Source organism: Peromyscus maniculatus, chromosome 7, assembly GCF_049852395.1.
Source record: "Peromyscus maniculatus bairdii isolate BWxNUB_F1_BW_parent chromosome 7, HU_Pman_BW_mat_3.1, whole genome shotgun sequence".
NCBI lineage: Eukaryota > Metazoa > Chordata > Mammalia > Rodentia > Cricetidae > Peromyscus > Peromyscus maniculatus.
In genome coordinates, this window is record NC_134858.1 from 117587117 (window position 1) to 117726828 (window position 139712).

The 139712-nt window shown below is 50.5% G+C and overlaps 5 protein-coding genes across 27 annotated transcripts in view; 2 read left to right on the forward strand and 3 right to left on the reverse strand.

Annotated features, from left to right (window-relative positions):
* The first annotated feature begins 12901 nt into the window (after positions 1-12901).
* On the forward strand, positions 12902-51446 carry Wdr48 (WD repeat domain 48). 8 transcript variants are annotated; one of them, XM_076577359.1, is made up of 21 exons: positions 13215-13366; positions 14626-14743; positions 21980-22120; positions 24025-24103; positions 24931-25013; positions 25115-25244; positions 27004-27092; positions 28100-28201; positions 30994-31218; positions 32671-32745; positions 36270-36372; positions 37699-37796; positions 41234-41341; positions 41621-41717; positions 42709-42804; positions 44334-44439; positions 45196-45283; positions 45918-45953; positions 47353-47429; positions 48875-49064; positions 49599-51446. In XM_076577359.1, exons 2-21 carry the CDS (start codon positions 14726-14728, stop codon positions 49692-49694), a joined length of 2037 nt encoding a protein of 678 aa, XP_076433474.1. In that variant the 5' UTR covers positions 13215-13366; positions 14626-14725; the 3' UTR covers positions 49695-51446. The 8 variants fall into 8 exon arrangements, with proteins under 8 accessions (XP_042137951.1, XP_042137953.1, XP_076433477.1 ...); XM_042282017.2 differs by lacking the exons at positions 13215-13366; positions 14626-14743 and adding an exon at positions 12902-13007; XM_042282020.2 differs by lacking the exon at positions 14626-14743 and having other exon boundaries at positions 13194-13366.
* Positions 51383-65413, reverse strand: Gorasp1 (golgi reassembly stacking protein 1). 5 transcript variants are annotated; one of them, XM_076577367.1, is made up of 9 exons: positions 65293-65413; positions 58330-58410; positions 57722-57925; positions 55138-55224; positions 54874-55004; positions 54459-54669; positions 53728-53878; positions 53196-53345; positions 51383-53018 (listed from the first exon to the last, which is right to left on the reverse strand). In XM_076577367.1, exons 1-9 carry the CDS (start codon positions 65350-65352, stop codon positions 52777-52779), a joined length of 1317 nt encoding a protein of 438 aa, XP_076433482.1. In that variant the 5' UTR covers positions 65353-65413; the 3' UTR covers positions 51383-52776. The 5 variants fall into 5 exon arrangements, with proteins under 5 accessions (XP_076433482.1, XP_076433483.1, XP_042137956.1 ...); XM_076577368.1 differs by having other exon boundaries at positions 57836-57925; positions 65293-65411; XM_042282022.2 differs by lacking the exon at positions 65293-65413 and adding an exon at positions 58495-58989 and having other exon boundaries at positions 57836-57925.
* Position 65414: 1 nt separating this feature from the next.
* On the forward strand, positions 65415-101702 carry Ttc21a (tetratricopeptide repeat domain 21A). Its single transcript, XM_076577357.1, has 29 exons — positions 65415-65572; positions 67294-67423; positions 68591-68701; positions 69243-69409; positions 71634-71756; positions 72716-72873; positions 75450-75534; positions 79009-79107; positions 80424-80616; positions 85042-85139; positions 85282-85482; positions 86208-86337; positions 88159-88316; positions 88501-88716; positions 91440-91678; positions 92613-92685; positions 92785-92895; positions 93213-93351; positions 93479-93585; positions 96387-96575; positions 97738-97848; positions 98384-98465; positions 99487-99637; positions 99937-100098; positions 100197-100389; positions 100481-100705; positions 101135-101255; positions 101366-101433; positions 101508-101702. The coding sequence occupies exons 1-29, from the start codon at positions 65546-65548 to the stop codon at positions 101583-101585; spliced, it is 3945 nt and encodes a 1314-aa protein (XP_076433472.1). The 5' UTR covers positions 65415-65545; the 3' UTR covers positions 101586-101702.
* A 3343-nt stretch (positions 101703-105045) lies between these two features.
* Csrnp1 (cysteine and serine rich nuclear protein 1) lies at positions 105046-118440 on the reverse strand. 8 transcript variants are annotated; one of them, XM_015989482.3, is made up of 5 exons: positions 118303-118440; positions 110562-110815; positions 108381-108640; positions 107567-107881; positions 105046-107122 (listed from the first exon to the last, which is right to left on the reverse strand). In XM_015989482.3, exons 2-5 carry the CDS (start codon positions 110773-110775, stop codon positions 106148-106150), a joined length of 1764 nt encoding a protein of 587 aa, XP_015844968.1. In that variant the 5' UTR covers positions 110776-110815; positions 118303-118440; the 3' UTR covers positions 105046-106147. The 8 variants fall into 8 exon arrangements, with proteins under 8 accessions (XP_015844968.1, XP_042137950.1, XP_015844969.1 ...); XM_042282016.2 differs by having other exon boundaries at positions 110562-110800; positions 118236-118428; XM_015989483.3 differs by having other exon boundaries at positions 118236-118426.
* A 17712-nt stretch (positions 118441-136152) lies between these two features.
* LOC143274370 (uncharacterized) overlaps positions 136153-139712 on the reverse strand; it is a 4567-nt gene continuing 1007 nt past the window's right edge. Inside the window, exons 1-3 of one of the 5 annotated variants that reach the window (XR_013053001.1) lie at positions 138914-139712; positions 137705-138090; positions 136153-137359 (exon numbers count right to left, since the gene is read on the reverse strand). The exon at positions 138914-139712 is cut by the window's right edge and continues 1007 nt beyond it. Coding sequence is in view for 1 of the 5 variants with exons in the window: in XM_076577356.1 (XP_076433471.1) it covers positions 137331-137359; positions 139095-139712 (647 nt within the window). In the remaining 4 variants the exon portion in view is untranslated. Of the gene's footprint in view, positions 138091-138913 lie in introns of all 5 variants that reach the window. The other 4 variants (XR_013053000.1, XR_013053002.1, XR_013052999.1 and 1 more) reach the window with 4 other exon arrangements.

Genomic DNA, 139712 nt, shown 5'->3' on the forward strand with positions numbered 1-139712 from the left:
GCTGTGGAGGAACTCAGCCTGTGCTGGAGATAACAACAGGACAGAGAGGAAGAGGAAGAAAAGCCCTGTGTTCTTCCTTCATTCTTCAGGCTTACACACACACACACACACACACACACACACACACACACACACACACACACACATGCACTCATAATGTGATTTGGATGAAGTAAATCTTCATTTGATCTCACGGGAACTCCGATAGGTAGCCTGTAGCATGTACCTTGAGACAAGGAAAGGGCATTTCAGCCAGTCATTGGTCATGGGCTGCCAAGGTCAGGAAGGCAAACAGAATACTTTCCAGGTCTTAGTGGCCAGGGCATCTTCACCTGTTCAAGGGCCATCCACAGAGCAAGATGAAGTATGGGGTGTGGCCTGGAGCACCTGCCTTAGCTCAGGGTCTGGACACAGAAGCATTAGAAAGCACCTGGCCCCTGTGCTCTTTGTTCTTTGTGTAAATCCAAATCCAGACCTGCCTTCTGCTGCAGGATCCACCCATATTCCGCCCACTGTGTCAGGCAATGGAGCTAACTCATTCCAGCCTCTGTTATGTCTGAAATGTGTTTCTGAATGCAAAGCAAGAGCTCTACCCCTGAGCCACATCCACTGGGCTGAAGTTTTTGTCTCCCCCCATTTAAATATTGCATTCATACATCAATATGAGGGCTTTGGAGGAGCAATTAAGAAATTAGGGAGAAGTCATTATGAGTAGAATTGGAGGGGCTGGAGAGAGGATTCAGCTGTTAAGAACGGGTACTGTTCTCTTAGGGAACCTGAGTTCAGGTCCCAGAACCCACATCAATGGATCACAACCACCTGTAACTCCAACTCCAGGGGATCTTGGGAAGACAACTACAACCTCTGCGTGTGTTAAATTAATTAAATAGGAGCACAGGAGAGCTTGTTGTTCTCTCCCTGCCATCCTCCTTGAGTGATGACACAGTGAGATCTGTAGACTTGGAAGCAGGTGCTCCTCAGACTCCAGATCTGAGGAGGAATTCCCTGTGTGAGTCTTGCTTTATTCAGAAGGCCACCATCTGAGGAGCTGTGCCAGCTGCTTTTCTCCTCGCTGGGAGGAAACACCTGGCCAAAGCGACCTAAGAAAAGGGGTTTATTTGGGCTCACGGTTTGGGGATACAGAAAAGTCATTTATTTGGGCTCACGGTTTGGGGGTACAGTCACTGAGGCTGGGAAGGCACAGTAGGTGGCTGGTCACCACGCAAAATTGTCAAGAAGCGGAGAGGTGAACACTGGTGCTTGCTCAGCCTCTCGTTTTTGTTCATTCTGCACACATTTAGGGTGGCTCTTTCTACCTCAGTAAAGCCAGTCTAGAAACTTCCTTGAAGACATACACCAAGATGTGTCTCCTGGGTGAGTCCAGATCCCATCACAGGAACACTCAGTACTAACCATCACAGTACAGGTTACCATCCTAGAAGTCCGCCATCTGTCTCATCTCCAGGCAGCAGATCACACAGGGAGCAGAAACAACGGCAGCCGGTCATTCCCAAGTTTAGCCTTGCCCCTCTGGGCAGGAGGCCAGCCTTGATTTTGATCTAGGCAGCCTCCAGAACTCTAATAAATGCTGAGTCACCCCATGTACAATACTTTTATGCCACCCCAAGACAACAATCTTGTCATTTAAATTATTTCCAACAATGTATTTGAAAGCTGGGGGCCGCAGCAGGCACCTGAACTCCTACATTAAGGTGGGGGACCGAGGTAGAACTCCTGGAAGCCAGCATAGTGCAGGGTGGGCAGCAGTGAACAGGGGAAGGGGAGGAACAACATCCAAGGGTGTTCTCCAACCTCCACATGCATGAGATGGCAAGTGTACACCTACACACACACACACACACACACACACACACACACACACACTACCCATGCACAGAAAATCATTTTTAAAAACAAAATACCTGAAATTTAAAGCTGCTTTTAAGGTTTTTCTCTTTATCACTGTTTTTTTTTTTTAAGTTTTGTTTTGTTTTGTTTTTTGAGACAAAATTTCTCTGTGTAGCCCTGGCTATTCTGGAACTCAGTTTGTAGACCAGGCTGGCCTCAAACTCACAGAGATCCTCCTGCCTGTGCCTCCCATGTGTTGGGATCAAAGGTGTGTGCCACCACTGCCCGGTTTTATCACTCCTTTTTAAGAAATTATGGTATGCCTCCATATGGTTTGGTTTTTTTTTTTTTTTTTGTGTGTGTGTGTGTGTGTGTGTGTGTGTGTGTGTGTGTGCATGTGCACACAGCTATTTCTGGAGGATCTTGAATGTGCAAAGTACTAGTTTCCACCAAATTTGTGAAATGTTCACTCATGATTTCTTTAGCTTTTTCACATAGGGTCTTACTACATACCCCAGGTTGGCCTGGAACTTGCCATCCTCCTGCCTCAGCATCACATCTTCAACTTTTTTAAAAGATTTATGTATTTTTAATCATGTATATGTTCAGGGGAGGTGTGGGTATGTCCCTGTGAGTGTAGTGTCTGTGGAGGCTGGAAGAGGGTCTTGGATCCTCTGGAGTTACAGGTGGTTGTGACCCGCCCTAAGTGGGTACTGGGAACTGAATTGAGGTCCTCTGCAAGAGCAGCCAAGTGTCTAGCTGCTGGGCCATCTCTCCAGGCCCTTCAAATGTTTTCTTACGTCTCTTCCACTCTTCCCTTCCCTTGGGAGCTCCTGCTGTGCTGTCCTGTTGTGGAATATTTGTTTAGCCAGGCAAAGATGTGTTACATTTGTTTATGCTGCACTTGTTTAACGATGTAAGAATGAATGTTTAACTATGTAAAGATGTGTTGCATCTGTTTCACCTTGCCTGCCTAAGGCACCTGATTGGTCTAATAAAGAGCTGAACAGCCAATGGCTAGGCAGGAGAGGGATAAATGAAGCTGGTGAGCAGAGAGAATAAATAGGAGGAGAAATTTAGGCTCGGGAGGAGGAGAGAACGAGGGAGAAAGAGAGGGACATTCCCCGGGGCAAGAAGCCAGGCAGCCACCAGACAGAGAGACACAGAGAGGTGGTGACAGTAAGACAGACAGACAGAAGAAAGGTAAAAAGCCCTGAGGCAAACGGCAGAGAAAAAGGTTAATTTCAATTAAAAGAGCTAGCCAGAAATGAGCCTAAGCCAGGCTGAGCGGTTATGACTAATAATAAGACTCCGTGTCCTGATTTGGGGGCTGGTTGGTGCCCAAAAGGAAAGCCTGGTCTATTGTCCGAGGTTTCCCTTCTTCCGGTTTGTTCACACTGTAGTTCTCTTCGATCCTTTTTGCATATTCCTCATCTGTACTTAGTTTTCCCAACATATGTGTTCAGTTTTAATAACTATTTTAGCATCTGTTTAATTATAATATTTGTGTCCAGTCTGGGTGGTTTCAACTGAATAATTTATACCATTGAAAATATGGGTCATATTTTCTTGCCTCTTATTTGCCTGGCAACTTCATATAGGAAGGCAGAAACTGTGGAATTTACTTTGGTGCACATTAGTGGATATTTCTGTGTTCCCAAATTCCTGGGCTTTGCTCTGGAATACCAATAAGTTACTTGGAAAGCATTCATTCCTTTTGGGTCTGGCTTTTCAGTGTGTTCATTTGCCTTTCTTTTGAAAAAGGGTCACCGGGTCCCAGGCTGTGGGATGACTCATCCCTAACAGGCTTGAGGGCCAGCCAGCCCAAGCAAGTAAAAAAGATACTTTCTGAGAGCCAACCTGGGTCTGTCTAATGGGCTTAGCAACATGATCTGGAGATGACCTGAACCAATGAGAGGCAGCCATGTCACACCAGCTGATGCATATTCATCAGACCTTCCCCGCCCAGGGTGGGGTGGAGGGTATATAAGGCTTGCCTCTTCCTGAATAAACTGAGCTTGAGGTTTCGACATTCTTCCAGAGTCTGTATGGTTTGACTCTGCGCCTACTTGGCCCCCTCCCCCAAAGGGAACAACAGCACAGGACCCTGCCACACCAGGCTGCCCTTGAATTCACACTGTAGTCAAGGATGACCTTAAACTCCTGATCCCCCTGCCTCTACCTGCCAAGTGTTACAATTGTAGGCAGGTTAGGGAGTAAAGGGTTTATTGGGCTCACACTTCCACATCGTAACCCATCACTGAAGGCAATCAGGACAGGAACTCTACAGAGCTGGAACCTGGAGGCAGGAGCTGATGCAGAGGCCGTGGAAGGGTTCTGCTTACTGGTTTGTTCCCCATGGCTTGCTCAGCCTGCTTCCTTAGAGAACCCAGGACCACGAGCTCAGGATGGCCCCACCCACAATGGGCTGGGCCCTTCCCTGTTAATCACTAATTAAGAAAATGCCCTACAGCCAGATCTTACGGAGACATTTTCTCAACGGAGGCTCCCTCCTCTCTGGTGACTCTAGCTTGCGTCAAGTCGACAGAAAACCAGACAGTGCACCAAACCCTTACTCCAAAACTGTGGCACACGGTCTGTTCCCAGCATCTCTCATCGTTTCACCAAACCGGTTGCTGTGTTGGCTCGCTCACCTCTCACCCTCTGGAATTGAAATCCACGAAACTGTTCACTTACCAAGCTCAAGATGGTCTTGCCGAAGACCTACCTTATTATGTTTGGAGTCAGAGGTCATGGATTCCTGGGGGAGAAGAGATAGGAGAAGAGCACAGATTGTTTTTTAAGAAATCCTTCATCTTTCTCCCCATCCCCTGACACTGTTGAGCCTACTGAATGATCTAGAATCAGTTCTCAGGAGAATTTTCTTCCTTAATCTGCACATGGGATCTGCTTTATACTGACTGGAGATTGCATCTCAATCTGAGTGTGACACTGTCAATCTGACAGGGTCTAGAATCATTAAAAGATGGATGGCTAGGCATGTCTGTGAGGGATGGTCCACCTTGGTTAACTTGGGGGGAAAGACCCCCCCAAATGTGGGCTTGGGTCCTGAACAACAGAGAGGAGAAAGCCAGGTGTATCCTGACTGTAGAGCCAGTGTGATGGCCTGTACCCTCAGGTTCTGCACCAACGTATGCCAGGATGGACTGTCTCCCTCAGACTGAGAAGCCAAATAAACCCTTCCATCCTCCGGTTGCTTTTCTCAGATTTGGGGGCTTTGGTTTTGAGACAGGGTCTCTCCGAGTAGCCCTGGCTGTCCCAGAGCTCTGTATGTAGACAATGCTGGCCTCAAACTCACAGACCTCTGCCTGCTTCCTCCCAACTGCTGAGATTAAAGGCATATACCACCACCCCCAGGTCCGGTCAGGTATTTAATCCTACTTCTGCGTCAGGTTAAAGTGAGATAGAAGACAGTCCATCCCATCCCACCCCTCAGCCTCACTAACCATCTGTGTGACAGGAGCACTGGCTTTCTGCATCTTTACGGTCCTATCAATCATCCCTTTAATCTGTCCCCATCATTTTCTCCAACAATGCTTTCCCTGTATTAACTGTACATACAGCAGGTGGATGAATTGCTAGAAAAATTGCTAAGTCACTTTCCTGGGTGATTATATTGATTTACCCTCACACTCTGAGTGTATAAACGATGGCTTTCCCACATCACCTGAACACAGCGTCTCATTAAACTTTCAGATCTCTTCTGAGCTGTAGGAGGAAAGTGGTGTTCCCTTAAACACATATTTTCTTCATTATGAATGAGATTAAGGACATTGCCATACAAATTCAACCATTTCTTTTCTTTTCCTGTAAGGTTCCTGTTCGTGCCCTTTGCTCATTTTTTCCCCTATTGTGTTTTGGTATATCCTGTGTTAGTTCACAATCATTCTTTGTATTATTTAAGAAAACTGTTTCTTTGTCGTGGGTGTTGCGAATATATTTTACCCGAGTGGTCCAGGGCAACCAGAGGAGGCCAAAGCATGGCTCAGTGGGTTCAGGACGCAGCTCCAGGGCCCTAGAACTTGACCTCTTACAACCCCTCCTCCTTGCACAAGGACCCAGACCTCACCTTCTCATTCACAGCAGTTTAGCAATGAAGACCTAATTGGCTAGCAGGAGAAAAAAGGATGCATTGGACTGTTGCCATGGAAACTGCCCCTCCCACTGCATTTACCATTCAAAGGCTTCTCCGGGCATTCATGTACAACAAATTAGTGAAGAGAGATTTCCAGACTTGTGGGCCTGATTTTGAATGCAGTTTGAAAGTGCTTAGAGGCATAAAGAATGCCTGTGGTTTGTGCTGGGAGATTACAGGGAACAGAACAGTGTTCGACTCCGGCTTCAGTGGAAGGATGATTTATTGAGAAATTAGAATGTCTCAGCTCTGCTTGTAATTTTCCTTCCTTCCTCAGCTTCCACTGATGGTTGTCAATCCACAGAGCTTGCTGGTCTCAGGGACAGTTTACGCTGGCTCTCCCAAGGATCAGTTCTCATCTGGACTTTAATGAATGCCAAGACCACTGAAGACATTACATTAGGATGTTAGCTGGGGTAGGGAATCAGGAAACAGCTCAACTCCCTGTAGAGGCCAGGGGAGGAGTTAGTGGGCTCGGAGAGGTTCTGCAGGAAATGAAAACCATGAGCATCACAGAAAGCATCCAGGCTGATGATGATGCTCTTAGGGCTAGCTCAGGGGCTCTAGATTCCCAGTGCCGATAATGGCCCACTCCAGATTCAAGAAAAAGCCACTGGTCTGTCACTTCCAAGGGACCGTATTTCTGAGACACTGGGTTCTAAACACTGTGATTTCAGGATTTTTGATGTCCCCTCCCCAGTACGATCCTGAAATTGGCATGTGGCCTTATGATAATTGCTGTAGCTACAGGTGTATTGACTGATGGGAATTCCTCATCGTTTTGATCACGTGGGAGCCCAAAAGTATACTTAGTTTGATTTTGTAAATGTATCTGGATGTTTGGGCAGACACAGCACACGTGTGGAGGTCAGAGGACAGCTTGTAGGAATTACTTCTCTCCTTCATTATGTGGGCTCCAGAGACTGAGCTCAGGCCATCAGCCTTGACAACAGGCACCTTTACCTGCTGAGCCATCTTGACAGCCCAGAATTAACCTGACATGGCATCTACTTGGACACATTCAAGTCTGTGGGTAGAATTTGCACCCACTACATTCTTGAGAGCCTCAGCCCATTCAAGTCCTTCATAAAAACCACACGCCAAAAAGACGTTCGTGGCACGGTTATTACATTGTTTTATTTTGTCCAGTTGGTAAATTATCAAGTCACTCCTTGTAGGCATGGTGACTAGTTTCAAGGCTCCCTTATGTACCAAAATTCTGGGATGCTCAAGGCTCTTATATAAAATTTTCATTGTGGAATCTCCATGGAATACCTGCACAAGCTCCTGTACACTCTAAACCATCTCTGGGAGTCCAGTGTAACTGCTATGTAAAACTGCTTGATTGAAAGAATAACGGTAGAAAGGAAGCTGTACGTGTTTGGCCAAGGTGTCATCTTTTTCAAACACTGTTCCTCTGAGGGGATTAAATCCATAGATAAGGGACCCACTGACCTTACAAACACCCAAATTGTGCTTTATTTTTATTTAGCTTGTCTTCATAATAAATTATGGCATTTTTTAAGGAAGAAAATCCATTTCTTGCAGAAGTACTTTGATTGTGACTTTTCATCTAGGGGGAATAAATATCAGTCATTCCAAAGTCTGTCATAGCCAGTGACTTCCAAATCAGGGGCAGCATGGACGGCTCTCTACTGCCCTCCAGTGGGAGAGCTGGACTGAGCAGTTCTAGACTGGGAAATGGTTTGTTCTATTAATACTACCACATAAAGAGCGACACCAACCCCAAGGTAAAGGAGGCTGCATTCTTCTCGGCATTATTGTTCAGAAATAAACTAACTACTGAACACTGTGGCTTCTTTTCACTTGGAAGGGAAATTTCAAGACAGCATTTAAAGCAGGTCTCTCTGACAAGATGAAAATATCAAACAATTTTTACCGTAAACATCTCCAGAATCTCCTTAGACTTTCTGTGGGAGAACACAGAGATTGCAGGGGATGGGGCACTATATTTACCAAGTGTGCAAAATAGAAACAATCTAAAAGATGTATCATAAGGATGGAGAGATGGGTCAGGGATTAATAGCTTTTGCTGTTCTTGCAGAGAACCAGAGTTCAGTTCCCAGCACCCATGCCAGGCAGCTCACAACTAACTGCCTGTAACTCCAGCTCCAGGGGACCTGGTGCTGTGGTGGTTTAAATAAGAATGGTCCCCACAGACTCATATATTTGAATACTTAGTTAGTTATGAATGACACTATTTGGGAAGAATTAGTAGGTGTGACCTTGTCAGAGGAAGTGTGTCACTGGGGGTGGGCTTTGGAGTTTCAAATGCTCAAGCCAGGTCCAGTGGCTCTCTCTTCCTGCTGCCTGCAGATCTGGATATAGAACTCTCAGCTCCTTCTCCAGCATCATGTCTGCCTGTGTGCCTCCATGTTCCCCACCATGGACTAAACCTCTGAAACTTTAAGCAAGCCCCAATAAAATACTTCCTCTTATAAGACTTGCCTTGGTCATGGTGTCTCTTCACAATGATAAAACACTTGAGTAAGACAGGTGTCTTCTACTGGAATTCTTGGACACCCATATACACATGTGCATTCACTAAGTAAGTTAAATTAAGACAGTATCACAAATGTGTCTTTTATGTTGTGTAAGTTTTTGAACAGAAGTTGAAATGCTGAAGCTTCCAAAAATGCAAGTTAAAAAAAAAATTGTAGTGGGTGTGAATTTCATTTCACAAACTCTGGCGTCTCAAGTTTGGGTTGATACTACACTACTGAAATTGCTTTTACCATCTTGCTTGGCCTGTATGTTGCTCTTTAGTGGGAATCTTACAGCCTGTCATACTTCATTGTACCTTACTTCTTACTGGAAGACCATGTCATAAGGAACTCATACAGTTTTTTGGTTTCTCTATGAATCTAATAGCCAGGATGGGCCTCTAGTAAGCAATTTGACTAAATGAGTCCTTCTTTTTTAAAAATCCATCAGTATTAGTCACTTTTCTGTTGTGATGAAACAATATGACCAAAAGCAACTTAGGGAAGAATTTACTTTGGTTTGTGGTTCCAGAGGAATAAGATGGCATCATGGCAGGGAAGGCATGGTAACAAGTGACAGGCCTGGAGGAAAGAGCAATCACATCAGGGAGCAGAGAGCGACTAGAAATGGGGTGAGACTATGAACTGTGAAAGCCCGCCCCCAGGGATGTACAGCCTTCGGCAAGGCCACATCACCTCCCTAATAGTACTACCAACTCAAATACCCGAGGCTATGGGGGACATTTCTCATTCAAACACCACAGCATTTTTTAATTTGTTTTTCCTTTTTTATGTGTATAGGTATTTTGCCTGCCTGTATACTTTGTCTGTGAACCACATATGTGCCGTGGCTGAGAAGACCAGAAGAGGGTGTTGGATCCCCTATGACTGAAGTTATAGACAGTTGTGAGTTGCCATGTGGGTGCTAGGAACTGAACCCAGGTCCTCTGGAAGAGCAGCCAGTGCTCTTAACCTCTGAGCCATCTCTCCAGCTCCACACCACACCATTTTTAAATACCCAAATAATATATAAACCACTCATAGAAAGTGGTTGCTGTAAACCAAGGTTCTGCATGGTTTTGTTTTTTATCTTGTTCTGTGTTTATTTATTATGATACTAGGGTTGGAACCCAGGCCTCAGGCATACTCAACCATTTTCCCACTGAGCTACATCACCAGCCCTATTTCATTTTGAGAGGTGGTAATTTTTATTGCACACTTACTACATGTCAAGCTTATGCTAAAGACTATATGACCATTTTAATAGTATCTTTTATTTACCCTTAGACAATTTCATATGTGTAAACAATATACCTTGATCATATGCACCACCAACTCACCTCTTCCATTCCCCCAAGGAACCCCATCTCCTCCCTCCCACTCCCCCCAGTCCCCAATGTCCTTCCCCAATTCCTCTAAGTACCCTTAGTACCTCTTCTCACCTCCATGTCCTCTCCTTTTGTGTGTTAGTAGCCAGCCAAGTTCATTTAGTGCTGCCTGTTGGGATGTTGACGGATCTTGTGCAGATAACTGTAGCTACAGTGAGTTCATGGTGCAGTGGCCATGTCGTATCCAAAAGACAGAATTTCAAAGTCTCCACACTGTTCTCCAACTCTTCCGTTCTTTCCACCCTTTTTCAAAGCTGTTCCCTGAGCCGCAGGGTGGGGGGTGGGGTGGTAGAGGTGATGTAGATGTCTCTTTAGGGCTGAGCACTTAACAATCACTTATGCTCAGCACTTTGAGTCTCTGCATTAACTGCTGTTCACTACAAAAAGAGGCGCCTCTGGCCATGGCTAAGGACAGTACTAATTTATGGCCATAAACATAAACATCTAGAAAGAAGTCTGACATGTAGTTTAGCAAAACAACAATAGCAGGTTCCTCTCTAGGGCCATGACCTCCTGAGCCATGGGATTTACAGGACCAGGCCTGAATCCCAAAGTAGTTGGTTGCCTTCATACCTGTCATGCCCCACTACACCAGTAGACACATCTTGCCTGGTAGGGTTGTCTGCAGGGATCTGTATCATGGATGCTTTTTCTTCCTTAGCAGTCTGCATAGCACCTTCCGCCACTATGAACGGTAGTCATCGGGAGGAGGTTTTCAGGTCAGTTCTCCCTATGTCTCAATGTCCAGCTACCAAAGTGTACAGCGTCTTCAGCAATAGTGTCTTACTGCTTACTTTTGGTGGGCAACCAAGAACAACAGCTGTAGGTAGAAGTTTCTGCCCTGCAAGCCACTCCCAAGTAACCACACAGAGGTTTAATACTAATTACAAATGCTCAGCCAATAGCTCAGGCTTGTTACTACCTAACTCTTACATTTAAATTAACCCATATTTCTTTTTTTTGCTTTTTTAAAAAATTTATTTTTTAATTACACCATATTCATTAATTATACTCATAATTTTAATTATGTTTGTGGTACTCATTGATTACATTTGCAGTATTCATTCAATAATTATATTTATGATATTCATTAATTACATTAATTGTATTGATTTATTACATTCATGATATTATGTCCTGATATTACTGTCCATTTGTGGGGGTTTTCCATCACACAAAACAGAGATTCTGTACTTAGGAAATCATTGCTGTATATTCCTTTCTTCTCTATCTTGAAATAACATCTAATCTTTCTATCTCTATGAATTTGTATATTCTATATATTTCATGTAATATAATTCTATAGTATTTGTCTTTTTTTAATGTAAAAACATTTTATGTACAACTGCAGGAGAAATAATACACAGATAGCCTGAACATAAAAACAGGTTATAATTTAAAAGTCCAAGGTTATTTTAAACAGTAAAATATTTGTTGTTGATTTTCTGCTTTTTGAGATAGGGTGTCCCTGGCTTGTCTGGGAGTCAATGTATAGACCAGTTAACCCATATTTCTTATCTATGCTTTGCCACATAGCTCACGGCTTGTTACCTCATTTTCTACACATCCTGCTTCCTCTGTATCTGCTGACATCTCCCTGACTCCAGCCTTCTTCTTCCCAGCATTCTCTGTTTAGCTCTCCCTTAACCTTAGCCTATCCATCTATTGGCCAGACAGTTTCTTTATTAAACCAATCACAGCGACATATATTCGCACAGTGTAAAAGAATATTCCACAAACAGCAATAGCCTGTATTGTTTTGGGGGTCTCTAGGGCTTCCCCAACAATAAGTCATAGGAAGCTATCCCATGCCTGGCATTGAGATTTGCATTTAATAACCCATGTCTTCTGGGAGAATAATTGTCCATCCATGCAGGGTATATATATTCAAAATTCTCTTTTTATATATGTATTTTCTTTTTAAGATTTACTTCTTCTATTTTATGTGTATGAGTGTTTTTTGCCTGCATGTGTGGGTATGCTATTTGGATGCAGTACCTGTGAAGGCCAGAAGAGGGCCTTTGGAATTGGAGTTACAGCCATTCATGAGCTCTTATGTGGATGCTTTGAATCAAACCCAGGTCTTCTGCAAGAACAGCAGGTACTCTTAATTTCTCAGCCATCTCTCCAGACTCTTTGTATTTTTTAAATTAGCTTACAAAGGTAGTGGGTTTCCATAGGGTTATAATACTTTGGTCATGTTTCCTGGCCAAGGTGATCATTTAAAATGATTGTCTTCAATCAATATACCAGGGTCAATGCTAACATTTTGTTGCTTAACTTCCTAAGATCCATATTAACAGCCACAGTGGCCCAAGTCTGTAATTCTAGCACTTGAGAGTCGGGCAAAATCCTGAGGGGGCTGGTACCATATAGCTCACTGGGTAAAGGTGCCTGCTGCCAAGCCTGAGTTAGACCCGCAAGATCCACATAGTGTAAGGAGAGAACTGACTCCCCCAAATTGTCTTCTGACCTCCGAATGAGTTTGAGGTCAGCCTGGTCCACATAGCACATTCTAGGCCAGCCAGGATTACACAGCAAGACCATGCCTCAAAAAATAAACAACAGCAACAACAGAACAGTTTTTTGTTTTTTGTTTTTTTTATTTAAAAGCTACAAATATGAAGTTGGAGACATGTCTCAAAGGTTAGGAGCACTGGCTGCTCTTGAAGAGGACTTGAGTTCAACTCACAAGATGGCTTACAAACACTGCAACTCCGGGTCCCCGGGATCCGACGCCCTCTTCTGACCTCCGTGGGGACTGCACACACATAGTGTACATACATTCAGGCCAAACACAGATGCACAACCAACTTTAAATTTAAAAATCTATACATAATAAAGCTGGGGTGGGCCTCCCTTCTGCATGCTGGCGTCTGGGGCGGCTCTGCCTCCATCAGCGTTACCTTCCGCACTTGGCTTTTTCTCCTTCGGCGCTTTCCCTTGCAAGCGGCAGGCAAAGCCCACGCCCTACCTGCCTTCTGCCCAACCAAGGCAACAGGGCGGGACATCCGCCGGCGCCGAGCCTCTCCCGGAAGTGACGTCGGAGTGTCAACATGCAAGATGGCGGCCCATCACCGGCAGAACACAGCCGGGCGGAGGAAAGTGCAGGTATGGCGGCCCGGCTCGGCCGCCCTGGCGGCGCTGCCGTCGGGTCTGGTTCCCCCGCGGGCGGGTGGATGCCTCGGGCCTTGACCGGCGGGGTTCGACGGCCGGAGGATGGCGGGGCGGGGCGCAGCGGCGCGAGGGGTGGGGCCGCGGCGCCAACGGCCTGAGGCGGCGGCAGGCGGACGGGGCGCGCGGGCCTCTCGAGCGGTCGCGGGGAACCGCCGTCCGGGGGAACCGCCGTCCCGGGGCACCGGGCCTGCGGCGGCGCCATGGGCCTACTGCCCGCTCACCTGCCTCTGCTCTCGGCCGCCTTCCTCCGGAGCGGCCGCCACCCGGCGGCGGAGGCCACGCGGCGCCCGCGGGTGGGTGAGCCCCGGGAGCGAGGGGCCTTGCGGGGGCGTGGTGGGGCCGGGCCGCACGTGGGAACCCTGCGCTGGAGGAAATGAGTTCCCCTCCACCATGCTCACTGTGCGTCTTCCAGTCTTACTCCTTAGTCCTTGTCTCCGTAGCGTCGGAGTAGCGGGCGATGAGTTAGTTAACCCACACTGTGGGTCCTTTGGGTTGCCCCAAATCACTTTGGTTTGGTGTCCGTTTGAGTTCTGCTTGCTGCCTCTTGGGTTGGAGATGGAGCTCGTTAGGCTTTGCTTCCTGTCCTGAGCAAGGTCAGCGCCCCCTGCACCTCATAGAACCAGGCCTGGTGGTACCTGCCTGTACTCCTAGTACCTAGCATGGGCATGGGCGAGGGCGGGGGAGGTTGAAGGCAAGAGGATCTGAAATGCAAGGTCATTCTCCAGTACCTAACAAGTTTAAGGTCAGTCTGAGCTACAGGAGACCCTGGATCAAAAAAATGTTATCTGCTACTTTTTATCTTAGAGGATGGGAGGATTTCTTTTAAAGCCCTGTTACAGGTGTTTGCCTGCAGGTATATTGTATTTAGCTTGGAAAGGTGCATTGAATCATTAGACATGTACTGAGTGCATAGATTGGCCCCAAAGAGGGGAAGACATTGAAAGGGTTTAGCAGTCACTAACACTCCACAGATTGACCTTTGTGTTCAGAAGTGAAGACCAGAGGACAGTAACCCCAGCATAAGGTTACAAAGCTGTGAAATTATCTGAATAAGTGTCCTCTTTATATTTACTGATCTCACTGACCAGTGTTCCTGTGTACTCTCGAGATAGTTGTTAAAATGATTAAAATTGTACTGGGGAGATGGCTCAGTCTGGTAAAGGGCCTGGAGCACAAACATGATCTAAATTCTGTCCCCATTTTAAAATTTCTATTCCTTCAATTAAAAAGAAGCCTGGCGTGTTGGTTGGCACTTGTGATCTCAAGTCTAGGTAAGCAGAAACTGGTGGGTCCCTGAAGCTTGATGACTTGCTACTCTTCTGATCAGGAAGCTCCAGGTCCAGTGAAGAGAGAGGTGGAGAGTGAGCAGTCAAGGAAGGCATCCAAGTCAAGCTCCAACCTCCACACTCATATACATACATGTGTCTGCATGTGTTGTACACACCCAACACACAGGTGCACACACACAACAAAAAATTTAAAGAATAAGTGAGATTACAAGAATCTAAAGTCCCTTAGCTTTCCCTGAATAGGTGTTGTTTTTCTTTTAAAGGGCATTCGTGATGGGATTGAAGTAACCCCAGCTTCCAGGCCAGGTGGTGAGAATGCCGTTTCCAATGAAGTTGTAACTTAGTCATGTTCTACACACTAGGATGGTGGTTCTTAATAGAGTAAGGATTAGCAGCTCTTTCAGTTTGGGGACAAAGGTTTAAAAGACAAGGGCTGTCGAGATGGCTTGGAGGGTAAAGATGTTTGCCGCCAAGCCTGAAGACTTGAATTTGATTCCTGGGACCCATGGTAGAATGTGAGAACTAACTCTATATTATCCTCTGACCTCCAAAGGTGCTTTGAGGCACCAACATCCTACATATATACATGCTGTAAAACATTTACAAGACAAAGTTGTGAATATTCCTCAGTGTAGAGCACTTACCTACCTCGCACAAGGCCCTTGAGTTCAGTCCCTAGCATCTTAAAAAAACAAAAAAGTTAGGACAATATAAGGTGATAGTGATGGAGGGGAGTGAGGGTGAGAAGGAACCCCGGCAGGTGCAAAAACAGTTTAAATGGGCTGGATGGAGGCCGGTGCACAGAGGGAGGAGGTAATTCCACTCTTAACAGGTCAGAGAGTAAAGCTAGAGTTGGTGTTCAGCAACAAGCACTGTACCTAGACACTGTTTCCTATCAAGAGTGACGCTAGCCTGCGTCACTAGAGAAAGTTAGTGTTGTCCGGTAGGTACAGAAGCAGTGCTAGAAGCGACAGACTGATTTCACCTCATTGTGCAGAGATGGGTGCATGCATGCTCGTTGCAAGAACCCACAAATAGTACAAAGCTATAATTTTTTTTTCTGGTTTTCCTCTATTATCTCAAGACAGCAACTGTATGCGTTGTCCTGTGTCACCCTGTACTAGGACTTCTCAGTCTGGTCACTCTTCACACTTTAGGGTAGCTCAGTCTTCCCTGAAGGAGGTGAGGATCCTGTTCTTTAGTTGTTCAGGCTCCCCTGACTTCCACCCACTAGATATCATTGTACCTCTCCAGTTGTGACAACTGGAGACTCTTCAGTTTCCTTTAAGTTTAAGGAAGGCATCCAAGTCAAGTCAACTGATGCCTTCAGTTTCCTTTAAGGGCATAACTAACACTGATTGAGAGCCATGCCTGTGCTTTCCCAGTTTGCCGCCTGACATATGTGACGCCATGGCATTTACAGCTTTGTGTCTGGCTATGCCAGAACCTAAAAGCATCTCCTTTAGTCCACAGTGCCTTTCTTTAAAAAATGTGTTCTGCCCTTTCCTGGTGGTGGCACACTCCCTTAATCCCCAAGGAAGCAGAGGCATCCCTGATCTACATACCGCATTCTAGGTCACCTAGGGCTACGTTGTGAGACATATATGTCTGTAATCTGTCTCTACTTATCTGAGTATTTGTTTTAGGAATATTGTTATTGTGGGAAACAATATCCATCTTTGGAAATCTCAATGTGTGTAGTTGTGAAACAAAATATGATATATTTCATGTAGTGGGTTACTTTGCAATTATCAAAAAGCAGAGGCTGAGAAGATTGTGTAGTTGGTAAAATGCATGCCGCATGAGGATCTGTGTGCAGATCATCAGTACCCACCCACATAAAAAGCCAGGTGTGGTGGCATGTGCCAAAATCTTAGTATGGAGAAGGCAGGAACAGGAAGAACACTGGAGCTTGCTGGCCATCTAGTCTTGAGGAATTGATAAACTCCAGAATTTGTGAGAGACCATGCCTCTGTAGCTGGATGTTTCTTGGTCCCGCCTGGCCCCAAGGTCCCACAGCCATTTTTAAAATAATCACTCAGAGGTTTATATTAATTTTAAACTGTATGGCGTATGGCTTCAGCTTCTGGCTAGCTAGCTCTTTCATCTTAAATTAACCTATTCCTATTCATCTGTGTATTGCCATGTAGTCGTGGCATTACTTGTCTGCTGGTGTGTTGTTATTCCTTTAGCCGAGGCTGGCATCTCTCCCGACTCCACCCTTCTCTATCTCTGCTTGGATTTCCCGTCTGGCTGTAAGCTTTCTTGCCATAGGCCAAAGCAGCTTTATTTATTATCCAATGGGAGCTGTACATATTCACAGCATACAGAAAGACATCCCACAGCATGCCTCAGATAAAAATAAAATGGAGAGTTAACAAAACAGAAAGCACTAACACTTGACCTCTCTCGGTCCTCCATGCACATTCACACACACACACTCACACTCACACTTGATATGCTAGGTCCATATAATTGAAACAGAAGGTATCCAGAAATAAGAGCAGCAGGTCAGTACAATATATTCCCGTTTCCATAAAGAAAGATAGTGGCTTTTCTGGAAGGTGTGTGTACATGGTGGCGCATGCCTTGAATCCCACCACGCAGAAGACAGGCAGATCTCCAGCCTGGTCTACAGAGTGAGTTCCAGGACAGCCAGGGCTACACAGAGAATCCCTGTCTCAAACAAACAACCTGGAAGGTATGGATGCTGCTCCCTGGGGTGGTATTATGTGGTCTGGGTAAAATAGGACATGGGGTACATTTACTGTAAAGATAGGCACCTCTGGGGCTGGACAGATGGCTCCCCAGTTAAGAGCACTGGCATTCTTGTAGAGGACCTGGATTTAATTCCCAACATCCACATGATGGCTCACAACCATCTGTAGCTCCAGCTTCAGGGATCTGATCCCCTGTTCTGGCCTCTTCAGCACACATGGTGCACTTATGTACACTCGGGCACATATACATGAAATAATATAAACCTTTTTTTTAATATGCCCTGTATATGCTTTGGTATTTTTGTTGTTGCTATTTGCTACTGTGTTTTCAGGGGTTTTTTTGGTTGGTCAGTTGGTTTTTTTTTTTTTGTTTTGTTTTGTTTTTGTTTTTGTTTTTGTTTTTGTTTTTGAGGCAAGGTCCCAACCGTGTAGTCCTGACTAGCCTCCAGCTGGTGATCTTCCTGTTTCAGCCTCCTGAGTGCTAAGATTACAGGCATCACCGCTTGACTATTTTCAATCACTTTACATGTATTTTTATGTTTATGCTTATAAATTATAAAAAGTAAGACCTTCCATTTTGGGGAAATGAATATATTTTGCTTTTTGACTGTGTCTTGGATGAGAAGACAGTAACCTAGAATTCCAAAGTCAAATCACAGACAGGCATTGGGATTGTAATGTTGTTAAATAGCCAGTGGAGAAGGGCCCACATACAGTGCTCAACAAGTCCAGATGTCATGTGAGTACAAGTGGGAAATGTTTTTGGATCTTGGGCTTTGCTGTGTTGTTACCATTTAGCTCTGCTCCATACGCATTGGCTCTGCCCTTACATCTCAAAGCCAGCCATGGAGAGTCTGTATATGAACAGGGATGACTGTACTCCAACCAGCCTAGTTCACAGAAACTAGTTTAGGCTGAATTTGTCCTTGGTTTAAAAGAAGGCAGAGGGCTGGAGAGATGGCTCAGTTAAAGGCTAGGCTCACAACCAAAAATATAAAAGAAGGCAGACTAGAATGTGTCCTGAGGTGGGAGGGGAATATAAAAATGTCTCCATGTATGTGAATGTAGACACAGGTGTGCCATAGCACGTGTGTAAGATCAGAATGACCTCTGGTATCCTTACTCACTTTCCACCTTGTTTGAGACAGTTGTTCACCAGTGTGTGTGCTGTCTAGCTGCCCGTGAGCGTCCTGGCCCTCTCCTGTCTCCACCTTCCGTGGTACTATATAAGCACTAGAATTCTAGATGTGTGCTATTCAGCCTGATGTTGCATGGTTTCTGGGTATTCCGCCTCATTCTTAGGCTTGCATGGCAAGCAAAGCCACTTACTCACTGAGCCATTTTTCCAAGCCTAAAATACTTCTTAAAAGTCAGCCGAAGCCGGGCAGTGGTGGATCTCTGTGAGTTCAAGGCCAGCCTGGGCTACAGAGTGAGTTCAAGGAAAGTCGCAAAGCTACACAGAGAAACCCTGTCTTGGAAAACCCCCCAAAAAAAAGAAAAGCGACTTCTCTGGTGGATTCTGCAGGAACTGTCAGTGACCCCAAGGATATTTAGGTTTTAGGTGCTGAGGCAGATGATGGAAGGTCTCCCACATAACTGCTGGAGAGATGAGTCAGACAGTGCTCACGGTGTGGCATGGTGCTGGAGGCTGCCCTGTTATTTCTCCCCTGTCCTAGTCACTTTAATTGGCCCTTGCAAATACGTATTTCTTACTAAAGGTCTGTCTTCCTGTTGCCTTACAAAGCTCCCATTGTACCCTGCCTCATTTTTCAAACAGATGAGAATAGTCAGGTGTGACTTCTCGTCTCTGCCTTCAGTGTCACAGTGACGTTATAGTGAAGGAACTCTTCACTCGGAGGGAGGCTGCTGCTGCTGCAGCATGATCACTAACCTCTTGCCTGCTAAGGTTTGCCCGGGCCGTCTCTCTGGCCACCTGTCACTTCCAGTTAAGCTCTTCCCCTAGAACCACCACACCAAGAGGACTTCTGTGCTCTCCCCAGAATCCTCCACGCTTAAATTGTACTGGCAGCTGGTGCTAATTACTTAATAGTTGTTTAGAGTATTAGATCTCAGGCCTGGGGAGGTGGCTCAGTGGTTAAGCCCTTACTCTTCTGGCAGAAGACTCCACTTTGGTTCCAAGCACCAGTGTCAGGCAGTCCATAACCACCTGGTACTCCAGCTTCCAGCACCCTCTTCTGACCTCCGTGGGCAGTACACTCACATGCACAAACGCATACATAGTCATAATTAAGTTCTAGTTTGTCCTGTCTTTCTGCATCTTGTGTGTGTGTGTGTGTGTGTGTGTGTGTGTGTGTGTGTGTGTGTGCGCGCGCGCACGCGCGGTCTTTTTCTTACAACCACAGTGAATTTATTGGGATGGTTCCCACTTGTCTTGATTTGGGTGTTTTTGTTGCTGCTTCCTCCTGAGGCCTTGCTCCTCCTCCTGAGGATGCCCTGCTGAGGCCTTGCTGCTTCTCCTGAGGATGCCCCTACTGAGGCCTTGCTTCTCCTGAGGATGCCCTACTGAGGCCTTGCTTCTCCTGAGGATGCCCTACTGAGGCCTTGCTTCTCCTGAGGATGCCCTGCTGAGGCCTTGCTTCTCCTGAGGATGCCCCTACTGAGGCCTTGCTTCTCCTGAGGATGCCCTACTGAGGCCTTGCTTCTCCTGAGGATGCCCTACTGAGGCCTTGCTTCTCCTCCTGAGGATGCCCTACTGAGGCCTTGCTTCTCCTGAGGATGCCCTGCTGAGGCCTTGCTTCTTCTCCTGAGGATGCCCTGCTGAGGCCTTGCTTCTCCTCCTGAGGATGCCCTACTGAGGCCTTGCTTCTCCTCCTGAGGATGCCCTACTGAGGCCTTGCTTCCCTGGCAGTCAGTAATGGATGCCAACACAGAAGACTAGCATTTGTGCATGGCTAAATACTATGGGGGGTTTCTATTGTCCAGGACATCTCACAGTAGGAATTAGGGCTCTGCTCCAGGCTTGTATTTTCTCTTCTCTTCTGCAGAGGGATGGGGGCACATTTTTGAAGGCAGGTTGTCACTGCTGGACTTAAACAAAATTTTAGTGTGAAATGTCTTAAGAACCTATAACTGGCCCAGGTGGTGGTGAACGCCTTTAATCCCAGCATTTGGGAGGCAGAGGCAGGCAGAAATCTCTTGAGTTTGAGGCCAGCCTGATCCAAGTTCCAGGACAACTAGGCATACACAGAGAAACCCTGTATTCAAACAAACCAAAACCAAAAAGAAAAAAAGAACCTATCACTGTATAAATTCTCCTTCTCCCCTTAATGACTCCATAGAATGTCTATAGAGTAAATTTTTAAATACTTGTTATTAATACTGTGCTGGAGGAGATGGCATGCCTTGGCACATGTAGAGGTCAGAGGACAACTTTGTGGAGTCCATTCTCCCCTTCTGCCTTGACAGAGATCTCAAGGATGAGATTCAGGTTGCCAGGTTTGTGACCAGCACCTTTACCTGATTAGCCATTTTGCCAGCCCAGTGTATGGTAATGTAACAATTTATTATTAAAGATACTATTTCTGTTTTTCATCATACTATAATTTATTGAAAAAATACAAAGGTAGAAGCAGGGTGTGGTGGCACATACTTACAGTACTAGCACTTGAGAAGCTGAGGCAGGAGGGTTGGGAGTTCAAGGCCATCCTGAGCTGTGTAAAAGTTCCAGGCAAGCCTGGGCTATGAAACTCTATCTGGACAAAACAAAATAAATAATAGTATTATAAAGTAGTAAAGGAGGTCCTTTCAAAAGTAAACAGAAAGATGATACAGATTGCATAAAAGACAAGGTGCATGCAGTGGGCACCACACTTGGTGTCCACACCAGGTGTCTGCAGGCAGGGGGCACCACACTTTCTAGATTGAAAGGACTTTCTAAATATACAGCAAAGCCAGTGAGTGGTCAAAGAACAGAATCCAGAAATGTCACAATACGAGAAGGTCCTAAAAGCTTAGGGAATGGCCTGGGGTAAGGTAAGGTGTCCAGGAGAGAACACAAATGAGGTATCTTTGAAAGAGACGGATGGCATGGAGTTGGTGGTAATGGTGGGTGCTGGAGGCTTTGTACACAGACATCCACCTTGGTTTATCTTTATCATGCTTGAGGAAGAACCCAGCGCCTTGCACATGCCAGGCGATTCTCCGCCCTCGAATCTAAACTTCTTCACCTACTTCAGGTGTGAGGGCAGAGAAGAGACCTTTCCAGTCACGCAAGGGCCTTGTCACCTGGTGTATGTATTCACTCTTCAGCAGGACTAAGGAATGAGGGAGGCAGGGCGGTACCATGGGGCTCGAGCAGTGAGAGAGAGCTCTGGGCCAGAAAAGCAGGAAAGGGAGGCACCAGAGGCGGAAGCTGTTCCGTCTGCTCTGTGGGCTTTGGGGAAAGCCTGCTCTGGTGTTCTCTCACCCCTGGGATTTATGTGCACTGCACACACCATTGGAGAATGACTTGCTGAGAGAGCATTCATTGCACCAGCCAATTCACAGTCTTCTCAGAATGGGACTGCAGGTCTTCTCCTGGTGTCTGTCAGCCAGCAAGAGGCAAACCAGAAGGGGTGGACGTAGCTTCCTCTCCCCATGTTTCCTCCATTTCCTCATGGACTGTCCTGCCTCAGGGGTACTGGCTATATTCCAGTATACATGGTTGAAAGGTTGGTGAAAATGGATTAGACAAATAGAGGCAGAGAGGAGGCCGAGGAGGTCCAGGTTGTTGTTAGCAGCAGACCTGCTTATTCTGAGCGAGGCTGTCAGTGATGCCCTTTAGTCTCCATGGAAAAGATGAAAACAGAAACTGTTGGCTTGAAGTTAGTTTGGTATTGGAATTAGCCACCAGTAGGCTCCAGCTCACCGTGGCCTGGCTTTTGTTGGCGTCCACCAGGTTTCCTATGTGATTCGAGATGAAGTGGAGAAGTACAATCGGAATGGAGTCAATGCCCTGCAGCTGGACCCAGCGCTCAACAGACTCTTCACAGCGGGCAGAGACTCCATCATAAGAATATGGAGTGTCAACCAGCACAAGGTGAGGCGGGAAGTCGTCGTCTTCGTGTTTGGGTTAGCTCAGATCTTGGACCAGTGGCTTTTTGTCTGATGGGCTCCTTTCTTCAGTGCTGACTTGAATCTCTGAGCACTGAGCTCCATAACGTAGTCTGTAAAGATGTCATCCCCAGAGTTCTGTGAGCCTGTGAGAAAATGCCTCTGTTAATACAGGGGCTTCATAAGTTACTTTGCCTTAAGTCCCCTGCCACAAAGGAGCAAAAAGATTTTGGCTGGTGGAAAATGAGCACTTTCCACAGAATTTTGGTTTAATTGTGAGCCTGAGAAGTCTCTTGATAATGATGCTGAAAGTAGAACAACGAAACGTTGAATTATGTACTTTTACCAATAGTTAATTTCTTTGTAAAAAGTGACTAAGGTCCCAGAACATGCTAGGGTCTTCCTGGCTCCCGTGGTGGTGTGAAGCTGTGAAGGCCGCTCTCTCCTTCCACTCCTTAGGGCTGCCAGAGGCTTCATTGTTTCCTTTGCAGTGTTGAGCGTCAAGTCGTGGGCCTTGTGCATGCTGGACAAGCACCCCACCACCTCTGAGCTACACCCCAGCTTCAAAAGCCTCTTTCTTAAGCAGTGAGGAGCACTTAAATGCATGCTTATCCAGAGACTATTCATAATTAAACCAGAATCCTGTGGAAAGTGCTCATTTCCCAGCAGCCAAATAAGGAAGATCTGCAGTCAGATGGGAGGGAGCTCTGGCGTTTGTTTGAATGTTGCTTTGTGGATGATATAGGACATGATACTGGGGAGGGAAAGGAGCACTTACTGAACTCTGAGCTATGTGTCTTGGCCCATTGTATTTACAAAGTCTCTAGCCCCCCAAATCCCTGTCAAGGCAGCTGTTAGCACGTGAGAGCCCTGATGCCCAGGGACTAGTTGGGCAGTAAACTGGGGCTCAGCCTAACCTCAGGCTCCTGGTGCCAGCACCTGTGTTTTTTTTTTTTAAGTTTGTGTCTTCTTAGCCAGTTCTACAAACTGGTGTTGACACAGACAGAGAAGAGTTGGCGCAGCATCCAGATACGGTTTCTTCCAGTGGACTCAGTCCAGCAGGCTTTGAGTCCCTAAGCAGATGTAGACAGTGTCAAAGGCAGGGGAATACGAAAAGTGTGCTTGTGTTTACCTTTGCACTGCCATTGGAACTCATGTCTGAATTAGAACGTTGACTTTTGAAGAGTCACGGTATTTTGAACAAATTAAGGGGAAATGTAAAAGAGCTTATCTAGAGTCTGGCAGTCTGTCTGTCCCACCCTCAAGCATCTTTTCCCTGGTCTTTATGACAAGACTGCATAGCTTCAGTTCTTAGATATTCAAAGAGCTATTCTCTTGCCCATGAAGTGTGTAAACTTGCCTGTCTTGGGTGGGACATAACTAGACACTGTCTGTTAAGGGCTCTGGAAGTTAGTTGAGCCAGTGGGTAGGAGTCCAGCAACTGGATTGGGGTACCCCTGCCCCTTGACTACTCCTCTGAAGGACAGGCAGTGTAGGGACTCACTGAATGGGGTTACAAACAGCAACAGGAAGCTAACGGCCTGGGCTTGTCTTCCTTTGCCTTTAGGCCAGACTCCAGAACCACAGGCATGCTATGTCAGATCCCCCTACCTCGGGTTCCCCAAGGCCTGCCCCCACACCATGCCTAGCCCAGAGCTTATCAGTTTTGCCACCACAAGGTGTTAACCTTGGAAACCGAGGCTTTCATTATGGTAACTGTCCTGAAACAAACTTGTTTATATCAGCTCTCTGGAAGTATCGCCTGTTTGGGGAAGTGCCACTCTAGGTTTAATTTATGGTAATGTGTCATATTAACTGAAGAATCTGAGCATGACTGTCCTTTGTCATGATTTTGCTCTCTCTTGTAAACTCCGTGGTTTTTCACTTCAGCAAGACCCATACATAGCATCTATGGAGCACCACACAGACTGGGTGAACGATGTCGTGCTCTGCTGCAATGGGAAAACGTGTAAGTACTTCTCAGGCTTCTTCAGTTCTCAAGTCTGTCTGATAATGTTCACTTTCTATGTGAGTCTGTGTGTGCAGGTCTGAAGGCCCTTCTCCCATGATGCTCACCCTAGTGTTTGAGACAGTCTCCGGCTGATCTAGAGTTCACTGATTGCTAGGTTGGCTAGCTCCTGAGCCGCTGGGATCTCCTAACCCTCTCCAGCATTGACGTTACAGCAGGGCTCCAGGTGTGTGCCTCACCCAGTTTTTTAGGTGGGTGCTGGAGTTACCTAACGCTGCCTACACAGGAGGCACATACTTGGTGAGCCAGGCCCCAGGCCCTGTGAGACTTTTTCACTGAGCACAGCGGACGTGCAGAAAAGTGCACACACATTGAAACCAAAGGAGAATAGAGTAGGGTTACCCGTGCCTCCTTGTGCCAGTTCACCCTCCGTTTACTCATTCAGCGTGATCACTGCAGTTAGCTTTTACACAGATTTGAACTGTACATAAATAGAACCCTATACTGTAGATGATGTTTTTAGCCTTAGCATGACATCTTTCTTATTTTGGTAAGTTCCATTTCTTGGTTTTGCAATCTGAGTAATTACTCTCAATTAAAATAAGGACTTTCACCAGGGTGAATAGAACAGTTAGTTGTTCCTGTGTAATTAAAGCCAGTAATGTATTATACATTTATACATGTCTTTGAGGCATTGTTCGGTAAGTGCTGGAAAAAGCTTTTAAGCATGCGTGTGTGAGCACCTGTTTGTAGTTCATCACTTTGCTGTAAGAGAACAAAGTTGCAAGTCACTCTAGTAAGGCTTTGGTTGACTCTGTCTCTTCTAGTAATATCTGCTTCCTCTGACACAACGGTCAAAGTATGGAACGCACACAAAGGGTTCTGCATGTCCACACTCAGGACACATAAGGTAATGTCCGCAGTCCAGTCTTCCTATCATGTTGGGCGCTCAGTTCTTTATGTGACTCATGTTCTTACAGCATAGATCATAGTGTGTCTGTTCTGTTATAGGATTATGTAAAGGCCTTAGCATATGCCAAGGATAAAGAACTGGTAGCATCGGCTGGGTTGGACAGACAAATATTCCTTTGGGATGTGAATACTCTAACAGCATTGACTGCCTCAAATAACACTGTCACAAGTAAGGTGTTTGAAAAATATTTTTTGAAAGCAATCTAAGTTGACATAAAGAATGGTTTATACAACATCTTTGATACATTTGCATTGAGACAGTGGCTCATATTTTGAGAGTACTTCTGCATACAGTTTCTAGCCCCCAAGAGTGTGACTGAACTAGGAGCTCACTCATCACTGTGCTCTAGACTTAGTAGCTTCTCCAGATGGAACCTGGCTGTTCCATGTGCATGTGCATGTGCATGTCTTAGCTACCTAGCTATGGTGTGAGTCCTGCAGGTAGAAGAATCTTATCATACTGTGTATCTCCCACAACATTGCTACCCCAGACACACATAGCCAGTGTTCTTGAAGAAGGTGATAGTTGGCTATGCAGGCTCTCTTCTGACCTCAAAGTCTTAATGTATTCATGAGCTGTTGCCTTAATGGCCGAGATAAGAAATACCCAGGGAAAGAATGTTTCCAGGACCAGTTGAGAAGAACTTTTCAGAGCAGCCTGAAAGAATCCAGCAGTTTTGGATAAGTCCAGGAGTCTAGGGTGAGAGCAGTCTGAAAGAATCCAGCAGTTTTGGATAAGTCCAGGAGTCTAGGGTGCTTCTAGAGGGAATGTAGAGGTGTTCAGTGTGACTGTTTGATAAACTTCTAGGTCAGACTTGCACAGATCTAGACTTGAAGTTCAATACTGCACTAGCCCGGCCTATGGGAGCCTTCAGGCTGAATGTCTGAGGATTTCTGAATGTCTGTGGGAGCAGAGTTTGGCCTAGCCTAGACCAGAGGAGGTATTGAAGACACAGGCTCGGGCAGCGAGATTTCTACACTATACGTCTCCACTTTGTTGTGACTCCAGGGACTCCCCTGGCATGGCTAAAACAGTTGTGATGTGACTTAGTCTGTTCCAGGAAGGGCAAGTGGAGCCTGGTTTTATAACTTGTTCAGTGTTATTTTGCCCAAAAGTATGTGTATATCTAAAGAGGGTCTTCCCCCTGTTCCCCTTGGGTTTTTTTGTTTGGTTGGTTTTGTTTGTTTAGCCCTGCCTGGTATATCCTAGACCTCTCTTTGTAAGGCCTGCCTCTAAGATACGCAGGAGCAGAGACTTGGCCTTAGTGAACATAGATCCTGCCCTAGCTGGGCTTGCTTAGATTATAAGGGAGGCTGACATCCAAGGTTTTAAGTGTAGAAACCATGCTAATAATAGTTACCATTTGTGGAATACTTACAAGCAGGCATTTCTAAACATCTCACTCTTCGGGCTTACTCTTTGGGCCACTGGGGTGTGTATTTGTGAACCAGTCACCATGGAAACACTTTCAATTTGGCTTCCAGGTCAAAGGGCATGGACATGATTCTGACTAAAAGTGTTGCCTTGGATTTTGGGGGTATGGGTTGGTTTTTTGTTTGTTTTGTTTTTTTAATCTGATTTGTGTATGAAATGGTATTTTCATTTTGTGTTTCTTTGAATAATAGTGACTTTGGAACTGTTGAAGCCTGTCTTTGGAAATACACTGCTTACGTATGTGGGTCAGTTTAAAATGGCAATACAGTTCAACTTAACAGATACTTATTGAGCACTTGTATATACTCAAATCCAGAAATAACATACATTTTGATGATGGTACTGTTATTTGGAATTATTTCTCTTGTGGATAGATTTCATATCCTTAAAATATTTGTAAAGATGAGGTTTTTTAAGTCAGATGTGTAAGCTTGTGGATTTTGCTGAACACCTGGTCATTTTGTTAACATTGAACTCCCTTTATCCTCAATAGCTTCTTCTTTAAGTGGGAACAAAGATTCTATTTATAGCCTGGCCATGAACCAACTGGGAACAATCATTGTATCAGGGTCCACTGAGAAGGTAAGGGTAACCTGGCTGGTATCTCTGAACCTAAGAGATTGGGATCATTGCATCTCTCTAGTCCTTAAATACATGCACAGAACTTGGTGAGGTTAGCATGCTGTATTCCCAGCACTTGGGAGGCTGAGGCAGGAGGATTGCTTGAGTCCAGAGGTTCTTGACCAGCCTAGACAACACAGCCAAATTCCTGCCTCAAAAGAAGCTAAATAAAAATAATAAAGACCAGTAATTTTGTCTAGTGGATGATAAAAGAAGTGTTATTTGTGTACATAAGTGTGGTGGTATTGTGTTCCCCAAAGTATTGTGTATCCTAATAAACTTATCTGGGGTCAGAGAACAGAAAAGCCACAATATTAAACATAGAGGATAGGCAGTGGTAGCACACGCCTTTAACCCTAGCATTCCAGAGGCAGAAATCCATGTGTTCAAGGATACAGCCAAGCATGGTGACTCACGCCTTTAATCCCAGAAAGTGAGCCTTTAATCCCAGGGAGTGATGGTAGAAAGCAGAAAGATATATAAGGCGTGAGGACCAGGAACTAGCATTTGGCTGGTTAAACATTTGGCCTGGTTAAGCATTCAGGCTTTTGAGCAGCACAGTTCAGCTGAGACCCATTCTGGATGAGAACTCAGAGGCTCCAGTTTGAGGAAACAAGACCAGCTGAGGATCCGGTGAGGTGAGGTAGCTGTGGCTTGTTCTGGTTCTCTGATCTTCCAGTTCACCCCAATACCTGGCCCCAGGTTTGATCTTATTAATAAGAACTGTTAGGATTCCTGCTACACATAAAGGTGTGACTATACAGCTACTGTGCAGGTAGTGAGGGGGGGCTGCGTGCTTTGGGTGTTTAAGAGGCGTTCTTAAGCTTGGCAGCCAGGGACAGCATGTGTTGGCTGTAGAAGCATTTCCTCCTCAGAATTAATAGCTGGCATTTGATAGGAAAGTCGGGTGCTTTCAAAGCTGCTTGTGTCTGTACTTGGTTTGTATAATACTCTGTAAAAATCGGCAGGTTCTAAGAGTGTGGGATCCAAGAACCTGTGCAAAACTCATGAAGCTGAAAGGGCACACGGACAACGTGAAGGCTCTGCTGCTGAACAGGGACGGCACGCAGGTAGGAGCTGTGTGCAGACCCGGCTGATGGCCTTAGCAGAAGTTTCCCTGCTTTATGCATGACTGGAGAGGTTGGTCTGGACCATAAGCTTCATGTGTAATTTCTATCCTAATTTTCAGTCTGTAGACTACTCAGTTGTTGCTCAGTGGTTAGAGTACTAGTTGTTCATGCAGAGAACTGAAGTTCCATTTCCAACACACAGGTCCGTCTGGTCACAGCCTTCTGTAATTCCAGCTCCAAGGGAATCTGGTTCCCTCTTCTGGCCTCTGTGGGCACTACATACAGTTGACAAACACTCACACAGATATACATACATCTGAAAATAAAGTAATCTTTAAAAAATAAAAAACCAGCCGGGCGGTGGTGGCGCACACCTTTAATCCCAGCAGAGCCAGGCAGATCTCTGTGAGTTCGAGGCCAACCTGGGCTACCAAGTGAGTTCCAGGAAAGGCGCAAAGCTACACAGAGAAACCCTGTCTCGAAAAACCAGAAATAAATAAAAATAAATAGATAAATAAAAAATAAAGAACTGAATTGCCAGCTGGGTGTGGTATCTTAACACCTATAATCCAATTACTCGGGAGACTAAGGCAGGAAAATTCCAATGAGTCTAAGACCAGCCTGTGTTAGATAGTGACTATAAGGGTCTAAGGGAAGACAGACTCTATCTCAAAACAAACAAACAAAAACCCAAAATAAAAACACTAATTGCACTTATAGCACTCCACATAAAGGACTGTGTTGTTTTAACTGAAGGCAGAACGAGAAGGCTGCCTAGTGTGGTCCTGATGCAGGTGTGTGCAGTTCCCTGCAGAGGCCCACACAGCTGAAGAGCTGACTGGGGAGCAGGAGGAAGCTTTGCTGCCACACCCTTGCCTGCCTGTGGGGTGGAGGTTCTCACAGCTGTCTGGCTTGGGCAGTTGTGTTGTTGGTTGTGTTATCTATAGGTTTAAGTCTCTAGCAGGGCCTAAAGCTCTTCCTAGCCACTGCAGTCTGGGTCCTGTTTCCTCTTTGTAATTTGTAATGTGCTTCTGCATGAGGTGATTTAACTGTCGGATGGAGATAGACCCCTTAAAGTCAGCTCTGTTGGCTATAAGCAGTAACGTCAGTGGGGCGCAGTTCTAAGAGCGACCTGTGGGATCTTAGGATGTGTAGTTGTGTCACCCACAGGGTTTTTCTGGTAATTCAAGTCCAAACCTAACTCAGGAGTCTGGGATCACAGCATCAGGCAACTTTTCCAGTGGTAACCAGGTCCCTACACACAGGCACCTCCTACTGCTGTCATTGGGAGACCAGGAATGTCTGCTTGGGGTTCAGGGTCTGTCTGAGTAAGTCTGATTTAGCATTGCATTTGTCTGAAATAACTGTTGGACATCTCACATTTCTGGCCAATGGAGAGAGGTGAAGCTGGAGGGTGGGAGCTGTTCTGTTAGTTCTCCTAACTCTGTAGGACAGCAGTGTGACCTGGGACCTTGAGTAGGGAAGGTGCAACAGTACAGGCCGTTCGTGAGCACTGCCTCGGTGTTCACTGGATACGGCTCCACCTGTGCATCTGTATCTGGTCCCTTAACTGTTGCACATCTTCAGCTGTGTGGACTTCCAGAGCACCGTCATTGCCAGACCTTGCTGTCTGTGGGCATATGTGCTAGGATCTGAGGCATTGGAGCTTCCCTGAGAGAATGGCCACCTCAGAGTAGCATCTTCTGGCACAGAGAGCCCCTCCTTGGCCCTGTTCCAACGAATGTCTGAGTTCTCCGCACCCGGGTTGGATCAGTCATTCCTTGTGAACTAGTTGAAAGAGGTGATGAAATCTGTGGTGCTCCTGGCAGTTTGTGAGGAAGTCTTGTACTCTGTGCTCATTTCATTAATCTCACTCACAGTTTCACGGTCTCCTGAAAATGAAGAGGTAGAGCAGTAAACGGCGGACAGTCCTCACAGCCCTGTATTTAGGGCCATCCAAGAGTCTGGGCCCACAGCTGCTTCCTCTGAGCCGCTGCTCAGTCTCATACTCCAGCACCAGCAATTGCTTTGTCCTTGGGACCATTCTCTTTCCCAAGGAAATGACGTTTTGATCCTTTCTACAAGTTGTCACAGCAACCAATCAGGAATACTGAGCATGCCCAATATGAATGTGGAAGGACTCATTCAGCCTGTTTCTGTCTAACTCGGTGCACTCAGCCCTAATTTGTGTGCCTCCAACTTGTTTGTAGTTGATTGTCTGAACCTTGAGAACTGCTCAGAACTGCTAGTGTTAACTCAGCTCATGTGAGAATTGTTCAGGATCACCGTGAGTGAGTAGAGTCCTTGGCTAGACCTTGCTTCTGATTTCTGTCAGAACCAAAGACCTAAACTATGAGAATTGCAGAGCCGTGAGCAAGAGTGTGAGACAGAGCTGTGACCCAGGATACCAAAAGGCTCTCTGGTCTTGGAGCAGTGCCTTCAGCCATAGAACATGAGGAAACCTGCTGAATTTGTTGGTGACCCTGCTGTGGTCCTGCCTCCTTGGTCTGGATGGGACCCAAGAGTTGACATTTTTAATAAGTTCCCAGGGATGGTGGTTGTACTGAGATCACTACCACCTCATCTTCAGCTGCTTTCAGACTCCATCTACCTCACTAATTGAGCATCCAGACACAACTCACCACTAGGGTTATAGAACCAGCAGGAGGCTGGGTAGAGAGGACCAGGGCAGTTTTGCTTGGCTGTCCCTGCTGGAGCATGCACACTGTCTGTGGTCATTTCAGACTGGCATACTCCTGGGAACACCCTCCCCTTGTTTCCTCTGTTCACAGTGCCTCTCTGGGAGTTCTGATGGGACGATTCGCCTATGGTCCCTTGGCCAGCAGAGATGTATAGCAACATACCGAGTCCACGATGAAGGCGTTTGGGCCCTACAAGTCAACGATGCCTTCACGCATGTATATTCTGGAGGAAGGGACAGGAAGATTTACTGCACAGACCTAAGAAACCCTGACATTCGGGTGCTGATTTGTGAAGAAAAAGCACCAGTTCTCAAGGTGTGTTGAGTTTTTGAGTTTTCCAACTGAGGTTATGAGCTTGGTTTGGCCTGTGCCGCAGAATCTACACTAAACATTAACCAGATGTCTTGGGGGACCCTCCATCCTTATTAGGGTAGGAAAGAGTCTCATTATAGACCCTTGGGACAGGGAGAAGGCAAGTTGTGACTTCTGGGGACCATCAGCCTAGATAGCTTTCCTTCTGGTAAATCCTAGTGAGACTGAGTCAGGCATGCTGCTGAGCTTGCCTGGCTCTCCAGCCTGTCCTTAAGAGGAAGAACATGAGCAGTTAGGGGTGTGAGCAGACAGAAAAGAGGTCTGGGTGATAAGGCCCAGCCTCTGCGGTGAGGAGTGGAAGAGCACGCCACGGGAGGAAAGCCCCTGCTTCAGACTGCACACACTCCTCCAAGCATCCTTGCTGACGAAGCTCCACAGTGTGAGCAGGAGACACGACGTAGACAGCACCTTGATGGACCAGCAAACCATCTTCTAGGGAAGCAAAGCGTTAAGGCTGTGGGGGTGGCAAGCATGGAAGACTGCCCCGTGAGCACTACAGGTGCTAGCCAGGAGCTCTTGTGTGGACAGCAGCTGGAGAAAGTGGCACAGGGTACCCACACAGTGAGGGGCTCACTGGGAACTCCTGGTAGCTAAGAGTCAAGAAGTGTCTCCTGCCACTGCAGCTGCGGTCTCCTGGTAGAGGGCGAGAAGTGGTTCCACTTGAGGTTAAACACACATCTTACATGTTCCACCTTGTGAAAGGACCGGAGGGCATGTGGTGATGGGGTCCTGGTGAGCCTGTCCCTGGGTGAGGGCTAATCTTCCATTTGTTATGGTGCTAGGATTTTTTTTTTCCTATAAATGTTCTCAAAAAAAAAAAATGGAAGTTATTTGCCCTTTAAGGAAGAATGTAAGCCAAGCATGGTGGCCATCAAAGGCTAGCTTTGAGAGCAAGAACCTATCTCAGAAAAGCGCGCGCGCACACACACACAGAGGATATAAAAACTGGAGTAGAAGAAACAGTGTTGCTTTTGATCCAGAAAGTCCTCATCCTTTTGACTGTGTCCATATAAGTCCCAACAGTTAACCTAAATTAAAATCTTGAGCCTTTCTACAGTGGTGCCCATCTGTAATCCAGCTGTTGCAGGAGAATCATGAGTTCAAAGCCAGCCTGGCTGACTTAGTGAGATTCTAAAAATATAACTGCTTACATGTACACATGCACAAGTGAGCAGCTGTAAAGTAGCTCACTGGTGTGAGGGACACTTGCCTAGCATCTTATAAGACTCTCCCTGTGCCTCTGGAGCTCACCACTACAATACTTGCAAGCAGTGTATGGTTGTTGACAGAGGAGGTGGTACTCCCTGGTGTATCACCAGGCTGATAACTCGTCTCTGCGCTAACAGCTCAGAGGCATCAGCCCTTGGCAAAGATGATTTTGTGTTTGGTTTTCAGATGGAGCTTGACAGATCAGCAGATCCCCCTCCTGCAATCTGGGTTGCAACAACAAAGTCCACAGTAAATAAGTGGGTAAGTACATGACTGCTCATGGCAAGTCTGTAGACATGTGGTTGGTTTGCTATCCCTGATACGCCAGTTACCAGCAGCAGAGACTCAGTGTGGCCTTGTCCACATGCCCCTGTGAAACCAGATGTGATCCCTGAGAGTGAAAGGAACTCTGAAATTCATGGGTGAAATGAAGCTGCTGCTGCTTCTCTTAGCAGCTAAAATATGTGTTTGATGTACTTAGAACACACTGTTGCCTGGTTAAAGCTGTCAGTGTTAGCATCTAGCCTTGTAAAGCTGCACCTGAGAATAGGCATGTGTGGTGTACACAGCTCTAACCCAGCACTTGGGAGACTAACAGATGCATATTTAAGGTCAGCCTGGGCTACATAGCAAGACACTGTTGCAGTTAAACACACAAAAGGAATGACGTAGACTAACCATACATATACCTGTTTTTCTAAAGGTAATAGAGTAGGAAGTTGACTCTCTCTGGCATGGAGAGCAAGGGTAGAAGTAGATCGGGCAGCCAGGTCCTCCATAGCACCAGCTCCTTAAGGAGTTGAGCTTTCTTGCTTAACTGACTCTGGGAGCTAGGGGAAAGGGTTTGTGTGCAGGTCAGCTACAGAGCTTGCATGCCTGCTCTCGTGCCCATCAGTGATAATCTTCGCTGGAATAGTGCCCTGCTTTGGGGCTTAGTTATTGTACTATTGCTGTGATGAACACCAGGGCAACTTACAACAGAAAGCATTGAATTGGGGCTCACTTGGTTTCAAGAGGTTAGTCCATGACCATTGTCTTAGTTAGGGTTTCTGTTGCTGTGAAGAGACACCATGACCATGACAACTCTTCTAAGGGAAATATTTAATTGGGGTGGCTCACTTATAGTTTCAGAGGTTCAGTCCATTATCATATGGAAGGGAGCATGGTGGTGTGCAGGCGGACATGGTGCTGGCTACATCTTGATCAGAAGGTAGTAGGAAGTGGACTGTCTCACTGGGAGTGGCTTGAGCATACATGAACCCTCAAGACCCACCTCCACAGTGACACACTTCATCCAACAAGGCTGTACCACACACTTCCTTCAACCAGGCCATAACAAAGTCATACCTCCTAGAGTACCACTCCCGATGAGCTTATGGGGGCCAGTTACATTGAAACTGACACATTCCACTCCCTGGTCCCCATAAGCTTTAACAATATCATAATGGAAAATGCATTTAGTCCAACTTCTAAAGTATCACAGTCTCAACAATGTTTAAAGTCCAAAATTCAAAGTCTCTTCTGAGATTCATGCAATCTCTTAATTGTAATCCCCTATAAAATCAAAAAACAGATCACATACTTCCAACATATAATGGCACAGAGTATATATTACTGTTCCAAAATGTAGGGAAAGGAGCATAGTGAGGAAATACTGGACTAAAGCAAGACCAAAAACTCAGCTGGGCAAACTCCAAACACTGCATCTCCATGTCTGATGTCAAAATGCTCTTCAGATCTCCAACTCCTTTCAGCCTTGTTGACTGCAACACACTTCTCTCTCTTCGACTGGTTCCACTTCCTGTTAGCACCTTTACTGGGCAGGTATCCTACGACTGTGGTATCTCTGACGTCTTGGGTCTTCAAGGCAATCCAGGCATCCAACTTCACAACTTCACACAATGGCCTCCCTAGGCCTCCATTCAGGGACACACCTGACACATGCCTGCCCTTAGTGGCTTTCCTTAGTCTCAGGGACAAATTCCATAGCCCCTTTCTTCTATCCTTAACTCCAGAACCATGTGGCCAAAGCTACCGAGTTCTGCTGCTTGCTAGATTTAAAATGTGATCCCCTTTTTCAATTATATGTTCACCAGCTTTCTGTCTTTCACTGCCTAAGCTTGGCTGTCCTAAAACTGGATCTCTAGACCAGGCTGGCCTTAAACTCAGAGATCCACCAGCCTCTGTTTCTGGAATGGTGGAATTAAAGGTATATACCACCACACCTGGCTCTAAGTTTTTCTTTAATTCCTTTTCACAGGTTGGAAACTTAACTGGGTGGGATCTTGCCCTGATGTCACCAGGCCCTTTATTCTGTTTCTTGATCCAATTATCTCCTTGAACACAGGATTTAGCTCCATTCCACTTCCTGGTGCTCTTTTTCTCAAGCTTACATTTTGTATTTTTGTTCATCTTGTTCCTTTTCAGTATAACTCTTCATTAGAGTTGCCACTAATTACCACACAGCGGAGTCTATACTGGGCTGTTTTGAGATTTCTTCGGCCAACAGAATTAATCCAAAAGTTAGCCTCAGGCAGACTCTTTAGACAAGGACAAAAAACAGCCACATTCTTCACCAAAATATCACAAGAACGATTTCTAGGCAACATACTAAAATTCTCTGAAACTGAAACCTCTTGAGCCAGCCCCTAAGAGTTCAAATAACTTAACACCACGGTCTTTCATGCTCCTACTAGTATAGCCCATTAAGCAGTGCTTAAAACATCCCACTGATTTCTCAGTCCAAAGTACCAAAGTCCAAATTCCTTCAATCAAAAAAATGGTCTGACCTATCACAGTAATAGCCCAGTCCCTGGTACCAACTTCTGTCTTAGTTAGGGTTTCTGTTGCTGTGAAGAGGCACCATGACCACTGGCAACTCTTAGAAGGAAAATAATTAATTGGGGTGGCTCACTTAACAGTTTCAGAGGTTCAGTCCATTATCATATGGAGGGGAGCATGGTGGTGTGCAGGCAGACATGGTGCTGGCTACATCTTGATCAGAAGGTAGTAGGAAGTGGACTGTCTCACTGGGAGTGGCTTGAGCATACATGAACCCTCAAGACCCACCTCCACAGTGACACACTTCATCCAACAAGGCCGTACCTCCTAATAGTGCCACTCCCTATGAGTTTTTGGGGGCCAGTTCCATTCAGACCACCACACCCATTATGGTGGGGAATGTAGTGGCAGACAGGTATGGCACGTGTAGCTGAGAGCTCACATCTGGTCTAAAGTTGCAGGCAGAGAGAGAGTGGGCCTACATGAACTTTGGAGACTTCAGGCCCACCTAGAGTGACACTCCAACAAAGCCACATTTTTTTTTTTTTTTTTTTTTTTTGGTTTTTCGAGACAGGGTTTCTCTGTGTAGCTTTGTGCCTTTCCTGGGACTCACTCGGTAGCCCAGGCTGGCCTCGAACTCACAGAGATCCGCCTGCCTCTGCCTCCCGAGTGCTGGGATTAAAGGCGTGCGCCACCACCGCCCGGCCTGCACTCCTAATCCTTCTTAAACAGGTCCACTAACTGGGGGCCATTCTCATTCAAACCACCACAGGGGCCTTGGTTTCTTGTTTTGTTTTTTCTTCATTAAAAAAAAACATTCCTCGTTAGTATTTGTTGGATTTCTTGCTGTTTGACCCTGTGATTCCCTGCTGTGACTGGGTGTATTTTGATATAACTGTGACACCTAAGCATTTGCTTGTTCTGGAACTATCGTTCTCACCACTTGATTCAGATTGGCAGGCCTGGAGAGCATAAAATGATAAATGATAATTTTGTTTCTTTAGACACTGAAAGGAATTCATAATTTCCGAGCCTCTGGTGATTATGACAATGACTGTACGAATCCCATAACACCCCTCTGCACACAGCCCGACCAGGTTATTAAAGGTAAGAAGGCTGTGCACAGGTAAGCACACACTTCTAACGAGGTTATAGTCAGGAGAGGGGTGAAGGTGAAAGTGACGGCCTGTCCTTAAATGCAGTGTGCCACAGACGGAAGGCCAGTTACAAGCACGGGCTTGTTTTAACACAAGAAAGCCAGGGTAAGAACTGGGGGCAATTAAGGATAGGTTTTTTTGTTGTTTTCTCCTCCTCCTCCTCCTCCTCCTCCTCCTCCTCCTCCTCCTCCTTCTCCTTCTCCTCCTCCTCCTCCTCCTCCTCTTCTTTTTCTCCTCCTCCTCTTCTTCTTCTTCTTTCTTCTTTCTTCTTTCTTCTTCTTTTCTGAGACAGAGTTTCTCTGTGTAGCTTTGGAGCCTGTCCTGGATCTCGCTCTGTAGACCAGGCTGGCCTCAAACCCACAGAGATCTGCCTGGCTCTGCCTCCTGACTCCTGAGTGCTGGGATTAAAGGTGTGCGCCACCACTGCCTAGCTGTATTTTTTATTTATTCTTTGACAGTTTCATACATGTGTACCATGCATCTTCATTCTGTCCACTCTCAGTCGTCTCTCCTGCTCCCTGGATACCACCTCAACACCCCCCCACACACACACCTTCATGCATGATCCTGTCAGTGCTGCCCATATGCACAGGGATGTGGGTTTGATTCTTTTTTTAAGTAATGTCTATTATGATTACAGATTATGGGTTTGTATGGTGCTTCAGTACATGCATATACACTGAGGAGGTCCAGCCTCCCTCTCCCTTTCCCAGACTCCATGGTGGCTTTGTGTGTTTCGATCTGTGTGAGTGAGAACTGTTTGCTCTCTGTCTGCCTTGTGTTTGCCACGGGCTCTTCCAGGCCGTCGGCTGCGCACAGGGCCTGACATGTTTTGCTTTCAGTATACCAAAGAGCTGCCTTCCTACCATGTGTATTTTGACATTATTCTGAAGTTCATTTTTTACCCCACAACACAATAGCCAGTGGAAAATACCTTTAATCTTGTCTTTTGGCACAAACCACAGACAGTCAGATGTGAGCCTCAAATTCTATGCTTTGGCTGGCTGAGGAAAAAAAAATGTGTATTTCATGTTAGCACTTGAAGTCAGCCCCCTGTAGCTCTTCCCTCAGAGTGGAGTGCTCATCAGGAGGTGGGAAGCAAGCGGGAATGCCGGGCTGGCGGGCTGACTCGGCACAGCGCGGGTTCTAGCCTCAGCGCCCTTGGAAAGGCTTATGCCCATACACACACACACACACACACACACACACCACTTCAAATGATGAGTAGAAAGGCGCTGTTTGTCTCTTGCCAATTTTTTCTTTTTTCCTCCTTCAGGCGGCGCTAGTATCATTCAATGCCACATCCTTAATGATAAGAGACATATATTAACCAAAGATACAAATAATAATGTGGCGTATTGGGACGTGTTGAAGGTAAGTGTTTGGGATTAAAGGTTGTGGGATCATGAATTCCCCTACTTTTCCTTCTTTGTACATGATAATCAAGATTTATTTATTTGCAGTAATACTTTATTTGGGGGTGGATACTTTAAAGGATGATGTGGTAGTTTACCTTTTTAAGCACTTAAACCATTTCCCTGGTTACTATGTTATAAGTTGTATCAACGGCTTCCTTTCTTGAACAGGATCCATCGGAGTTCTCACCCCTTATGACACTGGCATTTTGGACTAGATAATTCATTGAGTGCAGAGAGAGCTTTCTGTCCTGTCCTTTCTTTACAAAAGGGCCCATGGTAACTGGGTGGATCCAGAGAAACCTCAGTTGCTCACCAGCAAAACTGCTCGATTCCTCCCTGGCTGCCCTGTCCTCACCCCAGTGTGGCCGTAGGTCCTGCTGCCCTGCGTGACTCTCCACGGTCCCAGGAGTCCTGTCAAACTAGCATCTCTAAGGCAGAGCTGGTAGTCGTCTGCGTGTGGTTCTGTCATGCACTCTTGGTCTGGCTAGCTGCTCTCGGAACCCTGCTGTCTGAATGGGACATAGTTCTGCTTGGGTGGAGCTCTCAGCTAGTATGCACAATTGGTATCTCTGTAAACAGCTTCCCATATCCAGATAGTGAACCTTGAGAGTTTTGAAGTCACATGATCTGGTATACTAAACCTAAGAGGATAAGAAGTCAAGGAAGCCTGGGGACATGGAGGAATCGGCAGAGCTGTGTTCTAGTTTGTAGCCAGTGATCTGCTAGACTTATCCGAACCTGTGCCTTCATCCCCGAAATGGCTTTCATCCATTTCCTGGTGATGACAAAGACATATTCCAGAGCCATGCAGCATAGGGATCTGCTACAGCAAAATGGGTGGGAAACAGGATGAAAAGAAAGAAAGTGGAGAATATGAAGGGAAGGAAAATGGGAAGATGAGTCCTGGGTTTCTGTTGTGGATGGAAGTGGTAGAGGTGGAAGATAGCAGCCCCGCCATGGGGATCAGGTGGTGGATGTGAGTTTGTCTTGGTGGGCAGATAGCTGTGCAGTCCACTGGGGAGGCTGAAGCACCAGGCCAGATAAAACAACACAGCAAGCCAGGCGGTGGTGCACGCCTTAAATCCCAGCACTCGGGAGGCAGGGGCAGGTGGATCTCTGAGTTCAAGGCCAGCCTGGGCTACAGAGTGAGATCCAGGACAGCCTGTGTCACACAGAGAAACCCTGTCTCAAAACCAGGAAAAAATAAACAACAACAAAAAAACTACAGCAGCCCTCAGCATGGGGATTATAGGTGATGTCATGGAATATGTCAAGATTTCTAAGAAATATGACCAAGAAAAAAATAAACTGGGCCATCATTCTTATCAGGGACCTTAGAAGAAAGCCACCAGTGTATGACAGAGATGAGTAAGGAAACCAGGAGCCAATGACAGCTCAAGGACAAGTGGGGGCTTCAGAAAGGAACTGAGTTCATAGAAGATGCTTGAGTCACGAGCATGGTGGTCTCTGGGGCCAGCCCTCTAGGCAGCAGCCAGTGGGTTCAGTGTACCTGCAGTGAAGAAAGGACCATCTTCTTCAAGTCCTGGACTGCAGGGGTGGAGCACGGAGAGAAGGGCTAGTGGGCAAGTGTAGGAGCAAGACAGCCTAGGAAAGGCTGGGTTTGCTTTGGCTGTGTTTTTTGTGTTCAGGTGTGTTTAGGGTGGGAGAATTTTAGCCTGTTTTAACTACTCCTGAAGAGAATCCAATGGAGGTAAGGAAATGGTCAAAGATACACAAGTTTCCAGCCAGGCAGTGGTGCATACCTTTAATCCCAGCACTTGGGAGGCAGAGGCAGGCAGATCTCTGTTTTTGAGGCCAGCTTGATCTACAGAGTGAGTTCCAGGACAGCCAGGACTACACAGAGAAACCTTGTGTGTGTTGGGGGGGGGGGGGGGGAGGGCCGCGGACACGACGACATGACACAACAGACAAGCTACACACGTTTCCAGGAAGGGAGGATCAGAACACGAGCAAAAGGCAGCTTTTTCTTGCACTGGAAGAAAGACAGAAGGGGTTTCTGTCCAGGCTTGCTTATGCACTTCCAAATAGCATGAACAGTCTAGTTGTGGCTGGAGACTTTATGGTGGCAGATACAGTGCAGGTCTGAGGGGCAGCAGGTCATTTATGTCCTCCATGTGGATTTTGATGTAGCTCAGATGAGGGTAAGAACTTGAGATAACTGTATTGGAATGGAGCCAGGGCTTGGGTTTCCAGAGAGCAAAAGAGAATGGTCTGGGGACAGGGTGCTGGCCAGCATCAAGAAATGTGTGTGCAGTGTCGTGAATGGCATGGGCTCATGGGAAATAGGAGTTCCCTGTGGCTTGAGTATGTTATGGTGGTGTAAGCTCTCCTTGGGACACTGGGAGCAGTGGGATGTGGAGAGTCTATGCATGCCTGCCTGTGAGCAGATGGCCATGTTGATGTTGAGCTGAGCATTCAGGAGAGACACTTAGTATTGGGGTTCAGCACTGGAGAGTGCGACAGCTGGAAGCCACTCTAGCACCAGAGGATGTTCAAGGCATAGCTTGAGGAAGTACATACATTTTTAGAATGAGAAGTGACCAGAAGTCTTTTTTTTTTTTTTTTTTTTAAGGTTTTTTAAATTTTATATATATGAGGGTTTTGCTTTCATGAATGTACCATGTGTGTGCCTGGTGCCCACAGAGGTCAGAAGAGGTAATCAGATATCCTGGAACTGGAGTTATGGATCTTTCTGAGCATCCATGTGTGTGCTGGGAATTGAACTTGGATCTTCCGCAAGAACAAGTGCTCTTAACCACTGAGCCATGTCTCCAGCCCTAGAAGTCTTAAGATGGTCAGGGAAGCAAAGCTCTCAGTTCCTTATGGGTCAGCTGTTGTCTGAAAGAAACTTCACACTCTTTAAGCAAGCATTCCTGACATGTTGTTTGGTGACTTTTCTTCCCTTTGCTTTGAATTTTACCTGATAGTGCTTCTAGGTGAATGTGAAGGCAGTTTAGTATTAGCAGAATTAAATTACAGCCCCACCCCCTGGAAAAGATTATTTTCAATTTCAAAAAAAATTAAGAATTTTTTTTATGTGTGAGCATTTGCTTGCATGTATGTCTGTGTACCACGTGTGTGCCTGGTGCCCAGGGAGATCAAAAGAAGACACTAGATCCCTGGACATAGAGTCATGGATGGTTGTGAGCCGGATGGGTGCTGGCAACTGAACCCAGGTTCTCTTGAAGAGCAACAAGTGCTCTTCACTGAGCCATCTCTCCAGCTCATTATTTTAAAATGTACTAGCAGTAGCTATTTAGAGGCCTTAGGATAAAACTTGAGAATTATTTAAGCCAGTGTGAGATGTGGAGGAGTGAAGTGTCAGTCAGGGAGTCTGTTACTTCATGCTGACTGTTGTGCTTCCTTGTGCAGGCATGCAAAGTGGAGGATTTGGGCAAAGTGGACTTTGAAGACGAAATTAAGAAAAGATTTAAAATGGTGTATGTTCCAAATTGGTTCTCAGTAGATCTAAAAACAGGGGTGAGTTATCAATCAATAACTGTGTGATTTTGGATAATTGAAAATCCCTAGCATGCCCTAACTGTTCTTACAGAGGTTGATGTTTTTAAGTATGTGCAATTGCTTTTTCCCTCACATTAGTAAACTATCATTTAAGCCTTTGGCACTTGGGTAAAGTAAGCCATAGCTGCATTGATTCCCAGGAAGCATGGCTTAATGCGTTAGTCTAGTGTGCGGATGCATGCAAGTTCAGCTGCTGTAGAAAGGAGTGAGGACCACTGACGTTGTTGCCTCTGACAGATGCTGACGATTACTCTGGATGAAAGTGACTGCTTTGCTGCCTGGGTTTCTGCAAAAGATGCTGGCTTCAGCAGTCCCGACGGGTCAGACCCAAAATGTGAGTTAAGTGTCTTCCGTTGAAGAAGGTGGATCTGGGCAGGGATTGCTGGCTAGTCATCTTTGTAAGTGTCCCCCTTTTTGGTTGTGGTTTGGTTTGGTTTTTTGTTTCTTGTTTTTTTTTTTTGAGACAGGGCTTCTCTGTGTAGCCTTGGCTGTCCTAGAACTCACTCTGTAAACCACACTGGCCTTGAACTCACAGAGATTAGCCTGCCTCTGCCTCCCGATTGCTGGGATTGAAAGTGTGCGCCTCCACCGCCTGGCTCATGATGACACTTAGGGAATCTTCACTCGGCGTTCTTGTAAGAATCTGATGTGGAAGTCACCATGTGTATACGTGTCGTGTTGCTGACCTCAGGAGAGCTCCCTGCAGATAGCGTCGTGTTATTTGTTTCTGAAGAATAGTAAGCTAGGCATAATGGCTCATGCTTGTAATCCCAGCACTCGGGATGCTGAGGCAGGAGAATCGCATGGGTTCCAGGGCAGCCTTAGTTTAGCTACAGTGTAAACCCTGTCTTTACAAAAAGGAAAGAAAAAAGTGACTGCTGAAGAGCAATGTAGAGTTTCTTCTGCATCATCATTTCGGATTTGAGATCAGGTGCTGAGACTTGCCTGTCTCTGGTCCTGGGTTAGGAGCCTAAGCATGTGCACCCCAGCATGATGGCACATGCCCTGTCATCCCTGTACTTGGGAGTAGGAAGAAAGATGAGGAGTCAAAAGCCAGGCTGAACTCAACAAAGAAAAGAAAAGAGAATTTAATGTCCGCTCGGACAGTGCCACTTCAAAGCCACCAGGCTTGTGCATAGAGCCCTAGGCACTCACATGCAGGCCCCTCCCCTAAGAGCCTGCCTCTGCCTTTGGTGTCTAGCTGCCGTCTTCATAGCCTGCTCCTGCCCTATGGCTGTGCTCCTCCAGCATCAGCTGTGACATCGAACATTGATCTTCCTCGTCTTAGGTCGCAAACTCTCCCTGTTTCTCCTGTTGACTTGCAGTGAACTTAGGAGGCCTTCTACTGCAGGCACTTCTGGAGTACTGGCCGAGAACACATGTGACTCCCATGGATGAAGAGGAGAATGACGTGAACCATGGTAAGTGTGTGTGTGTTCAGAAAAGCAAGCCTTGACACAGTGTGCTGAAGTGTGACGTGGTATGCGCAGTTAATTGTCTCCTTTCTGCACCTAAGTGAGAATGTCCAGTGAATTGAGACAGCTGCAGGAGATGAGACCACTGTGGGGTGTGGCTCTCACAGGTGAAAGGAGCCCCGTGTTTGATAGTCAGACAGAAACTTGCCGTGTGGTGGTGGTGCACACCTTTAATCCTGCAAAATAACCAAAACCCACCCACCACCCCCCAGAAGAGACAAAACAGAAACATAACCAGCTACCTCTGTACAGGGGTGGTTAAGATACCTGTTGTTTGGGGAGTTTTTTGTTATTTGGTTTGGTTTTTCAAGACAGGGTTTCTCTGTGTAGCTCTGGCTATCTGGAACTCACTCTGTAGACCAGGCTGGCCTCGAACTCACAGAGATCCACCTGCCTCTGCCTCCCAAATCCTGGGATTAAATGTGTGCGTCACCACCGCTGCCTGGCAAGACACCTATTTATAAATCCTGTTCCTCTCCCTTTGTCTTTTTTGAGACAGGTGTCTTGTAGTCCAGGCTGGCCCACAGTTGCCATAGCCACAGTTGCCATAGCTCCTCCCACCTCTGTCCCAAGTGCTGGGATGACGGGGTGCCACTGCGCTCCAGTTTACAGGGCGCTGGAGACCAGCAGGGTACGTGCATGCAGGGCAGGCAGGCACTGGGTCAGCCACATTTATCTTGTATTAAAACCCTCCAGAGGGGGCTCTATTTCACAGTGGGTAGCATGCTGGACTTCTGGTAAAAACCTCTGAAATACAGCCAATATAAAGTAAGAATTCTTATTTTTAGGAATTTAATGTTTGTTTTTTACCTTTTACTACTTTTTTTAATATTTTAAAAAAATGTATATGTGTGTGCCACCTGCGGGCATGCATGTGAAAGCCAGACAAGGGCATCAGATCCCCTGGGGCTGTACAGGCAGCGTGTGTACTGGGGACTGAACTCAGGTCCTCTGGAAGAGCAGCCCGTCTTATCTGTGAGTGTCTTTCACCTGTTTTTCTAACTCAGGCTGAGTAACAGCATTTTTAATTTAAATTTTTCTAGATTTTTTTTTGGGGGGGGGGGGACAGGGTTTCTCTGTAGTTCTGGTGCTGCCTGTCCTAGATCCTGCTCTGTAGACCAGGCTGGCCTTGAACTCACAGACATCTGCCTGGCTCTTAGATTTATTTTTAATTTGATGTGTATCAGTGTTTTCCAGCTTGTATATGTATGTGCAACACTTGTATACCCAGTGCCCATGGAGACCAGGAGTGCTGGGTCCCCTGGAACTGGAGTTACAGATGGTTGTGAACCACTGTGTGGTTGCTGGTGACTAAACCCAGGTCCTCTGGAAGAGTAGTCAGTGTTCCTAACCACTGAGCCATCTCTCCAGCCCCAGGATGTTTTATTTTTAGAAGGTTGGAATGTTGACAGCCTGTTGTGACCGGTGTTTACAAGCTGTGATCTCAGCACTAATGGCCTGCCTGTCTTTCCTAGTGAGTGGGGAGCAGGAGAGCAGAGTCCAGAAGGGAAATGGGTATTTCCAAGTGCCCCCCCACACCCCTGTGATCTTTGGTGAAGCTGGAGGTCGCACACTGTTCAGGTACGAATGAGAAGGACCAGAGGCCCTGCCTGAGAAAGGCCTTGCCTAACAGACCAACCCTCTTGCTAGGAAGTGCTGGCCCAGACATGAACAGTGTGTCACTAACTTCTAAAATTGTCCTTGATATAGTTCAATGCCTGGTGTGAGCTCAGATCTAGAAGGGCCAAGGCAAGATTCACGGTCCCTCCCTTCCCCTCAGATGCCTGCCTCCAGGCAGGATCTCTGCTGGTACTGCCAGGGGCAGAGATCATATAGCGTTACAGCAGTCCCCGCCCACAGGGGACCAGACCAGATAGGCTGGGCTGTTCCTGGGACCTGTTGGCTCCACCTGGGCTGCCGGGAAATCCTCTCTGGATCCTCCAAGAAAGGCAAGCTGCTGTAGCTCACCCCAGCTTCCAGCCCCGCTGTAGTGGAGCTGGGCAAGTGTTAGCAGTATCACATAGCTGTCAGCAGTGAGGGGGACGTTTGCCCTGCCCCCGAGTGCAGACTCTGTGCCTGTGTGATGGGCCCTGAGTGTTGGAGCCCAACTAGACCCTCACTGCGGGCCAAGTCCTGCCGTGAGCCACGGCACTGGCTAGGCCCTCTGCCGAGTGCTCCCTCTGGTGACCCAGGGCTCAGAAGCAACTTCATCAGGGCCCAAGTCTCCCTGCCCTGCTGTCACCTCTGCCGTGGTCCTCAGTGAGCACTGTGAGGTCCCCTCCTCTGGTGTCCCTTGCTTGTCGTGACACTGACTGCCTGATGGTACCTTGTGTCTAGGCTGCTCTGCCGGGATTCCGGGGGGGAGACGGAGGCGATGCTTCTCAATGAGACGGTACCACAATGGGTAATTGACATCACTGTGGATGTAAGTGTCCTCCACTCCCACTTTGCCCTTTCACTTTTCCCAGATCGTGACCTTAAGGACTGCCTTAGACAGCACAGTCTTAAACTGTAACAAAAGTCGCCTGCCAGGTAGAAGCCCCTCTGCTTTCCTGAAGTTCCCAAGTTGCAGATGCACTTGATAATTGTTTACATATCAGTATTTGTCGGGTTTCAGTTGTAACGATAATATATGCTATTCTATAAGATAGTTGGTGTTTGGAGTGGAGTGCCCACCTCTTACCATCCACCCTCCCCACCCTCCACCCCGCCCTCCTCCCGGAGGGAGCACCTTTATGTTGACGCGGCCTTTGCTACTCTTCACTACACGAGGAGCGTATATTATCTGTGTGCATGTGCAAGTGTGTAGCTCGTCTTATTCTGCACAAGATCTCTACAGTGTTGTGCAACTTTTTTATTTAGATATGTCTCGGACATGTGCTCGTGCCTGTGCTTATGGACTGTTCCCTTAAATGACCGCACCCTATTCTGCTGTGTTTGTATAGCGTTCTTTATTTGATCAGCCCCTTAGTAATGGGCTCGGGTTGTTTCCAATGTTTTCTATTGCAAACAGTGCTGCAGTGAACGTCCTTGTACATGTATCTTTGTGTACTTTTTAGGATAAATTCCTAGAAGTGGAATTGCTGGATCAAAGGGTATGCACATTTTAAATTTTGATAATGCCAAATTGCCCTTCACAAAGGCAATTTACTTCTGAACCAACAGTGTATGAATGCCCAGTTCCCACAGCCACACCCAACCGGACACTTCACCTTTGCTACATGATAGGCAGATACTGTCTGATGACTTTGATGTGGAATTTCCTTTACTCGTGGTGAGGTTAAGAGTCTTTTCATACTGGCCTTTGTCTCTGTCACCTGCCTGCTGGTGTGCTTGCCGCTCCTCTACGGCTCGTCCGTCTCACTGACTGTAGGTGGCCTTCCGTTCCTATTAACCTGACTCCTCCTCCGTGCCCTCATTAAACGTCTACTTTGTTCAAGGTTCTTTCCCAGGTATAATCAATTGCTCTCCATGGTCTGAGTTCCGTGTTTGGTTAGGTCTCCTAACCCAGAATGGAGGTGGCGCAAGCCTCCTTGGCTGAGCTTGTCCCACTTTGTCATTTTCTTGCCTGCCCCTTTAATCTGTTACTTGTTCTTGTGTTTGGTGTGAGGTGAGACTCTAACTTTCTCCAGAGAACTAAGCAGTGTGCCAGTGCAGCCTCTGGAGTCTGACCTGTCTACTAATTGAAACGCTGTCTTTACTGTGCACTAAATTCATGTAGACACTTTCTTATGTCCTCTTGACTAGTTTGTGTATTCCTAAAGCCATATGAAAAGGGATTTAATCTCTTAAAGCTTTAGAAAATTTATTTCCTACCCCAGATACACCACCCCAAGAACTTAGAGCCAATGTGACACCTGGTGGGTATTCTGTGGCCTTCCTTGTCCAAGCTTCCCATAAACCACTGCTTCCTTTTGAGTGTAGAACTCTCCCAAATGCATTACTGACCTTACGGCATGGCTTATGCCCTGAGAAAGCTGACCAGGTGATTTCAGTCGTCTTTGAGAATGGGGATTTTCTTCATGGTAGACCTCCCTCTGTCAGAGGGAGGTAGGAGGGGAGCCCAATGCCTCTCCGCTGGGTGATGGTCCACCCGTGCAGCAGGTGAAGGCTCCAGGGCTCTCGACACCCAGGCTTCTGGTTAGGCCCTCAGTCATCAGCACCAGTGTTCTGGTTTATACAGCTTCAGATGTTAGGTTTGTTCTCTTGTAATGCCTTGTACAACAATTTCAGAAAAGCCATGCCACAAAGACTATTTTTGGCACTGATATTACATATAATTTGTCTTCATCTATTCTTATTATAAACTAAACATCATACTTGCTGATAAATTTTCTCTTAAGGCACACTTCAGTTGATAACTTACTATAAATTACATTAAAAGTCATTTGATTGTAAAAATAGTTATTTGCAAATCATGTTTTCCTGTTGACAGCATTTTAGTTTTATCAGCTAATAGAAACTATTATACCTCTTAAACTTTTAATATTTCAGAAAAATATGCCCAAATTCAACAAAATTCCTTTCTACCTCCAACCTCATGCATCTTCAGGAGCAAAAACTTTAAAAAAGTAAGTAACTGTTGCGCTTCCTCATTCCAGTCACTGCAGCCGCCTCTGTCCTTCTGGCCCCTCTGTAATAAGGGGACGGGTGCTAAGTCAGAGAGGCTGCTTATTGTGGAGCTTGTCTCCTGTCACAGTCTAGCCTAGCCCATAATTGCCGACTCGTGCCTTGGTAGTTCCTGGTAGTGCCTAGTGAGTTCCAGGCTAGCCGAGACTCCATAGCAAGACCTAGGAAGCTGTGTGTGGTGGCACACGCCTGTAATCCCAGTTCTTAGGAGGTGGACAGAGGGGATCAGTTCAAGGCCATGTGAGAGAGACCCTGTCTCTAAGCCACACAGTTCCATTCAGGACAACACCTGTGTACAGTAGCTGCTTTTATGCTTACACTTGGGGACAATGAGAGTGGGAAAATAACCCGCTTCTGAGAAGAGCTTTCCAGGAGGTTTCTAGAAGGAATCACCTGAACACGGACGGACGGGTGGACTGCCCAGAGACCCAGTTCCCAAGCAGGAGTAGGCTCAAGAGACCAGAGATGGGCATGGGGTGCATGTTCTCACACACAGGGTGGAGTAGGAAGACAGGGTTGAAGCGTCAGGACCTGAATTTGAATGTCAGGTCGTAGAGCCATGCCATAGCACCAGAAATTCCTGATAGGTAGACGTGGCTCCGAGAGAGGCTTACGGCAGAGAAGTTGAGGTCTAGCAAGGAAGTCTGAACTGTTATTGGTACGTATATGCTAGCAAGTGAAGCCAGCAGGGCGGTTACTGTCAGGGGATTCCCAAGCTCACACAGAGGGACCAGTGGCCAGCCAGACACTTGAGGAGTGACCACCATGAGGCTAAGTGTTCTGTTCCGTCTGTGCCTCCGCCTGCTCCAACACTCCCCTCCACACGCACACACTGGGTCACTTTATAGCAAGCTGGAGACATCACTTCAAGTAGATTCAGTGACAACCTCAGGGTCCATGAAGAGGTTAAACCTTAGCTGTGAGGTTTGATGATGGTTGACTGATAGCAGAGATGAGCACTTAGAAGAAAGGGACTTTAGTTGTATGATTTAGGACAAACCAGCCGCTGGGTCTGTGGTCTGGAGCAGGCTGTGGATTAATGTCTAGCCTGGGGTGTCCGTTGTCTGCATCTGGTTGAAGGCACAGCAGTGGGAAGTAACCCTGAGCCCTGGGTAGTTAATTGGTGGGTCTGCCCGGGTCTGCCCTCCCTTCAGGCGAGTACTTGAAGGAATAAAATGCAGGTAGCTATTGCGTGTACATGAGTGCTGGAAGGGCACCCTAGGAACTCTTCTGACAGCCCTCAGCTGGGTCAGGGCAGTGACTAAAAACATGTATTGATTGTCAGGATTGATTTTCAATGTCTCTGTGACATTTATCTTTAGATGTTGACACGGTGAAAAATAGTAAGATTTTTCGTGATGTCAAAACATGTCATTGTCTTTTCTAGAGACAGACTCTCTGCCAGTGACATGCTGCAGGTCCGGAAGGTAATGGAACATGTCTATGAGAAGATCATCAACCTGGATAATGAGTCTCAAACCACTAGTTCTTCTAATAACGAAAAGCCAGAGCAGGAGAAGGAGGAGGATATTGCCGTGTTGGCAGAGGAGAAAATTGAACTTCTGTGCCAGGACCAGGTGAGTGGGCCTGAAGAGCATAGCTTTGTCTCCCTGCAGAGGTACTCAGAAAGTCACCTAACGTGTGCTCAGATTCTCAAGCTGTTGGCCTCCAGGGGCATCGGCTTTCAGAGGCTCAAGAGCCCAGTGTCTTTTGGAAAGGCTCTTCAGCACACCCGAAGCTCCTCTCCAGCTGAGGGAGAGGCTCAGGAAGAGGACACAGATTTACAGATGCCCACAGTAGGCCTGTGCCTGCTTACCAGAGGCAAGGCCATCTTGATTTGCAGGATGTTCTCCTTCACGTTAAAGAATTTGGAGTGTGGGTGGGTGGAGAAGAGATGGAATTGCCACTGAGGTCACAGCGTGTCCTCAGGCAGGGCCGAGCCGTCACTGCTGGTGGAGCGGCAGAGGCACACACTTCAGATTCCGTGTGGAAGCACACCAGGCCCCTCGGCACGGCACGGGGGAGCAAGCCGGGCCGCCTGGAGGAGCATGGTTAAGGGTGCCTCTAGCTGTTAGTGACCTTGATGTTTTCAATGCACTTTGACTATCCAGGTTTTGGACCCAAATATGGACCTTCGAACAGTAAAGCACTTCATATGGAAGAGTGGTGGAGACCTGACACTCCATTACCGTCAGAAGTCCACGTGAAGGGTGGGCCCATGCTCCTGGGTTATTCATCAACCTTCCTCTGCGGCCCGAGTAGTCCTAGGAAGCCCACCAAGCCCTACCGGGAGCAGGACCTCCACCGGCCGATTGGTGAAGTGACTAATGGAATTGTAATATAGAACCAGGTTCCATGCATAGATTAAGTTGTCCCCAGGGATTCAGTGCAGGGACAGAAGAGCCCCAGGCACTGTCCTTGGAGATGTACAGAGAACCTCAGCAGGCCAGTGCAGACTTGGCTGACTCCTTTTGAAGGGCCCGCCCACCTCTGTCTGTTAGTACTTGGTAGGGAACATCAGTGGGGCCACATCTGTCACCGTGTTTGAGTTTCAAACCCACGAGTTCTGCGGCTTTTCTAAGTGCATTCCACTCATGCAGCACCTGTGAAGGCTTTTTCCAAATTACAAAAAAAAAAAAAAAAAAAAAAAGTTGTCTTCATCATGTAAAAGTTCTTTTTAATGGGAATCATCACTGTTGCACAATTCAAGAGCCAGCCCGTTTCATAAGAAATGACCATCTTGGGCTACTTTTGAAATACCGGATCTCAGTAGGCTCTGTAGGAAGACCTTCTACAACTCCAGGGCCAGGGCGCGGTGCCAAGTACTGCCCCTCAGTAACCTGGCTGCACAAGAGCCCGAGCCGCTGTGCGCGGTCCTTCCTCGTGTGCCCACCCTGTCTTCCTCACAGGCAGAGCCCGCGGGAACCACAACTCTTGCCCTGAGCGAGCAGCATGATACTGTCAAGACGTAAGTCCATGCTGAAGTTCCATTTCATTCAAATGCTACCTAAAGTTTATGTTATTTAGAGTAAAAAGATCTCGGTGAGTTGATTTGATATTTATATCGTGGTCCATGTTTGTTTTTCCAGTTTTATACGCGGGCTTTTGTTGTACCTGCGTCCAGATCTTTCCTTGTCTTTCTAACAATCAAAAGCTTTCATAGACTCACTTGGATCTTGTACAGAATATTAACTTATTGGGGATAAAAACTTCAACTTTGGCAGAAAACACTTTGGACTCTTCCTAAGGTCATTCTCAATCAGATAGATGAGTGGTCCCCCAACACTCCAGAAGAGGAGCCTTGAACAAAGCCAGAAGCACAAGTGCCTTCAGGGGCAGTTTGTTCCAGTCCAGTCGCCTCCCTGCCGAGTGTGGCCTGCCCCCCAGGAGCAGGAGCTGCGGAGGGCTTTTTCTTTTCTACATCTTCACAGGTTCTGCTGGGGGCCGCTGGTGGGTCCAGGTCCATCCCTCACAAATGGAGGCACTGATCCACACAGCTGCAGAACAGGGCCCCTCACAGCCGACTGGCGCACAGACATGCCATGGCGTCCACACCCTCAAGTGAGCAAAGACATTTCCCAGGCGCTAAGATGCTCTCCCTTCCTCAGAGCAACTGGCGGCTTTTTTACACAGGTCCTTTTTATCTGTTGGCCACAACAGCGCACTTTTGGTGCGTATTTTTAGTGATGTGTGAGCTAAAGGCGAGGGGTGGGGTGCCCAGCCCTCGGCAGTGTTTGCAGGCGGGCTGTGCGCGCACGGGCTTCACGGTCACGGCCAGTGCTGAGCCTCAGGCCCTGTGTGCCCACTGTGCCCCTGTGGTGGATTTCACCCCAGCATGGTTGTACTTCCCCCTCTAGACAAAATCAGTAATAAGTTCCCAGAAAATTGGACAGTCTGCAATGCCAAAAGGGTCAGAGTCTGTATTTCAAGTTGTATAGAATAAAGCTTTAGTTAAACTATTTCAGTGTGTCTTACACATTTATTTTTTCACTTGTCATTTGCCTTCACAGCAAATTACAGGGAAAGAAATGTCTGGGCTTCATATTCAAAACGTCATCAATATCCATCTTACCCCACTTATGAGGTCTCAGGGAGCAGAACCTTCCAATTAGGGCAACCAGGGGTCAGAATGCCTAGCTACAGAGCTAAGATGAGCTGGCTCCAGAGCAGCCCTGTGGGGGTGACACTGTGCGCACATTCCTGGCACTCACCAGAGGCCCTGGGATGATGCCTCATGGGCCTGGATAGAAATGTATTCCTAGTGCTTGAAGCTGGGACCTGGCCCACTGTGTTGTATGGCCTGTGCTTCCTAGAACAGAGTCCTTGGCTTAACAGCCTGAGTGCCCTGTACATACAGTTACATGCAGCCCACAGACATACAAGACTGGAGCACAAGACCAGAGGCAACTTAGAGTGATTAGCGATGGGGGGGGGGGGCGGCCTGGAGCTGCAGCGGACATGCCTGGTGCCGTCTGCAGAAAGACAGCAGAGCAGACAGCCTCTCCTAGCCTGGCCTCTAAAGGCACCTGGAGTTGTAGGGACAGTTTCCCTCATGCTGAGGACAGATAGGCCACTGCCATCCAGTCTCTCCTAGGGTGGAGCTAGAGCGAAGAGGTCTAGATAGAGGGATTTTGATGGTGAGCATAAGTCAGTCTGCGCCTGTTCACCATCAGACCTGGCTGAATACCTTGTGTACTCAGAGCCTGTTGTCTGTCTGTGGGGCCTGGGAGAAGGGGTCACGGGCACTACAACTGGAGTGTGTGCCCCCTCCACACCCGGGGCGGGGGTGTGTGTGTGTGTGTGTGTGTGTGTGTGTGTGTGTGTGACTAGCACAGGTAGATCCCTGTGAAGGGCCTAGAATTTTCCAACTTGAGAACAAAGTGACCAAGTACACTACCTCTCTCCTCCAGCATAAGGATTAGAATGGGGGAGGCATTGGGACTTGGGGTCCTCAGTACAGGGGGGGCTGCTGGCAGACAGAGACAGCCTCTCTTATCCCTCACCTGATCTTCACACTCCATCATGATCAGGGTGATCAGGCCCTGCTGCCTCTCCCTACCCAGGAGGCTTCAGTGCCTCAGTGAGGCAGCCTAGAGTCCATCCTCTGCCTCAACTCAGAAGCTGGGCTGTTGCTCCCAGCTCCCCTGCCCCAGTCCAGAACTGGGGTGAAGGCTGGCCCCTAGGAGGAGACTCTAGCAAAGCCCATGACCCTAACCCTCACTAGGAGCCGCAGCCCAAAGAGCTACACAGACGTAAGCTAAGCGACACCAAAGGTCACCAGGAGCCTCCTCACAGCCCAGGCTGTGGCTCCGGGGTGACCTGAGTTTGGCTGCCTGGCCCCTCAGTCTCTGTGTCTGCCGGCTCCTCCGTCTGTGCTTCCAGTAGCTCTGCAGACAGCCCGTCTTCGGGGGAGGATGCAGAGGTGAGGCCATCGGGGAGAGTCAGCTGGGGCAGGTGGTCCGCCTGGGCCTGGGCCCCCGGACTGTCCGGGAAGGAGACCTCAAACTCTGACCCTGACCACGTGGCTTCACCTGAAACAAAGTGAGGCTGAGGAGGCCCAACCTCAGCGATTACCCCCCTGCAGCCAGGCTCTGGTGGAGGCTTAGAGGTCAAACGTGAATCCCTGGCTACAACCAACCCTAACCCACCTTAGCATCTCGGGGCAGCCCTCCCTAAACCCAGGGTTCTTGGGGGGCGTCACTCCCCACCTCGCTCATGAGAGCTGCTGCTGGAGCCCATGTCCTCTGGTCCTGAGGCGGAGGCTGCTGTGGAGGTGAGCACTGTGGAAGGTGGCAGGCTAGGGCACACACTGGTGTTGCTGCTGTCCAGGAGAGAGATGCCTGACACGTCCAGGAAGCCTGAGGAGGAGAGGAGGAGCCCAGTTCTTCGCTCACAGAAAACAACTACTGGAAATCTGGGAGCCTGGCTCCCCGGCCATGTTCCTGGAGCACCTAACTTGCCCTTGGCCCCACAAATGCCCTCCACCTAACCCCGTGGAGGCTGCCACTGCCTGTCCTGGAGTTGAGCACCATGGGGTAGCACCAAGGCAGTGGGCCCTGACCCTCTCTGCCTCATCTGTCCAGTGACCTGAAACAGGCCACCCCTGTCCACTCTTGACTGACGATTAGCAGGAGGGACGCTGGGGCACAACTCTGCAAGTCTCACCCTGAGCCCGCAGCCCACTTCAGCTCCAGGGCTCTGCTCTGGGTGCCTCTGTCTCCCCCGGGGCCTGTCCCATACCTGGATCCATGACCCGCTGCACTGGAGGTGGAGGCTGCAGAGGGATCTCCATGGAACGTGGGCATCCCTCACAGTCGGCAGCTCCATGGCTAGGATACCCAGGCCCAAGGAGCTGTCCTTCCATGAAGCCACCAGAGACCTGTGGCAGGGCCTAGACATGCCAGGAAAGAAGAAACTGGGGGTCAGGACAGTGCCCGTAAAGATCCAGTACAGAACGTGTTCAGTCCACCCTAACTGCAGCCCACCCTGGCACTGTAAACATCACCCCTCCTTTCCCTGAGTGATGGGGTCAGGCCAGATCCTCCCCACAACAGACACACTGGCGGGGGGGGGGGGGGGGGGGGTGCTTCTGACACTGCGAGGGATTTCCAGGTATCCACAAATACTACCCCTGGTCCTTGAGCCTCCCTTGAACCCAGGTGCATATGGGGACCATGCATCCTAACATGTCCAACACTGGCCAGCTGTCCCCCACCTCACTGTAGCTCAATGTTCTGCCCATTTCTGGGTCTCAGTTTTCCACTCATCCAATGACTACCAGCGCCTCGCCTCCACTCCCAAGGGCAACAGAGCCAAAAGTGTGCTTTACTGTAGCCAAGCAGGGCTCTGCTGCTGCTGACTACCAGAAGCAGACGGGCCTTCCACAGACAGAAACCTCAGGCCTGGCCTCCAGCTGGCCGACCCGCTGCCCCAGACACTCCTCCCTGGCCTGACAGCTACTCCCCACATACCTCCATGACACTGTGCCTGTCACCCAACTCTGGGCCAGAAGAGTCCTGAAGGATGGGCCAAGGTGGCGGGGCCCCCAGAGGCAGGGCATTAAGTTGTGGAGTACTAGCTGGAGGAGTGCCAGCTGGTGAGGCCCCAACTGGCTTCTTGTAGTGGCTGGCAGGCTGCGTTGGGATCCGATGTAGATACCCATAGCCAATACCACACCCCAGACTGTGGAAGGCCAGAAACGTTCAATCAGGGCTGTCCACGACACAGCCTCCCTACCTCTACCACCCCCACCCACAACCAGACTGAGCAGGGATGAACCTCAGGACGCTGGGGGCCCGCTCTGTCTCCTCCAAGGGTACCAGAAGCCCACGCCCACTGGGCCAGCCCACCCATCTAGTCCTGTAGCCCTCTGACCCCAGGAAGTACCTGCCCTCTCCACCCCAGGCTGCATTGGGAGTCACAGTCACCTCCCGGCAGGAGTCGGACTCAGAATTATACACCATCAGCTTCAGGGGCTTCCCCTCATGGGACTCAATGAGTGTAAAGAAGTCTTCGGACTAGGAGAAACACAGTGTCTGAGGGTTGCTCCCAGCGTCGGCCTGGAAGCCTCAGTGAGAGAGACACCTATGCACAACACATCTGTCCACACCCCTTCAGGAGGCCCGGAAACAGACACCATGGGTTCCTTACCTCCTGGAGAATCTGGTCAGAGCCAACTACATAGTCTGTGTAGGGACACAGGCCAGCCAAGGCAGCGGGCGAAGAGGGCTCCACGTCCTGAGGTAAGAATGATAGACTAAGACTCGCTGCTGAGCCGAGACAAGAGGCACAGTGTTGTCTCTCCAGGGAGGACACTTGTCCTCCGTTGCCAGCAAGGCTTCAAGCCAGAGTTCCTTCTTCACAGGGCCCAATTTTCTCCTCCCCGGGGTTTACAGCCTAACCAGCAGAGGGCAGCACCTGCACTCAGTCCAGCATCAGACCCTGGACAGTGTGCCTGGGGAAACTCGCTTACTGAACCTCTAGGCTCCACACTCTCAGCACTGAGTTCAAGGCTAGCGTGACCCACATGACGAGTTCCAGGCCAGCCACAGCTACATAGTGAGGCCCCGTTTCAAAAAACTTAAAGAAAACCAGGGGCAGGGGAGATGGTTTGTAGGTGGGGTGTACGCATGAGATCCGGGGTTTGGATCCCCAGCAGTCAGCAGGAGGTTAGGTAGGGAGCCTGTCTCCAAGGTGTAGAGGGAGACGGGATGCGGTGTTAACACCCGGTTATGTAACATGCTAACACATGCTGCCACGCTTGCACACACACACACACACACACACACACACACACACAGCAGGGAAGGGTATTTGCCCTGAGCCGGCTGCCTGGGTCACAGACAAGAGAAGGAAAACTAAGAAGACCCCTCCTTCCTTCTTCCTTGGGAGAGTTTTACGGAAGCACAGTGTCCAGCCACGGCCTATGGCCAGCCATGGCCTATGGGACGTGCAGCCCGGACAGCTATTAGTACAGTCCACCCCAAATCGGAAACCAGGGAACCATTATAGGGGAGGGGCTGGGGTTGGCTCAGTCAGTGAAGCGCTCGCCTTTACCTGAGTTCAAGCCCCACCGTCCAGGGGGTGTGCACCTCTAACTGGCTAGGGAGGTGGAGACGGGCACATCCCCGAGACTCACTGGCCAGAGTGTAGATGAACAAGATTTCCAAGGAAATCTTGATGACACCCAAGACTGTCTTTTTGCCTCCACATGCACACACAAATGAGCACGTATCCACACACACATACATCTTTTTTTTTTTTTTTTTTAAGGATCAAGCCACTTTAGTGCAAAGAATGTCAGGCTGGACCTGAGTTCAGCCCCCAGGAGCCCACATGGTGGAAAGAATGTTGTACTCTGACCCTCTGACCTCCACGTGTGCCAGGGCACACATACACCCACACAAAATAAATGTAATTATTTGAAATAAAAACAAAGCATGGATTATTTAATTATGAGCTGTGTGGTTCTGTAGTGTGAGCTTCATAGATGACAACAGCATGCTCACTATAACACCACACCAAATCAAGAGACATGTTCTCAAAACCCACGGGTCAAAAGCTGGGCACCCCTGGGACATGTGACCCAAAACAAGTAGCCATCCAGCCAGAGGCTGGACAGCCCTGGGGCAGCCCCACTGCTCCTGAGGAGTGCTCCTGAGGAGTGCTCCTGAGGGAGTCTGCCTCATCTGCCCATTTCATGCAGAGGCACACCGCAAAGATTCCCCAGATTCAGCAAACCTTCCAGCAGGGGCGCTCTCCCTCCGCCAGACCAGGAGCATCGGAGCACTCGGGTACCACCGATGCTCACAGGTGCCAGGTGTGCATGTGTGTCTGTCATCTAATGCTAACATCTGGGGCAGCAGTTAGGAAATTCGCTCACGCAGCTGCTGCACAGCGACAGGTCACAGAAACTACCCACCTGGAGCAACACTAACACTGAAGTGGGCCGCTGGCAGCTCATGCTGGCCCACCCTTCAAAAGGGACCAAGACATGGAGCCGCACAGACAGCCCAGAGAGTAAGAAAGAGCACTGGCTGCTCTGGCACGGGACCCAAGTTTGATTCCCAACACCCACATGGCAGCTCACAACCCTCTCTAATTCCAGTCCCAGGGGCCCCAAGGTCCTCTTCTGACCTCTAGGGGCGCACACACGGTGCACATACAATACATGCAGACAAATCGCCCATATACACAAAATAATAAAAATTTTTTTTTTCTTTTTGGTTTTTCAAGACAGGGTTTCTCTGTGTAGCCCTGGTTGTCCTGGAACTCACAGAGACCCACCTGCCTCTGCCTCCCGAGTGCTGGGATTAAAGGTGTGCACCACCACCATCCGGCCACAATAAAACAAAATTTAAAAGAAAGAAACTAAGGTGTGTAGTTAAGAATGCCTAGAGTGGCCAGATGTGGTGGTGTACACTTAATCCCAGCACTCAGGAGACAGAGATGTGGTGGTGTACACTTAAGCCTAGCACTCGGGAGATAGAGGCTGGTGGATCTCTGCAGGTTTGTGGCCAGCCTGGTCTACACATCCTAGGCCAGCGAGGGCTACATAGTGAGACCCTGTCCTAAGACAACAAAATGGAACAAGAATGCCCAAGGTCACAGAGCCAGCAAAAGCAATCATCGGCTGTCCTCTGAAGACACTGGGACAAAGCCAGATCCCACAGCGCTGCCCTCTGCTCCCGCGTGCCCCGGACCTGCCCGGTCCACACGCCCTGCCAGTACTCACCAGTACATGCCACACGTGCTCACTGGCCCTGCGGAAGCTGCAGAAGCGCACGCTGGCTCCCAGCAGTCCCTGGCCACCCCACATGTTGCTGGGCACCACCTCCACCTCTCGCACCTTCATGGTCTTCATGTTGAATACTTCCAGCTTTACCGGCTTCTCCACGTTGGCCTTCAGCAGGGCCTTCAGTGTGTCATTCTCCTTGTTCTGCACGGGCCAGGAGGGGCCGGCTCAGTCTGAGGCCTCCCACCCCTGGGCCAGAAGCCTCGGACCGGTCAGGGCCTGGTATGAGGACAAGCTGGGGCAGTAACTGGGCCCAGCCTCATGGGCTAGGTTTCGGCCTGCAGCCACTATAGCCCGACTGCCACTTCCCAGCTCCAGGCACCCCAAGTCCTACCAAGCCTTGGTCCCTAAGCCTGCCAGAAAACACAACGAAGCCAGGAAGAGGCCTCTTAGGCCCATGTCCAAAGGCCTCACATGCCTTGAAAGGCAGCCGTCTTAGGCCTGGTGGCCACCTCCAGGAGGCCCTCAAGCCCTGGTCCACCCAGGGAGAAAAGGGGGCAGAAGCAGGCTGGGCATCCTGTGGGGACAGGGGGAAGTGGGGACCTCACCAGCCTCGAGTGCCCGATGGTGATGATGAAGTCGAAGTAGGGTTCCAGGCCTGCCTGCTGGGCCGGCGAGTTCTCCTGCACCTGTCACAGGGCAGAGGCAGGTCACGGCCCAGACCTGACTCACGCAGATCCGAGAAGCCCCGCACCACTGGGGAGGACGCCCACCTGCACGACTGCTCTGGCCACTGCCAAGGGTCGTCCCATGTCCCACTCACCACCTTCTCAGACGTAAGTCTCCTCTGGGGAAAATGACTTTCCCTGACACACAGATGCTTCCAGAAAGGACGCACACGGTCCTGGGAGTAAGAGACACCAGGCAATACTGTCCCCAACCCCAAAACTGGGCTGCGGCTGGCCGGGAGGCCAGAGGGATTGGCCAGGAAAGGCAGACATGCAGGAGAAGTGCAGCCAGGCCTTGCAGAGTGGCCAGATCCTAGAGAGCCTAGAGCCTGAGTAGCTTAGCCCCACTGGAGCGGGCAACGGTAGCCGGATGGCAAAGGAAAGCAGATCCCAGGCTCAGGACTGACCTCTGCATGAGTTCAGCTACACCCAGCCACACAGTCCTGCTCCCACTGCTCCCCACCCCTTTGGGTGCTCCCTGCCCCTCTCAACTACCAGCTCACTGCTGTCTCCGAAGTACAGCCAGCTCCCCATCTCAACCTGTACCCAGACACATGACAAGCTCCCCATCACAAGCTGTACCCAGACACATGACAAGCTCCCCATCACAAGCTGTACCCGGGACACATCTCAACCTGTACCCGGGACACATCTCAACCTGTACCCGGGACACATCACAAGCTCCCCATCTCAACCTGTACCCGGGACACATCACAAGCTCCCCATCTCAACCTGTACCCGGGACACATCACAAGCTGTTCCCGGGACACATCTCAACCTGTACCCGGGACACATCACAACCTGTACCCGGGACACATCTCAACCTGTACCCGGGACACATCTCAACCTGTACCCGGGACACATCACAAGCTCCCCATCTCAACCTGTACCCGGACACATCTCAAGCTGTACCCGGACACATCACAAGCTGTACCCGGAGACACATCGCAAGCTGTACCCGGGACACATCACAACCTGTACCCGGAGACACATCGCAAGCTGTACCCGGGACACATCGCAAGCTGTACCCGGGACACATCACAAGCTCCCCATCTCAACCTGTACCCGGGACACATCACAAGCTGTTCCCGGGACACATCTCAACCTGTACCCGGGACACATCACAACCTGTACCCGGGACACATCTCAACCTGTACCCGGGACACATCTCAACCTGTACCCGGGACACATCACAAGCTCCCCATCTCAACCTGTACCCGGACACATCTCAAGCTGTACCCGGACACATCACAAGCTGTACCCGGAGACACATCGCAAGCTGTACCCGGGACACATCACAACCTGTACCCGGAGACACATCGCAAGCTGTACCCGGGACACATCGCAAGCTGTACCCGGGACACATCACAAGCTGTTCCCGGGACACATCACAACCTGTACCCGGGACACATCACAACCTGTACTCGGGACACATCACAAGCTCCCCACCACAAGCTGTACCCGGACACATCTCAACCTGTACCCGGGACACATCACAAGCTCCCCATCTCAACCTGTACCCGGGACACATCTCAACCTGTACTCGGGACACATCTCAAGCTGTACCCGGGACACATCGCAAGCTGTACCCGGGACACATCGCAAGCTGTACCCGGGACACATCGCAAGCTGTAACCGGGACACATCTCAACCTGTACCCGGGACACATCACAAGCTGTTCCCGGGACACATCACAAGCTGTACCCGGGACACATCGCAAGCTGTACCCGGGACACATCTCAACCTGTACCCGGGACACATCACAAGCTGTACCCGGGACACATCTCAAGCTGTACCCGGACACATCACAAGCTCCCCATCACAAGCTGTTCCCGGGACACATCTCAACCTGTACCCGGGACACATCACAAGCTCCCCATCTCAACCTGTACCCGGACACATCTCAAGCTGTACCCGGACACATCACAAGCTGTACCCGGGACACATCGCAAGCTGTACCCGGGACACATCGCAAGCTGTTCCCGGGACACATCTCAAGCTGTACCCGGACACATCACAAGCTCCCCATCACAAGCTGTTCCCGGGACACATCTCAAGCTGTTCCCGGGACACATCACAAGCTCCCCATCACAAGCTGTTCCCGGGACACATCTCAAGCTGTTCCCGGGACACATCACAAGCTGTACCCGGGACACATCGCAAGCCCCATCTACAGTGCCTTGCTCAAACAATGCAGCCTTTGTCCCCAAGTCCTGACCTAGGCCTTTGGCTCAAGCCTTTCACTAGGAACATTTGACTACTTCTTGGGCCAGGCATCAGCCAGGCCCCAAGGTAACAATCCAGGTTACAGGGCACAGGACTCATGTGACTTCAGATCCTCGGTGCCTCCATTGGACTCCCCAAGATGAAGGAGAACTTTTCAGGAGCCTGATGAGAACAAAGCGCTGAGGTGTCTCTAGTTCAAGGCCAGTCTGGCCCTGATAGGACAACGGCCTCCTAACAGTAGCACCAACCGAGTCCCTGAGTGCCACCTCCTGGAGCTGCCACAGCCACCAATGGGAGTAGGCCCATGTTGGTTGGTGGCCCATCCCCAAGGGCAAGCTGTTCCTGGCCTGTCTGGGGACTTCAAGTCCTGTTCCATTCCTCTGGGGGCCCTACTTCAGGGACTCTGAGACCTGACCTCTGCCCCTATTAGACCATGGCTCTCAACCTTCCTAACGCTGCGACCCTTTCATACAGTTCCTCATGCTGTGGTGACCCCAACCATAAAATCATTTTCATTGCTATTTCATCACTGTAATTTTGTTACTGTTATGAATCATAATGTAAATACCTGTTTTCTGATGGTCTTAGCAACCCCTGTGAAAGGGTCGTTCCACCCCTGGAGGGAACACAACCCACAGGTTGTGAACCCTTCTCTAGAGGCTTTTGAAGACCACAGGACTAGGATATGTTAGAGGGTGGGGGTCCTCCCAAGCAGGACCTCTTCCAACCCACCCCAACTCCCTTGTTACCCAAGGCCACTTTGCTCCTAAGAGGCAAGTGTCACCTCCTTCGCCTGGTGTCAGCAACCCACCACCGTTAATGAGGTCTGGAAGCCCTGGTCCCCCTGGCCATCTACGACCTCCACCCACTCAGGCCTGTGGATCTGTCCTCTACACTGTCTACACTGCCCATTAGAGCTCCAACAGCTGAAATGATCTAGGCTGTTGCCCAATGTACCTTGTTCCTGCAAAACCCAGTGCCCTTCCACCCTGCTCTCCCCGACACCTCCCAATGCACCCCACCCCGGAAGCCTAGAGCACGCTCAGCTTTTCCTAACCCCACACCTTCCCTCCAGCCAAGGACCCTCTGGAATGAACTGGGGCAGACTCTAGACAGGGGCTGGGTGCCAAGCCCCCAGATGCTGACGCCTCCTATGCTTTAAGCAATCTGTAGGCCGTTTCACTGTTCCAACTTCTACATGAGAAAAGCAGCTCCGTAACTTAGGCATCTGATCCGAGAAAATGCAACCTGGTTACAAGAGCGTTCTCTGTGTGTCACCCCTCCACTACTGCACATTCCGGGTGCCGAGGGCAAGGGCACCACCAATGTGCCTGGGAAGACTGGGGATGACAAAATTCAGACAATTTAGCTCCCTTGTTCTTTGGCTCTTAAAAATATAAGTAAATGGCAGCCAAGCAGCGGTGGCACACGTCCTTAATCCCAGCACTCGGGCGGCAGAGGCAGGTGGATCTCTGTGAGTTCAAGGCCAGCCTGGTCTACAGAGTGAGTTTCAGGACAGTCAGGGATACACAGAAAAACTTTGTCTCAAAAAAAAAAACAAAACACACAAACAAATATATATGTACACACACACACACACACACACACACACACACGGCAATAGGGGACCGGTGATGCCAAACCTGGAACCCAAATGGTGGACAGAGAGAACCAGTTCCACTGACCTCCACATACACATGCCATTTCATACATGTATATGTACACACTCAAGTGTAAGTGTAAAAAGCCCTTTAAAATTGTGTGTGTGTGTGTGTGTGTGTGTGTGTGTGTGTGTGTGTGTGTGTGTGTGTAGATAATGTTATCCTTCCACTTAAAATCTTCTGATAGGAACTGGAGAGAAGGCTCAGTGTTAAGAGCACTTGTTGCTCTTGCAGAGGACCTGGGTTCAGTTCCCAGCACCCACAGGGTGGTTCTCAACCATCCATGACCCCAATTCCAGGGCCTCTGTGGGTACCAGCTACAAACATACCTGTACAAAAAAACATTCTTACACATAAATAAATCCATAAATAAATAAAATCTAAAACAACAACAAAAATGCTACAGACAGGCCAGGCGGTGGTGGCGCACGCCTTTAATCCCAGCACTTAGGAGGCAGAGGCAGACGGATCTCTGTGAGTTTGAGGCCAGCCTGGGCTACAGAGCAAGATCCAGGACAGGATCCAAAGCTACACAGAGAAACCCTGTCTTGAAAAACAAAAATCAAAACAAAACAACAACAACAACAATGCTACAGACAGTATCTCCAAATAAAATACCAAGTCTCAGGACCTGGGGAAAGAGCTCAGTGGCACCCCAGCATCCAGGAGGCCCAGGTTAGATCCCCAGCATCCAGGAGGCCCAGGTTAGATCCCCAGCATCCAGGAGGCCCAGGTTAGATCCCCAGCATCCAGGAGGCCCAGGTTAGATCCCCAGCATCCAGGAGGCCCAGGTTGGATCCCCAGCATCCAGGAGGCCCAGGTTGGATCCCCAGCATCCAGGAGGCTCAGATTAGATCCCCAGCATCCAGGAGGCCCAGGTTAGATCCCCAGCATCCAGGAGGCCCAAGTTAGATCCCCAGCATCCAGGAGGCCCAGGTTGGATCCCCAGCACTGCAAAACCAAAAGCTCTCCAAGTCTTCAGGACAACATGGAAGGTCCTGCATGCCCAGCCTCATCCTCCACACTCTCCTGACGGCGGCCACACCACCCTGCACAACAGCCTGGCTTCGTCGCGATTTCTCCGACAGGCTTGTAGAACCCACCACCCACCTCCTGCTGCTCTTCCCTCCACTCTTTGCTTCCAGGAATCTGCTCAAACACTGAGCAGACATCTTTCTTGACCAGACCCATCCGGGTATCACTCTTCATCCCCTTAACTTATGTTACTTTTCTTGCTAGCAATTACCATGTAGCACATATTTATTTGTATGTTTAAGATTTGTGTGTGTGTGTGTGTGTGTGTGTGTGTGTGTGTGTGCACAAGCACATGCCTGTACATCAGTGTATGCAGATGCTAGGTGTGTGTGTATGCTTGTGGAAGCCAGAAGACTTTGGGTACCCTAGAGCTGGAGTTACAGGCAGATGTGAACAACTCAGTGTAGTTACTTTTGCTTGTGCATACACACACACAGACACACAACGCCAGGAACTGGACCTGGGCTGTCCAGAAGGCAAGTGTTCTTAGCTGCTGAGTCATCTCTTCAGCCCACCGTGTCTGTTTCTGAGCTAAGAGTCTTGATGTATAACACAGACTGTCCTCGAACTTGGAGTCTTCCTGCCTTTACCTCTGCACACCAGCAGATGGAGCCATCACACCCCTTACACACAGCTCTTGCCGGCTTCCTTCTCTCCAATACTGTACTGTTTCCCATGTGTTCTCTACTGCCTGAAGCTCTGCCCGCCACAGAGCATATGTTCAAAAACATGTCTATAGCTAGGTACGCTAGTGCTCGGGAGCTAGAGGCAGGAGGACACGGAGTAAGGCCATTCTTGGCTACAAGAGATCCTATACCAAAAACAAAACAAAGGGACTAGAGAGACAGGTCAGGAGTTACAAGAGCATACTGCTCTTTCAGAGGACCTGGGTTCAGTTCCCAGCATGCATATGGGGCAGCTCCCAAATGCCTGCAACTCCAACTTGAAGGGATCTGAAGCCTTTGACTTCTGCAGGCACCCTCACTCGTGTGTGCACATGCACACACACAAACACACACAGTAAAATTACATCTCTGTGAAGGACTCCCATCCTCTGACCTGTCCCCCTACAACAGCCCTTCTTGCCTTCGCTCGTGCCACGACCTCACCTCCCACATCTTGTGCAAATATGCTTTAAAACGCTCTTGGGTGGATGCATTCCAATGTCTGCCAGCCCCCAGGCTCAAATCTCTTCTGGTCTGCAAAGCCAACGCGGCTCTCCTGCTAGGAACCACTTCTTGGCCCGGATGCCAGCCTTCCTTTGACATACACCAGAGAAGCATGGTCTATGGAGCAAGTTCCAGGCCAGTCGGGGCTACACAGTGAGACCATCTCAAAAAAACAAAATTTAAAAGAGGCTGAGAAAGGAGGGCAACTGGAGTTTGAGACCAGCTTGAGCTACATGCTAAGATCCTGTCTGAGGGCAGGAAGGCAGGCAGGCTGACCTGTAAACAGCCAGGCACCAACCTGATAAACCTGCCTGCCTCCACACAGCTCTGCATCTACCCACTTTTCAAGGAGGAATAGTCAGGGAGCTGTGTTCAAAGCCCTTCCTATCCCAATCCCATACTCCCCGACCTCTTTATCAACCAGGCTATAAACGACTTTGTCTCTACTTCCCAGAAGCCTGTTCGCTCGCTCATACCTCCCTGCAAGTGACACGTAAGGCCTCACCCAAGTCTTGGGGTGTTTCACTCTGGGGTCCCAGTGCCCACCCTGGCTCCATTCATGGCCACCTCCCCCCGCTGCAGCCTTCCCGAAGCTCTCGAGCTCCTCCAGCCCCTTGCACTGCCCCTCACAGAAGGGACTTCGGGTCTCGGGCGCGCTGAGCCTACTCAAGCTGGCAAGGAGGTCACCGCGGGCCCCCAGAGCCGTGCCACCCTCCCCGATGCCCGCCCGCCGCCCCGGTTCAGCGGCTCACCCCGTGCAGGTGGAAGCCCTCGCCGCCCGCCGGCTGCTGGGTGCTCGCCCCCAGCCCCATGGCCGCCCTCTCCCTCCGCTGCGTGGCTTGGTCACGTGGGGCCAGGCCACGCCCTCCCGGATGTCACAGCTCTTAGCAACAGGCCGGCTGCCAGGTTGCCAAGGACGCGAGCGCCTCGGACTTCCGGCAGTGAGTCGGGCGGCGAGTTGGGCAGCCAGAGCCAGCAGGGCATCACCTAGGCCGGGCTGCAGCGATGAGCAGCGATGACTCCTCCCTCATGGTGCGTGAGCGCTGGGCCGCCTGTGCCCGGGCTACTTCTGTTGCCAGGACAGCTCTGCCCTGGGCTCTCTGCTCTCTGGATATTTCTGCTCTGGGGCCACCTCTGTACCCTCTGGCCATTTCTGCTCTGGGGCCACCTCTGTACCCTCTGGCCATTTCTACTCTGGGGCCACCTCTGTACCCTCTGGCCATTTCTGCTCTGGGGCCACCTCTGTACCCTCTGGATATTTCTGCTCTGGGGCCACCTCTGTACCCTCTGGATATTTCTGCTCTGGGACCACCTCTGTACCCTCTGGATATTTCTGCTCTGGGGCCACCTCTGTACCCTCTGGATATTTCTGCTCTGGGACCACCTCTGTACCCTCTGGCCATTTCTGCTCTCGGGCCACCTCTGCCTGACTACCACCCTGCTACCTTCAGGCCATCTCTACTCTTGGGACAGTTTCACCCCTAACCACCTCTACCCCTCTGTCCACTACTCCGGCAGCATCAAGAAGTCCTTCCATCTCCCCCAACTCCTTAGCCAATGCATCGCTTCCTGTGTCCTCTGCACCCCAACCTCAAATTAGCTCCCTGAGCTGACCCTATCCCCCTGTGCTCCCTCAGACTAAACCCATATCCATCATTGTGTCTTATCTTCCTCTCAGCCTCCTGCGCAAGCCTCTTCTGCGTCCCATCTCAGTAGACGCTATGAGCTGTAACTCTCTCCTACGCCAACCTCCCAACCCTAGCTCTAACCCAACAAGCTTCCAAATGTCTCCACGGTTCACTTACTTGGATTATTTCCTAACCAGAACCACGTCTCCCCACGGTTTCCCTACATTGGCTCTTTTCACCAGCACAGCCATCACCACATACCGCCTGCAACCGCACACGACGGCCAGAGTCCTTTCTTTAGAATACATACATTTGAGGTGACTGGAGATGTAGTCCAGTTCCTAGAGTATGCACCAAGCCTGGATTTGATCCCTAGTGCCATATAAAACAGATCTGATGGTACTTGCCTGTAAACCCAGCACCTGAGAGGGGAGGAAGGGGAACCAGGAGTTCAAGATCATCCACAGCGATGTAGTTGAGTCTGTCAAAATGAGACTCTGTCAGAACAGTTTTAAAAACCATCCCAACTGCTTCCTGTTTGTTACCCTGAGATGATGTCTAGGCTTTTTCAAATGGCCCATGAGGCTTTTACGACCCAACCACATCTATCCCCAATTCAACACCCACAAACCTTAGAGGAAGTGAGACTTGGCTTTGAAATCTTAGCCCCAATTATTGTGTGATCTCTCTGGAGCTATATCTCCCTGGGCTTCAGCCTCTTTGACTGTGAAAGACACAAAGAGGAACATGTGTCTGACGATGGACATAGAGCCCATGATAACGGTCCCTAGCTTCTCATACAGCTGTTGCTCTAATTGTTCCAAACATTGCTCCATACTCCTCTTCCTTCTCCTCCCATGACAAGCCTGAGTTGAAGTTTACATCGCATCTTTACCAGAATCTATTGCCATCCCCCAATCACCTAAAAACTCTGTCCCAGGAAAACTGCCTGGAGCTACTCCCGGGCTGCTGAAGAAGAAGGCGAGGTCTGAATGTTGCCTTTCCCTTCCTGAGTGTAGAAGTGAGAAGGGACATGGCACCTCCACGGGGAGCATGTCTCACTCTGTCTGGGTCAGAACAGAGACGGAGGGACGGGGGCATTACAGCCATGTCTTCCTCACACAGGCTTCGATCATTTACTACAGCCAGGAAAAGTACTTCCACCACGTGCAGCAGGCTGCCAGTGTGGGCTTAGAGAGGTACAGCAATGACCCTGTGCTACAGTTCTTCAAAGCTTATGGAGCCCTCGGGGAAGGTAAGGCGTTGCTCTGATGCCAGGTACCAGTCTTTATCCTCTGGCAGCATCCGGATGCCTACGTCTAGCTACGTTCCTATGGAAATGGCCTCATACTGGCTGCGGAGTCCTGTTGATAAACAGAAACCTGTGAAGTCTATAATCAGGTTGAATTTTGAGATCTTGGCTCACTATACCAGCCAGGAGCCTCAGTTTCCCTATCTGCAAAATGAGTTGTGAGAGAGGGGGCTACATGACTGTTGAACTCTCCTCAGGCTTGGAAGCGGAGAGCTGCATCTTTGGGAAAGGAGAAGTGAGAAGTATGAGCACAGGAAAGTGGGGCGTGGATGTAAGAGGGTGGGACTTAGAGAGCCAGGTGCTGAGAACTGTCTGAGCAGCCTGTGGCCAATGTTGGGGACATTCAGGATAAATGTCATCCGTGGGTCTTGAGCAACAGAATGCCCTGTCCTCCTCAGAACTGACTCCAGCCCCTCCAGAGTTCCCAGGCCCGCTCTGGGGCACAGCTCTAAGATTCTTAGCCCGTGGGCTGCGTGCAGTGGTGTGCACCTTTGTTGTTCTAGCCCTTCTGAGGTGGAAGCCAGAGGGTCGGGAAGTTCACCGTCTGTTATTTTAAACTACACCACATATCAAGTCCCAAGCCACCTGACAAACATGAGAGCCTTTCTCAAAACAAAATACAAAAGTAGGGGCTGGAGAGATGGCTCACCGGTTAAGAGCACTGGCGAGGCCAGGCGGTGGTGGCGCACACCTTTGATCCCAGCACTCAGGAGGCAGAGGCAGGCGGATCTCTGTGAGTTGGAGGCCAGCCTGGTCTACAGAGAGAGTTCTGGGACAGCCAGGGCTACACAGAGAAACCTTGTCTCGAAAAACAAAGCAAGCAAACAAACAGCAGAAAACCATCTAGGGCTGTCCTCTGACCTCCATACACAGGCACACACACACACACACACACACACACACACACACACACACACACACACACACCCAGCCTAGACACAGAGCCAACAGCCTACAGAGAACTTCGCCCTCCAGGAAGCACAGGCTTTGGGGGACCTTTCAAGTCAGTTTGTCCCTAGATTCTGTGTGTGAAAGCTGGTGATGCCTAACAGGGGTCCCATGTTGTCTGTCTGGGACCCCAGAGCAGAACTGTGTACATTCTTTCTACAGACCATATCCATGATGCCATCAGTGAGCTGGAGGGCATCCAAAGCCACCCAGATATGGCCCTGTGCTCTGTCATCGCTCTGCTTTATGCTCACAAATGCTGTGACATCATCGGTGAGTGTGCAGCTGTGCTTGGTGGACTGGGCCCCTAGGGGAGAAAAGGTCACTGCAGAGCTATTGAAGAAGGGGTGTGCACAGGCGACTTGAATCTGATGTTAGCCAGCCAAGACGGGTTATCCCTCATCCTCACCGCACAGGCTTCAGAGAAGACCTGATGCCTGAAACCACCGGAAAGGAAGCAGGCAGAAAGCATGACCGAAGGGGTCACCCTCCAGACCAAGCGTTGAAAGCATAAACTCAACCATTCTAAATAATCGTGCTCCTAATCTCAGTCTCTAGGGAGGCAGAGAGAGGGGCCAGTGTAGACTCCCATCTCTCACTCAGGATGGGCGTGGGCCTCAGCTAGGGATTCAGGTTCAGTCCATCTGCTCAGCACACTGATGAACATGGGATGGGGGGGTGCCTCCCAGACAGTAAACTGAGCCCATGTGTACACAGCGCCCGTGGGGCAGGCGTTGCTGGGGCAAAGAATGATGCGCTGCATCAGACAAGAACCACCTGGCCCTCACCCAGCCTCTTCCTCTTGTGGATTTAGATGGAGAAGCAGTTCAAGAGTTGGAGTGTAGCTTGAAGGAGATCCGCAAGACGGCCAGTGACACTGCCCTGTACTACGCCGGCCTCTTCCTCTGGCTCGTAGACCGCCATGACAAGGCCAGAGAATACGTTGACCACATGCTGAAGGTCTGCAGTGGCTCCAAAGAGGTACAGGAGCATCTCAGAGTCACAGCCCAGCAAAGCGGCCACCAAATGCGTCATAGTGGGGTCACTCCCAGAGAGCCCTGGGACTAGGGCCACATCCAGGCACGGGTCTCACACTTCTACCTTGTCTAAAACCACAATGCATTTGTGCAGTGTCCACAGTCCTCTAGACTGCTTTTGTTTGGCCTACCTCTTTTTTTTTTCTTTTCTTTTTTTTTTGGGGGGGGGGGGCGGGGGACAGGGTCTACTGCATAAACTTTTCCTGAGAGACACAAACAAGCGCATGCTTACCCCCAAAGAGGGCATCAAGGACAGACCAAAGTACAATTCCTCTAAAGCCCAACTTTGTAGAACAATGAGTCTATTGGGCTTGACCCCAAGGCAGCCACACAAACCAAAACAACCTCACTTCAGCCTGAATGACCACTTCCCCACAGCTGCACAGACGAAGTCTCTCCAGAAAGGACCACCCCTCCCCAACGTGTACCTTAGCACCCCCACCTCACCCCATCCCCCCCACCCCCCCACCCCCGAGGCAACCTGCCATCAGGGCAAAATTACATATACCTAGCAGTGAGGTGCAGGCTGGGCTACATGGTCCTGCCTGTTCTTGAGAGGGCTTGTGGGTGCCCACAGCTGCTTCTGACGATGGTGATAACAGCTGTTGTACTCAAAGCCTGGGTTCTGCAGCTCGACAAGGTTGCATGTAGTTCACCCTGTAGCCAAGGATGGCCTTGAACTTCTTCTGTTCCTCCTGCCTCCGCCTCCAGAGTGCTGAAATCACAGGCGTGCACTTACTCAATGCTGGAGGTGGAGCCCAGGCCAGGCACTCTACCATACATACCCATCCCAATATAACAGTTTTTAGATTTTGTGCTGAACTTATTTCTTTATGTGTATGGATGTTTTGCCCACATTTATGTCTGTGTATCACATGCATGCTAGATGCCTGGAACTAGAATTACAGAAGGCTGTGAGCTGCCGTGTGGGTGCTGGGACTCAAACCAGGGTCCACTAGAAGAGCAGGCAATGCTCTTAACCACCGAGCCATCTCTCGAGCATCTTCTGCCATGGTATTCTCTAAACATCTTGAATTTGTTGATGACATGTAAAAAATCAGACGATTTGGCAGGCAAGATGGCTCAGTAGGTAAAGGCATTTACCATCAAGCCTGATGACCTCTGGAACCCATATGGTGGCACATGTGTGCACACATGCACACACACATGCACACACTACATACATCCAGATATACATACATAAATGTAATAGAACATTTTAAAGAAATCATAAGATTTAACTAGGCAAGCCGGCAGGGTGTGATGGTAGCATGTGCCTGTCATTCTAGCACCTGGGAGGCTGAGGCAGGAGGATCAGGAGCAAGAGGCCAGTCTGGGCTATAGGGCAAGACTGTCTCAAAAGGAAAGAAATCAGAAGGGTCTACCTGAAAGTTCGGGTTCCCTGGTTCTTTGGAAAACCCAAGTGAGCTGTCTGTCACACTGAGCCCTGCTCTCCCTGCAGCGTCCTGATGGATCTGAGTGGTCAGTACCTCATGTTGGTGCTGATGCTGCAATTGGAAGCCCATTTGGGCTGTGCATTCTCGGAAAGCCTCATGGCAATGTGTAAGAGTGTAAACATTTGTCCACGGGAAGGGGTGAAAATTGACGTGTCTAAAACCGATATGTACTGTACACCTATCTAGAGGGAGGCATTGTCTCCTTGGGGGAGCAGTCAGGGAAGAAAAGAGAAGCACTGGGCTGGACGATGAAGGGGTGCTCAAGGCAGCATCCTTCTCCTCCAGAGATGCTTCCCAGGCCTGTTCCTCACTCTAGCTGGAAGAGGCCGAGAGCAGCCCTGCCCGAGCCCCAGGACTGTTAACCTGACTGCAATGACTAGTCCCCGGTGACACAGGGAAGAGGCCTGGGAGGAGTGATGGGGAGCTGTGGGGATGTGGGGAGCAAGAAAGGGAGGCCCCTATGGGGGAGCTGCCAGACTAAGCTGTAACCAAATCCTCGTGAGATGTATGAGGCCTGATTTCGAAGGTGAGGGGTGGCAGGGTGTCACAGGCAATGAAGGCAGGAGAGACCACCTGGTAAAGGAGATAGCCCGTTGGGATCTGCACGAGGTGATGCCCACCAGCGAGGTGGAGATGGCAGGGGCAGGACATGGGCTAGCTTGGGTTGAGCCTGACCCAGGACTTTTACCTTTCTTCTTGTTCTCGTCCCAGGGCTACGTGCTCAGAGGCTGGGTGGACCTCACTTCCAATAAGCCCCATGTTGTGAAGAAATCCATCAAGTACCTGGAACAAGGAACTCAGGACACCAAAGATGTGCTGGGGCTGATGGGCAAGGTGGGCAGGGGAAGTGGGGGAGTTTGGCTGCTTCCCTGGAGCCAGGGATCTGCCGGGGAGCTCAGGTCCACCAGGCCAGAGCCCACCCCTACCTGCTTTGTGTGAACATCCTTCTCACTCTGTCTTGTATTGTTTTGAATGCTAGGGAACTGGGCCCAGGGCTTTGCGTGCTAGGCAAGCACTGTGCCACTGAGCTGGCCCTGAGTTCCCGGTCTGAGAACCCGGGGGAGTGGCCGGGCAGCACTTCCTGCTGGGGCTGGGTTGGGTCACCTCCCTCTCTGCCTCTTCCACCTCTGACTTTTACTCCTCCCATTCCCCCAATCTCCTCCCACTTGTTAAAGTTACAGGAAAAGGGAGGCATACACTTGGCATGTTTTGCATTTCCTGATCTTAATTTGAATGAAATTCTTTTTTTTTTTGTGTGTGTGTGTGTGTGTGTGTGTGTGTGTGTGTGTGTGTGTGTGTGATCCTCGTTGATTCCCATCTTTGAGAGAAGAAAACTGCTCTCTTACTATCTTTCTGTGTGTCTGTCTGTCCTTACAAAATGACTACATAATCCTTAAATCACAGAAGGAAAAGGGGGGGGCATGATGGGACACACCACCATGCCTGGATAGAACCCAGGGGCTCATGCATGCTAAGCAAGCTTTCTACCAATTGAGCTACACCCCAGCCCTCAAGCCTTTTTGGAAGTCCTGCTCTGGCCCTCAAAGCTGCTAGGGGGACACCCCAGGGGAACAGTGACCAGCACAGGGCTGCAGAGACCATGATCCCCAGTCACATAGAGTAGACAGCTCCCCAGCTGGCTACCTGGCAGGTAGACCCCACAGGTACACTCTGGGCCTTTGGCCTATAGTCCCGGCCAGAAGGATCTGGGCTGCCCATCCTGACTCCCAGCCCCTGATGTTGAATCTGCCTCTTCGTCACTGGTGGGGGCTCTTCTCTCTGGCTCCCCACAGGCAACATACTTCATGACCCAGCAGAACTTCTCCAGGGCCCTGGAGGTGGTGAACCAGGTCACTACGGCCTCAGGGAACTTCCTGCCCGCCTTAGTCCTGAAGATGAGACTGTTCCTGGCCCGGCAAGATTGGGACCAGACCATAGAGACGGCACTCAGGTGAGGGAAGTGCCGCCTGCCAGGCTGCCTCCCTTTCCGGTATTCTGGGGTGCTGGGGATGGAACCAGGGCCTTGCTGAAGCTACAGAAACACTCCACCGCAGAACTACAGCCTCAGCTCTCCCAAAATCTTATTTGATCTCATTCTGAAGTCTAGGCAGATTCTCCTGTGATCTGTGTTCCTCCTGCCTCAGCCTCCCAAGTAGCTATGATTATAGGCTTAAGACACCATGACTGACCTGTTTTTCAGGGAGGTTTGGTTTGGTTTGGGTCTGAGAAAGAATCTCACTCTGTGGTCTAGGTTGTTCTGAAACTCACCATGTAGCACAGGCTGGCCTCAAACCTATGGCAATCCTCCTGCCTCAGCCTCCCAAGTGCTGGAATTACACTGGTGAGCCTTCACACTTGGCTTGGTTTTTCTTTTAATTTTTATTTGCTTATTTATTATCATCATCATCACAAATGTGTGTGTAGAGGTCAGAGGAGAACTTCCAGGAGCTGGTTCTCCCTCCCACCATATGGGTCCCAGGATCGAACTCAAGTCCTCAGGCTCGCTCTCGGCCATTACCTGCTGAGCCTTCTCCCTAAATTCAGGTTTTCTGTTTTTTGAGACAAGTATCACAATGAAGCTCAAACTGTACTTGAACTCAATGTCGTCCTGCCTCTCCCTCGAAAGTAGCTCCCATTTCCCTGAAGGGGGCAGGGAAGAGACAGGGGAGCCGTGAATAGTGACAGGGTCGGCTTGGGGGACAGAGGGATCAGGGCAGCAGCTCATTGCATCTTCCTGGGTCCTGACTAGAGAGTGCTGTGGAATATTTTAACTAGACAATGAAATGTTACATTTGTGTATGCTGCAGAATATTACTTTAACTGTGCAAAGGCGTGTTATATTTGTGTGTGTTGAATTTGTTTAATTATGAAAAGATGTGTTACTGCCTAAGGCACCTGATTGGTCTAATAAAAAGTTGAACGGCCAATAGCTAGGCAGGGCTGGCGGGACAAGAGGATATGTGGGAGGAGAAATTTAGGAATGTGAGAAGGAAGAAGGAGAGAAAAGATCAAGGGAGAAAAGAGAGGGACACTCCTGGGGCCAGAAACCAGGCAGCTGCCAGCCAGACATGAAATGTAAGATACACAGAAAGAAAGAAAGGTAAAAAGCCCCAGGCAAAACATAGATAAAGGGAAACAGGTTAAAATAAGAGTTAAGATACGGCCAAGCATTCATAACTAATAGGAAGTCTGAATGTCTTGACTGGGGAGCTGGTCAGTGGCCCCAAAAGAAAGCCTGGTACAGGAGTGAGGAAGGGACAGAGCTGTAGGCCATGTGCAGACAGAGCCACCAAAATGAGACAAAGGACAGCGTAGGGAGCAGCTGCTGTGAGGAGCAGCAGGCAGGTACCACCAGGGTGGCTGTTCTTGTGTCCTGATTATTTGATTTGATGTGTCTAGGTGTTTAGTGTGTGTACGCCCACATGCCTGGTGCCTGAGGTCAAAGGCGCGCATCAGATCCCCTGGAACTAGAGTTACAGATGTTGTGAGTCACTATGTGGGTGCTGGGAATCAATTTAAGTTCTCTGCAAGAGCAGTCAGTGCCCCAAACCACCCAGCCATCTCTCCAGCCCTTCAGTTTCATTTTTTAAAAACTATGAGATGCGGGGCTGGAGAAATGACTTGGAGTTCAAGAACACTGTTGCTCTTGAAGTAATCTCTCTCTCTCTCTCTCTCTCTCTCTCTCTCTCTCTCTCTCTCTCTCTCTCTCTCGTGTGTGTGTGTGTGTGTGTGTGTGTGTGTGTGTGTGTGTGTGTGTGTGTGTGTACTCACATGCTCCATGGCAGGTGTGGAGGTAAGAGGACAGTAATCTGGAGTTGGTTCTCTCCTCCCACCCTCTACGTGGGTCCTGAGAACAAAGGATAAACCCCTCTTGCGTGGCAACTGCCTTTACCCCCTGAGCCATCTAAAAGTTGTTTTGTTTTGCTTTGTGGTTTCGGCTTCCAAATAGAAAAACAGCAAGAGCTCCTGCCTTGGGGTCCCCAGTGCTTTCCAAATCATTAGCCCTGGCTAGACCTCTTTCAAAGTTGGCTGCCGCCATTCACACTGCAATCCTGTCTGTTAATTTGAGTAACCCTGAACTAAGTGTGGTGGCACATACCTGTAATCCCAGCTCTCTGAGGGTGGAAGCAGAAGGATTTTGAAGCCAGCCTGAGTTACATAATAAGTTCAAGGCCAGCTTGGAGAACATGAAACCTGGTCTCAAAAAAAAGAAGGGGAAGGAGGAGGGGAGGAGGAGGCAGAAGCAAGAACTCATGCGACAGAGAACCTGGAGAGATGGCTCAGCAGTTAAAAACTCTTGCTGCTCTCCCAGAGGACCCAAGTTCAGTTCCCAGCACCTACGCCTGGTGGTTCACAACTGCAAGTCCAGCTCCAGAGGACCAAACAGGCATGCACAAATACACAAAATTACAAAACAATTAAAAATAAAGAGGAATGGCTGTTAGAAGGAAATCAGATGTTTCTAATAGCCCATCCGAGCTGAGCTGTGAACACTGTTGGTTCACGTCACTTCTCTTCCTATTCCAGAATCCTTGAAAAAGATGAAAGCAATATTGATGCCTGGCAAATTCTAACTGTGCATGAGCTTGTGAGGGAAGGAAGCACAGCCACGGTAAGTCACCTCAGGACTCGGAAGCTGAGCCAGGGACACATCTCAATACTAGGAGGCAGAGGCAGGATGCTCAGATATGAGTTCAGGTCAAGACCCCGTCCCCACAAAAGACAGAGAGTGGGGGGAAGAGGGCCAGAGTGGGGGGGGGGCACTGACTTAGAAGTTGGGCACCGAGCAGATAGGGACAAAGAGGGACCCACTGTGGCCCCGGCCCCAGCCGCAGCCCTGGCTTTGCCCAGCAAAGCAGAGTCTAAGGGGGTGAGAGCAGGAGGAAGGACGTTCCGGCTCCTCCCATCAGCAGAGCTCCTGAGATGGTGGGTTTCTGGGTTGGGGTAACATAGAGGAACAGTCCGTACCAGGGGGAAACCCTTGAAAAGGGCTCTGGCAGTGTCTCTGGGGGAAGGAACACAGATCTGTTCCCACTCCAGGACAGGCCTGACATCAGCAGGGCCACCATACAGGCAGGGTCAGCATCTTGTGCCCTGTCTTCACCCCCACCTCAAGCTCTGGGGCCTCCCGATGTGTGCCCTGGCTGCCTGCTTCTAATCCTGTCGCACTGAGGAGAGCAGACCTAGCCGGGCTTCTCCCACTCCATTCTCCCATCCCTCTCTGGATCCATGTTGGGGATGGCAGATCAAATGTATAGAGGTCAGAGGACAGCCTGCAGGATGTTCAACCTTCTCCTCCACCACGCGGGTCCCAGGGATAGAACTCAGGGTGTCAGGCTTCCCTGCTGAGCCGTCTCTCTGGCCCTAGGCTTCTCTTCTGACAAAGCTTTGCAGCCGAGAACCCCAGCTTCCCTGCCCCTAGCTGGGGTGTGGGCAGGAGAGTCAAGCACATAAGGGTGCACATAAGCACAGTTGCCTGGGTGGCTAGGTGACCCCAGACCTTGTAACCCTCCCTCTGCTGTGCTGGGGAGTCTGGATGGCAGAATTCACTTACAGCACGATAGGAGGTCTGTAGCTAGAGTTTTCCTGCCTTGCCCACAGTCAGGACAAATCTCTGTCACCTGCCAGTCCCACAGCCGCTCAGACCCAACCAAGTAAACACAGAGACTTATATTGCTTACAAACTGTACGGCCGTGACAGGCTTCTTGCTAACTGTTCTTATAGCTTAAATTAATCCATTTTCACAAATCTATACCCTACAACGCAGCTCATAGCTTACCGGCATCTTTACATGCTGCTTGTCCTGGCAGTGGCTGGCTGTGTCTCCTTCTGCCTTCCTGATCTTTCTTTTCTCCTCTCTGTTAGTCCCGCCTATACTTCCTGCCTAGCCACTGGCCAATAAGTGTTTCATTTATTGACCAATCAGAGCAACACATTTGTCATACAGAACATCCCACAGCACTTCCCCCCTTTTTTTTTTTCAAAAAGGAAGGTTTTAACCTTAACAAAGTAAAATTACATATAATTTGGGAATTTAGGCATAGCTTCTCTTACTACTTCCTGCTGGAGGGGGGCGCTGTATCTTATGGGGACACAAAGAAAATTTTAGGATTATGGAATAGTCCACGAGGCTGTATTGTCTGAGCCAGTTGCCTTCAAACCGTTCTGGATGTTGGATCATCTGGGCCATGGTGTCATCGGAGACCTTTCAGGGGGTCTTGGCTGGTCAAACCTGATGTATCTTAATCTGGAACAAATCTATAGACTCTGGTTTTCTGTGGGAACAAAAGCAGAGTCTCCTTTCCAAAACAACACATCCTTACATCCAAATTTTGAAGTCAAGGTATCTTTAAAATATACATATTGGTTTAACTCAACATCTTTTACGATCAAATGTTTTTCTGCAGTTAAAAATCCCAAAGACAACACAATCCAGATTCTCTGTGTAATATTCATCTTTACATGGCTTATTTTTTATATTAATTTTACTGTCTCTTTAATGACTTTATTTTTTTAAACTATGTATTTGTTTATATAACTGTATATATCACCTTTTTTGTCTCTTTCAAGCCTATGTATATTTTACACACATTGTAAACTATTACATCTGAATCTGTCTTATTGTGAATCTATTGCTTTAAACTGCAGCATTTGTAAGACTGAAACGGTGCTATGGCTGCTGGCTCTGCCCACCTCAGCTTCCCAACATGGCAGTGGTATGTTTACCGCCAGCTCTGGGAGCTATCGTGGGTCTATGCTTTTATCCAAGCAGTGTGTAGCCCCGAAACCTCTTTTTGTTTTGTTTTGTTTTGTTTTGTTTTGTTTTGTTTTGTTTTGTTTTGTTTTGTTTTGTTTTGTTTTGTTTTGTTTTGTTTTGTACTAGCAAAGGCTAAATCCACCATGCAGCTTAATGTGCCACTTGCAGAGGCCTCATTCCCGCCATACTGCAGGTCAAGCGCACACTCCAGGAACGCACAAGTAGCTCAAACCAGCAGCTGCCGCTCATTTGAGAGAGACAATTGGGAAGCTGTTTTTAGCTCCGTTTTAGAATCTTTTCTCAGGTTTTTGGTGGAAACTCTTGCCAACTCATTGGGCACCATTTGTAGCTAGAGTTTTCCTGCCTTGCCCACAGTCAGGACAAATCTTTGTCACCCGCCAGTCCCACAGCCGCTCAGACCCAACCAAGTAAACACAGAGACTTATATTGCAAACAAACTGTATGGCCGTGGCAGGCTTCTTGCTAACTGTTCTTATAGCTTAAATTAATCCATTTCCATAAATCTATACCTTGCCACGTGGCTCGTGGCTTACCGGCGTCTTTACATGCTGCTTGTCCTGGCAGCAGCTGGCAGTGACTCCTTCTGCCTTCCTGATCTTTCTTTTCTCCTCTCTGTTAGTCCCACCTATACTTCCTGCCTAGCCACTGGCCAATCAGTGTTTTATTTATTGATCAATCAGAGCAACACATTTGTCATATAGAACATCCCACAGCAGAGGTCCACTGGGGACAGAGGTGCCCATGTGACACGTGTCAGAATAGAACTGAGGACTTGACTGCTGCAAGCCACAGACAGGGACTTAGGGTAATGGTGTGGTCACATGAGACTACTTATAGCAATGGCCTCTGCCTTGGTGAGCCCAGCAGGGCAGCTTCCTCATACACTCAGGGCAGGGGCCAGGATCATCCCTGGAGGGAATAATGTTCCTTCAGGCTCCATTTGTGGGATTTTGAAACAGTTTTGATGGCTAGGTCATCTGGGACAAGCAAAGCCAAATCTCAGAGGGTGGCATCAAAGCTGGGCACAGAGTTCCCAAAATCTCCCAACTAAAGTACAGCGGGACTGAAAAGTCCCACCAACTCTGGTTTTGTGTTTTGGGGTTTGGTTTTGCTTTGTTCCATTTATAGACAGGGTCTGGAACTTCCTGTGTGGTAGGGATGTCCTTGATCCCTGCCTCTACCTCCTGAGTGCTGGGGTTCCAGGCATGCACCACCGTGCTTGGCTTTCTGCTGTGGACCTCAGGGCTTCATGCATGCTAGGCAAGCTATGTCCCTAAAGTCCCACATTGTCTCTTTTGTCCCTGCAGGCTACAGATCGTGTTAGAAGTCTAATCAAGGCGCTAGAGACTCGAGAACCCCAGAATCCCAGCCTCCACCTTAAGAAGATTCTTGTGGTCAGTAGACTGGTAAGTAGGTGGCACCCAGTTTCTGACCACACCCCCCATGAGAACACCTTGGCTTCTCTCCATGCTCTGAGCACCTAACCCCTCTCCTTCCCCTCCAGTTCAGACCTGGACCTTCTGCCTGGGTAGCCCATCCCTGTGGCCTCTGCCCTTGTCTGGCTGATAACAGTGACATGATGTGGCCACATGTCCTCCCTCAAGGTGCCTCATGGAGGTGCTACAGTGACCAGGGAGATGGGGTCTGAAGGGCTTTTCGAGTGGTGGCCCTATCAGGGAGAGGAGGTACCACTGCCTCGCTATGCAGAACCACACCAGCCCTGCAGGACCACACCAGCCCTGATCCAGCACCCATATTCTCCTCGTGGTAGAGACCAACAGACAGTCCAGCTGGTCCTCACAGACTGGAAGACCCCACTAGTACAGTACCAATAGGACATTCCAGAATGTCCAAACAGACCAAGTTGCCAAATAATTTTTCACTCCAAGAAAAGTTTACAGGAAAAACTAAGAATGAGACCCCAACCCTGGGCTGCAGAAACCAGAAGGGGTTGCTAAGTGCTGCTGGGTAACTGTCCCCTTCATGTGTATGTCTGCATTTCTCAGCTTTGTCCTCATATGGCATGGGACATGACTCAGCTCAGCCACTTCCAAACTCAAATAGCTTTTCAACAAGCGTTAGATAAAAAAACAAGCAAACAAACAAACACAGAACCAAATCCCACCTTCTGGTAAGAAGTTGGGAGTGGAAATGCACACCTGTGATCCCAGCACTCAGGGTAGAGGCCAGAGGATCAGGAGTTCAAGCCCAGCCTCGGCTACGTAACAAGTTCAAGGCCACCTAGGCTACATGAGACTTTGTCACAAAAACAACAACCTGTTGGTAACTGCGAAGATCAGTTACTGCGGTGGCGCACACCTTTAATCCCGGCACTCGGGAAGCAGAGGCAAGCTGGTCTTTGTGAGTTCAAGGCCAGTCTTGTCAACAGAGAGAGTTCTAGAACAGCCAGGACACAGAGGAAGCCTGTCTTGAAGAACAACAACAACAAAAAAAAAAAAAAAAAAAAAAAAAAAGAAAAGAAAGAAATCAGTTACTGTGGCCAGCCAAGGATATGTCTGGAGGACCCTGTGGCTGGAGGCAGGTTCCTCAGGAGATGGATAGCTAGCTATATACACCCAGCTTCTTCCTAAATGGAGCTCCCAGGTACCTCTTGGGCTCTTGGGGCCTCCCCAGCTCTGCTGAAATGCCCCACTTCTTATGTATCTGCACCCAGCGGGCGTGGGCTGACTAGACTCTGTTTCCATATGTCCACTCTTGGCAGTGTGGGAAGCACCAGGAGGTCCAGCGGCTTGTGAGCGGCTTCCTGGAGCGAATCTTCATGGCCACACCCTCCTGTGCCCTTGTGGCCACAGAGCTGGGCTACCTCTTCATCCTACAGCAGCAAGTGAAGGAAGCATGTCTGTGGTACAAGGAGGCCATGAAGCTGGAGGAGAACAGGCTGGATGCCTTGGCAGGTCTCTGCAGGCTGGGCAGGGCAGGGTGGTGTATCCTCCCCGGGCCTGGGAACATTCTCTCCAGACTTGTGTGAGTTTAGGGGGTACTGTACTATTGGGGTCTTCCAGTGAAGTCACCAATTTAGATGGAAGGCCCAGGACTGATCCATGTCATGGCTGCAGCACCCACAGCCTACATCAACGAAAACGGGCAGGTCAGTGCATCTTCTGGTGGCCCCGTCCCTTCTCAGTCCCCACAGGCCAGAAGTAGAGATGTCCTTACCACCACCACCCCGAGACACACACACACACACACACACACACACACACACACACACACACACACACACACACACACACACGAGAGAGAGAGAGAGAGAGAGAGAGAGAGAGAGAGAGAGAGAGAGAGAGAGAGAGAGAGCCAGCCTCTGGATGCACATCCTGACTCCTGTGCAGATCTGGAGCTAAAAATCCACCAGGGAGGGCTCTCTGAGGTGTTACTTTCCTGTCCATCCTGATATCTTCCTACGTGTAAGTGTCAGATGACCTTTCCAGAAGCCCTGCTTTTTCCTTCTACCTTAGCACACATTAACCATTCCTAACAGGGAGTCTGGCTACAACCCTTTCACAGCAGAGGCCCCATTTTTTTAGCTGATGGTTTTTGTTTCTTCTTTCATTTGTTTGTTTTTGAGACAAGGTCTCACTATGTCACCCAGGCTGGTTTTGAACTTGCAGCCCTTCAGCCTTCTAATTGCTGGGGTTACAGGCATGTGCCAATGTGCCCCAGGTTCTTGCATTTAATTGTTTATTTTGGTTTTTAAGGCAGGGTCTCCTGTAGCCCAGGCTGTTCTCGAGTTCACTGTGCAGTCAAGGATGCCTGAGCCTCTGACCCTCCCGCCTCGGCCTCCCAAATGCTGGCGTTACAGATGTGGCCATGCCCTGTTTACATGGTGCTGTGGTGTTATGTTTTTTGTTTGGTTGTTTGGTTGGTTTGGTTTGCTTTGGTTTTTGACACAGGGTCTCTCTGTGTAGCCCTGATTGTCCTGGAACTCACTCTGTAGACCATACTAACTCAGAACCCAGTGATCTGCCTGCCTCTGCCTCTCCAATGCTGGGATTAAAGGGGTGCGCCACATGGCTGACCAGTGGTAGATTTTGAACCCAGGGCTTTATACTTAGTAAACAAGCACTCTGTAGACTAAGCAGCACCCCAGCACCCCTTTCTCTTTATTCTCAACATGTATCCCTGCCTTTTTCATACATTTTTAAAACAACCCCAACACTGTAATCTGCGTGCGGTCTGAAGTACGGAGTCTGCTTCGCGTTGAGGAAGCTGGCGCAGTGCTCAGGACAACTGTTTTGGGCTAGCTCTGGGGGAATAAGTGTTTGTGCTCCCTTGTTCTAAACTCTGGCCTCTCGGAGACAGTGTGATTATCAGAGTAGTTGTAACTTCCTGTTCAGCACATTCGGTCGGCCCTCACACAAGCTACCTCTCCTCCAGCTCAAATCCCATGAAAATTAATGTTTTTTTAAGAGGGAAGATCTTATGTAGTACAGGCTGGACTCTCCTGCCTCTGCCTCCCAGTGTTGGGATTATAAGCATATACCATGAAGGCTTTTATTTCATTTATTAGGGCGTGGTTTGCCTGTGTGCTTGTGTGCAAATCACGGCACACTTATGGAGACCAGAGGACAGCTTGGGTTCTCTTCTTCCACTTTTATGTGAGTCCCAGGGAGTCAAACTCAGATCACAAAGCTTACGCAGCAAGCACTTTTACCTGCTGAGCAATCTTGGCAGCCCTGAAGACATTCTTAAAAGATGAGTCCAAGCCCATGTGTGGTGGCCCATGACTTTAATCCCAGCAATCAGGAGGCAGAGACAGGTGGATCTCTGTGAGTTTAAGGCCATCCTGGGCTACATGGAGAGCTCCAGAACAGCCAAGACTACGATAGATAGAAAGAAGAGATGTCTCCACTGCAACCATGGGAAAAGTTCAGAAAGGTGCCTTTAGCAGACCAGGAGTGTCAAGAACCTCAGAGGTGAACGCTACAAATGCATGGTAATTCCAAGCGTGTCTAGAAACCTGGGAGCCAACATAGGCAGAAAGGAGCCAACTAAAGACCAAAGCTGGACATGGTAGCCCATGCCCATTATCCTAGCACACAGAAGACTGAGGCAGAAGGATTCCAAGTCCATGGCTATCCTCCCCACACAGAGACCCTGTCTCAGAGACGAAATGAGTAGACCAGCTTTCTCCAAAGAGCTCCAGGGACCCTAGAAACACAAGCCCAAGGTCGAGAAGGAGAGAGCAAAAGCTCACAGTGTGGCAGTCATCCAGGAAGTGGAGTGCTAGAACATTCCTTGTCCGGAAGCCAAAATGGAGGGGAGAACTGGAGAGAGGAGAGTGTTGCCCCTGTCCCAGCACCACCACCAGGGCTGTAGAATACAGAAGAGACCCCCCCACCATGTTGAACCTTTCCTTCCTAACTTCCTCATTCAGGGAAAGCCCCAGCGGGCAGCCAGAGGGATGCGAACTAGTCACAAGTCTGTCTCACACAGCCCTTACCGCTCACGGAGCCCAGCCCTTCACTCCAGCTGGAGTCCCCATCTCAGCTGCCCTGACGCGGGAGGCGGGGGACGTGCTGGCCTCGGCTCAGAAGACCTGCCACTCTTACAGGCTGAGTCTGCGCTCCTAGGTCTGCAGGCAGCCTGTGTGCGGAGGGCGTCCAGTGGGTCATGCAAATCAGCGGACCTCTGAGGAACAAACGTAAGGTCCCAGAGAGCCTGGGACTTCTTCTGTGTTTGAACATTCTGCTATGTCCAGTGAATGAAGGGCACCATCAGCTGGGATGTAGGTGTGCACCTGTCATCCCAGCAGTGGGAGGCAGAAGCCGGAGGAACAAGGGTTCAAGGTCATCCCCAGCTACATAGATATTGGAGGCCAGCCTAGGCTACATGAGACACTGTCTCAAAAATACTAATGATTAAAAACAAGTTAATAACCCTACTATATAAAAAGAAATAGGCAGACATAGCTTAGTGTTTGCCTGGCATGTTTAAGGCTCTCAATCCCTAGTACTACTACCACCATAAAAGAAAAAAAAAAAACACTGGCGGTGGTGGCGCACGTCTTTAATCCCAGCACTCGGGAGGCAGAGCCAGGTGGATCTCTGTGAGTTCGAGGCCAGCCTGGTCTACGGAATGAGATCCAGGACAGGCTCCAAAGCTACACAGAGAAACCCTGTCTTGAAAAACCAATATATATATTTGTGTGTGTATGCCTTTGTGTGTGTGTGTGTGTGTGTGTGTGTGTATATATATATATATATATATATATATATATATGTTATTTCCCCCTAATAATCATGAGCATATGGATTAGAACTCATTCCTTTGTTCCTTTGACATTGTGTGTGTACAAGTGTGGTGTGTGCATGTGCGTGTGTGCGCGCGTGTGTGTGTGTGTGTGTGTGTGTGTGTGTGTGTGTGTGTGTGTCCACAGAGGTCAGAAGAGGGTGTTGGGTGCCCTGGAGCTGGAGTTGCAGGCAGTTGTGAGGCCTCTGTTGTGAGCCTCTGTTGTGAGCCTCTGTTGTGAGCCTCTGTTGTGAGCCTCTGTTGTGAGCCTCTGTTGTGAGCCTCTGTTGTGAGTCTCTGTTGTGAGCCTCTGTTGTGAGGGCTCTGTTGTGAGGCCTCTGTTGTGAGGCCTCTGTTGTGAGCCTCTGTTGTGAGCCTCTGTTGTGAGGCCTCTGTTGTGAGCCTCTGTTGTGAGCCTCTGTTGTGAGCCTCTGTTGTGAGCCTCTGTTGTGAGTCTCTGTTGTGAGGGCTGGGCACCTAACTGGGTCCTCTGAGGAGCAGTGCCCCACCAGCTCAGCCTCTCTCCAGCCCTCTTTACATTTCAGATTGGTAAAGACTGAAACAGGGATGGCTGAGTATGTAAAGTGGCCTTCTGCAAGCCTGATGGCCTGAGTTCAGTCTCCAGGACCCACATAGGAGAGCGCCAACTCCCACACCTGTCTTCTGTCCTCCACATGTGCAGCGTGGCACACATGTTCATGCATGTGCACAAATATACACAATTTTATTTGTCACCATGCTAGGAGTTGAACCCAGGGCTTCATGCATGCTATACCCTGAACCCCTAAATGTAGATCTTTGAGTTGTGTATTGCTGTGTGCACATTAATAACAAATACTTAAAAAAAATGTTTGAATGGTTAAACCCCAAGTTGTTAACGGTAACGGAGCCATTGTTAAAGTCAGCACATAGGGAAACGGTCTTTGTTGCCTCTCCGCTTCAGTTCTCTGCCCCACACACCCGCCTCACTCCTTCAGTTTGTGCGGACGTGAGCAGACGGCCGCCTGTGCCTCTCCTCTCCCTGTCTCAGTCACCCCTGGATCGGCCAGGCTGCTGCTGCCTGCTCAGCTTCATTCTTGTCCCATCCACAGGGAGCATCTGGTGCCAGATCTTACAGGGCCAGCTGGAGGAGGCTGCCAACCAGCTGGAGTTCCTCAAGGAGGTGCAGCAGTCCCTTGGGAAGTCTGAGGTCAGAGCTAATGGGGAAGATGGCTCCTGGGTGGAGTCTCCAGCAGAGGGCCATCAAAATGGCCCACCTTACAGCTTGCACGCTCACTCGGGCCGGTCCCCCAGCCAGCCTCGGCTCTGAGCCCCAAGCCTCTCTTGCACAGGTGCTGGTTTTCCTGCAAGCCCTTGTGGCGTCCAAGAAGCAAAAGCAGGCGCAAGAGGCCACAGCGCTGCTGAAGGAGGCAGTGGAGCTGCATTTCTCCAGCATGCAGGGCCTGGCCCTGAGCCCCGAGTACTTTGAAAAGCTGGACCCCCTCTTTCTGGTCTGCATTGCCAAGGAGTATCTGCATTTCTGCCCCAAGCAGGTTAGGGGAAGACCCATCTTCATGGCAGGGGCCTAAAGTACAGCTGTGGTTGGTAGCCACGCAAAGGACAGAAGCCAGACGGAGCTGTGAGCAAGCATCAGGGATCTAGTGTTTTTGTTTGTTGTCTTGACTTGTTTTTGAGACAGGGTCTCCTGTAGCCCAGGTTAGTCTCTAACTTGCTATGTAGCCAAGGATGACCTTTGAACTCCTGATCCTCCGGCCTTCACAACCTGAGAGCTGGGGTTGCAGGTGTGTGCTGCCACACCCAATTTATGGGGTGCTGCAGATGGCACTCAGTACCTCAGCAGAGCGCGTGCTCTATCCCCTGAGTGACAGCCCCAGCCCCAGGTCTTGGCCAACTGGAACACGATGAAGCCAGATCACCTCAGAGGCTGTTCTGGTGCAGGGTTGGATGTCCCAGGTGAGGCGCAAAGCGTCACATCTCTCACAAGCTCCCAGGCCTTTCTGAAGCCATGGTACAGGCACCATATTTGGGTGGGGCAGCACACTGGCCATGCACCTGTCCATATCCTGACATGAGCTATGATCCTAGCACTCAGGAGGTAGAGGAAGGAGGGTTAGAAGTTCAAGGTCATCCTTGGCACATAGGGGATTTGAGGCCGTCATGGGCTACATGAGACCCTGGGGGGCAGGGGGGTTGGAAAGAGAAGGTGGTAGGAGACGAAATAAGACAAACCACATATTTAGCCCTGATGTTCCCACAGCCTCGGTCACCTGGCCAGCTCGTGTCTCCACTTCTTAAACAAGTCGCTATGATCTTGAGTCCTGTGGTGAAGGTAGCTCCCGCCATGATGGAGCCATTGTATGTGATGGCTCAAGTCAAGTTTCTCTCAGGTGAGCAGCGAGTCCTAGCAGAACCTGGTGGAGCTTCTGCCCTAGGTGTATCCACAGGCTCCTTGCCTGGGATTCTTTTCCTGTCTGTGTGTGTGTGTACACACCCGCATACATATGTACATACATGCACACACAGAATGCTGCTGTGGAGGAACTAGGGAGGACGTGTGGGATTGGAAGAGTATTCCCACAAGGCCCTGGATCGTAAGGCTTTCCCTGAGGCCACAGCCAGGTCTGCCAGCTTCTCCCGGGTCGCGGGAGTCGAGGCACCAGAGAGAGGAAAGGAAGAACATCTCATGGATGCCCAGTTGTTCTCTCTGACACACAGTCCTCCCCTGAAGCACTTCACGCATGACCTGCACCCATCTTCTTACCTGCGAAACAGACTATTTCCATTCTCCAGTTGGCTCTACACTGAGGGGTTTCACTCTCACCAGAGGGCTCCTGAGTCTGCATCCCCAAGGCTCTATGTGCCAGGTTCACTCATAGCTTTAAGGTCTCTTGGGTTCAAGGCCAGGGAAGAAGGACTGTCCCAGAGGTGTTGGCAGCTACCAGGAGGTTTGGGACCAAAGCTAGGTCTCCAAGTGATTAGGTTGCCATGGTGACTTCTTCCTTTCCACAGCACACAGGGAAAGATGAGGGAGTTTGGGACCCAAAAGAGGTGTTTCCCCCACCCCTTCAGGTGATGGACTAAGGTGCAGCTGTGGAGAGGCCTGGCTACAGAAGGAGGAAGTGCCCTCTTGGCCCTCTGTACCCCAGCTCTAAGATGCCACTATCAAACCAAGACTGCCTGCCTGGCTTCAGAGAGGCCCCTGAGTCTCCTGGTGCCAGGAGTTCAGGGTATCATGGGCTTGAGTTTTAATGAAGACTTCGTCCCTTGGGCTGAATGGCTTACAGGGCTGCATCCTGAGTCCCACGTCCAAAAGACAGTATGTCAAGGCCCAAGCAGATATAGTGCCTGCTTAGCATGCCTGAGGTCCATGGTTCAATTCCCAGCAGCACCAAAAATAACGAGAAAATACAAGGATTAGAAAGCAGCCTTACAGAGCCATGCAGATATTAAGTTTACTGAGACTTTCTAACAGGCCTTTCAGGTCAGCGCAAAGAGCTCAGTCATTAAAGCGACTTCCTTGCAAGCACAAGGGCCTGAGTTTGACCCCATGCTTGGAATACTAGTGCAGAGAGGCAGAGATGGGCAGGTGGAACCCCAGGGCTGGCTGGCTGGCCAGCCTAGCCTACGTGGTGAGCTTCAGGCCAGAGACCGACCCTATCTCAACATGAGGTGAATGGCTCCTAAGGAATGACACTGGAGGTTGTCCTTTGTAGTACACACACACACACACACACACACACACACACACACACACACACGCTTTAAAACTTGGTAAAATACCAACATTTTTTTTTTTTTTTTTTTTTTTTTTTTTTGGTTTTTCGAGACAGGGTTTCTCTGCGTAGCTTTGCACCTTTCCTGGAACTCACTTGGTAGCCTAGGCTGGCCTCGAACTCATGGAGATCCACCTGCCTCTGCCTCCCGAGTGCTGGGATTAAAGGCGTGTGCCACCACCGCCCGGCAAATACCAACATTTTATAGAAATTTCTGTAAATGCCAGATTTCTGTAGACCAGGCTGGCCTTGAACTCAGAGAAATCCACCTGCCTCTGCCTCCTGAGTGCCAGGATTAAAAGCGTGCACCACCACTGCCCAGCTGAATGCCAGATTTCTGAATGACTGTGTGTGTGAAATCCATTCTCCCTCTGCTTGTTGGTCTCAGGGGCTCCTGAAGATCCCTGGATGCAGACTTTGGTTTTGTGTTCCTAGGAGAGCTGGAGAATGCCCAGAGCACCCTGCAGCGCTGCCTGGAGCTGGATCCCACCTTAGTGGATGCCCACCTCCTCATGTCCCAGATCTACCTGGCTCAGGGCAACTTTGCCATGTGTTCCCATTGTTTAGAGCTGGGCGTCAGCCACAACTTCCAGGTGGGAGCTCTCTACACTCTGTGGCCCATTGCTGGGGCAGGGGGAGCATGTGAAAACATAAAAACCCCAGACCCTCTGCTCACCCACAGGCACGGCGGGCTCATTGGCTCCCCTGGAGGAGTTCCTCAGGCTGCCATGTGAGAGCAGACGTGAGCCAGACCCAGCTCTGCTCTTCCTCTCCTAGGTCCGAGACCACCCCCTCTACCACTTCATCAAAGCCAGGGCCCTCAACAAGACTGGTGACTATGCTGAGGCCATAAAGACCTTGAAAATGATCATCAAGTTGCCCACCACAAAGGCGGAGGAGAACAAGAAGCTCCGAGGCCCCTCCATTCAGCCCAGCGAGCGGGCCTCCATCCTGCTGGAGCTGGTAGAGGCCCTCCGACTGAACGGGGAGCTGGTGAGGAATGCCTTGCTTGGGGCTGGGGATTAGGCTCAGTGACCAAAGAGCTTGTGTCGAAAGCGTTAGGACCAGAGTTCCAATTGCCAGGACCCACAGTACGTCTGAGAGTTTCAGGTTCTGTGAGAGAGACCTGCCCAAAGTGGAGAGCAACTGAGGAGGACACCTGATGTCAGCCTCTTCCCTCGTGCAAACACACGAGTGTGCACCTGCACACACATGCCTCCGCCCACAATGGGAACCTGCATACACACATGCATGCACACCGAACAGATAGACACACAACACAGAAAGAAATGCTTTGCTCCCATCCCCTAGGCTGGGGCACATTTGGAGGCCCCAGGAGATCAGCCTGGGAGCCAAGCTCTGATTTTGCCTGATGTTCACTTGGGCTATGATTTGAGCGCTTTTTGTTTGTTAGTTTGGCTTGGTTGAGACAGGGTCTCTTATGTAGCTCTGGCTGTCCTAGAACTCACTATATAGACCAGGCTAGCCTTGAACTCACAGAGATCCCCCTGCCTCTGCAAGAGACAAGAGCAAGACCTGGAGGAGCTGATGTCTGGATGACACCCTGGTCTCACTAGTCTTGCCAGCTTGCAGGATGCAGTCTGTCCTGGACCATCTCTGTGAGCAAGGTCCATAGCCCTCCCCGTGATGAGCCTGATGGAGACAGGAAACTAGCCTGAAAGGGTTTTCTCTTTCAAGATACAGGGATCGTGAAGATGGCTCAGTTGGTAAAGTGCTTGCCATGCAAGTGTGAGGACCTGAGTTCAGTCCCTGAGGAAAGGGGAGGCAGCATGGTGGCATATGCCTTTAATCCCAGCTAAAGAAAATGGACCCCAGAGGCAGCGGCACTAATGGGAGATGTGGCCTTGCTGGAGTGGGCGTGGTCTTGTTGGAGGAAGTGTGTCACTGTAGGGGGTGGGCTTTGAGGTCTCATATATGCTCAAGCCACATCCAGTGAGACAGTTCACTTCCTGTGGCCTTTGTATCACGATGTAGAACTCTCAGCTACCTCTCCAGCACCATGTCTGCCCGCAGGATGCCTTGCTTCCCTCCATGACGATAATGGACTAACTGTAAGCAAGCCATCAAAATTAAATGTTTTTCTTTATAAGAGTCGCTGTGGTCATGGGGTCTCTTCACAGCAACAGAAACCCTAAGACACCAGTTCTGGAGAGGCTGAGGCAGGCACATCTCTCTGAGTTCAAGGCCAGCCTGGTTACAAAGCAAGTTCCGGGACAGCCAGCGCTGTTACACAGAGAAACTTTGTGTTCAAAAGCAAAAACAAAAAAAGCCATTCTTGGGGACACATGACTGTAATTCCAGAGCAGGGGAGGTGGAGCCAGGAGGCTCTCTAGGGCTCGATAGCCAGTCAGCCCACTCAAATGAACAAGTTCCAGGGCACTGAGAGACTCCATTTCAAAAGGTAAGATGATGAGTGGCTCCTAGGGAATGACACCTGAGACTGACCTCTGGCATGTGCACACATGTGCTGGGATACCTGCTCATGCTCTAGCATGCACCTGCAGCGTGCGCGCGCGCGCGCGCGCACGCACACACACACACACACACACACACGGAGAGAGAGACGGGGGAGAGAAAGGGGGGCTCTCTGGGTAAATATGTGAATGTGGAAGCAACAGGTAGAGACGGATGCTCCGTCTATCTGTGCAGAACCAGGAACCGCCCCATCCAAAGTCAGTTGATCACGCCGTCATTGCCAAAGCTAAGGGTTGGTGTATCAGGAAGGGAACTGGGTAAAGGACAAGCCCAGATGTTCCCACTGGGGATAGAGGATGGGGCTGTGAATGGAGTGAGACTGCCCCCCACCCCCAGGAGCACAGGGACATCCCTAGGGTGGCCAGCTCCAACCCACAGAAGGCCAGGACTGCTGATGGAGGTTCTCAATGCAGCGCCTCTCTGCTTCTGCCCATCCTGGGCTCAGGAGAATAAGAGGGGATAAATTGAAAGTCATTTCTACAGCCAGACAAAGATGGGGGCCGAGCACTGTGAGCCAGGGCTCCAGCCAACTTCCTGCAAAGGTTCTCCCAGAGCAGGAGCTGCTGGCAGCCCAGGACAGGTTACACTCTGGAGAGTGTGCTCACTCCAGCCTAGCACTTTGAGGGTTTGAGTTTGGGGATCTTGGGTATTTGGTTGATTTGTGTGTTTGCTTTTGCTTTTTTTAACTTTTAAAATGGTACTTACTTATTTTTGTGTGTATGTGTACATGACCATGTAGGTGTGTGGGCACTGCATGCTGGAGGTAGAGGACGGATGAAAGGAGCTGGCTCCCTCCTTCCACCATAGGCATCCTGGGGAGTGAACTTAGCAGCAAGCACCTTTACCTGCTGAGCCGTCTCATCACCCCTTCATTGGGTGGTTGTTTTTTTTTTAACTGTCTGTGGAGTCCAGATTGGCATGAGACTCGTGGTCCTCCTACCCCCGCCCCCCGAGTGATAGGACTGCAGGCGCCCGTCATCACAACTGCCCTCGCAGCTCTCCCAGTGGGAAGGGTGCGGCTGGATGATCTGTCCACATTGGGAGAGCCACAATGGTGACAGCAGCACCTGTGTGTTCTAATGGCTGGCCCTGGCCTCCACAGCTGCTCTACAGGCACAGGAGCACCCCTGGGCTGGGGTGGAAAAGGTGGGGTAAATGTTCTTGGGTCACCTGTAGTAGATAATTCCAAAGAGAGGGTCTGTTTCGTCTCCACATTATAGCATGAGGCCACCAAGATCATGCAGGATGCCATCAACGAGTTCAGCGGCACGCCGGAGGAGATGCGGATCACCATTGCCAATGTGGACTTGGCTCTGAGCAAAGGCAACGTGGACTTGGCACTGAGCATGCTGAGAGGCATCACACCCAAGCAGCCCTGCTACACAGAAGCCAAGGAGAAGATGGCCAGCATCTACCTGAACACTCGCAAGGACGTGCGCCTCTACATCGGATGCTACATGTAAGGGCCCCAAGGCTGCAGCAGACGCCTTTGCCGCCGGCTGCGGGGAGGGTTTCCTTGTGTTGTGTGTCTTCAATTTGATCTCCAGAGCGTGTGCCCAGGGTGCATTAGACCAAGGTATGAAGACCTCGTAGGTCTCCCTGCCCGTGGGTGGGTTCTGAGGACCCTCAGCCCTGCTGCCTGCCTTTCCCCTGACCTCTGCCCTGCATGTTTTACATTATGGTGGGAGCGCACAGGCCTGGATCCCAGCGCTGATGTCAATGGAATCATGAGGACACATTCACACCCTGGCCCTCCTTTTTCCCTTTCCTTGAAGAACAACCATGGTGCAGGGCCTCAGGGTTGATCTGTGTGGGGTGGGTGAGGAAAGAGAGTGGAAGTCGGAGCCCCATCCCTCTCTCTCCTAGGATTTGGTGCTGGAACCTCAAGAGGCCCTTCCCAGCCCCTTTCTCTGCGAAAAACCAGGCATTTTGGGGGTTGGGGAGCTGGCAGGGTAGAAACTGATCAACAGGGTAGCATGTCCAGATTGGAGTTTCGGGGGGCAGTGTAGGGCTGGGGTGGGGCTCAATGGCCATGTGCCAACCCAGCATCTCAGGAAAAGGAAGTGTAGCTGGAGATGTAGCCCGGTTATGGACTGCTTGCTCCAGTGTAACATAAAACCATGTGGGTCGCCACAACTGTAATCCTTGGGAGGTAGAAACTAGAGGATCAGGAGTTGATCATCAGCCTGAGGACATGGACCCTGGCTCAAAAACAACCAAACCCAAACAAAGAAACATGCACAATAGTATATGACTGCTCATGGGGAAGATCGGAGGGTGGGGGTGGCCCGGAAGGCTATCAGTGCCCCCCAGGATCTCGGGACTCAAGAATGATAAATGAATGGACACTAGCCAGGCCCGGGCCTGAGAGAGGCAGTTGATTTCTCCTGTAGGGAGCTCTGTGAACATCTGCCCGGTCCCCACAGCAGCCTGCTCCTGGGTGATGCTTTCATGAACATTCAGGAGGTAAGTGAGGGAGCTTCTGGGCCTTGCTAACTAGCTCCCCGGATCACTTCTCCAGTGAGAGAAGAGAAAGATACCCCCTTTCATACTTTCCCCCACCAGCCTGAGAAGGCCCTGGAGGTGTATGATGAAGCCTATAGAAAGAACCCTCATGATGCCTCCTTGGTCAGCAGGATTGGACAAGCCTACATGAAGACCCACCAGTACACCAAGGTGAGGCTGTCCTGGGGAGGGCCAGCCATGCAGGGACAGGAGGAGGAAGCCCAGGAGCTGGGGGTTTAGATGGGAAGGGACCCAGTATTTCACTACCGCTTCCCGCTGAGAGTGTGACCAGTGGTGAGCTCTGCAGTCTGCACTGTGGCCCTGCCTGCTTCGCCTGAGGCCTGAACCCTGCTGGGAGGTGGGGGTAGGACATTCACCTTGGCCATCTGTGTGCTGAGGGGCAATCTGACTGAGTGGCTGCTGAAGGGACATGGTGTCAGCCACCATGCAGAGCCAAACTGAAGCCAATATTTCCTGTTTGCACTAAGGCCATTAATTACTACGAGGCTGCCCAGAAGATCAGCGGCCAGGACTTCCTGTGCTGTGAACTGGCCGAACTGCTCCTGAAGCTGAAGAAATACCACAAGGCAGAGAAGGTGCTGAAGCAGGCCTTGGAACAAGATTCGGGTGAGGTGTTGTGTGAACTCACTCCTGCCTCTGTCCTCCTTGGCCTTCCCACATTAGCTGGGGACGTGAACCCAGCCCTCCCCAGCAACCCAAGGGACAGACTACTCTGACTGGCATTTCTCTCTAGGGGTCAAGGATATTCCATCCATGATGAATGAGGTGAAGTGCTTGCTTTTGCTGGCAAAGGTTTACAAGAGCCATAAAAAAGAGGATGTGGTTGAAACGCTGAACCAGGTAATTGGCCCAAGCTCTTTGTCTGTAGCTCCTGATGTCGGCCCGTGGGTCTGCCCTGCTCACTCACTCTACGTCTCTGCTCCTCAGTGATGGCACACCGGAGAAGGCTGGGCTGGCTGGGAAGGGCCAGGAGATAGTGACCTTGTCCTTAGGGACGGGGTGGTAGCAGCTGACAAGGGCAGCAGTTCCCTGCACTGAGAGCTCTGGGATAGCCTTGCATGTCCCCACCACCCCACCACCCCACCCCCACCCCCACCCTGTCTGTTCCTTCCTCCTGCCCTCCCTCCCTTTTGAGACAGGGTCTTACCATGTTTACCAGGCTAGCCTAGAACTCACTATGTAGCCCAGGCTGGCCTTATGGTGGTCCTCCTGCCTCAGCCTGCTGAGTGCTGGTATCCTGGTAAGTGTTTCTATGTCTGGCTTCTCTGCTCTTTTTAAGTTTTCACGGTGGTGCTTTGAGCTAAACATTGTGACATTTCTATCCAATAGATAAAGCCCAAAGACACGAAGACGTAAACCCAAAGCTAAGTAGAGATGTTTACAACTTAAGGTGATTTGTTCTCGAGTTCTAGAACTTTTTTCAGTAGTGTGAAAGCGGTATGCATTCACTAGGAACTGAACTTCAAGTCCTGGATTTTTACTTTTCCTGGGCTGGAGATATGTGGCGCTGTTCCACCTTGGAGATGCTAGCAGTGGCTGTGAGTGACAGCCTCCAGTGGGCCACTCTCTCTCAGGCTCACCCAGCGCTCCACAGTGTTCTTGTTGCTAAGCTTTGATGCTCAGTAGGTTAGGTACAGTCAATGCAATTTTTTTTTTTCTAGACAGGGTTTCTCAGTGTAGTCCTGGCTGTCCTGGAACTCTCTTTATAGACCAGGCTGGCCTCGAACTCAGAGATTCCCCTGCCTGCTTCCCAAGTGCTGGAGTTAAAGGAGTGTGCCACCACCACCCGGCTCTAGTCAACGCAATTTTTAAAAGATGTATTTTTATTTTATCCATATGAGTGTTTACCTACACATATGCATGTGCACACATGCGTGCCTTGTGCCTGTGGACACCAGAACAGGGCATTAGATTCCTTAGAACTGGAGTTCTAGGTGGTTGTGAGCTGCCTGATGTGGATGCTGAGAACTAAACTCGGATCCTGTACAAGAGCAGTGTCTGCTCTAAACTACTGAGTTTGAATTTTTATTTTATTATTATTATTATTTGAAACGGTATCCCACCCTATAGCCCTAGATGGCCTAGTACTTCTATGTAGACCAATGTTCTCAAGCTGTGGGTCGCAACCCCTGGGGAGGTGGGGGGGAGACAAGCTACTTTCACAGATGCTGCCTATCAGAAAACACAGATATTTACCTTGCAATTCATAACAGTAGCCGAATTACAGTTATGAAGTAGCAATGAAAATAATTTTATGGTTGGAGGTCACCACAACATGAGGAACTGAATTAAAGGGTCGCAGCATTAGGAAGATTGAGAACCACTGATGTAGAATAAGCCAGCCTTGAGCTCAAAGATCCCCGTCTCGGCCTCCCAAGTCCTAGGATTAAAGGAGTGCATCTTTTACTTGCAAAGTGTTCGACTTCTAATGGGTTTATCATAAGTAAGGGAGAAGGAGCTAAGACTGAGTCTGGCCTGTACCAGCACACCTTTCCATACCGGGCTGTCCCGTCCAAGTGCCCTGGCCATTCCTGTCCTGCCTTCCTCACTCTCCACCCACAAATGCAGCCTCCCACTTGCTCCCAGGACAGCTGTGTAGTTCTAGAGGGAGAACCCCTCACCACTGACCACTGAGGCGCCTTCTCTTTTTTGTTGTTACTGTTGTTGTTGTTGTTGTTGTTGTTGTTTTTAGAGACAGTGTTTCTCTGCATAACAGCCCTGGCTGTCCTGGATCTCACTCTGTAGACCAGACTAGCTTTGAACTCACAGAGACCCGCCTGCCTCTGCCTCCCAAGTGCTGGGATTAAAGGCGTGCGCCACCATGCCCAGCTAAGATGACTTCTCTTAATTACCACCCAATCCGCACTCATCTCTTGTTCTTGAGGAGCCCAGCACTAGTTTGTACCCACTTCCTGTGACTTGGCTGTCTTTCTGTTCCACACCTCATCTGTTCACATCTTGGATATTCGAGAACTCCCTCAAATTCCAGAAGGGAGGTAGATGCAAAGCAAATGTACCCATCCAAGCACAGTCCTGGGTGGCAGTTTAGTTGCTAACACACACAGAGGTCTTGGTTCTATCTTCAGTACTACACAAACAGGCATGGTAGCACAGGATCAGAGGTTCAAAGTCATCCCTGGCTATATAATGAGTTCCAGGCCAGCCCGGAGTATGTAAGACCCTGTCTCAAACAGCAACAACAAAATCCCAGCCTGAGCTGGGTTTGGCGGCACACGACTTTAATCCCAGCTCCCTGGAGGCAGAAGCAGGCCAGGTCTACACAGCAAGTTCCATACATCAGCCAGGGCTACATAGTGAGGCCCTGTCTCAAAAACACGACCATAAAACATGGCCAGCAACAACTCCCAGCCTGCTCTGGGCAAACACTGTGTGCTGCTGTAGCCTGCTAGACAGCCAAAGCACACCAGACACACAACCTCGCGGTGTGATGGTGACAGCAAGGGAACACAAGTGTTTGCAATCCTTCCTTCTGCTCCCCCTGGGGGCGTGCAGGCTGACCTCCGTGTGCTGAGGGAGCCACCCAGACTTCCTCCAGCACCCTTTCTGACAGTACCAGCTAAGGCACACACTGGGAGTCCTGTGGCCTGGCACGTGACCCTGGCCTCACTGGTTCCCCCAAGGCCTTGGACGTCCAGTCCCGGATACTGAAGAGAGCCCCGCTGGAACAGCCAGAGTTGATCCCCTTCCAGAAGCAGCTGGCGGCCTCCATCTGCATCCAGATTGGGGAGCACTACCTGGCAGAAAAGGACTTCGACAGCGCTGTGAAGTCCTATAAGGACGCCCTCTCCTACTCACCCACGGACAATAAGGTGTGTGGCCCTCGAAAGAGCACCCTGGGGCTGGGGTAGTGGCTCAGGGGTACAGTACTTGCCTAGCATTCACAAGTAGCTGCAAACCAAGTAAGGTTGTACACAACTGTAATCTCAGCCCTTGGGAGGATCAGGAGTTTGGGGGTGTCCTTGCTCTGCCAGAGGCCTTTCTTTTCTGAGAAGCTGCAGGTGTGGAGCAGGAGGAAAGGCAAAAAGGCTAGCTCGCTGAGGCCTCTGGGGCGACAAGCGACTCTGGCTGGCCCTGGGCCCTCACCTGCTCCCGTTCTTAAAGCAAGGCTGGGACGGCCAGCTTTGGACCATTTACGAAGGTTGGAATGGGAAAGATAGCTCCGAAAGTCATGCTGGCCTGGCCTTTGCAGGTTCCCGCGGGTGGGGGTGGGGGGATGGCTGTTCCAAACCAGCTGAGAGCTGTGGGAGGGGTGTGGTGCCCGATGAGGAGACAGTTCACACTAAATTCACACTCAATAGAGTCCAGCGGTTGGAAGAGTGATTGCCCAGTCCCCGCACCACATAAAACCTGTCATCTCAGCACTTAGGGGTGGAGGCAGGAGGTCATCCTTGACTACATGTAATGAGTTGGAGGCTAGTCTACGATGCATGAGCCATGTCTCAAAAATATAGTTAAATATGTTGTATGAAAAAAGTAATACAAAAATTAGCTTGGTAACTGTCCTCCCAGTGACAGGCCTTGGAGACTGGGTCAGGGCATGACCCTTGCTTAAGATTGCCCTCAGGCAAGAGGAAAAGAGTAGCCTGTAGGAGATTCTGACACGTTGCCATCTGTCCCGGAATCCAGGATGCAGAGAAGTCTCCAGAGGAATGAGCAGAGGCCAAAGGATGAGATTAGTGGGTCAGCCAGTGGGCGAAACCAGCGGAGTGGCAGGGGATCTGGGTGAGAGCGGGCGGGAGCTGTCATCTGAGGCACAGAGGCTGTTTTAAAAGCGAGCTGAAAATAAATAAATAAATAAATAAATAAATAAATAAATAAATAAATAAATAAATAAATAAATAAATAAATAAAAATAAAGCGAGCTGATAGATGCGGCCCGGAGGGAGTCAAAGGTGATTGCCAGGTTTTCCTGGGACGGGCAGCGCTGGCTTGTTTCCTCTGTCTGTCCGTCTGTCTGTCTGTCTGTCACAGGTGGCACTGGAGCTGGCGCAACTCCACCTACTTCAGGGGCAGCTGGACTTATGTGAACAGCGCTGTGGCCCCCTCTTACAGATAGAGCAGACCCACGAGAGAGCTGCCGTGGTAGGAGATGCCATGTTCCCCCACCCACCCACCCCGGGGTCCTGTGACAGATCTGGGCTGCTTCCTAATTATTTAACCTCAGATGCCACGCCTCACCGGCCCACCCTAAGAGCTTTGGGGCCCTGTCCCAGCCACTTGCTCTGCCCTTCTTGGGAGATGGATGGGAAGACCAGCAGGGGGCAGCAGCAACCTCTAGGCCAGGCTGGGGGCGGGGTATGGTTGGACCAACTTCAGGGGAAAACACACCCACTGTTAGGTGAAGGTGAAGGTCAGGTGACTGGAGGCCTGTGAAATAACCCTCCCTGGTCAGCCTTCAGGCTTGTCTGTCGCCCACACGTTCTCCAGGGTCACCCCAGACCCACACCTTGCAGGGTCGGAGAGTTACCTACCCGCAGTCTTCACCTTCTGGTAGGGTCTCCGGAGCTCACAGGCTCTCCGGACCAGGGAGGCTACCTGGGGAGTCTTGTGCTTTCTTTCCATGCCAGGCCCCACGAAGCCGCTGTCAGGAGTACACAGCTCGTGTGTCTTCTGATAGATGCTGGCTGACCTGATGTTCAGAAAACAAAACTACGAAACGGCCATCAATCTCTACCGCCAAGTGCTGGAGAAAGCTCCAGGTAACTGGGACCAGAAGGCTGCTTCCCCACCCAGCCGGGGCGGCTATCCCAGAGAAGGGTGGGCCTTCTCCCCTCCTTCCTGACTGGGCAGAGGAAGCCCCTTCCTTCCCAATTGTTCCCAGAGAGGCAGGAAACTGATAAAGACCCAGAACGTGGCAGCCCTTCCTGAGTCCAAGGGGCCAGTTCCTGGACCCGGTCGCTTGGCACTGGGACCAGGACAGCCTGTCTGTCCCCATATTGTAGCTACTGGGACTCAACACAGTCCCCTCTATGGCCACGCCCACTTGGAAGTCGCTAGGTGTTCTCTCTAGATTGGTAACCACACCCCTAGCTGCTGACTGAAACAGCTGCGTCAAGGGTCAGACCTGGAGCTGGAGCCAGAGGCCCAGCAGCTGTGGATAGGAGCCATCTCAGAGCCAGGCTGCCTGGGTCGGAGTCCTGGTATCTGTCACTCAGTAGCCGCCCATCACTCCTCCATGGTCAGCGTCCTCATCTGTCAAATGGGGACAGAAAGAGTACTCAGTCCTGTAGTTAGATCACAGGTGGACCACACAGAGCCGGGCACAGGGTGAGCACTAGATAGTTAACCGCTGCTGTCACTGTGTGTGGGGCTGGGGGAGGGTGCCTAGCAGTCAGGGGGCAACATGGGTGCCCTGCTCTGCTCTGTCACCTTCGTCTTGATCCCTGGAGACAAGATCTCTCACTGATCTTGAACTTGTCTGATAAACAGCAAACCCCAGAAGTCCCCCAAAGTCTGGGATTACGGAGACGTGTGGCCACACCTTGCCTTTTCGATGGGTGCTGGGGATTTGAACCCAAGTCCTCCTGCAGTCGGTATTTTCACCACTGTATAATTTACTCACTCTTGAGTATAGAATGTCTCTGCTCAGCCTAAACAAGTAGCGTCTCCTGGGACCTCTTCAAGGTCCAGCACGCCCTCCTCCCCCATCAGACCTTAGAACACCAGCCTGGTGCAGCTACTGTCCACCGCACGCTGCAGACTTCTGCTCTCTTTTTTTAGACAATTTTTTGGTATTGAATAAATTGATCGATCTGCTACGACGGAGCGGCAAGCTTGAAGAGGCTCCTGCTTTCTTAGAACTGGCCAAGAAGGTGTCTAGTCGGGTGCCTTTGGAGCCAGGGTTTAACTACTGCCAAGGCATTTACTACTGGTGAGTTAGACTTGTGTATACTAAGGGTCAGTGGTGGGATACGAGGCCTTCCTAGCAGATAGCTAGGGTCTTGCTCCGTGGAGGGGAAGCAGAGAGCAGCGTCCAGGAAACCTTCAGACCAGATATCCAGCAGAGCAGCTTTGAGCAAGTGCTCCCTATGCGCCCTGGTGTCCACGTGCCCTGGTGTCCACGTGTCCTGGTGTCCACGTACCTTGGTGTCCACGTGCCCTGGTGTCCACGTACCCTGGCCTTATACAGTTCCTCTTACCAGCTCCTGGCATTTCCTTCATTCTTTGAAGGCACATTGGACAGCCCAATGAAGCTCTGAGGTTTCTGAACAAAGCCCGAAAGGACAGCACATGGGGCCAGATTGCCACCTGCTACATGGTACAGATCTGTCTGAACCCCGATAACGAGGTTGTCGGTGGAGAGGTCTTTGAGAGCCTGGTGGCTGACAGCAAGTAAGAGGGCTGGGGGGTGGGAAGAGGCTTCGGCTTCCGGGTGGCGGCCAGGTGAGGGCCACCCAGGCAGGCTGTCAGCGTAAGTCCCACGCCCACAGCTCTGCCGGTCGGAAAGAGTCCCAGCAGCATGGGGTGCGCACTGCAGAGAAGCTCCTGCGGGAATTTTACCCACACTCCGACTCCGGGCAGAGCCAGCTGCGGCTGCTGCAGAGCCTCTGCCTGCTGGCCACCAGGGAGAAGGCGAATGTAGAGGTGGCTCTGGGGGCCTTTATCGAGATGGCCCAGGCTGAGGTGCGAGCGCTAGGGATGGGTTTTGGCGGGCAGGGGTCAAGACGGGGGTGACAGCCAGAGTGCCCCAATGTCTGCTTCCGTGGGCGTGCAGAAGGACAGTATCCCTGCGTTGCTGGCCATGGCACAGGCCTACATGCTGCTGAAGCAAGTCCCCAAGGCCCGTACACAGCTAAAGCGACTGGCCAAGGTCCCGTGGACGCTGGATGAGGCCGAAGACCTGGAGAAGAGTTGGCTTCTGCTAGCAGACATCTACTGCCAAGGCGGCAAGTTTGACCTGGCCCTGGAGCTGCTCCGCCGCTGCCTCCAGTACAACAAGGCAAGGATCTGGGAAAGGAGGAAGAAAGGAGGCGTAAGCACGGCGGGAGGAGGCGGAGTCAGACCAGGAGCCACAGGCCAAGGCAGACGGCAAGCCTATGGGGGGAGGCGTGGCCAGGAAGAGAAGGGAACAGAAAGCCTGAGAGGCACGAGAGAGGTCAGGGGCTTGAGGGATGTACAAGGATTAGCTTCCGGCAGATGGGATGCTGGTAGAGGGGTTTGTGCCAGCTTTTGAGTAAGGAGTGGGTACACAGTTAACCCCTCAAAGTGTTGAGGGTGCTCTTGGGGGTCCCTGTGTTCTTTGAGGTTAATACTGCCATCCAGTTGCCCCTCCTGGCCCCACCCTGAGGACCACGGCGGCTGCTTCGGGGCAGACGTGCTGACCGGCTCCCCCCCACCGCCCCCCCCCCCCCCCCCCCCCCCGCCGCAGTCTTGCTGCAAGGCCTATGAATACATGGGTTTCATCATGGAGAAGGAGCAGTCCTACAAGGACGCGGCCACCAACTACGAGCTGGCCTGGAAGTACAGTCATCAGGCCAGCCCTGCCATCGGTAAGCAGCCGGCCAGGGTACCCAGAGGCCGGCGCCCGATCCTGTGTCCCGGCAGCTGAGGGGGCCAGGGGGCACCCCAGTTACCAGGGTGTCCCCCTACCTCTGGGCAGGTTTCAAACTGGCTTTCAACTACCTGAAAGACAAGAAATTTGTAGACGCCATCGAAGTCTGTCACAGTGTAAGTCACGGACAGGAGTGGGGTGGTGCAGGGCCCCTGCCTGGTTCCGCACATCTCATCTGTCTCTGTACCAGGTCCTGACGGAGCACCCCAACTACCCCAAGATCAGAGAGGAAATTCTGGAGAAAGCCCAGGGGTCCCTGAGGCTCTAGCCGTGGCTGGAAAGGGCTTGAGCCGGTAGAAGCCGTCCATCTACAGACGCTTCACGGGCAGAGCAGGAAGTGGACCGGTGGAGAAAGAATGGGAAAATGACATATTCTGGCCATTTCTGTATTGTCTGTGGCTTATTTGGATTCAGGCTTCATCCAACCTGAGGGTGTCTGGAAGCCTTGTGTTTTTAAGGCCTAAGAAGCAGTTTTTCCGGGGGAGGAAGACAGCAGCTTAGCTTACGCCAGGGCTTGCTGGGACCTTCCTCACAGACCCCACTTTTGTTCCAGACTCTCGAAGAAACAGAACACGAGGTCTCCCAGTGGAATGATGGCTAGGAAAAAGCACCCTAGAGCCATTTCGAGTGTCCCCTGCCCCAGTCTTGTCCCCAGTATCTCGGAACTAGAGAGGCACCTGCCCCTCCCCACACCCCATGATGTCCCCTGAGTCTGCCCTGGCAGTAGGCTCAGACCAGGGGAATCTCCTGCAGAAGGACCCCAAGTTAAGGCCCTGTGCAAGAGGGTCAACAGGTTTTCAAGGCCCATTGTCCTCTCTGAGGACATTGTGTCCCCACCCACCTCCCCCAAGCTGGACCTCACCCGGCTGAGACCAGCACAGTACCACTGAGCCCCATCCTGTCCCTACAATCACCACGCTTTGGATTTTGTAAAAGATATTGGCCCCCGGCTCACCTTCCAGGATCCCATTTAATGCCTAAAGGGGCAGGTGCAGTGCAGTGACCCCTGTTCAGGTAGCTACCGGTCATTGTACCTGGTGAGAACTCACCATTGCTGGGTTCCCAGTACAACTCTCCCTGTTTCTCAGGATGGAATTAAGGGTCAGTCCAGCCTCAGGGGAAGGAACTCTGAACTGGGTACCTGGAGGCCTAAGGTCACACCGTGTTGCCCCTCCCAAGTGCTCGCTCTCTCTGGGCTCTCTCTGGCCGTCAGCGCTCCACTCTTAGATCTGGGTAGGGGTGTGACTTAGTTGGTGGAGCACTTGTCCAGGCTTCATGAAGTCCTGAGTTTGACCCCCCCAGCACCACATAAACCAGCATGGTGTTCACACCTGGAACCCCAGCACTTTGGAGGTGTTGGCAGGAAAATCAGAAGGTCAAGGTCATCCGAACATTGTCTAAGGTTATCTTGAACTATGTAAGACCCCTGTCTCAAAAGAGAAAAAGATTCTGTTTCCCAAATCTTGAGTCATGCTTTGCAGTAATAGCTAGAAAATATTTATGGTAATGGGATGGAAGTGAGGGTCTTGTGTTTCCTAGGCACACAGTACTCCTGAACTACACCTTTTACCTTAAACTGAATGATGATGTGCTTATCCATGTTTACATAATAGCTAGCACAACTAATTTAGGAATTCTTGGGAGCTGTTGAAAAGGATAGATCTCAGCTGGTGGCGCATGCCTTTAATCCCAGCACTTGGGAGGCAGAGGCAGGTGGATCTCTAAATTCCAGGCCAAGCCTGGTGGACAGAGTGAGTTCTAGGGCAGCCAGGGCTACACAGCCAGTTGCAGTCTCAAGACAAAAGTCTGGGGCCGCTGAGATAGCTCAGCAGGTAAAGGTCCCCAACTCTGCTGATCCGAGTTGAATCCCTGGGTCCCACCCTGTGGAAGGAGAGAATCAACTCCCGGAAGTTGTCCTCTGACCTCCACACAGGAATTGTGGTGTGTGTAAACTCATGTTTATACACAAAATAAAAATATGACTAATAAAAATATAATGAATAGTCTCAAAATAAAGGCCTTAGTGTGGGAAGAATGTAGCTGTGTGGTGGCGATGGATGGCTTACCATCCCAGCACTTGGGAAGTGTGGCTTAACAAAGGTGCAGCTTGGGCTACATGGCACCTTGTCCAAAGCAGGAGGGTGTGTGTGTGTGTGTGTGTGTGTGTGTGTGTGTGTGTGTGTGTGTGTGTGTGTGTGGACAACTTCTATAATCCCAGCATTTGGGAGGTAGAGGAAGGAGGATCAGGAGTTCAAAGTCATCCTCAGCTACTCAAGAGAGTTTTAGAACTTTAGTTGCCTGGATGACTGCTAAGTCTTGTTTTCCATCTTTTTTCTGGTGCTGGGGCTAGAACGCAGGCCCTTGAGGATGCCGGGCAAGTAATCCAGCCCCAGCCCTGTCCTTTCCATAACACACTGCTGATCACATGCATGGATCTAGAATGCTCCCCCCTCTCTCCTACAGGGACGCTTAAGTTCCCTTTTCTATGATGTTTTACAACAGCTTTGTTGGGACAGGTTTATTAGGAAATAGGCCTGTGTTTTGGAAGTGGTGCTGTAAAGAGATAGATGTAATCATGTTTTATCTGTCTCCATTTATCTCAACAAAACTCCGCAGAACTGACCCTGTGGTCCTAGATAGGAGTTAGAAAGGCCTCAGTCTGACCAAGGACTGAGTCTTTGGAGGAGCCTGTAGGCACCCTGGATTGTCAGAGAAGGCTGTCAGAACCCTCGAAGAGACACAGATGTTGCATGCTGGAGCAATCCGTGCACAAGGGTCTCCAGGCCCTGGTAAAAGGGGCGAGGAAAGAGGACAATAGATGTGCCGGGCATTCTACTCTGAGAAGTAAGCTAAGCAAGTCACGGGACATGTGGCCCCCCACAGGCAGTGATCCAAGCCCTGAGTCCTCTGGTGGTCATTGATGTTGCCATGAGGTCATGTCCATGAATAAAAGAAAGCTACCTCAACAGGGGCAAGGCAAAGGTCAGAGACAAACATGGAAACAGAATGGGTATCCAAGTGTGTTCACAGGCTTATACACACATGACCCAGGCATTCAAGGTGCTGCACACGTATGAATCAGGCAGGCTGTTGGAGAAACCCTTGGCTCTAGGCCAGTAATCTGCAGTCCCCTCACTAGGGAGTGAGCGCTCAGATTGAATTCATCCTTCTGGGTAGAGGTGCCTGTGGTCATTCCCTACCCTTCAGGCTGGGGGTCCCCACAGCAGGCTGTCACCTGGTCTGCACTGCTGGCCTAAGGCCTATTCTGGCTGCCTTGGGACAGGTCTGACAGGTCTGGCTAGTAGACACTTCCGGAGCTCAGGTCCCCAGGGACTACAGCTGTGGGAGCCTGTCACCAGGCCAGGCCTCCACTAGCCACATCTTATTGCCCTGCTCTTTCTGGACCCAGACCAGTGTGTATGTATGCAAAGGAGGGTGCCCTGGCCCAGCCCAAGCTGACAGCCGGGCCTCCTTGTAACTCCCCTGCATCCCAGATGGCATTGTGGAGGAATGGGTTAATCCAGAGGAAGAACTGTTCCATTTCCCAGTCAGCCTCTCAGCTGGCTGGCTGCCTGCAGGCTGCTTGTCTGCCTGCCTGGCAGGAAGGCCACCTTGCTGTCCCTCCAGCCTCTCAGCACAGGCACTGGCTGTCCACGCTACCCTGCAGGGCCCCACCCCACTGCTTCCTGGGGTGCACCATGCTCCCCACCCCACCAAGGAGACCACACTTAAAAATAGAGCGTCTTTATTGGCACCTGACAGCTCAGGTACAATGTGTCCCCACAAGCACACAGGCTGGCAAGGCCTCCTGGGCAGAGGCAAGCCCAGTCTGTGTTTCTTGGCACACACACACGAAGAAATGAATAAATTATAGTTCTGACACTTACAGACAATATAAAAATGCATACAAAATCCAACATCAGCTAAGGAAGGGCATAAAAGCCCTCAAGAGCCACCCCTTGCCAACTGGCCTAGGGGCATATGGTGGGCCAGGATGGAGTTCAGTGCCCAGAAAGCCCTGAGACAGTGATCTGGGGTACACGATGGGGTGTGCTTCATGTCCTGAGGCCGGCCTGCCCGTCGCCCCTCTCGGGGCCTCTGGCTTCCCGCCCTACAGGAGGGGTGTTATAACCCGTGGCCTCGGGGACAAGGGAACCGGGCAAAGGGCAGGCAGAGTGGCCGGGCAGGGGCAAAGGGGGCTTTGGTCAAGGCTGGTGAAGCACAGCCTCAGCTCAGGAGCCAGGCAGCTGACGTAGATGACAGGCGCACACGCACACAGTCCACACCAAGGCCCAGACAGGCAGGGCACACTGAAGCGAGTCTGCCCCAACACTGCCCACCTGCCAGAGAGGCTCAACCACCGATGCCACAGCTCCCCAATAAATTACAGAAATAAATTACATCTTCACAGTCCGGAAGATCCAGCTCCCATGGTTCACAGGAAGCCATGAGCCCCGCCTTCAGCCCCGACACTGTCTCTGGACCAAGGAGCGTACTCATGCCAGTGCAGAAAGAGGTCTGTGAGGCAGCAGGGGAGCCCGCTGCTCCTCCTCCTCCTCCTGGCACGCACTGGGAGAGGGAAGACCTCTGCTTGGATATAAAGAGACCAGGCACTGGGAGAGGGGTCCCCCTCCCACCTCCTCTTTAGCACAGAATAAAAAAATAAAAAAATAAATAAATTCAGAGTGTTAATGTAAAAATAAGAGGGTGCACTCAGCACCCGTGGCCAGGACCAGCCCACGGGAGACCGTTACATACACAGACCTTGGGGAACCCCAAAGTCACACAGAAAGCAGCACCGGGGCTGGGCCAGGGACGGCACCCCGGTCCTCACACGGGCAGGGGCTCCAGCAGAGGCACCAAGGCCGTGTCCTCAAACTGGCTCTCCAGAAGAGGTGCCAGGACATCGGTGCCCGGCTCTGACAGGCCCAGGAGGGACTCCAGGAAGCAAGCGCTGGCATCCCTTGGTGGAGAGAAGCCGGGCAAAGGGTGGAGGGCCTCGAGGCTGTCCAGGCTGCCAGACACCCTGCGGGAAGTGTAGTGAGGACCCAGGCTGTAATCTGGCAGAGCCTGGAGCAGCTCAAAGGAGTCGCAGGACGATAAGCTGAGGTCCACAGAGCCACTCTGCATGGCCTCCACCCCAGGGGACCCGGAACTGCCAGGGAGACTGCCTTCTCTCAACCCTTCAAGTCCGCCGTTTAGGAAGCAGCTGGCATCCAGGTTGGCATTCTCATCTAGGATGCCTGATGCAAGGCTTGAGCCAGACTGGCTGTGAGTCCAGCTGGCCGGGCTGCTGGGGTCACCAGTACCAAAGATGTCAGCCAGATGGAAGCAGCTGAGGTTATCCAAGTCGCCCACACCTCTTTCCTCCTCCTCCTCTTCCTCCTCCACACCAAGGTCAGAGTCACTGAAGTTCAGAATCTGCACCAGGCTATCTTCATCCACACCAGACTGGAAGCTAGGACCTGGCAGGCTGGGTTGGGCAAGGTGGTCCGGAGCCTCGCTATTGCCGGAGGATGAGGATGTGGAAGAATCGGTCATGTCGCTGCTGCAGCTGTTGTCTCCCAGCTCGTGGCTCACAGGGGGCGTGGCCAGCGGAAAAGGGGAAACCAGGGTTTGTTCACTGGGACTGTCCTGGACGGGAGACTCCAGATCCCCCAGGCTCTCAGCACCCTGCTCCATCTGCAGGCGAGTGAGCGTATGGATGAAGTGTGTCTGAACTCTTGCCTGATTGAATTCCACACGGCCATTGGGGTTCTCACAGCCCTCACTGCAGCAGCCACAGGGGAATGATGTGTGATCCATCTGCAGAGAAAGACAATGCGGCAAGTGAGGACTCTGTGGGTGCAAGTAGCCGGCAGGCCCGGCTCCGTACCCCAAATCCGGTAGGTTTTGCTTTTTGTTTTGTTTGTTTTCAAGACAGGGTTTCTCTGTGTAGTTTTGATGCCTGTCCTGGAACTCACTCTGTAGACCAAGCTGGCCTTGAACTCACAGAGATCCGCCTGCCTCTGCCTCCCCATGTGCCATCAATGCCCGGCTTGGTTTGCTTTCCCTGACTGGCCTTGACTTTATAGATACCCGCCTGCCTCTGTCTCCCAGAGTGCTGGGATTAAAGGCGTGGGTGCCACCACATCTGGAGGATTTTTTTGGTGTGTGATGGTTTCCCTCTGGTGGTGGGCTAGGGATTTAACACAGAGACCCTGAACCTAACAGCCACACCCTCTTGCCCCACCCGCTCCAGCCACACACCTGGCACTTGATGCCAGCCAGGCTGCAGCTGCAGGTCTCAGGGTCACAGACGCCGTCACAGCGACAGCCACAGTCCTCCCGAGATCGGCGCAGCGCCTGCAGCTCCCGCTTCTCCTCCCGGTCGATCCTTCGAACACCCGAAGCACGGAGCAGGGCCCGTCGCTGCCGAGGTGGATGGGGCTGCAGGAAATTCACCTCCTCCAAGCGGCCACCAGCGACAGCCACTGCCAGGTCATTCTCTACGGAGGCGTCATCGATGGCGTCTACTGTAAGGGGCAGGCCTGCTCCTGTCTCTGGAACTCCAGCCACTGAAAGCTACATGTTCAGGCAGGGGATGAGAGTGAGATACTGAACAGATCTCTTATACACGTCACCCTACTACATCAGACACAAAACCCTCTCTAACTAGATACATATACCGGCAAAGTCAGATCAGTCTCCAACCCTCGTAAGTCTGGAAAGAGTCAAGCCTTATGCCCCAGGCCTGACCCTTGTCTGAAACTGCCTACTGTTCTCTTGAGACAGGGCCTTGGCCTGTGTAGCCGAGGATGACCTCGAGCTTCTGATTCCTCTGCTCTCGCCTCCCAAGTTCTGGGCTGACAGGTATGCACCAAGGCGCCCGGTTTATGCGGTGCTGTAATGGATGCCAGGACCTTCTATACACTAGGCAAGCATTCTTCCATCTGCCTGGGCTACGGCCCCAGCCCTGGCATCCTCTCTGTATGCGACCCTCCCCCCCAACACCAACCACAGGCCTGTTTCTCTGCACAAGGAATGTGCAAGCTGACGCCAGGAGCTGCGTGGGTCTCCGTACCTTCCACCTCAGCAGCTCCAGTTTCTCCTCCTTCAAGCGCTGACGGAGCTTCTCACGCCGAGCCTTGACCCGCTCCTCGGTAAACTCAGCTAAGGAGAAAAGGCGGCAGGTGCTGTGGCGAGAAGCCATTCCCAAGCTGCAGCCACCTCGGCTGGGCACACTGGTGAATCCCTGGCACCGTGGGAAATAGTAGACAGTGATGCCATCAAAGGTTACACGACCTGGACGTTCCCTCGGCGCCCGCTTCAGGATGGACGGGGCTGAAAGGGACAAGAAAGGGGCAGAGAATGAGTTCTCTGAAGTGCGGTGCGATTTCTAGGAAGACGCCTATGCATCCATTCTATCCACCCACCAGCCTGGCTGGATCTGGTGAAACTGAACGCCACACCTGAGTCAACATTGGCTGATTGTCATTTATCAGTCCAGAGGGATGCATTTGTAGATGAAGCACCTTGCCATTATTGCCAAGGAGTAACAGTTGTCTGTAATTTTTGCTCTTTTGCTAAGCATTTTTTACATGTAATAAAGACAATAATTCTATTTAAATATATCAAGCAACTGGAGAAAATGGCTGACAGTTAAGAGCACTGGCACCCATGTGGCAGCTCACAACCCACATAACTAGTTCCAGGGATCCACGCCCCCTTCTGGCCTCCTCAGGCATAGCATGCACATGGTACACACAGGCAAAATACACACATACATTCTAAAAACGACTTATTGATGTTCTCCTTTGTAGTGTAAGTGTTCTGCAACAGACTTAGAAAGTCTTTATAAGGTATTGATTACATATTGGGAACAAGCTGTAGGAGCTGGTTTTCCCACCATGTGTGGTCCAGGGATTGAACTCAAGCCCTTTACCTGCTGAGCCACCTCACTGGTGGTGTTTTTTAAACGTATTTACTTTTAACAAGTGTGTGTGTGAGTATAGGCCTGCCGAGCATGTGCCCTTGAAGTTCAGAAGATGTCAGATCCCCAGTGCAAGTTATAGGTGGCTGTGAGCCATCTGATGTGGGTCCTCTAGAAGAGCAACCAATGCTCTTAACTAGTATGCCGTCTTTCCAGCCTTGTTTACATTTTCTTGAGACAAGGTTTCACTATGTAGCACTGATTGGCCTAGTACCTGATCTGTCGACCAGGGTGGCCTTAGACTCACAGAGATCCATGAGGCTTTGCCTCTGAGTACTGGAATACACCATCATGTCTGACTTAAAAACAAAACAGGCCGGGCGGTGGTGGTGAGCGCCTTTAATCCCAGCACTCGGGAGGCAGAGGCAGGGAGACCTAACTTGTGTAAAAACATTCCCTTTCGACAGGCAGTGGGGTGCATGTCTTTCATCCCAGTACTCGACAGGCAGGCGGATCTCTATGAGTTCAAGGCCAGCCTGGTCTACAGAGTGAGATCCAGGACAGTCAGGGCTACACAGAGAAACCCTGTCGTGAAAAACAAACAAAAAAACAACCACTCTCTTTGTAGGGAAAAATGTCTAAAAACGTTCTTGGAGTATCAAAGGTCTACAGAGTGAGTCCCAGGACAGGCTCCAAAGCTACAGAGAAACCCTGTCTCGAAAGACAAAATATAAACACACATAATATATAAAATAAAAAATAAATAAATAAAAAGGACCATCTTTTCGGTTTGGAATCAAAATTATTCAAGTTTGAAAGATAACCAAGAACTCAGCCATGGTGGAACACATCCACAATCCCTGTACTAGGGAGGCAGATGCCACAGAGTTGGAGGACAACCTGGGTTATGAGATTCTGTCCTCAAGGTTAAAAAAAAGGAAGAAAAACAATCAGGAAAAACCCTTTTGGGAACATTCAGAAAAAAGCTAAAAAGCAGTGAAACAGGAGGGAAGCGGCTGGGCAGGCCATGTGCATGGGGAGCAGCGTGAGGCCAACTCCCGCCGGGAGCACAGGGCGCACTGCGGAAATAAAACACAAGAGCAGCCCCTTAGAAAGGCCTCAGAGCCCTAGGGGAGCAACATCCTGACAGCGTGACTCCCAAAGTCAAAGAAAGTCAAGGCTGGCCCAGGTGTCTCCAGACAGTGGGCAGTGTCAGGCTTCACAGAAAGCCACACCCCCAAGGCCACTCCCAAGGCTGAAAAGGCTAATTTCACCTTTAGGGAATGAAGGGAGGTTGGGGGGGGGGGGTTGTCACCAGGACAGAAGACTTACGCTTGAAACTTTGGAGGCCACAGGAGTCCTGATCAGGCTGAGGTGCCTGACCACATGGTCCCTCCTCATCTGAGTTCCAGGCAGGGAAGACAGAAGAACCGGGGGAGGAGGAGAGAGAGAGACTGCCTGAGGAGGAGGAGGGGGAGGAGGAGGAAGAGGAGCTGAAGAAGTCCTCTTCCAGCTGGTCAAACTTCCTCTTCAGTAGCCCAGCCATAGTGGTCTGCAGAGGACTCTAGGAGCTGAGGACAGATGGCCTGGAATTAGAATAAGAGAACTCTAAGTGGCAAGCTCCCAGCCTAACCATGTTTTCCCCATCCCTGGCTCACCTTCCACGGTATCCCCCAAACTCCATCTGGGCCCTCCAGCCCTGCCAGAAGCTGCAGGTTCATGGTAGGATCTCCACGAGAGTCCTCAGAACCAGACAGCACAGTACCCCTCCATCAAATGACTCTTAATATCCAAATCCCAGGGCCTCTGACCTCCCAAGACCTGGCCCCTGATATCTCTCTCTCTCTCTCTCTCTCTCTCTCTCTCTTTCTCTCTCTCTCTCTCTCTCTCTCTCACACACACACACACACACACACACACACACACACACACACACACACAGCAGCGCCAGAAGGCAGACAGACCAACAGATGGACCGACAGAACCCAGCCTGTCCTGGCTCATCCTTCAGGAATCCTGGTGGCTGACTCACAGACACTTGAGTCTGTGAGCTTTGTGTGCTTGCACGTGCAGGATCTGCTGCAGCTGCAGTCTGCAGAGCCTGCCTCTAAGGTCCGCCACCTTGCCCACTGACAGCCGTGGGTCCTACTCCTGGGCCAGGCTGGCTGGGCGCTCTGGGAGCAGGCACTGGTTTTGACATTGGCTCCACTCCGGACAGGACTTCCCCAAGCCCTTCCCCTCCCTGGGATGGAGCTTCTCAGAGTTTCCCTCAGAAACCCCCATGCCACAGGAGAAAAGTCCCCTGCTCTAGGCTGGTCTGCAGGCAGGACACTTTACTCTGATCTTAAAATTCACCTGTGTTTTGCCTTCTACTCCAATATGGTTAATTCTCCTTAAAACCCAACCTCTAATAGTGAGTGAAGCTGACCTGGAGAGCTGCAGTCTAAGCCTCCCTTGCTTGTGGCTTCTCAGGACCCCTGGTAGGGTGCAATCACTCACCAGTCAGGCCGGAGGGGTGAGACCCCTTCCCTGACCCCCAGTGCATGGCCCAGGAACTGTCCCTCCAGGACTTGGGGACCAGAGGACTCAGGATGTTAACTGAGTGCAGCTACCTGCTGTGTGACTGACTGGTTTGAGTCTTGTGGAACTCACTCCTTCAGGGCTGAATGCCCACAGCTGGGGACCCCTCCCCCAGCACCCATCACAGGAAGTGAGAGGGGCAGGAAAGCTCTCTGGGTCTTCTCCACTGAGGTGTCCTTCTCCTATCCTATCCCAAGCCTTCCGGCAAGTCCCTGGCTCTGAAGGCACCAGCTGTCAGCCCACTCACTCACTGGGTAAAAGTACTCATGGAAGCCTTCCTTCTCCTCCAGGCAGACATGGGAGAGAGAACCAGGCCAAGCCCCCACCCTGGGCCTGGGGGAAAGAGGATGACAGGTGTTTCCGGGGCAGTTTCTCAGGCTTGGTTACCCCCCTTTCCCAGAGTCAAACCACAAACACAAACAGCCCAGTTGACCTGTGGGTTCTCCCAGGAGATGTTTGGTCCTGAGCCAGGCACCCTGACCACAGACGCACTCATACACACGAGTTGACAGGCAGCCTCTAAACATCCTGTCACGGCCACCACCAGTCTAACGCATGGGGTAGGGGCTCACTATCCTTTTCTCTAACCTATAAGATAAAAGGCACATCTCTGAGACCCCAAGACCAAGGGCCCACTGCCCCGGGAAATACCTAAGTCCACAGGCCCCAAATGGAACCCTGTCTCTGTCCCCACCCCCACCCCGTGCCATCTGTTCCTCTTCCTGTGTTCCCTGTCTTAGTAACAGCACTGCCACCCACCCAGTTGCTCAAGCCAGAAACCTGCAGTCACCCCCAACTCCTCCCTCCCCTCCTCTTCTCGCACCCACATCCAGACAGCATCAGTCCTGGAAGCTCGCGGATAGGCTAGGCACAGATTCTGGAGGTATCCTAGTGGCTAACCAGGGCCTGAATTCACTGACTGCATTTGGACCCTGGCTGGGTGATCCTGGTAAAATTCCTTAACATCACTATCTCCAATTGCCTTAAGCCCCCAGAGGCCAGGCAGGGTGGTGCACACCTGATATCCTAGCACTTGGGTGGTGGAGGCAGGAGAATCGAGAGTTCAAGATCAGCCTCAGCTATGGGAGAAATGAGAACCTCTAGGGCTAGGAGGTTGACAGGAATCAATACATGTCAAGTTCTCTGTCAGTGATTCATGCTCACTGACTGTGCAAAAAATAACAAGCTCTAGGACTCACGAGACTAGACGCAGAGGAGTGAGCGCATCAGGAAATACAGACAGATTAACAGAAGGCAGGACCAATCGGTGGGGACACCAACTGTCTCTGCCCTCTCCAGTCAGGCTAGAGCAGCCAATGGGAGGATGTGTGTGCCGGGGACAATTGTGAGCAGTCCCGGGGGTGTACAGGATGACGGTTCCAGGTTAGCTGGGGTAGTCTGCATGGGCATTGTTTAAAAATTCCTCTACTGTATTTGTGACATTCCTATACTGTATATATAGACTCTATGTAGGTCACTATCAATCAAAATTTGGGCTGATGGGATAGCTCCGTGGTGGAGTGTGAAACGTCCTGAGCTGGCTTCTCGGCACACACGCGGAGTTTATCACCTGTTCCACGTCTCTGCCCCCACCCGCTACCACCCATTTCTCTCCTGAGCAGCCCCATACCACAGGCAGAATGACAGAACAGAAATACCACCTTGCAGACCCCATGCGGAGCAACACTCTTTGTAGTTCCCCAGAGCCTTTCCCTGCCACCCTCCCTGGCTTCTGCACAAATTGGGAACAGCCCAGCCTTACATCCTTCCAGAAGTCATAGCTAGAATCTATAAAGTCTCGTTTGAGGCAGGAGAATTGCCTGGAGTTTCAGGCCAAACTGATTTACAACACACACACACACACACACACACACACACACACACACACACACACACGAAAAGCCATCTCCAAACAGATCCCAAAAGCTCCCCACTTCTGCCTTTTTGAGGTACTGTTATGGATAGAACACTTTCCAACAAAAATACTCCAAAACTGAAGATTAATCTACAGTGTGATGACCCTGGAAGCGGGAGCTTCAGGAGATAATGGCAGCTGGAATGAGAAAGGGTCTCCTGTAGCCAAGATGGCCTCAATTCCTGACTCTCCTATGTCTACCTCCCAAGTGCTGGGATGACAAACACATGCTGCCATGTATCTGTGCCTCTGAGGGCCAGGGACATAGCTCAGTTGTCTGGCATGCACAAAACCCAGGTTCAAGTCCTTAGAGAGGTATGTGTGACTAGAGAGCAGTTAAGAGCACTGGCTGCTCTTCCAGAGGTCCTGAATTCAATTCCCAGGACCCACATGGTGGCTCACAACCATCTGTAACTCCAGTTTCAGGGGATCCGACACCCCTTCTGGCTTTCAAAGGCACTAGGCATATACATGACACACAGACCTACATGCAGGCAAAACATTCATACACATAAATTAAAAATAAATCACTTCTGATAGACAGACCTGTCCCTCTATCATAAGGAAACAGCAGGACAGTGTCCAGTACAAACCAGGAAAAGAGCCTTCACCAGGTTGGGGCCTTGATTTTGGTTGCACCAACCTCCAGAAACAGAACAATGTATTTAGTTTAAGCGGCCCAGACTGGCTGAAATGGCTCTCGGAGACCCTGGATTTCCCACAGCACCCCTTATCTAACCACAGTATAACGACCTCTCATGCCAGGCTAGGCTGCCTCTGCCTAGTCACGGTAAGCCTGGCCCAAACAAGCGCTCGGGATAGCCCCACAGAGAGACAGTCCTTGGCCCAGGGGTCTCAGTGTGGCTTTCTCCTGCTCCTGAAAGCTAATTCAAGGAGGGGGTACATGCCCATCCCCCAGCCAGGGTCAGAGCTCAGTGTCCAAAGGTGGCTTTAAAGACAGGGGAGAGAAGTTCACTCAGGCTGCAGGCAAGAGTGAGAGAGTATCTCAGAGGCTCCCGTTCCCCAAGAGTAAACAGACGCCAGGGATCCATAGTCAAGTATATCCAGATAAGAACTAAGGCGGGGAGGAGTGTCCACATCCAAAGCTGTTAAGATCCCGGAAAGGCTAGGCTGTGCTCCAGAGCGTGGACCTCTGGCTGGGTCTGAGGAGAAGGAGGGAAGGGTGCCACCTGGGACCCAGAGGCTGAGAGAAGTCAGGGACAGGAAGACTGCCCTGCAGACAGAAGAGACCAAGTCAGAAAAGGGAATGAAAGATAGCTATAAAGAGTCCAAGCAAAGGGCCAGACAGTGAGTCAGGGTGGGGGAGGGGCTGCAGCAGAGCCTCGGGACTCCAGATCCTGTTCCCAGGGGAGCAGAGTCCTGCCCTAGGGTCCACTCCCAGGAGCTGGCTCGGACAGGGACACCACACTCCCTGAAAGCCACCGACAGGCTCCTTCCGGGATGGCAGCAGCCTAAGAATCTGGGGCCTCCCCCTTCCTGCCACCACGCACAGGCACTGACAGGCCGGAGAACGGAATGTCACCCCCGTCTGGTGACCACAGCTATCGAGTACTGAATCCGGAGCAGGCTACTCCACCCGGGCAACTGAGGGGCGGCTGCGGGACGTCTCAGCCCACCAGTGTGCCCCAGCCCCCAGCCAGGGCTGGTACTAGGGACCGGGCACCTCCAGCTGCCTCGATCCCCCTTCCAGGAATCTGAAGAATGTGTCCTTTGACCTCAGAACCCCAGGTCTTCATCAGTCATGCCCCACCCCCAGCACCTTGGGTCATCGGACTGCAGACCCTCCTGAAGGACCTCCTGGGATATGGGAAAATCACCTCCAAGCCGTTCTGGACCTCACGGAAACAGTGCAGGGCAGCTCAAGACACAGCAGACAGGAAGCACTGACATGCCCCTCCCCCACCGGTGCCTCAGAAAGTGATCAGGGGGGAGGGGACAGTTCTTTCGATTCAGCCTCTAGGGCCCTGCCCTGGGTAAGTGCCAAATGTTTGCTAGCAATATGAAAAACTTGGTTCCCCTCAGGAATACCGCACCTGACAGTTACTGTTTCCTCTGCCCTAAGCCAGCTCTTCATTCATTCATTCATTCATTCATTCATTCATCAACCAAATTCTTGCTAAGCTTTCAAAAAATGCCAAGCACTATGGGCGGACACTTCCGGCACAAGGGAAAAGACCTACATCCAACATCTCTCAAGTTGGAGTTAGAGGAGGTGGGCAGGAAGGGTAGCTGGGCAAGGCAGGTCCCCAAGAAGAAGGGACGTTGGCAGAGTTCCGGACAGGGGACAGACTCAGCATGGTCCCGGGGCTGCAGCAAGGGCAGCAAGCGCGCCTTCTGGTGGAGGTGCAGTTAAGAGGGCCGGCGTTCGCTAGCCCGAGGGCACAGGAAGCCACCCAAGGGTGTAAGCAGGGACTGACGATTCTAGATTTGCATGGTTAAAAGATGTCTCAGCACCTCGGCGGGCGGGAGAGGGTGTGACCCGCAGGACACACGGGGCAGGGCCAGGTGAACTGACAGGAGAGGGCAGAGGAGAAAGGGGGCGGACTCAGTGACAGCCGGGGAGATGGGGGCGGGGCTGTCAAAGATCTTGGGGGGGGGGGTGTGGACTTACGCTCCGCAAAGGGGCTGAGACTCCGGGCCGGAGGTGTTGGGTGGGCAGCCAGAGCGCAGGGATGGATCCTCTGGTGTCAGGAATGTGGGCTACGTCTGGGAGCTACTGTACCGGCAACCGAGTGACTAAGTGTGTGGCTGTTGCTGTGGTGTGGGCATTTCTACAGTGCGTGAGGGCGAAAGGGCCCCGGGGAGGGGAAACTGAGGAAGGAGATGAAATGCTTGCAGAAGAGGGAGTACAAGTGCGTGGGAGAGAGGCTACGTGTGCCCGCGGGTGGCCGGTGGAGCTGCGCCCCGTGACTCACGGCAGTGGCCTCTGCGTGTGACGGTGACAGGTGAACATACGACACAATCCTCCGCCCCCCTCCCTCCCTCCCTCCCTCCCGGGGTCCGTGACTCACCAAGCCTCACTCATCCCTCCACACCCTCCCTGACCCGCGCCTGCCGGGGGCGCCCGGCACACGCCGCAGCTCCGGCACTCTCCCCCTAGGGAGCCGGAGGAGGAAGGCGACCAATGTCACCTGCCCCGGCCACGCGAGTAACTTCTGAAAAGTTCTCAGGCAACTAGGTCAAAAGGAAACTCGCCCGCGGGCACGCGCACCCCGCCACTCTGCCACCTGCACCCGGCTTTGGGGCGCCTGGGCATCTCGGGGTAACAGCTGCGGGGGGGGGGGAGGGGAAGGGAAGCCTGGTCTCCCCCACCTAGCAGCCGTGGGCTCCCACCCGGGGTGCGCGATCCCCGGGCAGGCTAGGCGGCCGGATCGCGGCGGCCCCGCGGGAGGACCCAAGAGAGATAAGCCAAGGGGCTGGAGTGACAGCGCCGCGCAGGCGGGACGCCCCCTGCCCCGATTCCCTTCCGGCCGCGCTCGGGGTCCCCGGCACTCACCTGCGCTGGCAACGCTCGCCCGCCGAGGACGCCGCGGCTACCCTTGTCCCGGCCCCAGGGTCGCGGCGCGCGCAACGACCCGCAGTGCGCTCGGCCGGGCGGCCGTCGGTGCAGCCGACCCAGGTCTGCGCGTCCGGCGGCGGCGGCGGCGGGAGAGACTGGCTGAGCCCCGGCCCCGCCCGCAGCTCCGCCCTCCTCGTCAGTGGAAAACTCCGGGACTCACGGCGCTGACGCACGCCGGGCCTCCCGCCAGGCCGCCCCGCAGCCCGCAGCCCGCGGCCCCGCCCCGGAGGCGCCGCCCCCTCCCCCGCCTCGAGCCTCCCCGCGGACTCTGACCCCGCCGGCCCCGGCGCCGCTGCTCCGCGCTCGGCTCCAGCGATCGCCGAGCTCCCGGCAGAGCCGGGTCCTAGAGATGCCCGCCTTTCTACGCCGAGCAGTCCCGAGCTGCAGACTGGGTAGACTGAGGCTGCGAGCGCTGGGAGCTCCCCCCCCCCCCCGTCCCGCCTCCGCCCGCCCTAGGCAGCGTATTATCAATCCAACCCGACGACCCTTCTCGGGCCCCTACCTGCTCCTCATCCCCAGATTCCGCAGAAAGTTAACCGAAACTGGAGACCAGCCAGGGATGGGGAGAGAAGGCGGAAAAGGTCATGCCGGGGCCTGGCCTTCACCTCTGCCCTCGGGCCAGAGCCCCCACCCCTGAACAATACCTAAAGCAGAGATTGCTGGAAACAGCTTCCCCACCCCCATCCCTCCTTTAAAACAAACAGAAAAAAGAATCTGGTTCCTCCTGGGCCGGACCCTGGCCACTCAGAGCGGCCTGCGGCCTCCCCTGCTCCCGCCAAGACCGTCCCTAGGCTCGCAGCCAACTGCCTGTCTCCTACCGGGCAGAAGAAAGTCTATCCTAGCCGTCAACTTCTGCCTCGGAGCCCACCCCAGGCCTCCGGCCCACCGCACGTCCAGCTCGCCCCACCGCACGTCCAGCTCGCCCCGGTACCTAGAGCGTGTGCGTTCTTCCATCTGGCTGCACCGCCTGGAATGTTTCACCCTCGCTCTGCTCTCACCTGAGGGAATCCGACTACGCCTAGGAGGGCTCAGCGTGGACCGCCTCCTCCGGGAAGCCTTCTCTGGAAGCTCTGGACCCTCCCCCTCAGCCCGGCGCCCACTGCATTCTGGGTTCCTCTGTCTGTCCTAGATGAATGTTGTCAGTGGCTAGTCCAACCCTCAGGATTCCATTCTCCCCTCCCCCGGATGCAGCAGGGAGGTGACCTTGTGTCCTGCCTAAATGGCATCTAGGGTGGAGGTCATGGCAGGGTCCCTTCTCCAGTCCTGGGTGTGCATGGACAGACAGCTGGCGGGGTCGGGGGAGGGTGGCGCCCGCCCTTCGTCTGTGGTAATCTGGGGTCTGGGGGGCAGATGAGGTCTCTGACACACAGCTTTGGTACAGTGAAGCTGTGCTGGCTGAGGCTGCTCCGGAAGTAGCCTACGGGGCTAGCTGAAGATGGAGGGCACTTGCCGGCCATGTTGAAAGCCGGTTTGCGACCAGCCAGGGTATATGAAACCTTGCTTCAAAAGCAAACACATAAACCGCGGTGTGGTACTTTCTGTCTGTAATCCCCGCACTCAGGAGGCAGAGGCAGGTGAATCTCTTGAATTAGAGGCTAGCCTGGTCTACAGAACGAGTTCCAGGGAAAAACAAAACAAAACGTGGCCTGGTGTGGTGGCACACACCTTTAATCCCAGCACTCGAGAGGCAGAGGCAGGCGGATCACTGTGAGCTGGAGACCAGCCTGGGCTACAGAGTGAGTTCTGAGACAGCCAGAGCTACATACACAGCGGAAACCCTGTCTCAAAACAAAAACAAACAGAAAACACTACAGAACTGCATGCCAGTCTCTAGAGGTGACTGAGAGGTCACAGAGCTGTCCCTCCAGGCCACACAAATCCCCACCCTCAGATAGTCGGCTGGCCTCTCCCTGTCCTGCACCTTTGTAGCCCTTGATGGCCCAAGCAATCCTGTGCACCACCAGCCTTCACTAAAAACCCTTCTCTGGCAGGGCGGTGGTGGCGCACACCTTTAGTCCCAGCACTCGGGAGGCAGAGCCAGGTGGATCTCTGTGAGTTCGAGGCCAGCCTGGGCTACAGAGTGAGTTCCAGGACAGGCTCCAAAGCTACACAGAGAAACCCTGTCTTGAAAAACCAACAAAACAAAAACCTTCTCTGTCACCAGCAGAAGGGTTTTTAGTCTTGGAGACCCATCTCATGTGCCCGAGGCTGGCCTAAGCTTGATGTGCCGTTGAGGATGACTTAAATTTTCTGATTCTTTGCCCACCTCCTGAGTGCTGGAATGACAGTCAGGTACTACCATTCGAGATTTTATATAGTGCTGGGGATAGAACCCAGGGCTCTGCGCATGCCAGGCAAGCACTCTACCCACTGAGCTACCTCCCCAGCCCAGAAAGAGGGCTTTGATGGTGCCTAGAAGTGCTGCTCTGCATTGCCAGCTCCTATTTCCAATGCAGAAAATGAGAGCATTGGACCAGAGAGCCCAGCCAGCTGCACATTCCTTGCCTAAGATGCTGCAAGATGCTGATGAGGGAGCTGGGCAAGGCTGGACTCTAGAGTTAATGAGGTTCTCTGGAGCTACCCAGGTTTGCATCCTGCTGGGCTCTGTATCCAGGAAACCAGACAAGGCTGAAAGCAAGGCAGGGAGTTGGCAAGGGCTGCGGCGGGGCTTGGAGCAGGGAACCTGGTGGGTGAGGGAGTCTGGCGAGCAGGAGGAGAGAGAGATTAAAGGGAAAATATATAATCAAATAAGTGATGTATTTTCTGTGGAAAAGCATCTCCCTGTCCTGGGATAGCTCACCAGATGTTGCCCAGATGTTGCTGGTGATGGGAAGCATCTCCCTCAGGGATCTCATCTGAACTCTTCCTGTTCGTGGGGAATGAAGGGTCTGTTCCAAGGCAGGCAGAGTGGGGTGTGGAGCACTCTTCTGTAACTATGGCACACACACACACACTGTATAGAGTGTGTGTGTGTGTGTGTGTGTGTGTGTGTGTGTGTGTGTGTGTGTGTGCAAAAACACCCACACGTCCTCAGGGAGTTTCTGAATACTTGGAAGAGACCTGCAAGGACTATGTCTTCAGCATCTAAGGACCACCCACCCATCCACTCGTTTAGGTAAATTAAAATTATTGCAATTTTTTTCGGTTTAGGTTTTTTTGGTTTTGTTTTTGGGTTTTTTGTTTTGGTTTGGTTTGGTTTGGTTTTTTTTTGGTTTTTTGAGACAGGGTTTCTCTGTGTAGTTTTGGTGCCTGTCCTGGATCTCGCTCTGTAGACCAGGCTGGCCTCAAACTCAAACTTCTGCCTGCTTCTACCTCTGAGTGCTGGATTTAAAGATATCTGCCACCACTGCCTGACTTTATTCTCTTCATTGCACCAAGAAGGATTTAAGGTAAACTAGCCCTTAGGAACAGCAACCACTGGAAGCTGGGACAGGAGATCCAACCGCAATCATTACTGTCATAACTTTACAAGTGAGAAATCTGAGTTAAACGGAAGGGTTCCCTGAGTTTAAGGGGTGAGTGAGAATCTAAGATGTAGGACATGGCTGATGGTCTCTGCAGGGGCAGGATCTGTGATCTGTCACTGCCAAGCTCTCTTCATGGCAAAGATGCCCTCTTGTAAGTCTGGAGACCCTCATGCCTCTGAGCCATAGTTGGTTGGAGAAGGAACTTGGGGGGTTCTTTTTTTTTTTTTTTTTTCTAGAGGTGAGGACCGAACCCAGGGCCTTGCGCTTGCTAGGCAAGCACTCTACCACTAAGCTAAATCCCCAACCCCAAAGAGACTAGATATTTTAGAGGCTGAACTTTTTTGTTTGTTTTGTTTTTTTTATTTTTGTTTGTGTTTATGGTTTTTCGAGACAGAGTTTCTTCTTGTAGCTTTGCACCTTTCCTAGAACTCATTCTGTAGCCCAGGCTGGCCTCGAAATCACAGAGATCCTCCTGCCTCTGCCTCCCAAGTGCTGGGATTAAAAGCGTGCGCTACCACAGCCCGGCTGGGATTCTTAATTAGCCTTAGGAACACAGATCACGGTCCTACCTCCTTAGGATCCTCAAACATTCTCTTCTGGAGATCTTCAAGCCATCGACAACATCATCCCTGGAGCAAGTTCTGACCCCGTCCATAGGGCTCTGGGTCTCCTTTTCCTTAAAGGAACCCGCTAGACCCACCCCACCCAATCCGTCCTAGGACTCTCAGGAGCCTAAGGCAGAGCAGCCGAGATTCAGGGCCTGAACAATCAGCTTCAAAACATTGTCTACAAACTTGGTTAATGCTCACTCCTAGACTCTCCTAGGAGGGCTGAGTCAGTGATCCTGGGCAGGCCCCAGCGGCTTGTGACAGCAAGTTCACCAGAGACCCTGTTCCAGTGACTCAAGACCCCTGAGCTAAGGCAGAGGAAGAGAATGATTACGGAGGGAGCCTTTCAATGTAAGCAGAAGGCTTATCACAACCACAGGCCGGGATCCCACACTCAGAAAGTGGAATCAGGAGGGTCAGGAGTTTAGGGCCATCCTCAGTACATAGCAAGTTTGGGGTCAGAAAAAGAAAGAAAAGGGGTTTTATTTTAAGATAGAGTCTCACCATACTGCCTACTCATGCCTCACCTTCCTGGCTATAACTCAGCTTCAAATGGGAAGACTTTGTGTGCAGATCTTGTGAATTAAAAACTTGATGGGCACTCAGAAGGATGAACATGGTGTGTACTCGCTCATAAGTGGATACTAGATATAAAGCAAAGAACAGACTGCAACCCACAGATCCAGGGAGGCTACCTAGCAGAGAGGACCCTAGGATGACTGTGGCTTATAATAAGTTTTGGTTTTGCCGAATCACTGAGCAAGCTTATACTATTTACATTTCACTATTAGGATAAGAATTTGTATTGTATCAAGCTGATGACAGAAAATGCTGGCCTTACTTTCAGAGGGGAGGCTAAAATCTGTTTAGATTATGGATTAGCCTATAGAAAAATGTCTGCTGTAAATCAAACAGTGAAGGGGAAGATGAATAGGAATCTCATACAACTTAAGTAAAACATAGCTCTCTGAACAGATGAAGACAGGTTTCTTCTGTAACACAGAATCTAATCAATATTTATATGTATAATTCAGCTATCATTTGGCTTAAAAGGGCATACTGGGAAATGTTATCATTTTTACTATTTTTTTTTTTTTAATTTTTCGAGACAGGATTTCTCTGTGTAGCTTTGCGCCTTTCATGGATCTTGCTTTGGAGACCAGGCTGGCCTTGAACTCACAGAGATCCACCTGGCTCTGCCTCCCGAGTATTGGGATTAAAGGCATGTGCCACCACCACCCAACCATTTTTACTATTTTCTACAGAGAAAATCTTTTACTGTTTAAAATAACCCTGGACTTTTGAATTATAACCTGTTTTTATGTTAAAAAAAAAAAAAAAAACTTTCTGGGCATGGTGGGACACGCCTCTAATCCCAACACTTGGGAGGCAGAGGCAAATAGAACTCTGTGAGTTTGAGGCCAGCCTGGTCTACAGAGTGAGTTCCAGGACAGCCAGAGCTACAGAGTAACCCTGTCTTGAAAAATTAAAAAACAAAAACAACAACCCTGCCTGATGGTTTCTGGGTCAAAGATTTTTGACAGATACTACTAGTTGCCTTCCCCAAAATTTCACCAGTTTCACTCACAAGCAAATGTCTTTGGGGTGGTAATTTCCCAACATCCTCCCTAGATCTGGTGTCATCATATTTCCTGATTCCTGCTAATCTGGTTGGAAAAACAACTTTGTCAATTTTCTTCTTCTTTTTTTTTTTTTTTTTTGGTTTTTTTCGAGACAGGGTTTCTCTGTGTAGCTTTGGAGCCTGTCCTGTCCTGGAACTCACTCTGTAGCCTAGGCTGGCCTCGAACTCACAGAGATCTGCTTGCCTCTGCCTCCCGAGTGCTGGGATTAAAGACGTGTGCCACCCCGCCTGGCTTGTTTAACTCTTGTAGCTTAAACTGACATCAAACTAGAAATACACACCTGGGGATGACCACGGAATTTCTGATCCTCCTGCCTCTACTTCCCAAGTGCTAGGATTACAGGGGCATAATACCATACTCACCAGCTGTGTTTACCTAAGAGATCATGGGTTGTGGGGGCTCTGTTCTCCGTGATTGTAAGATTAAAGGCAGGAGCCACCACACCTGACCCCTTTAGCCATCTTGGATTTAGTGATTTAGGGAGGGAAATGGAATAGAATTTCCATGTTATTTTCTTTCTCCCTACTTGTAATTTTTTTTTGGGGGGGGGTGGCAGGGCAGGGTGGGCAAAGTCCTACTTGTCCTGGAACTTGCTCTGTAGACCAGGCTGGCCTTGATCTGCCTGCCTCTGCCTCCCAAGTGCTGGGATTAATTAAAGGCATACGCCACCACCCCACCACCGCCTGACTGTTAATTTTTTTTTTTCTGAGTTTGTTTTTGTTTGATGGGTGTTTTGTTCCTTGGTTTCTGTTTCCTCTTTGGTCTTCTGGTCTTTGTGGTCTGTATTTCTGGCTGCTGGTGTCATCTCTGGTCCAGCAGGGCGTCTCCTCAGAGTTGGTGGCTGGCCTGGAATTCAGAGATCTGCCTGCCTCTGCTGCCCAGGTACTGGGATTAAAGGCACGCACCAACCACCTTCCAGCTTTATTTTTTGTTTTCATTTATTTTCATTATCTGTGTGTATGTGGGAGATATGTATATGCCACGGGACACCATGGAGGTCAGAGGACAACTTTTGGGAGTTGGTTCTCCCCTATCTCTTAGTACATAGTCACCATCCTTTGTTTTTATGTGTTATATAAGTTCTTATTTATTATTTGAAGATTTCATACATGTATTCAATTTATTTCTACTACACCCATCCACTACTCCCCTCCAATTCCTCCTAGTCCCACTCCGGAACACCCAAATTCCCCCTCCCAACTTCAGGATGTCCGTTTTTATAAAATAAGCCGGGGTGGTGGTGGTGGTGGTGGTGGTGGTGGCACACGCACTCGGGAGGCAGAGGCAAGCGGATCTTTGTGAGTTCGAGGCCAGCCTGGTCTACAGAGCGAGATCCAGGAAAGGTGCAAAGCTACACAGAGAAACCCTGCCTTGAAAAAACAATCAATCAATCAATCAATCAATAAATAATAAATAAGTAAAAGTAAATAAGTAAATAAATAAATTTAAATAAATGAAAATAAACAAATAACCAACTGACTACTGAGTCCAATTACTGTTGTCAGTATACAAATAAGTATGAGACCTCACCTGGAGCACTAGCAATCTACCAGTGGCCACACCTCTAAGAAAAATGATTCTTCCTCTCTGAGCAGCCAATGGCTCCTCAGATAGGGGTGGAGCTTGCTAAGCCCCTCCCACATCCATGCTGGGCTTTTAACTGGCTTGATCTTGTGTGAGTAAGTACAGCTACTTGAGTTCATGAATTCAACTGCTCTGTCATGTCCAAAAGAAAGCATTTCACAACTGTCCTCTGCATCCCCTGCTTCTCTGTCCTTTCCACCCCGCTTCTGCAATGTTCCCTGAGATTGGGAGCAAGCGGGGAGGAGAATTGATATAGAGGGTCAACTTAGAGTATTTGTTTATTAGTGATACACTTTAAACAAACTGAATTCCTACGTGTATTGGAGTCTGTTTCTGTGTTCATCCGTTATTGATATGCATGTATGTGTCTACATGAGTACATGCAAACATGTATGTGAAGGAATGTACCTGTTCACACCAAGATAAGGTGTCGGGTGCCTCCTCTGTCAGGTCTCCATCTGGTTCTCTGAGGCAGGGTCTCTCCTAGAATTTACCCTTTCTAGGCTGGGCTGGAAGCCAGTAGGCACCACTGCCCGCCTTGGGGCGAGTTCCTGGGGTATGTGAGATGCCTGGCTTGTTCCATGGGTGCTGAGATCCAAACTCATGGTTGAGCAGCCAGTGCTGGTAACTGCTGAGCCTCTTTTCAGCCCTCAGATTCAGTATCTGGGTCACTCTGGATCTTTGGCCCCAGAGAGAGATTATTACCATTTTTCTGTTGAGGAAAAGACAGTGAGCTTTTGAAGACAGAACTAAGATGCCGAACTTTAGCCTTGGAGAGTGAGAGGTCTGTCTTTCGTTTTACTTCTCTTGGCAGAGATATCTACATAAAAGCAACCACTGGTTTGGGGTAGGGCAGAATCTAAGCCTCCAAATCATTGAACAAAAATACTAATGTGGGTTGGGGATTTAGCTCAGTGATAGAGCGCTTGCCTAGCAAGCACAAGGCCCTGGGTTCGATCCTCAGCTCCGGAAAAAAAAAAAAATACAAATGTGCACATACATGCCTATCACAGTAAACAAAAACTGGACATGGAAAAACAGAAAAATGGAAGCATTGAGATAAAAATCGGAACAGAAGATAATATTAACAATTAAGGTTAATACGTCAGTTACACCAGCAAGTGTAAATATAGATTAAACTCACCCTCACAACACCACCAAAAAGATTCTTACACTGGATGAGAAAAAAAGCAACGCCCTACTCCATACTGCAGTCTAGGGTTGCATCATCACCAAACTAACTCAGGTCAAAAAATGCAAACTGAGCTGGGTGTGGTGGTGCACGCCTTTAATCCCAGCACTCAGAAGGCAGAGGCAGGAGGATCTCTGTGAGTTTGAGGCCAACCTGGTCTACAGAGTGAGTTCCAGGGCAGCCAGGGCTACACAGAGAAATCCTGTCTTAAAGAGAGAAAAGGCGCAAAAGTCTAGGCTGGGCATGATGGTGCACACCTTTAATCCCAGCACTGGGGAGCAGAAGCAGCTGCACTCTGCCTTCCAGGCCAGTCAGGGCAACGTAGAGCTTCTACCAGGATACTGTGAAAAAATTTTAGAAAGTACAAAAAAAGATGGGGTGTGTAACACAAGAATAGAACACTTGGCTGAGCGGTGGTGGCGCACGCCTTTAATCCCAACACTTGAGAGGCAGAGCCAGGCAGATCTCTGTGAGTTCGAGGCCAGCCTGGTCTACAGAGCGAGATCCAGGACAGGTTCCAAAGGTACACAGAGAAACCCTGTCTTGAAAAAAACAAAACAAAACAAAACAAACAAACAAAAAGAATAGAACACTTGCCTATGTTCTATGAGGGTCTCAGGATGACCAAAAGCAGGTGACAATACCCCCATACGAGTCTCAGCCACTTCACACACAGAGCTCTGAAAACACCCAGAGGCCATGAATGGAGACCATTGGCTTTCATGGCTCTGCATTGTGAGATGAGGAGCCAGATTGTCACTGACTGCGGTCTTTGTGAGGAGAGTAATACGCCTTGACATTCAGGTGCAGGATTTGTTTTGCTCCAAATATGTGAATCGATGTTGGAACAGTCAGCATACCAAAAAATAAGGAAACACTTCAAATAGGATGGATATAAAGAAAGCTTGTTCACAAAAGTGGGTTTGGGTGACCCCCAGAAGACAAGTCCCCACAGAGCTGCTGTCACCGATAGGTCAGGGAGAAAGCATAGGAGGGAACCACGGGGCATCTACAGAAAGGAGAGCATCCATAGCAGGAGTTGCTGCATGATCTGTAGTGACTCACAAGAAGGGGTCCCCCAATCTCTCCCCTGCCCCTGTCCCTATCCCTGCTGGGGTACTCATGGTGGAGCCCCCTGGAAAACAGAGTGTGACTCTAATACTTTTCTGTTTGTTTTGTTCTGTTTAGATAAGATTTCATAACATAGCCCTGGCAGCCCTGGAACTCACTATGTCGACCAGGCTAGCCTTGAACTCAGTGGTCAGCCTGACTCTGCCTCCTAGGTGCCAAGATTCCCAGCTTGACTCTCTAATCTCTGTGTGTGGGGTGTATATAAGTGCACTCACTCTTGTGTACACAGAGCGCGTCAGACCCACATCAGGTACCTTCCTCTATTGCTAGTCAGCATATTTTTTGAGACGGGATCTCTGAACCTGGAGTTCAAAGTTTTGGCTAGACTTGCTGGCTGGAGATCCATCTCCACCCCCACACTGACCTAGGACTGAAATTACAGATACACGGCTCCAAGTCCAGTTTTCCTTGAGTGTTGAGATCTGATCCTCATTGCTTGAGTGACAGGCGCTAACCACTGTACCATCTCCCCATCTCTAACCCTGCAAGGGAATCCAGCAGTAAAGAGAACAAAATGTCAAAAAGTACATTTCCCTCCTGTTTGCTTTGTGTGTGTAGGTTGGAGGACAACTTGCAGGAATCTATACCCCTGACTTATGAAGAAGTGAAAGTTCAGGTCGGGGTTACCATACCTATATGGCAGAGTGCTTGCCTAGGTTTTATCCTTAGCACAAGCCTGTCATCCCAGCACGCCCCTTCAGAGGAAAAGGGCAAGGAGTTCAAGGTCACCCTTACCTACACAGGTAGTTCAAGACCAGGCTGGGTGACATGAGACACTGTTGAAAAAAATTATAAAAATTGTTGCAGGCGGGCCCCCAGGAGACATTTCATTCTGTTTCATTGGCCAGGAATCCCCTCCTATAGCAGCACGGGAGATGAGCAGAGTGGCGAGTGGGATGGTCATGACTGACCGAGACTACTGTGCTTGCCTGAGCCTGGAGAATGTGTCCATGGATCAAAACGAAGGTTCTGTTATCAAGGAAGAGGGCAAGGGCTGAATTCACCATTGATATGTGTGAGGCTGCCTTCCAGGGCTTTCATCGGACAATGGGGCTCTTGTCTGCTGGTACTGGCTGGGGGTGCGGCACTCCTTCACAGTGTGTGACATTGATTTTGTGTGTCATCCAAGTGGGTTGCTTGATCAACTCATTTTACCAAGAGCTCGCTCTGCCTTCTCTCTGATCATAGTATCTCTCAGTAGCCTGTGGCTCAGTTGATAAGCCGCAGAATGAATTGTGTCAGTTTTCAGTACAGGTTGGACAATTTCAATGATGCTTCAAGGATTTTCATTTTGTATTTTTCTCCCTTTGAGGAAAACTCGTGAACATCACACTAGACTTAATTTTACCCATATTCTGGAAACAAACTTGGTTGTCTAACTGCTAATAGGGCCCCTGTGGGATTCATACCACCATTTCACAAGATTTCATAATACCGGGGTGGAGATAGAGTTCAGTTGGTACAGTGCTTGCTCCACATGTACAGATCCCTGTGTCTCACCCTCAAGCACTACATAAAACTATGCTTGGGGATGCATACCTATAATCCAGCACTTGGGAGGTAAAGGCAGGAGGATCAGGAATTCAAGGTCATCCTTAGCTATAAAGTGAGTTCAAGATCAACCCGGGCTACATGAGACCCTGTCTCAACAACACACACCATTTTCACATACTCAAGTCTGTGCCCCGTTTCCTTCCTCCTCCTCTTCCTGACACAGGGTCTCACTATGTAGGTCAGGATGACTTCAGCCTCGCAGAGGTCTGCCCGCCTCTGTCTCCTGAGTGCTGATATTGAAGACGCGCACCAGTATTCCGGGCAAGGGTTATCTTTTTTCCTTGATACATCTTTAAGGTTTGAAGCCTGGCTGTCACATTACAACAACAATTAGATGAAAATCAACATAACGGTACTAACCAGGAATGTGCAAATGGCCTGGGCATATTTTAACCAGCTGGGCTGCAGTCGATGGCCTTGCTTTTACTGAGTATGAGCTAGATTGAACTGGCCAACTCCAGTCTGATGGCTCAGCAGAACAGGACAGTTACTACAGAAACGGTGATTTCTGAGGACATTAGCATTGATCTCACACTCCTGAGAGGCACTGAACGAAACACCAGCCTACAGAGCCCCCCTTGTCCCAGCCCCACTGCAATCCCGGGCCTCACAAGGTGACTTGCTTATCATTGCGAACAGCCGACTCATGGCCTGGGGTAAGCTTTCTGTGCGTCCAAACCCGGTTCAGTTTACCCGGAGGGCAGGATGGAAGTGGCCTTGAATGTAGTAGCCCTTAACCTGCAGTGGGCTAGGGCAGAACCCTCTGAGGAATGTTCCAGATACTATCTCAGTGAAAAGAGCTGCAGTTCCCCTCTCCGGTGGTATGCACCCACCATCTTCGTTGGTTTTGTTCCCCCTCCCTCTTCTTATACACCTGAACACACACACACACACACACACACACACACACACACACACACACACACACACACAGACTCACAGCACACAGATACTTAAAATAAATCCTTGAAAAAGAAAAGAAATATGGTTGGAAACTGTTGCACAGGACTGTAATCCTAGTTACACCAGAGGCTGAGACTGGAGGATTAAAGTTCAAGGCTTGCCTGGTTAATTCAGTGAGACCTTGGCTCAAAATAAACAGTAAGTTTGAGCCAGGTGGTGGTGGCCCACGCCTTTAATCCCAGCAATCGGGAGGCAGAGGCAGGTGGATCTCTGTGAGTTTGAGGCCAGCCTGGTCTACAGAGTGAGATCCAGGAAAGGTGCAAAGCTACACAGAGGAAACCTTGTCTTGAAAAACAAAAAACAGGGGTGGGGGCGGGGGGGGGGGGGAGAGACAAAAAGAAAAACAAAAAACAAAAACACCCTTCCTTAGCTGGGCCGTGGTGGCGCATGCCTTTAATACCAGCACTCGGGAGGCAGAGCCAGGAGGATCTCTGTGAGTTCAAGGCCAGCCTGGTCTACAGAGTGAGATCCAGGAACAACAACAAAAAAAACCCAGTAAGTTTGATCTGTGGTGGCAGACACCTGTAATCCTAGCTCTTGGGAGATGGAGATAAGGAGTTCAAGGTCATGGTCACTAACTAGTGAGTTTAAGGACATCCTAGGGTATATGAGACCCTGCCTGACTCAATAAAATTCAGTAATAAATTGATTAATTAATTAAAAAAGGAGAGGGATGAGGGTGTAGCTCAGAGGCGGAGAGCCTGCCTGGCACACATGCTTCCCTACACAGGACATCATCCATCCATCCTTGTTACTGAACTAGGCCAGGCTGACACTCATTTGATACATCAGTGGTCCCTAACTACCAGGCTGCCTGCCCGAAGTATTCTTTGTTGTTGTTGTTGTTTTTTCAAGACAGGGTTTCTCTGTGTAGCCCTGGCTATCCTGAAACTTACTATATAGACCAGGCTGGCCTCGAACTCACAGAGATCTGCCTGACTCTGCCTCCCAAGTGCAGTGCTGAGATTAAAGGTGTGCACCATTGCCTTTAGTAGGAAGACTCTGGGTACAGGGCATATGGAGACATTTGAATTCTCAGGGTGATTGATGGAGTGGGAAGTCGGGCCCACACTGACCTTAGCATGTCAAGTCCAAGAAGGAAGGTGGGCCAATGGCTCCCTTTCCTCTTCTGACCCTTCTCTCTTGGGAAACCCCTTTGTAGGGAAAGCATAGAGTCTGTTAGATTGGAAATCCCCTTCCCAACCCAAGGAGGTAGCCTAGGGAGAGGGCTACTTTCCCCTAGCCTCCCCGTCCCCCCTCTCTCCACTCCCCATCCACCTGTGGCTCCTGACAGGCTGGTTGCAGTGGGGAACTCACTGGAGTATTCATCCTCAGGACCCACAACAGAAATAAAAATTAGGGTACATTCTCCAATGCTGAGATTGATCTTAGGGCCTGTGTGTGCTAGGCAAGTACTCTACCACTAATTTATAATCTGGTCTCTTTCTATTTCTGTTTTTAAAGATGTATTTATTTGTTTTAAGTGTGTGTGTGTGTGTGTGTGTGTGTGTGTGTGTGTGTGTGTGTGAACACAAGGGTGTCCAAGCAGGCTGGGGGAGTTGACTCCACCTGGAGCTGGGGCTGAAGCAGGTGGTTATGAGTCACCCAATGTGATGCTGAGAAGTAGCAAGCTCCAGTCCTGCAAAAGCAGCACATGGTGCCCCAGACCACTGAACCATGCCTCCAGCCCTACCCATTTTGAGACAGGATCTCACTAAGTTGCTCAGGCTTGCCTTGAACTGATCACCTTCTTGCCTCATCCTCCTGAATACTGGGATTACAGACTGATAGGTAAATGAAAAACAATAAAGACTTTTGTGCGCTTCAGGAGGAAGTGCCTGTTCCGGTATACCTTCAACACAAAGGTGACGGAGCCAGTTCATGTAATCTCTGCATTGGTGGTGGAGGCAGGAGGATGATGGAGCCAGTTCATGTAATCCCTGCATTGGTGGTGGAGGCAGGAGGATGATGGAGCCAGTTCATGTAATCCCTGCATTGGTAGTGGAGGCAGGAGGATCAGGATTTCCAGGGCAGCCTCAGCTACGAAGTAAGATATTTAGGTTTGACAGAACCTCAGGTGCCCTAGACCAGCCTCAAACTCACCATGCAGCTGAGGATGACCTCACACTCTTTTCACTCCGCTTCCATCTCCAAATGCCCTGACTGCAGGTGCATGCCACCCATCCTGCCTTTGAGATATATTTTTGGTATGGAATATTAAAAATACTAGAGGCAGGGATGGAGAGATGGCTCAGCAGTTAAGTGCACTTGTTATTCTTGCAGAGGACCTGAGTTCAGTTCCCAGCACCCACGTGATAGCTCACAAGTAACTATAACTCTAGTTCCAAGTAGTCCAACACCCTCTTCCGGCTTCCTCAGGCACCACACACACAGTGCACACACATACATACATGCAGGAAAAATACTCATATATATAAAACAAATCCTTTAAAATGTTACTAAAAAAATACTAAAAGCACACTAAGCATTGAGCCAGAAACCTGTAACCCTGGCACTTGGGGACAGAAATAACTGGTTCAGAAGTCTAAGGCTAGCCTCTGCTATACAGGCTATATAGTGAGTTAGAGACTAGCCTGATATATTTGAGATCTCATGAAAACAAAAACAAAAATATAAATATCTAAAAGTCTGACATATAAAATACTTAGAAGATAATGAGATATCAGGCCAGTGAGATGGATAAACAGGAAAAGGGCCTTGGAGTCCAGCCTGAAGACCTGAGTTCCAGCCCTGTAATCCACAGGGTAAGGGACAGAACCAGCTCTCAGAACTGTCCTTTGACTTCCACATTCACACACGTGCACACAGAACAAATAGATACGTGTAAAAAGTAAGATACTAAAGTACGAAGACAGCTTTTCTTTTCTTTCTTCATTATTATTATTTTTATTTTATTTTATTTATTTATTTTGGTTTTTCTTTTTTTCTTTTTTTTTTTCTTTTTCTTTTTTTCTTTCTTTTTTTTTTTTTTTTTTTTTTTGGTTTTTCGAGACGGGCTTTCTCTGTGTAGCTTTGCGCCTTTTCTGGAACTCGCTTTGTAGACCAGGCTGGCCTCGAACTCACAGAGATCTGCCTGCCTCTGCCTCCCAAATGCTGGGATTAAAGGCGTGCGCCACCGCTGCCCGGCCTTCTTCCTCTTCTTTTTTTTTTTTTTTTTTTTTTTTTTTTTTTTTTTTTTGGTTTTTCGAGACAGGGTTTCTCTGTGTAGCTTTGCGCCTTTCCTGGAACTCACTTGGTAGCCCAGGCTGGCCTCGAACTCACAGAGATCCGCCTGCCTCTGCCTCCCGAGTGCTGGGATTAAAGGCGTGCGCCACCACCGCCCGGCCTCTTCCTCTTCTTTAACTGAGAAGTTTATTTACTTTATTTATTACTTGTGGGTGGGTGGGTGTGGTGTGTGCATGTATCGAGGGTGCACTCTCCCGTGCCTGTGTCCAGCCCCTCCATCTCAGTTTTTGAAACGGAGTATCCCACTGAACCTGGAGCTTTCTCTCTGCTAGACTTGCTGCTTCCTTGTCCTTCCCCAGCACTGGGGTTACACACGCAGGCTGCCAAGGGCTGACTTCTACGTGGACATTACTGTGTGTGTGTGTGTGTGTGTGTGTGTGTGTGTGTGTGTGGTGTGTCCATCGTTCTGTGTGTGTGTGTGTCTCGTCTGTCCGTCTGTCTGCTTTCCTCTCCCTCCCTCCCTTCCTCTCCCTCCCTCCTTGGCCTGTTTGGAGTGTTTACCCCAGCCTGCTCTCCCTCTTCCCATTCCTCCTTCCCTCCTCTGGCAACACTGTGCGGACAATACTCTTGCTTCCCTTGGCAACAGACCCCGCTCAGGCTCCGTTCTGCATTCTCGCTGGAGGACCCTATCCCAGTTCTGATTTCTCTAATCTCTAGCTGCTGGAGGGCGGTGACCTCCTCTCCTTTTCTACCTGAGTTCAGTCTCTGAGATCCCGGCTTTGTGCACGGCCTCTCCCCTGCAGCACCGTCCATCACCTCTGTCTTTGCTCTGCACTGGGGACTGACTCTGCACGCTGTCCCTGAGTCTCCTTGGAGTCAGGCTTCCCAGGGGCTTTGCAGAAGAGGCTGGAGTGAGGTCAGAGGTGTGTTCCCCTTGTAGGGTTGCCATGGACAGGCTCCAACAAAACTCAGCCTCTGCCAGTTGGCCGAATCCACACTTCTATAGCAAAAAGTTAATCCCCTTTTTTGGATGAAGTTACACAAGTTGGATGTCTCTCTTCTATTCCCTCCACTGAGCTTCCTCTCCCTCTCCTCTTTTGAGACAAGGTCTTGCTGTGTCGCTAGCCTCCAACTTACACTTTTCCCGCCTCAGTTGCACCCCCTTCCCAATGCTCAGATTAGAGCTCTGCACCACCGTGCCCAGCTCCGTCTCCTGTCCTTCCCCCTCGGATCTGTGGATGCTTAAATCCCTCTCAGGAGCCTGGCCCAACACTGCCCTTGTATACTCTCTTTCCTTGCAAAAGCTGACTTTTTTTAATGAAGCCCTCCTCAAATTTCTCATTCAAGCATGCTAGCTGTTTCTCTCTGGGGCTTGCTCCTGTTCAAATTCCAAACACTCCTGTCTCTACCAGTCCTGAAACCCGGCCCTTGGAAGCAGCTCTCACTCCCTAGTCTTTGCTCAACCTCTATCCTACAAAGGACAGGCTCGTGCTTCTGGTTACAGTGGCCTGGGGCCTCTTCCCCTCACACCTACATCTGGGCTACTGGTCAGCAAACTCTATTAACCCTGTTGCTAAAACACACCAGAGACCTACCTCGGATGCCTCTCTCCTTGCTCTCTGCTGTCTCTCACTGAGCTGATGGCTGGATCTCCTCTGGGGTAGATCTCCACTCAGCAGCCAGAGGGATCTTTCACAACCTGTCAGATCCTGTCATTTCATTGTTCAAGACCCACCAAGGGGCTGGGCATGAAGTTCAGTTGGTAACATGCTTGCCTGGCATGCCCCTTCAGTTCAGAATAAAGCTGTGTGGTAGTGCAAATATGTAATCCCAGAGTCAAGAGGTAGAGGCAGAAGGATTATAAATTCAAGGTCACCCCTGGCTACATAGAGAGTTCAAGGCCAGCCTGGGCTACACTGCATAAGACCCTGATTCAGAAAACAAAACAAATGCCTACTAAGGGCCTCTCTTCTGACATAAAAGCCAACCCATTGGGTCCTACCCAGCACTCTTCACACCTCTTCAATCTTGACAGACACAAGATGCTCACACTTCATTCTGGTCTCCACACAAATGTCAATTTGTGCACAAGGCTGTTCCCTTCTTTCCACACCTTGTTACCACTAATGCATTGGGATTACCCTTCTCCACAGGCTTTGGGACTCAGACCTTGGCTCTGATCACAGCTCTACCAGTGCGTCCTGCCCTGAATCCTGTAAGTACTCAGTACATCTGTTTTGTCTTGTTCGAGACAGGGTCTCACTATATAGTCTTGGCTGGCCTGAAGCTTGATACGCAGATCAGGCTAGCGATTGCCTCTGTCATCTGGATGCCAGAATTAAAGGCAGAAGCAGGAAGACTGAGCTCATAGTCAGAGCTACACATGGAAACCCTATCTCCAAAAAACCCACGGTGGGGATGTAACCTGGAAGATCAGCGGTCCTGATGCACAAGGTCCTGGGCTCAATCCTTTACACTGAAGGCAAAAACTAGACCAGAACGTAGGCAAACATGTTGGCAGGCATTCTTGGGCTTTATTATAAGGCATCTTGGATATTTGGCCTGTAATCCACTCAGGAAGCAGTGGCAGGAGGATGGAGAGTTCAAAGCCAGCCTGGGATATATATATATATATACAGTGTTCCGGGTCGGCATGGCGAGGAGACCCTGTCTTAAAAACAAACAAGTCAGCCAGCCAGTTGTCTTCCTAACACAGCATGTGGAGTGCCAATTTACCATGCTCGTTGTAGATGAGCATAAAATATCTTGGATATTTTAAATAATCTTGGATATTTTAAATAATCGCTGCTCCCAAACCACCTTAGCATTTATCCTTCTGTCGTGTCCTTAGGACAAACCCTTGCATGTGCAGGTGTTAGGTCAGCGGACACGTTCATTTAAAATCTGGTCATATTCTCAATTTGTTCTTCAAACCGCGGGCAGACCTCTCCTTTCGCCTCATCTGCCCCAACATGAGTCATTTCAGGTTTTTGGTTCTTGGCTCAAAGGGATGAGTATCACTTTGTTTCGTTCAATTCGCCTTTCCCAAATTATGGTAAAGTGAGGAGTCATCTTTTCTGGGGTCAGAAGAGCCGAGACCCGGCAGGGGACAAGCCTGGGCTCAGACAGCTGGCTACCGCCCCCTCACCCTCCAATACTCCCTCTTTCCTTCTGAGTTTTCCTTTCTCGCCCACAAGTTTCAGATTCCTGGAACCGCTCTCGGTGACCTCACGCCCGTGACTTCACATCCGGAACCTTCTGGGAATTCTCGGCCGCGCTTTTTCGTAAGAAACCTCGCAGGGGAGGAGGTTGGGCCGGGCGGGGCTTTGGGGACAGCCCGCCCGCCCCTGGACCCGCCCCTCCCGCCGCGCGTGCCTGACGGCCCGCCCTTGCAGCGGTACTAGCTGCCTGCGAGCCCAGGTTAAGCCTGAACCTTTTGAATTTAACTAGTGAAAGACCCCCGGCTGAGATCTTTCTCCGGGAGAGACCCCAAACCCAGGGAACACACCGAAACCACAGATCAGATGCAAAAGCAAGAGGGTTTATTTAGACCAGGTACCTGGGGCGAAGTCTCTTGGAGGACTTGCGCACCTTCTTAGGGCAAGGGGGACTTTTTATGGGATCCCAGGGGCAGAGGCGCGGTTACAGAAGCGAGAAGCATAGTTACAGGGTCCCTATTGGTTGTTTCAAAGAAGGCCAGGGTGAACTTGGGGTCGCATGTGTGTGGCTGATTTGGCCTTGTCCAGGCCAGCTGCTTATTCTTCAAGGCCAGGGGCCCGCCATAAAATATCAACTGTCTTACTCCCAAGGCTGCTGACCACAGTTATCTTTTTCAAGGCTGGCCATAGCTATCTCTGTCAAGGCCGGGTAGCTGGCTATGGCTGTGAACTCCTGTTTTTCTGATTCCTGCAGAATGGCGTTTCTTAGGCTAAGTTATGGGGGGGAGCATTTCATTGGCCCAAAGCCCCATGTCCTCATAATGGAGCGGGGGTCTTTCATTCCCCCATTTTCTTTTGTACCAAATGAAATCTTTCATTTTAGGATGGAGAATAAGGGGTTAACTCTATCTCTGACTGTCTGAGCCTCTGATATTGCTGGGTTAGGATCAAAGCCTGGGCAACAGAAACCTTATCCTTGATGAATTGCACCAATCTGTTGAGGATGTATGACCCAAACAATAAAATGAGCAGGAGGACGATTAGGGGGCCCATAATGGTGGAGACAAGGGTCGTAAACCATGGTGACCTTTGGAACTATCTTTTAAATCTTTTCTGTTGAGCATGGCTACTTGGAGCTGTCTGAATTGGCCGGTCTCTATAAGGGCTGCAGTCTTGTATCTACCCCAGCAGCTATTCCGCCCATGGTAATTTTTTTCAGTAACAGGGCCAGCGTCAGGGAAACAGGCTCTCTGGTGATGCCCCTCCCAATGTCAGGAGGACTATTAGGGGGATCAAGGGGACCCCCGGGTGAGTTTTATCTTTAGTGGGTTTGGAGAGCGTTGAACTAGATGTCTCGGTGCCCTCAGCTTCGTCGGGTTCCTTGGCAGCCTTTACATGCGACGTGTGGACCCAAGCCGCTGTCCCGTCAACCTCGGCTCTAGGTTCCTAGATTGATGGCGTCGGACCCAGACAGAGTCCCCAATCTTGAATGGGTGAGGCACCACCGGGCGGTTCAGTTGTTCCCGGCAGGCAGGGGTTTTTACACCGTCTTTTGCATCAGTTGGAGGGCTAGTGGCAAAAGAGGAGATATCAGAGTAAAGGAAATTTACAATTGGTGGGGGAGCCCCATACATGATCTCGAACGGGGTTAGGCCATGAGGCCCAGGAGTGTTCCGGGCTCGGTAAAGGGCTAGGGGGAGTAGGAGCACCCAATCTCTAGTGCCAGTTGCAAGCGTTAATTTGGTTAAAGTCTCCTTAATGGTTTTATTTGTACGTTCTACCTGTCCTAAGCTCTGGGGGCTGTATGCACAATGAAGTTTCCAATCAATCCCCAGTAGCCTGGCCACCTCCTGACTTACCTGGGAGACAAAGGTGGGCCCATTGTCTGACCCCAATATCTGGGGTATTTCATACCTGGGAAAGATGTCATCCAGGAATTTCTTGGTTACCACGTTAGCGGTCTTTTTTCTTGGTAGGCAAGGCCTCTGTCCATCTATGATGTAAGCTTGTCGCTCGGGGCTCCATTCCGCCCCCATTTTTTTTGTTAGTTCCTGGTCCTCCGGGCTTCCGCCATCCGGAGGGCCTGGGTCAGCGCGATCAGCTCTGCCTTTTGGGCCGATGTTCCAGGTGGCAGTGGTGAGGTCCAAACTATCTCCGATTCGGTGGTGACGGCTGCTCCGGCCCTCCGTTCTCCTTCTTGGAGGAAGCTGCTCCCATCCGTGTACCAGGCAGCAGGGTTGCGGGGTTGAGGGAGACAACTGGTCTGAACATCACTCGGTCTGGGGGCTGCTGGACCAGAGCTTTTACCGCATGGGAGGATAACACAGTTAATGGCTGTCCCAAAGTCAGTTTCCCTGCATCCTTGAGCAAAACAGCAATAGCGGCTTCCCCACGCAGACAGGGGGGCGGGCCATCCTGCAGCTACCGGGCTTTTATGGCCCCAATCTCTGTACCAGCATTCCTTTTGCAAAGCCTGAGTTCTCGTCCACGAACAGTTCAAAGGGCTAGGACTTGTAGGGGGGTCCCTTTGGGTCCTGTCCAGATGCCAGCTGAACCTTTTTCTCGGTGGTCCTTTGATACCTCCTGTTACCTGTGGCCCCCTGGACCAAAGCTGTGCGGTCACTGAGAGAGCTTCCGGTATGGGTCAGGACTGAATGTTGAGCCCCGGTGTCCACTAGGAAGGTCACTGGCTGCCCCCCCATCTTGAGAGTTAGTCTGGGCTGGGGGGGGGCGCTCCTGGCCGTGACCTTCCCAATCTTCCAGATTGAGGACCCTTGGCTTAGGTCTCCGAGACCCTTGAGGCTTTTTTTTTTTTTTTTTTTTTGATCAGTCACGAGCCCAATGTCCTCTCTGTTTACAGTAAGCACTTTGTCTTTGTCAAGCAGTGTCCTTTTTAAGTCTCCCGTCCTAACGTCTTAACTCCCTCTCTGACCTGTCCCTGAGACATTACAGTGGCCAGGACTTTTTTGTTTGTTTTTCCTCTCCCTCCATGTCTCTCTAAGTCTTTTTTAAAAACGCGCTGCCGGCGTCTCTTTCTGGTAACCTGAGCCCAATCGGTAGGGGGTTAGAGCCCCTGGAGACCCGCTAAGAGCAACTGGCCATAGAGATGTAGGCGTTCCCTACCTTCGCTGCTTTGTCCCGCCTTCCTCGTAGGCGACCAGCAATTGGGGAGGAAGCAGGAACTCATCCTCCGCTGTTTGGGGGCCGCTGCAGGAGCCGCCGGTCCCTCCGGCGCTGTCGGGGGGGTTGTAACACTCGGGGCGGGGTGACTCGGCGTCCATGGGTGACGCCGCCCCCTAGTCACCTTTTTCATATTGGGCCGGAGCCGGTCGTGGCACATCGCTGCGGGTCGCCGGCCAGGGGGCGGTCCCTCGCCGACCCCATCCCCGGCCCCGCCTGCGTGCCCCTGCTACATCCCATGTCCGCCTGCGCCGCCGCTGCCGACTGCGCCGCTCGGCCGCCCTCCGCGCTATCCACCGCCCCTCCGAGCGAGCGGCTGTGGGGCGTTGCCGGGACCGAGGCCGCCTGCGCCGCCGCAGGCTCCCCGCCACCCGGGTCCGGCTGGTCGCCGGCCCCGCCCCTGGCCCCGCCTGTGCCGCCGCGGGCCTCCGCCGCCCGGGTCCGGCCAGCCGCGCCGGGGGCCGCCGCGCTCCATGGCGGCTGGTCGCCGGCCCCGCCCCTGGCCCCGCCTGCGCCGCCGCGGGTCCCCGCGACCAGATTCCCCTGGTCTGCACCAGCTCTAAGTCGGCTGTTAGGCGCCACGCGGAAAACCACGGCCCGGCGGGGCGGACTCCTCCGCCCGCACGGGAGACATGGACAGCCGGGGAGAGCGGGGAGTGAGGGGAGCCCCCCCCAGCGCCGCCCCGGACCCCCGCGACCGCACCGCGGCCGCGCGGACGGGAGGAGGCGCGGGGAGCTCCGG

Bases quoted from the DNA above. Each gene is read 5' to 3' on its own strand.
- Csrnp1 (XM_015989482.3), bottom strand. From the start codon at position 110,775: ATGGCTGGGCTACTGAAGAGGAAGTTTGACCAGCTGGAAGAGGACTTC. The intron at 108,641-110,561 runs GTAAGTCTTCTG...TGTCCCTTTCAG, and splicing joins TGGCCTCCAAAGTTTCAAGC to CCCCGTCCATCCTGAAGCGG. The intron at 107,882-108,380 runs GTACGGAGACCC...CTGAACATGTAG, and splicing joins TGGAGCTGCTGAGGTGGAAG to CTTTCAGTGGCTGGAGTTCC.
- Wdr48 (XM_042282020.2), top strand. From the start codon at position 13,274: ATGGGCCTACTGCCCGCTCACCTGCCTCTGCTCTCGGCCGCCTTCCTC. The intron at 31,219-32,670 runs GTGTGTTGAGTT...TTTGGTTTTCAG, and splicing joins AAAAAGCACCAGTTCTCAAG to ATGGAGCTTGACAGATCAGC. The intron at 45,954-47,352 runs GTATGCACATTT...TTAATATTTCAG, and splicing joins TGGAATTGCTGGATCAAAGG to AAAAATATGCCCAAATTCAA.
- Gorasp1 (XM_076577367.1), bottom strand. From the start codon at position 65,352: ATGGGGCTGGGGGCGAGCACCCAGCAGCCGGCGGGCGGCGAGGGCTTC. The intron at 53,346-53,727 runs GTATGGGACAGG...TCTCCTCCTCAG, and splicing joins GCAGCGGGTCATGGATCCAG to GCTTCCTGGACGTGTCAGGC. The intron at 53,019-53,195 runs GTGGGGAGTGAC...ACTTTGTTTCAG, and splicing joins CAGCAGCTCTCATGAGCGAG to GTGAAGCCACGTGGTCAGGG.
- Ttc21a (XM_076577357.1), top strand. From the start codon at position 65,546: ATGAGCAGCGATGACTCCTCCCTCATG. The intron at 67,424-68,590 runs GTAAGGCGTTGC...TTCTTTCTACAG, and splicing joins TTATGGAGCCCTCGGGGAAG to ACCATATCCATGATGCCATC. The intron at 92,896-93,212 runs GTGAGGCTGTCC...GTTTGCACTAAG, and splicing joins AGACCCACCAGTACACCAAG to GCCATTAATTACTACGAGGC.